This window comes from Haliotis asinina, chromosome 4, assembly GCF_037392515.1.
Source record: "Haliotis asinina isolate JCU_RB_2024 chromosome 4, JCU_Hal_asi_v2, whole genome shotgun sequence".
Lineage (NCBI taxonomy): Eukaryota > Metazoa > Mollusca > Gastropoda > Lepetellida > Haliotidae > Haliotis > Haliotis asinina.
Window position 1 is genome coordinate 21686459 of NC_090283.1, and position 121451 is coordinate 21807909.

A 121451-nucleotide genomic window follows, 5' to 3' on the forward strand; every position below is an offset into this window, starting at 1 on the left:
AGAGAAAGGGAGAGACTATCCAGTAGCCGTGATACAATGTGACGTCATTGGCAGCAATACGGCTATTAGCCTTTCTAGCCAGTGTACTACGGGGTTTATTCCCCACTCCCATTACTACAGGTTTACTATCTAACAATGACTGTACAACAACTTGTTTCAGTGTTACTCACACTGCGGAGGACTTCTCAGTCAGTACAAGTATACATGTAATTTCCTCAGACAAGATATAAGATGAAAAATATGATGAAATAGAACATATAGAAAAATAGAATATGTCCATGTTTTCAGAACGATAATACTTTTGGGTCTTTGATGTTGGGGCATCTGTTGCCTATGAACATAACATTGAAGCAACACTATCAGCAACACTATCAACCAGTGGTTTAACGAATCTCAGTCACAATATCAACCACTAGTTTGTAGAAGATCACTCTATTAACGACTGATATGTGGAAGGTTTGTTACAATATCAGCCACTAGATTATACAAGCTCAGCCACAATATCAACCACTGATTTGTACTTCTGTATTTCTATTAACCAGGTTTACCACAGCTACACTAGCAACCTCTAGTTTAGCGAATTTCGATCACAGTGTGAACTGCCTTCTTGTGTTTCCGCTCATTCCCGAGGCTGCATGGAGACAATAAAGAGTGTTTTGAATACATTTTACTAACGCTTCTCTCAACAAAACTGAAGCTTCTCTACTATGTGGGCAATTTCCTCACAAACTGTATTAGCATTGAGAGGGGATGTTGTGATCATTAAACAGTCAAGCTTAAAACGTATTTACATGTTTCGGAAAGTCGTAATGGTTTACTGAAGTTATACTAACTGCTGCTGAGGGAAGATGCAGAAATGGGTTCTACTCAGGTTTACAATCTCAAGGATAGAATAGAAAAGCTGGATAAAAATTTGTGCACAAATATGCACACTAATGACTGTTAATTCATAGGTAAAAGACGTCTTAGTGGACAATTATTTACATGGTGAATACATTGGCACTTACACCAGAAGTCATTGAACTGTGTCTACATTCTAGTGTTCGATTGTATTAGACTCACAGTTTGTTACCTACATAGCACCGCCTAGGCATAAATCTAAGGCAAACCTCATATTAAAGGAACTACTCAGTGAATCACACTATCAACCACTGATTTCTCAAATCCAGATTTAATTACCGATGTTAGTGTAGTTTGAGGGAGATACAAGGCCACATACTGCCAACAGGACATCAATGATAAACTATAAACATCACTATAAATGGAATCTCTAATAAGTGAACAAGTCACTTATTAACTCACCCTGTCAGCCACTGGCTTGGGGAAACTAGATTGCATTCCCTAACTTCTTACACTTTCAAAAGAAAACTCATATGTCCTTTGTACTTAACATGAGTGTGAAATCAGATTTGATCTCGTCGCCATAAGGCTGGAAGAATCACCAACTCACCTCAACCGGATAGGGAAATAAACAGAGTTGTAGTCTCATACACTGGTGTTGTGAATAGGTAGATACCTGGTATTACGAGTTTAAAACAAATCTATTTATTAAACTTTAAAGTGAAGATTGGAGGGGCCTTAGTGCTTGCTGTAATTCTTGAACTCTTGTTATACGTGTGCCACTTCTGGTGGGATGGTACCAGCACATGCTCAATAGCGACGGATCTGCAGTTTAGAAATCATCCGTAAAGACGTCTAAATTTCGTTCATTGTGTGGTAGAATCCCAAACTGGCATGAATACATCTGGTATCTCATATCTGAAGACGGGGCGTCAAAGATGAAATAGTGTATCAAGTGGACAACGCACTCAATCTACTAACCACTGATTTGTGGATGCTACATTTAATTGCTGATATTATTCCTCTTTGGTGTAGGTACATGGTCACTTCCTGCCTACAGGGTGTCACTCACTACATCAACCACTGGTTTGTGGAGGCTAGATATCACTGCTGATGTTGTTCCACCTCTGGTGGCCCACTGTTGGAACACTGCTAAAGGCGACGTAAAACCAGCGACTGACTGACTGCACATACAGGGCCAGTTCACATTTGAAACTCTGGTGAGTGAGTGAGTGAGTGAATTTTGTTTTACTTCACACTCAGCAGTATTCAGGCTATATGGCGGCAGTCTGTAAATAACTGAGTCTGGACCAGACAATCCGCAGTGATCAACAGCATGAACATCCACCTGCGCAACTAGGAACAAATCAGCGAGCCTTACTAATCACCCGATCCCGTTAGTCACCTCTTACAACAAGATCAACAAATAGACATCCATGGCTGTGCAGCCCAGCTGCGTCATGTACATACTAATCAATGTGTCTGTTCGTCTGCGTATCAGCTTCTGTTCTGATATACATATGGTAACATACACATATGAATAACGTTGCTTTAAAGAAGTATATTTAGGAGAAAGATAGGCAAGATCAACGAGGGGTAACTTCACTTGGGAGAAAATTTTAATAACATTGTTGAATGTTGTTGTGTCAAAACAGATTTATCCTGTTCTCTAGATATCCTTCTCTTTGCACCGCTTCCTCGTAGAAATAGTGAACTGTGTCAATATTTTAATGGTAGTTCGTTGAACAACATCTGAACTTTTATGACATGAATTCTGAAAAAAACTCACTGCGTTGGTCTAATGTTTTCATTATGGTCAGTGTTTCTTTGAATGTTATAAAATCCAGAGCTTATATATATATATATATAACACAGTGTCGGACAAGATGCACATATTGTCATACCCACTCAAGCCTTCAGCGTTGACCGCATTGCTGCCTGGGTTCAGCATTCAAGGAAACGTGCACTGTTTCTGTAACATCACTAGGACGTGTGAACGACGGATACGGCAACACGATGCACAGACTGATATAAACCACGGGAAACTAAGACAGATTTAAGAAAGTATGATGATCTCATTATCAGACCCCAAACCACAAGTCTCACATGAACTGTCAACACTAAATGCAATGTCCACTCGATCACCAGTCGTTTCGTCAGTAAGTGAATATATGCTGATGCTCTCACGCTCCTTTACCCGATATTCCACACCCAACCCCAGTCGCATACATACACGCACGCACGCACGCACGCACGCACGCACGCACGCACGCACGCACGCACGCACGCACGCACGCACGCACCATTAGAACTACAACCGCGGTGGTCAAGTTCCTGACGTGCTTGTCATATTATCCCTCATGCGTAGATAGTTGTTCATGCTATTGATCTCTGGATTGCTTGATACAAACTCAGATATTTAAAGGCCGTAGCCATACAGCTGGCAAGGTGTCGAGTGGGACATAAAACAGCAAACAGTGCTAAGTGCAAACATTCAAATATTATCTTTCTACATTGTATGAATGGTAGAGAGAGAAAAAACACTCATATCCCATGGCAGGCTGGCTGACCGTGGATCTAATGGTGTACATTGTTGGACGTAATACGTACAGTGTCATGGGGATTGCCACCTATTACGTTTTTCTTTGGACTCGGAAAAGTTAACGAGTTAATTCCAGCGCTTCAGTATCAGCATTTAACTGTATGCGATAAACATAATGTTTCTTTTCTCTCGAGCCCACCTGTGACCGGGTGTAAAAACCTTGGAGTCAACTTTGTGTGCAGACTCTTTCAGTGTTGTCACAACCCCTAGCGTACAGTACACAACCCTGTGCACTTAAAAGAACCCACGAATCCGTTGGTATATGACCAGGTGGTGGCCACATGAACACGTGCATACTCCTAGTTGCGGGTACAGCAACGTGCAGTAAACTTGGACAAAGTACTGTGACTATGTGTCCCAGTCCACCCAGCTGTCAATTGGGTACCTCGTTAGGATGAGAAAACCACAATAAACTCGGTGCGCCTAGTGGCAGCAAGAGTTGTATACTCCCCAGGGAGTTGAGATTGAAATACGATGTGCTGTTGAGACTGACATCCAGTGATCGAGGGACACATACAAGCGCCCTGAGCATGCACTAGTGCGTGGATATGTGCGCTGTATGAATATACTATCTATATCTATATCAATATCTGTATCTATATCTATATATCATGGCCGGAGAGTCAGTACGGCTGTTTGACCCGAGTAATGTAACATAGTGCTGTACAGTGTGCGATAAGTTGAGATATGTTATACATGACATTTACATAGAGTATGTCTGTGCTACTTTAACTCAAATCCTACACAGTTCCTGCGCAACAGTAGTATCACTGAAAACTCGGTATCGTGTGGGCATATATATGTATCAGATTCATATTTTGGAAGGATAGCTGCTTTAGGCATGTGTTAATTATGGTGTTTGAGCCTCCATAATTAGGCGGCCTTCGTCAAACTCCAAATAGAGTATTTCTGTGCTACTTTAACGGAAATCCTACACAGTTCCTTTGCAACAGGTGTATTGTGTCTCATAGTTCCTATTCTGAAAACATCCAGGTTGTTAGGGGCTGTGCTAACGAATTGAAGCCGCCTACAAATATCGGAAGAACAGCCGTTCACGAAAACTAAGACGACGCGGCCCTCAGCCTGATTCAGGTACGAAATGATTCATTTTCACAACACAACAATAGCCATGATCTTGTTAATATCAGGGTATAGGAGTATTTTTTATTACTACATGTATACCTATATAGCTATATATTTTGAGTGTTTGAGCCCAGTTATTAATTAATGATGGTCAGTCGTGACCGATCTCTTAAAATGCTAACAAACATTGGCCTTTTCTGGCACTTTGAGAATCTTTTGTAACCATAATTCCAGTATTTTATCAATAGAATATGTTATACATGATACGCAAGTTAGGTAGAAAGACCATTAGTGCATATAGGAAGGAAAGCACCCTCGTCTTAGTCGTGAGATAAACTGCCGTGGACAAGTACATGACGTCACGGTGGAACGACTCAAACGTTCATGCAAATGTTCCTGGTGGAAAAACAGTAGCCGTAGTTTTGAAGCTGTTGTACCAGTTTCTTACGCTAATTAATTAAGGATTGTGAGTAAATATGAATAATACTGATGGTGTTGTTTAGAGCGGACTATGTTGACGATTCATGTTCATGAGATGCATTTCTTGTCTGATGGAAAGAACTGTGCCACTGTAGTCTTCACTAGGCTAGATTGAAGGTAGTGTACGCTTCCGGTGTGCAAATAGGGCTTTGTTCTACAATATACTGATATAAAGTCTGTAATATACTAATATATAGTGAGCATGCGTGCGTGGGAGGGAGAGAGAGTCAGTGAAAAATTCCACGGCATGGTACGCTGTACAGGGGCTCCTTGCATGGGAACATAAAGTTAGAAATGGATTCGGGATTCGAGGTTTGTTTTCATATTCGGGATTTGAATCCCGAATTTGAATTTTTTTTTCAGATTCGGAATTATTTTCAGATGTGTGTATGTATGCATGTATGCATGTATGTATGCATGTATGCATGTATGTATGTCTGTTTGTATGTATCTCTGTATGTATGTTTGTAAGATTCACTCTATGTCTCTCTGTCTGTCTGCATGCATGCATGTACGTATGTATGTATGTATGTATGCATGCATGCATGTATGAATGTGTGTGTGTGTATACATACATACATACATACATACATACATACATACATACATACATACATACATACATACATACATTTAAATTTTTAAATTCGAACCCCGAATCCCGAATCCCGAATCCCGAATCCCGAATCCCGAATCCCAAATCCCAAATCCGTTTCTAACATCAGGTACCTTCCTTTCATGAAGCAATCTTTACTAAGGTTAACTCCCGTTCTTTAGCATCGCACTAACGTAACCTTAGTGACCAACGATGACCTTAGTGTTTTGTGAAAGGAGATCCAGTACTCAAAGGATAAACGTCTTTCTATCTTTCTTTCCTTCTATCTATCTACAGATGACAGGCTGCGAGGCTGGTCGTGGGGCCTGACGTCATCGCTGGCGACGTGACGTCACAGGTGGAAGTGCTGACGGCATAGCCTCTGTACTCTAAACTCACCACTGTAGATACCTGTACCAAGTTGTAAGGTACTGATCGATGCCCGTTATGGTCTGCAGAACGGAAAACGGCAATGTGTGTGAAAATATACTTTCAAATACCTAATGCACTCAACACTACCAATTCAGTTGTGTTCACATCTCCACTGAAATGCTCCTGAATGATTGTTTGGGCTGCAGGTGTCGCTGAGGGCACACCTACCCCAGACATATACCCCGGATATTATCCTAGCCAGAGTCATAACACAGAACAGTACTGCATAGGGTACCCTAAACTGCCATAGGGTCCATAGTGTTTAACCCCTGTTGTTCTGATTCGTTTCTTCTGGTTACGAGTGCACATGCTGTCCATTGCGGCATATAAGGGAATTGTACGTAGTACACTTTGTAGGTTTATCCTGGAGACAGTGTACTACAACAGTTCGATTTGGAAAAATCGGTCTCCTCTCAAAAGGTCTCCTCTCAGACAACACAAATAACACAGCCTGTCCAGGTGATGGTCCAAAAGTGGCAAGTGACAGCACCCTAGCGGGTAGAATTTGGAACCTGTAAGCTACAGTGAAGATGCGGCTTTCAATTGTTTTTCAGTTCTAAAAGACCACAACGGGCGGGATCATGTGGTCAGGCTCGTTGACCTGACTGAGTCACGTTATTTCTATTATAAACACCAGTTGGTCAACATGTCCGAAATGTCACAGACCAACGTACGTTATATGGCTGTCATATTGCTGTATGTGGTCTTACAAACCAAACACAGAGTCACACAGTCCTCTACAAAGAACAAAATATTGTACACAGTTCAGAATGTATGTTATTATTTTCATCTTTAAAATAAACACACGAAAGCGGCTGTTGAAGAATTTAGAAGTCTTACCCGAGTTCTGGCAATATTTTCTCTCTCATCAGCATCGTACGCTCAAAATAAATAAAATCAAATTACAAATTTATGTCATCTGGCTGTTACATGTTGTTGAAACTGTAGGCTACAGAAAACCTGCATTTTATTTCGAACATTTGGATTATTTATTTATTTCTTGTAAAGATATGTGTTAGATTTGCTAAAGATATACTCTCACATATAAAATTGGATTTTGCCGTAAATACCGTTTCTTCTTGGCGAAAATAACTATGCAGCATAACTTCATGGAACAGACCGCGAACTGGCCGCCAGACACACGTATATCTTGACCACTGTCGACTTGCCCACTAGCCACCGACAGACCATATTTGTCATTAATACATTTATCCTGAAATCTGCAAGACTGAAAGGTTGTAATATGGTTAAAGTGTTAGTGTGTTTCTTGAAGTATATATTGTCATGTTAGGGTGTTTGTGTTCTGCGTTACTACCTGCAAAACAAACTTTAAACATATATCACGGTAACTGTCATCATATACAAAATGGAATGTCTGCTGATCTAGAACGGAATACTATAACTTACACGGACTGACTGACTGACTGACTGACTGACTGACTGACTGACTGACTGACTGACTGACTGACTGACTGAACTGACTGACTGACTGACTGACGGACTGACTGACTGACGGACTGACGGACTGACTTCTTTTGCGTCTGACTCGGATAAGTAAATACGCAGGCAAACCATCACTTTGAGTGAATGAGTTGAGTTTTACGTCGCACTCTCATCACTTTGAAACACTGATACAATGAATTCCTTGAATTGTTGTTCAAAGAATGCAGTTATCAAAATTTTGAAATGCCAATGAGCTTACTTTTCACACAGTCATCGAGCGACCTAGCGACGGTCACGTGACCTGATAAATAATGTTTTATGTATGCGCAATTCAATTAACCCCCTGGATGCCGAGTTTTTCTTCAGGCGCACATCTTTGTAAGGTTTGGAAAGTGAACGTTGTGCAAGATTTGCGCTCACGTGGTCCTGGATCTGCGTACGGCCACAAAATTGCACAGAAATGTAGAATATTTAATTTCTTATCCGTTGGTATAAATATAACTGCGGCTACCTCAGGGGTATGAGAAATAGACACTGCTAAAAGTTGTCCAAAACTTTTGTGTGTTGTCCGTTTTTCATCGTGCACCAATAAAAGCACTCTGCTATGAATTATATAATTTGGCATCTTTACGGAAAGTGTGAGCGAAGAAAATACAGCTTGATATTTTAATGACATAAGTGTATATGAAATGGATGTATGGGCTAATGCATAATGTCATACTCACAAAATAAAAAATGACCCGCAATAAATGTCAAAAACCGATTTTCTTCTATGACGTCAAACATCGAGAGAGAGGTCATGCACGTATAAAGATAAGGGGGCATAACTCAGATCACGTGGAGAGAATTTGCTGTGGATACGAACAGTATATTTTCGTTATGTTTTGTTCACAGTGAACGAAACTATTCCATTACAAAGTTACCCAATGTGAGAGAATACCTTTTTGTAGTTTCACAATTTGTAAGAAAAGAATTCAGTGTACTCCATCAAAAAACAGGTAATAGCGAATTGGATGTCCCTATCCAATGCATAATTTAGTTCTGAGAATCCCATATTCTCCTGTTTGTGTACATGTATTTTGATTAATTTTGCATCATTATTAACGGAGTAACAGCCACATTTTCAAATGTAATGAAATAACTGAAAATAATGCTACATTTTAGTTGACTTCACGGCATGTTTTGTGCATTTTGTGACGTCGGAAAAAGACGACACTGGTTGCTGATTAGTATATATCTAACCTAATTTCAACTCAGTGTGTAAAAGATCTCGGTTTCTGTGTTAGAATTCAGCACTTTTTAGCCAAAATATAACATGAATGATTTTATCACTGAAATAATGTCCTGAATATATCAACAATTACACTTTTTTTTACAACAATACTTTGAAGATTAATTTGGGAATGTCAAAGGGTTACAAAACTGTTTCAGTCAAAAGTCGTTCGCCGCTGATGTTTGTAAACAAGTCACTCGATTTGTAAACGAGTTACTGAAAAAGTGTGTGCAAGTACACAGCCCAAGGTCGGGACACAGTTATGACGTCCGTATCGCCAGGTATGACGTCACGACGCCAAGGTAGCAGGTCTGGCAGACGTCCAGCTATTCCCAGCCGATGTTTGTAAACAAGACACTTCCCTTGTGTGAGTAGCAGCTGGGTGCCGAGACTGGGACAGTGTCATGACGTCATCATAGCCAGATATGACGTCACGCCGCGAACACAACAGTTCTGGCGGCAGACCTTCAGCCGAGAGACTGTTTTCATCTCGGGGAGAGATAATGGTGTGTGTGTGTGTCTTGTCTAAGCACTCGGTCTCTGGATGACCACCCATAACACTTACAATCGGACTGACACAAGAGAAATTCGCCATTGAAGAAAAATGGTTCCAAAATTAAGAATTGGTGACAATATTAGCAAACAGAAGCGTGCACTGTTAACCTTAAAATAAACCCTAGTGTGTGGGCAATTCCGTATGTGGTGTAGTTCATTTCATTATATTTAAGTACGCATGCGCACACGTGATTAAAGAAGGTATAGTTTTTCGGGACATCTTTCATAAGTTAAAAATTATTTACAAATTGAATCTATCTGATCGTTTGTTAAAACCATTTATTCTAAGTTGAGTAAGATTCTGTGACTTAAATTTTCCTTTGGCCAGGTAAAATTATGAGGATTGTTGAGGATTGTTTGTTTTAAGTAAGATTCATCGATACGGTTTTCTGCAAACATACTTTTATTTTACTTTCATTCAGCTAATTTGTCCGTAATACTGAGAAGAGAGGTCCACTTCATTGCCATAAATATTTTGGAAACATGAAGCCGAAATACCAGCAAATGTTGTTTAGGGGAGCGAAAGAGCGAGATTAGTTCTTGGCAAACAGCGAAGAGCAGACGCTATGCTATACTATGCTATGCTATGCTATGCTATGCTATGCTATGCTATGCTACCAGGCAAACCCCCTACCCCTCCCCCCCCCTTCACTCACACACTCCACATCCCACACCCCACACCCTACATCCAACGCACTTGCAACTCATATCATATAGGTTTAGAAGTCGGACGGACGGACGGACGGACGGACCGTTTGCCTCTGAAGAATGTTGTACAGTGTAACACAGGATATCTGCACCGCACCGCACCGCACCGCACCGCACCGCACCGCACCGCACCGCACCGCACCGCACCGCAGACCTGCAGGGGTACATTGACATTATTCGTACTCAGAGCAGTTCGCCTTAAAAAAAATTCATAGCCACAGCCAATGATCATGAAAAGGGCGAGGGTGGGTGCCTGCCCTGCCCTGCCCTGCCCTGCCCTGCCCTGCCCTGCCCTGCCCTGCCCTGCCCTGCCCTGCCCTGCCCTGCCCTGCCTGGTCATGCATGTTGGTAGATGAGTCTTGTAACAAACCAACTTTGATGTATGCTGCCGGCACGTTTAACAGATGTGGGATGCAGCAGCAGTAACAGACCCTGTTGAAAGACTTGTTTCAGTAGTAAGGAAGTATGATATCTTGACTCGGTATTATGTTGCAGAATGTTGGATAACGCCGGACATGGTATCATAGCCACAACGACCACATAGACATCAATGTTTTATTATATCAACTCGATTGATAAACGGAAAATACCATTCTTACTCAAAACACAACCGCACTTTCTGCAAACACTAGTCAATGAGCTGTGATGACCAAGCGCACGAAATAATTGTTTTCCCTCAATCCCCCTTCCAATCTCACTCACTCACTCACTCACTCACTCCACCCTACACCGATCAAGTGAAGGATGTTGTCAAGTAATGGTGGTGTACATGGTCAAGACATGCAGTGAGGGGGGGGGGGGGGGGGGGGGGGGGGGTAAAGCCACCGGGTGGTTCACATTGCTTGTTTTTCACTGCATCGCTACATTTGGCCCGAAGTTACGAAATGTATGTCGCCTCATACAGTAGCATGCGAGTATGGCCTTGGTACCACCCACGATTTATACAGACAATTTCCGCAGCCATGAATGCAACACTGAAACACCTCCTTTCATATATTGTAGAAATAAATGGTAGGGGAATAAAATTCATATGATATAGGCTTGGAAGGCTGACTGGCTGGTATTGTTGTACAGTGTTGGACCTGAGAAACATATAGTATCATAGCTACAGAATCAACAATCAATATATTGTGTGCCCGATATTGCATTGGGAGATGATTAACATTATTATAAGAGGATGTGATTAGAGGCTGTTATTTATTTGTTTTGTTTCTTTGTTTCTTTGTTTGCATGCATGGGAATGTTTTGGAGGGAGGACAGCGTGCATGAGAGTAACTGACTGACTGACTGACTGACTGACTGACTGACTGACTGACTGACTGACTGACTGACTGACTGACTGACTGGCTGACTGACTGACTCCCATCCCCGACTCCTACACCCCCTTTCCCAGACACATGAACGCACGCACCGACACACGCACGTACATACACAAGCACACGCACACGCACGTACATACACAAGCACACTTAGCCACAACGTATGAACAGTCCGTAAGCATACAGTTAAAGACTTGTTAGCTGTTCGACAATGGCTCCTCTCCTTTCAATGTGAAACCATTACAAAACGCTGTTGAAATTCTTTCTACGTAGTAGTAACGGAGGTGGTGAATAAAGCTCGTATCTCTCGGGCGGTACGGCAGAATGGTCGCTTGACTCCGACTGACGTTGCAACATGTTGGACAACGTCGGACATACTATGTACATTGCGTCACTGGCAAAACAACCACACATGCTTTATTATATCAACATGATTGGAATTTATAAGGTATGTATGTATTTGTTCTCTGTGCATGCGTGCGTGTATCTGTCTGTCTGTCGACTGGTCATGCTGTCTCTCTCATGGTTGACACATGTCATCGTATCCCAATTGCGTACATTGATGTTCATGCTGTTGATCACCGGATTGTCTGGATCATTTACAGACCGCCGCATAAAGCATGAACATTGCTGTGTCAGAACTACACCAAACCATTCATCCATAACGGGCTTTTATCAAATGAGTGAGTGAGTTAAGTTTTACGCCGCTTTTAGCAATAATCCAGCAATATCACGGCGGGGGACACCAGAAATTGAGCTTCACACATTGTACCCATGTGGGGAATCGACCCCGGGTCTTCGGCGTGACGAGCGAACACCTTAACCACTAGGCTACCAGACAGCCCCTTTTATCTAATGCACACAAATACAGTAATGCATACAAATTACTGAAAAGTGGCCAGTCGTTCGCCTGAACCATTTACTAGAGGCAAATCCCGGAATTAACTGGTGTCCAGGAGCCAGGAGCTGGTTGATGTACTTGTGAGGGTGTAGCAACATTCTTTCTACATTGTATTGATGGAGGGGTAGAAGAATGTTCATATCGCACGGGTAGGAAGGCACTATGGCAGCTTTGTTCTGGATAATGTTGCACAATTTTGAACATGGTATCAGCGGCCATACATACACGAAGGTTATATTACTGGTATGTCAACACGATCAATGCATGAAAAATACTATACCCGACTAAATCTTCTATATGACACAAACTGCAAGGTGTAGGTACTACATAACGGGTTTCATGGACTGCATGATGACATGGCTGCTCGTACAGGTACACTATGTCAAGACTGACGGGGTGACTGCTGGGTGCCCTTCTCTGCATGGATTTCTGTTCATGCTATCAGAAATAGCATGATCCAGACTTCATGGGTTATCATGCCTGATCATCTGATTATCAGCATGCTTGGAGAGCAAACCACTGACGCAAATAGTCTAGCCGAAGGAAATGCTTTTTAATGGTTATTTTTTTTTTCTATTAATTTTTTTTATCATCATTAAATCATCATCATCATGGCATGGTATTGTGGAATGTAGCATGGTGGAATGTGGCATGGTGGGATGTACCACAGTGGAATGTGGCATGGTGGGATGTGGCATGGTGGAATGTGGCTTGGTGGGATATGGCATGATGGGATGTACCACGGTGGGATGTAGCATGGTGGGTAGTACCACGGTGGAATATGGCATGGTGGGATGTGACATGGTGGAATGTAGCATGGTGGAATGTAGCATGGTGGAATGTGGCATGGTGGGATGTAGCATGGTGGAATGTGGCACGGTGGAATGTAGCATGGTGGAATGTAGCATGGTGGAATGTGGCATGGTGGAATGTGGCATGGTGGGATGTGGCATGGTGGAATGTGGCATGGTGGAATGTGGCATGGTGGAATGTGGCATGATGGAATGTGGCATGGTGGGATGTGGCATGGTGGAATGTGGCATGATGGGATGTGGCATGGTGGAATGTGGCATGATGGAATGTGGCATGGTGGAATGTGGCATGGTGGAATGTGGCATGATGGAATGTGGCATGATGGGATGTGGCATGGTGGAATGTGGTATTGTGGAATGTGGCATGGTGGAATGTGGCATGGTGGGATGTGGCATGGTGGGATGTGGCATGGTGGAATGTGGCATGGTGGAATATGGCATGGTGGGATGTGGCATGGTGGGATGTGGCATGATGGAATGTGGCAAGGTGGAATGTGGCATGGTGGGATGTGGCATGGTGGGATGTGGCATGGTGGAATGTGGCAAGGTGGAATGTGGCATGGTGGGATGTGGCATGATGGAATGTGGCAAGGTGGAATGTGGCATGGTGGAATGTGGCAAGGTGGAATGTGGCATGGTGGAATATATCATGGTGGGATGTGGCATGATGGAATGTGGCAAGGTGGAATGTGGCATGGTGGAATGTGGCATGGTGGGATGTGGCATGGTGGGATGTGGCATGGTGGAGCGTGGCATGGTGGAATGTACCATGGTGAGATGTGGCATGGTGGAATGTGGCATGGTGGAATGTGGCATGGTGGGATGTGGCATGGTGGAATGTGGCATGGTGGGATGTAGCATGGTGGAATGTGGCATGGTGGAATGTGGCATGGTGGGATGTAGCATGGTGGGATGTGGCATGGTGGAGTGTGGCATGGTGGAATGTACCATGGTGAGATGTGGCATGGTGGAATGTGGCATGGTGGAATGTGGCATGGTGGAATATGGCATGATGTCAAGAGAATACGTGGTATGGTGTATCAAGGCATGGTATTTTTTGGCATGGTGGCATAAGGGGATGTGGTTTATCATGGCATAGTATTGTGTGGCATGGTGGTATAACAGGGTGTGGTATATCATGGCATGGTATGGTGTGGCATGGTGGCATAACAGTATATGGCATATTATGGGATGGTATGGTGTGGCATGGTGGGATAACAGTCTGTGGTATGTCATGGTATGGTATGGTATAGTGTGGCATGGTGGCATAATGGGATGTGGTATATCATGGCATTGTGTGGCATGGTGGCATAAGAGCATGTGGTATATGATGGCATGGTATGGTGTGGCATGGTGGCATAACAGGATGTGGTATATGATGGCATGGTATGGTGTGGCATGGTGGTATAAGGGGATTAAGTATATCATGGCATGGTATGGTGTGGCATGGTGGTATAAGGGAATGTGGTATATCATGGCATGTCATGATACGGTATGGTGTCATGAGATGAGATGACGCGACCACTTGACGCCATCACATCTATCCATCAACACATTTCTTCTCCCCAGCCTTTCGCGAGCTGCGGCATGTCTCTGGTGTAATCATAGCTAAAACTATTTCAAAGGGTGGAAGTGCTGTCCACACGAAATGTGGAGTTGCCCCAAAAGCAACCCCATTTCCTCGATGGGCAGTGAAAGAAGAACAAGTAACATGAAAGTAAAGATATGTTTTCCCTGACATTTTCACTATTTTGCAAATATATATGTCTTTGTCATGTGGCAGACGAGTCTAGAATTATTTCTGTAATACTCCCAGTCTACAGATCTCTCTGTAATAGCTTGATATGCTTGCATTTATTGCAATCGGGCGTTAAGCCAGGGCACCCTTCTGGGTGTCGAAATAATCTCGATTATTCACCATATTTTTTTATTTCGCTGAGTATTATTCTTAAATATAATATTACTGAGGCGGAAGGTCAAAGTATGAGGTTGTAGCTAACAGCAAAGATTTTGCCTCTGATCTTTACGCAATCTATCTGTATCTTCATTAATCACATCTTCAAAACGTTGATGCACCAAGGCACACATACATTACACAAAAGAAACATGCATACATTTGTGTCTGTGAGCGGCTTCAAACTCAGTTGAACTGGAATTCGAATCCGACTCGCTACCGACTGCACCACAGTCCACACTACCCTACACATTGTACATTTTACTATTTATACACAGAAAGATTCGGAAGGATATTTATATAGCTCACATACCCATGTAACTAGTACCAGTTTGTTTTACAACCGTATATAGGCGCAATAAGACAAGCTGTGAATGGCACCCGTCTTGTAATCCTGATTCATAGCACCACTCCCCAACCCACAGACCCCACCAGCAACCCTCAGTTTATATATATACATTGCAGGATAGTTATATAGCGCACATACCCATGTATCCATTCATAGGTGGGAGGGTGTCCAAGTTCATTGAACGTTGTTGTACCCACAACTAAATGTTTACATATATTCTCGTGGCCATCATCTGGTCATATACCAACGGAGTCGTGGGTTCATTTAAGAGCACAGGAGTGTGCACTGTACACAGGGGTTTGTGACAACACGGAAAGAGTCTGCGAACTAAAGTTGACTCCAAGACTTTTAACACCCGGTCACAGGTGGGTTCGATCCCGACACCTCAACCTCGCTGAACCACTGTCCTGTCTCACCGCCCTTTCAGCAACATTCCAGCAATATCAAGGCGCGGGTAAGGAGAAACTCCCTTTACACATTGTACTAATGTGTGCAACGGGACCCGCACCTTCGGCCGAACGAGAAAATGCTTCAACCACTGCTCCGGCAATATTTTGAAGCCACGTTGGTGTCACGTGTTGAAGTCACCGTGCTGTACCACAGAGCATCCAATCTAAAGAGATAGGTGCTGGTGCCAGCCAACCAGATGAGGAACAAATATCACATGTATTCGTGTATTACAGCCGAGGCTAAGACAGAAAAGGTACCTGTTAGATGTCCACGTGAGGAATGGACGATATATGGGAAGATGACTATATATGAGCAAAATGTATCTCTACGGATGGTTTGGAGAACGTTTAGAATGGCCGCTGTTGCTGCTGACAGAAGGGTCACTACTGAGCGTCGGGGGAAAATCGTCATAAAATCAATCACTGGTTTGTCTAGACCAATCAGTTTGGGTGGGGAATTGTGGGTGGACGTGGAGTTAGAATGGTGAGGTGTAATGTATGAAAGCTGGAATACCTGTGAACAACAACCGACAGACATGTGTGACAAATCAGCTGTATTCCAGAATCAAATAACTTGGGAGGATGGGGTGTTTGTGTTTGGGATGGGGGAATTCTGTGTCCGCAGCAGTACATGATTGGACCTGGAGATACTGGAAAGACTCGAGTCTGCTGGATCGTGTGTGACATTACTTCCAGTCTGTGTTGAGGGCTGCAAAAACTGTTGGCCAGTTCAAACTGACTGAAACTGCGAATATGAGTGAAAAACAGACGTTTAGTTTCATTATCAAAATTCAAATGGGGTCACCTGTACTGTTCTTAATGTATTACACATCTCACTATATTACATACAACTAGTAGATTAAGTTACGATCAGTACAGAGTACCTTTATTACTGATCGATCAGGTGCAGTTGGTAACTCGAGCAAAACTGCTCGTTATTTCGTAGAATGTTCATTATACATCAGCAATTAAATAAACATGTTTTAAAACCCTTCAAGTTGTTTGTGGTACTACTTTTGTGACTACGTTATCATTTCTTTTTAATTAAACGTCACTGCGGACATTACTAATAAAAAAGTATATTATTATTGCATGGACCTTTTTTTAAACTGAGGGTTGCTGGTGGGGTCTGTGGGTTGGGGAGTGGTGCTATGAATCAGGATTACAAGACGGGTGCCATTCACAGCTTGTCTTATTGCGCCTAAACCCCTGCTGGGCGGACCGTGGGGGTAGTCTAGTGGAAAGACCGTTCGCTCGACCTTGTTTCGAATCCCTTTAACAAGAATATAAATTGTTTCAAGGATGAAAACAAAACAGCCTCTCTCTTTCAGGGAAGGCTTTTTCTTCATGAAATTACTGATGCAAGAGTGACCTTAAAATTCGGACAAATTAAAATACGTACAATTAACAAATGGTGTAGTTGTGAGACATTCACATCTTATTTGTACGATTTGGTAGTGTCCAGAATGTTTTTGCTAAACATGACAAAATATAATTAGAATTTCTTTATAGCATTTCAGCAGCACTGTAACAGTCGTGAAACATATTTAAAAGGCTACAAGAAGTACTCTTAGATATTTCTTACACAAAGAAACTGTTACGAAATGCCATGAAAATGTTTTGAAAATATTATGTTATATGACGATGTATTTACAATACAATGACTATTTGTAAATAAAAGTGTTGAGTTGATAAGAAAATAGTGATATTTGGGACGCTCCGAAACCAATCTCACAGCATCGACTTCGGCGCGGCCGCATAGCTGCACTAAACTAAGCCGTCAGCCAGCTGGAACCTCGTGACGTCAGAACAGGCGATGATGACGTCATGACTATTGTACTTGAACCTTGGTGCAGTGGCCGGTAAAGCGTCACTCAGTGTGACCAAATTTCTTTCAAGCGACCTCTGCCAGAAAACTGGTAAATTTTAGAAAACGCTTTCTGCCTAGCGTGTATGTGTATGTTATCACATTTGGGGTTGAACTACTGCCATGATTGTTTTCCTACTTCTCACGTATTAATATGACACGGGTGTTTTTTTTCAGGGGAGCTATATACTGAAAAAGAGTTATATTACGCTGAACGTTCTATCTACCAAGTCACGTGATCAGCGCCATGCTTGAGAATCGGCGAGGAGGCAACAGTTAGATGAAACACACACAAGTCATTCTGGTTGGTGTGTCCCTGTTTGTCAAGGAAATGTTCACAGTGAAGATTAGACTAATAGACTAGATAATCTGGCAGTGTGAATTTAATGCAGGCATAATTTTACCCATACCTGCAGCTAACATAGACACAAGCAACACACAACACTTAAAAGTCCATACATATGTGAACCCACAAAAATATATCATAATTTTAGTAAACAGTAATTTTCATTATAGATTCATTTTACCTACAGTAGGCAAATGTCACAACACATTACTCAGGTTATATACCCCTTGGCTACTAAATGTTTAGAGGGGTACCTTTACCCCTCAGATATTACGCAAGTGCAACACCCTTACCTTATATCATCTTCCACCCTTCTGAGACCATGCACCCTGCTGTGACCATATATGCTATATAAACCAGTCTCCTTACAGAGACCATTCACCCCATGTAGACCATCCACTATATACAAAACTACACACAACTCTCCTCGAAGCTACACAAAAGGGGCGAGCTCAACACGACACATTTCTCCACTGAAATGGCATCGTGTAATTTATCAAAATCATCTGTTCGTGCTATGCTGTACCCCCAAATTTTATATAGTCAAAATGACCTCGTGACCAGTTCCGGAGAACACCATTCACCTGAAGCTATACAAATCACCCCGACGACACCACAAATATAGATCTATCCATCCCACTCTGTGTCTAATCACAACCCTCTGTACATTTTGACCACTTGATAATCTGCTGAGAAATCTTGCATTTATCTCCAAGTTTGTCAACGTCTTGAATAGTGTAATGTTTTCTCACTTGTAGAATGCAGGCTGCCAGAATGTAGGACATCACTACGTGAATGAAGCTACTTCCGGCTGTTTGTGTTGGTTGTAGATATGGTTCAGTGTTGTGACCGTTTGCGATTGTTGGCACACTGCAGACAGCTCCCTGGGTTGGTTGCTGGCTAGTTTGTTTGGTTGGTTGTTGTGTGACGCTGGACTCAACGATATTCCTGCTACAAAATTAACGACTCTGGGGCAGTGATCAACAGCATGAGCATTCACAAAACTACACATTAAGCAGAAGCATTGTTTGGAGGATTCATTCATTTGCAAAATACCCACAACAGATTAAGATATAAATACATAATCACGGAAACCATCAGTGTGTAATTTAAGGTTACCGTTATTGGTCTGCATCACAAAGATGGCTGAATCACTGATGGTAAATAGTTAAGATATACCGTGAAGTGAAACTTCCTTGTTCTTCCCTCAATTGAATGCAAATGCACTTGAAAAATTGTTGAATATTAATTAAGTTTAGGGCCAGACAGATGTTATTACAACTTGCTACAGAATGTATGTTGCAGTGGCTTGCTAAGTACCAGCACTGTCAGAGTACACAATTATATAAAAAAGTGTGTGGCCTCATTGACAAGACAGTGACGAGGGGAAGGGTTCTCGCTAGAGATGGCCGAGTTGTCCATTTCAGAGTTCCCAGACGATGCATTTTACCTGTCAGTCAGATAAGTCTTTCTTTGAGACAAATGTACGATCGCCATGGAGACGGCCGCTCAAAGAATCCGGACCCTGTGCTATAGTGACATATAGGCAACAACCCCGTTATAACGTAGGGCTTCGAAAAGTGCTATAACCCTTGTAAAATTTACTGTCAGAGTAGTGCCCCCACACAAATGTTTAAAAAATTGTAAACTTTACAATAAATAATAAAAGAAAGTAACCGTAAGCAAGGCTTCAAATATATACTTACGCGGTGGGCGAGATAGCTAAGGCGAAAGGCTTATGATCCAGCGAGGTTGAGGTGTCGGGATCGAGCCCACTTGTGACCGGGTGTAAAAGCCTTGGAGTCAGCTTTGTGTGCAGACTCTTTCCGTGTTGTCTCAACCCCTAGTATACAGTGCACAACCCTTTGCACTTGATTGTCATGTCCAGACACTTGTCTGGCTGTCATATAACTAAAATAGTGTGTTAAGGACAAACTGAAAAGGTTTAACGTGACGTGAACATCACTAAAGAGATATGTATCTGGTCGTATATAGGTATACAGACCAGAAGGATACCAAGAGTGAGTGAGTTTAGTTTTACTTTCAGCATTATTCCATATCACAGTTGGGGACACCAGAAATGGGCTTTTCACATTGCACCCATTTTGGGAATGTACCCCACCACCCGCAACAATGTAAAGATAATCTGAGGACTATTCTTCATTATGTAATGGCGTTGATCTTGCACAATGTGTGGGAAAACGTGGATATTCTTCCCGGACATTTAGTACAAATGTTTTGAGCGCCCAGTCACCTCAGTTGCATACATTGTGGGTTAGTTTTAGGTGTTTTGAATCATGAAACAGACTGATTTTTTATCTTCTACATACATTTGTTACCTCTGACAAAAAATGTTCTATTTGCATATAACTTCTATGGGTGTCTTGTCAGTGGTGTAATTATATATTTTTTTCACAGGTATTTTAAATATTTTAACTAAGTTTTAAAGACTGTGTTTGATAGGTACATGCAGGATTTCTCCATAGCTCTTCTAACTTGATAATCTATTTACACAGCATTCTACAACTGGGCTTTCAATAAAAAAAAGATAAAATCCCTATCATAGCTGTGCTAATTTGTTATGTTAAGTTGTTATGTATTTGGAATACAGAGACATGCATCAACCATATGAGCGAATCTGGCCCTATTCCTAGAGGTCTCTCACCAGTGCTTAGATTTTCGAAGCTCTCTTAGCGCTAAGATAGTCGTAAGTGCCATTCATTAACATTAACCTACGACTATCTTAGCGTAAAACTAAACTCACTTTCAGTGCGCGTGCGTGTGCGTGCGTGCGTGCGTGCGTGTGGATGCATGTATGTATGCACTAGATGTCGTCATGCTGCTTCCCCTTTAAACAAAGGACCTGGAACTAGATGCGTTGATGCTCTGCACCGTTTACACAGGAGATAATGATGCTGGAACATGATATTCCCTTGAATAAACAGTAGGCATGGCGCTTATGTTGTCCTCCAAGGAAAGCCCTACCACTGATAACGAGTGTAGTTTTATTGTAAAAGAATTATATGATTTTATATATTGTAATGTTGGTGTCTGCTCACTTCCCAGTTCCGCACACGCCAGTGTTTCTACTTCCGTATCTGTCAACACAATCCACTGTGAAGCTACTACCTCTGAAATACTTGTGATATGTGTACGTGAAGCCTTTACCCCAATCATTTGGCGGGAAAAGCACGCATTTATAATATGGGGGCAATCCGTCAGTTTTATTTGTGGCAGGCGCGGAACATGTTTCAAGAAAGTATTTGAATCCCTATTGCTGGTGTGTATCTCTTTACGGGATATGATAATGCGGTGTTGTTGGATGGTTGTTGTTTTACGCCGAACCCAGCATTATTCGCCCCATATAGCAGCGCTCTGTAAATAATCAACCAGACAATCCAGTGATCAACAACATGAGCATCAATCTACGCAACTAATACACGATGCTGAGTATCAACCAAGTCAGCGAGGCTAACCACCCTATATCGTTAGTCGCCTCTTACGACAAACATGGATGCTGAAGACTAGTCTTCTTCTCGCCTGGATTTTCACGGGTCATACTGGGGTGTAGTTGCAACACATTTATTATTTTCAAGACAGAACAAAACACGTTGTCAGGTTTATCATATTTACATTTAAAGTCAGGTAAACACCTATTGACACTCGTATTTATATGTGACTTGGAACCCAATTTGAAGTATTATTTGATACACAATTTATGAACTTGTTCTTTGCGGTTTACAGTCTCGTGGTTTCCAGTCTCATAGTTTACAGTCACGTTGTTTACAGTCTCGTGGTTTACAGTCACGTGGTTTACAGTCTCATAGTTTACAGTATCGTGGTTTACAGTCTACAGTCTCGTGGTTTACAGTTTCATGCTTTACTGCCTCGTGGTTTAGAGTCTCGTGGTTTACAGTCTGTCAGGTTTATCATATTTACATTTAAAGTCAGGTAAACACCTATTGACACTCGTATTTATATGTGACTTGGAACCCAATTTGAAATATTATTTGATGCACGATTATTTTAAGTCCTTGCAAAACACCAGAGTATTGCTTGCCCCTCATAAGAAGGAATGCTCAGAAAACTTTTCGAAAACAGCATCGTGGTATTAAATGAATTCATAAGATATGCATTTTCTTATTAAGATATATACCAAAGGTATGGCTATCAAGAACTGACATCAACGTTTGAAATAACCGCTGGCCCAGAGGCACAGTGCCAGTTGTTATTGTATCTGGCAGGCAGTTTCAGATACGCGCAGGCCCATGTGGCCTTCAGTAAATCATATGTCAATTCATTTTTAGCTGGAATGTTTGCCATCGTTTTCTTTATTAACACTTTATTTCACTCCTTGGCATTTCAACACCAGACTAACACATAAAAAATCATCTTGTAGAAACAGTGTGAAACTGTGCACAGTGTAGTCTATTTTGTTTTTTGGGGGTGCCTGCAGATTTCATGCGTGGCCTGTAGATTTTAAAGCCTGCAGGTAGCAGCTGTCCCTGATGGTCACCCACCTGGTAAATTAAAGTATGGCAAACACTCGCCTCTCTCCGTGACCTGCAAGAACATTCGGCTTGCCGGAATGACACGAGTAGTAACAAATGTTGTTGCCATTCGTAACTACTCGCGTCTTTCCGTGACCTATGAATGCGACACCATCGCGCTTGCCGGAACAACACGAGTAGTTACGAATGCTGTAGCCATGCCATCGGGCTTGCCGGAATGACATGAATAGTTACGAACGTTGTAATCTAGACAAGCACTCTGGGCTCTTTCCACATTGAATTAAGAAAACGGAATTCCATATTTTGTTGCATATGATTATTTTAAAGACGTTAGTCTAGCCATGGTATGATATCAGACCTTTGCGTGGATCATTAGATGTAAGAGCCATCTTTTGTTCTCTGGCCAGTCAGAGAAGACATACATCTGTCTCTGACTTAACCTTCGGCAGTTGCCTGAAGCCGATGACGTCAGATATGTAAACATGACGTCGTTAGCTTTGTCCTCACATCTTGTAAACTTGGCAGTGACTCAGCTGACAGTGGCAGACGTCAAATCTGTGCTGTGACCACCAGTGCTGATGAACAGGATTAACTTACTGTCGGGTTTTCAAACATGTACAATCCACAGTGCTACATATAAACACAATTTCCGCGTTGCTCGACTGCGGTATCACAAAGAGGCGGGGTCACACAGAAGCAGCGCAGTTTACAAAGTCCAGTGTTTTTATAGGTACCCCGCATGGGCAGCACGCAACAACTAAAAATGAAAATAAGAGTGATTGTTTGCTGCTTGCTGTCCCGTCGCTTTGGGAAACTCTCTCTATGTAACATCCCTTCTAAACCATGAAAGTTTGTTTGTTTTTTACGGGGCACTCGGTACTTTTCCAGCTTTATGGTGGTGAATTCTGTTATCAAGTCTGAACCAGACAATCCAGTGATCAACATTATGAACATCAACCTAGACTGCTTCTACGTGATGCGAAAACTGTGTGGTAGCTGCAGTGTGATCGAGCCTAGCTCGTTGGTCAGCGCCGTACTTGGCAGTATTCCATCCATGAACCAAGTCAGCAAGCGGGAACACCCGACCTGTTTTGTCGCGTCCATGACGAACATGGGTTACATAAGATCAAGTCTTTCCACGGTCTTCACGGGTCGACAGTGATACTACTAATCTATGCAGCTTGGTTAAACATTGCAGTTTTAGCGAGTCTGTGAATTTATCATCAATCAAATTAACTGAATAACATAGATTAAAACCTAGCCAAGAGACTTAGTTCATTTTCAGAAAGTCTAGTAGTCTTGACTTGTCACATATCAAAGACTTGCATGGGCTTTCTTGGAAATATTTCAGGACCGAGCGATTACATGTACATTCATGTATAGCTTCGAACTTGCCAGTTCATTGGTATCAGAACCATACAGCATCAGGCGCCTGTCTACAGTCTGTCCAAGTTCTATAACCTAGCTGAGGTCGCCTCAACATAGGTATCAGAACCATACAGCATCAGGCGCCTGTCTACAGTCTGTCCAAGTTCTATAACCTAGCTGAGGCCGCCTCAACATAGGTATCAGAACCATACAGCATCAGGTGCCTGTCTACAGTCTGTCCAAGTTCTATAACCTAGCTGAGGCCGCCTCAACATAGGTATCAGAACCATACAGCATCAGGTGCCTGTCTACAGTCTATCCAAGTTCTATAACCTAGCTGAGGCCGCCTCAACATAGGTATCAGAACCATACAGCATCAGGCGCCTGTCTACAGTCTGTCCAAGTTCTATAACCTAGCTGAGGCCGCCTCAACATAGGTATCAGAACCATACAGCATCAGGTGCCTGTCTACAGTCTATCCAAGTTCTATAACCTAGCTGAGGTCGCCTCAACATAGGTATCAGAACCATACAGCATCAGGCGCCTGTCTACAGTCTGTCCAAGTTCTATAACCTAGCTGAGGCCGCCTCAACATAGGTATCAGAACCATACAGCATCAGGTGCCTGTCTACAGTCTATCCAAGTTCTATAACCTAGCTGAGGCCGCCTCAACATAGGTATCAGAACCATACAGCATCAGGCGCCTGTCTACAGTCTGTCCAAGTTCTATAACCTAGCTGAGGCCGCCTCAACATAGGCTTCCATCCTGATTAGGAGCGACACCACCATTCTGGTACTCAGTAGACTGCATCTAATCCAACCACACCACCATCCTGGTACTCAATAAACTGCAGCAATCTCCACCACACCACCTTCCTAGACGGCACATACACATTCACACTGTTACTGCTCTCCCTAACGCCCAACATCCGGTTGGGGGATACTACAACACAGATTTACACCCCCAACATTATCACATTCTGTCAGTCAGTTCCACCCCCTTACAGGCCTCAAAAATTCACCCCACACCCCTTATATCTCATTTTAATCTGTTGATTGATTCCTTTCAGTAAAGCACTTCTGTTTGCTTAGATTAATCGTAAAGTCACCCTTCTCAGCGTTGGCGCAAAATCAAAATGGAGAACGGGAACATGTTTTCGATAATCCTGCAAATACAAACGGGAAGATTTTCATGGTAAACATGTTCCCGCCAAAACAATACCGTGTCAAAAAAACACAACCATAAACGCAAATTGTTGCACGAGAGAAAACAGTCTTGTTTCAAAGTTTGTCTGATATGTCCTGTACATCACCTGTCTAATAACGGTGTCCCCACGGTCTGATTTTCAAGATTACACACTAGCTGTTATACAGCTGAGAGAGACATCCTGTGTTGAGACACGAAGTTTATGCCTGTATGGTAGTAGTGTACCTTTCTCTTCTATACTTTTAACGTCAACTTTAGTAAACATGAGAAACAATGGGGTGCCTGTGAGTGGAACCGGAAGAGTGACTAAGGCCTACATAAACAAGGCATTTACTTATCGATCTACGCAATTGGGATACGATGACGTATGTGAACCAAGTCAGTGAAGCTGAGCACTTGATACCGTTAGTCGCCTCTTATGACAAGCGTGACTTGCTGAAGACCTGGCGTTTTTTAACGCATATTCACAGATCAGAAAATAATGGGATACATGTACTGTTTTGTAAAAGAAACCTGAACAAAACCAAAGAGGATCTTTGACAATGTTCCCAAACAGAGAAGCAGCTAACGAAGTGAACGTCTTGATTGTCACATACTGTAAAACGTTTTCGTTTTCTGAAACCAGTATTTAAAGTACTTGGTTCCTTATGTCCTGAAATCCAGCAAAAGTAACGTATGCTTTCTGCCAAAATATCAATATATACTGGGCAACATAAGTTAGGGATATCAGTATTTCTTATGAGTGATGTTTTATCGGTATGTCAATGAATAAATACAGTATTGATAATTTTTAAATTTACATATGTACCTAACTATTTTTGTCCAGTATAATATCAATTGTCTCGTTCTGTATTGAAAAGATTTTCTAACCTCAATTTTATACACAACAACCCCGACTCCCCTCTCCACCCTCACCACCATCCCCCCGACCCTCACACACACTAAGCATTAACAGTTATCAGAAGCATCTTAATATTTTTCAGCGACTTCATTAAAACGTATTTGAAAGGCTCTTTAGAAGTTGTATAGATGAAGGATATTTTATGAAGGAAGTTATACAGATCACCACCTAATCATGCCCCGTGAGGGTAAGCGGGGAGGGATATCCCGGGAGGTCCGAACGAAGTTGAGCAGTTGGGCTCTGGCCATGGAATAAACACGAAGATACATCCCCCGTGTTATCGTATATATATAGAACAATACGATACAACATCCATTGCAAAGACCTTGCGGTTGTCGTAAGAGACTGGTCGGGTGCTGCGGCTCACTGGCTTGGTTGATTCAGTCATTCCATTCCATGCAATATCGTCAGTTAAACACATTGTGGGTTAGTTTAAGGTGTTTTGAATTACTGAAACAAACTCTTCTACATACATGTGTGACCTCTGATAAAAAAATGTGCTATTTTGATACAACTTCTATGGGTTTCTGGCTCTGTGTCAGTGTCAGTAGTACAGTGACTATTGATTACAGTGCCATGTGTCTCATAAATACATTAAACAGTGTCTCTTGAGTACAGTGTAGTGATTAGTGTCAGTAGTACAGTGACTATTGATGACAGTACCATGTGTCTCTTGAATACATTATACAGTGTCTCTTGAGTACAGTGTAATGATTAGTGTCAGTAGTACAGTGACTATTGATGACAGTACCATGTGTCTCTTGAATACAGTGTCTCTTGACTATAATGTGCATTGAGTAAAGAGCGTCATGAGGACAGTCTGTCTTGAGTATAGTTTCATGAGTACAGTGACTATTGAATACTGTGTGTCTCTTGAATAAATTATGCAGTCTCTCTTGACTATAATGTGTATTGAGGACAGAGTGTCTTGAGTACAATCTGTCTTGAGTATAGTTTCATGTGTACAGTTACTTTTGAGTACTGTGCGTCATGAGTATAGTTTCATGTGTACAGTTACTTTTGAGTACTGTGCGTCATGAGTATAGTGTCATGTGTACAGTTACTTTTGAGTACTGTGTGTCATGAGTATAGTTTCATGTGTACAGTTACTATTGAGTAATGTGTGTCATGAGTATAGTTTCATGTGTACAGTGACTATTGAGTACTGTGTGTCATGAGTATAGTTTCATGTGTACAGTTACTTTTGAGTACTGTGTGTCATGAGTATAGTGTCATGTGTACAGTGACTGTTGAGTACTGTGTGTCATGAGTATAGTTTCATGTGTACAGTTACTTTTGAGTACTGTGTGTCTTGAGTATAGTTTCATGTGTACAGTTACTTTTGAGTACTGTGCGTCATGAGTATAGTTTCATGTGTACAGTTACTTTTGAGTACTGTGCGTCATGAGTATAGTGTCATGTGTACAGTTACTTTTGAGTACTGTGTGTCATGAGTATAGTTTCATGTGTACAGTTACTATTGAGTAATGTGTGTCATGAGTATAGTTTCATGTGTACAGTGACTATTGAGTACTGTGTGTCATGAGTATAGTTTCATGTGTACAGTTACTTTTGAGTACTGTGTGTCATGAGTATAGTGTCATGTGTACAGTGACTGTTGAGTACTGTGTGTCATGAGTATAGTTTCATGTGTACAGTTACTTTTGAGTACTGTGTGTCATGAGTATAGTTTCATGTGTACAGTTACTTTTGAGTACTGTGTGTCATGAGTATAGTGTCATGTGTACAGTGACTATTGATACTGTGTGTCATGAGTATAGTGTCATGTGTACAGTGACTGTTGAGTACTGTGTGTCATGAGTGTAGTGTCATGAGTACAGTGACTCTTGAGTACAGTGTCATAAGTATAGTGTCATGAGTACAGTGACTATTGAGTACAGTGTCATGAGTATAGTGTCATATGTACAGTGACTGTTGAGTACAGTGTCATGAGTATAGTGTCATGAGTACAGTGACTATTGAGTACTGTGTGTCATGAGTACAGTGTCATGTGTACAGTGACTATTGAGTACAGTGTCATGAGTATAGTGTCATATGTACAGTGACTGTTGAGTACAGTGTCATAAGTATAGTGTCATGAGTACAGTGACTATTGAGTACTGTGTGTCATGAGTACAGTGTCATATGTACAGTGGCTGTTGAGTACTGTGTGTCATGAGTATAGTGTCATGTGTACAGTGACTGTTGAGTACTGTGTGTCATGAGTGTAGTGTCATGAGTACAGTGACTATTGAGTACAGTGTCATGAGTATAGTGTCATGAGTACAGTGTCATGAGTATAGTGTCATATGTACAGTGACTGTTGAGTACAGTGTCATGAGTATAGTGTCATGAGTACAGTGACTATTGAGTGTTGTGTGTCATGAGTACAGTGTCATATGTACAGTGACTATTGAGTACAGTGTCATGAGTATAGTGTCATGAGTACAGTGACTGTTGTGCACAGTCTGTCATGAGTATAGTGTCATGTGTACAGTGACTTTTCAGTACAGTGTCATGAGTATAGTGTCATGTGTACAGTGACTATTGAGTGCTGTGTGTCATGAATATAGTGTCATGTGTACAGTGACTATTGAGTACAGTGCGTCATGAATGTAGTGTCATGTGTACAGTGACTGTTGAGTACCGTGCGTCATGAGTATAGTGTCATGTGTACAGTGACTATTGAGTACAGTGTCATGAGTAAAGTGTCATGTGTACAGTGACTATTGAGTAATGTGTGTCATGAGTATAGAGTCATGTGTACAGTGACTGTTGAGTACCGTGCGTGATGAGTATAGTGTCATGTGTACAGTGACTATTGAGTACTGTGTGTCATGAATATAGTGTCATGTGTACAGTGACTATTGAGTACAGTGCGTCATGAATATAGTGTCATGTGTACAGTGACTATTGAGTACTGTGTGTCATGAGTGTAATGTCATGTGTACAGTGACTATTGAGTACTGTGTGTCATGAGTATAGTGTCATGTGTACAGTGACTGTTGAGTACCGTGCGTCATGAGTATAGTGTCATGTGTACAGTGACTATTGAGTACAGTGTCATGAGTAAAGTGTCATGTGTACAGTGACTATTGAGTAATGTGTGTCATGAGTATAGAGTCATGTGTACAGTGACTGTTGAGTACCGTGCGTGATGAGTATAGTGTCATGTGTACAGTGACTATTGAGTACTGTGTGTCATGAATATAGTGTCATGTGTACAGTGACTATTGAGTACAGTGCGTCATGAGTATAGTGTCATGTGTACAGTGACTATTGAGTACTGTGTGTCATGAGTGTAATGTCATGTGTACAGTGACTATTGAGTACTGTGTGTCATGAGTATAGTGTCATGTGTACAGTGCCTATTGAGTACTGTGTGTCATGAGTATAGTGTCATGTGTACAGTGACTATTGAGTACTGTGCGTCATGAGTATAGTGTCATGTGTAAACAAACCAGAAAATCAAGTTTTCATGACCAAGAAAATCCACTTTCTGTGCAGAAATTCCGATATGTTATTGCTTACAATGAAAATAACTCAGGGAATTCACTCAAAAAGAAAACCCCAAAGGCTTCTTTGATCTTAAATCGTAGAAACTGTAATCGTTTCTGCATGGTATTGTCTACAGGGTCCCTAAACCCATGTTGTAATTAAACATGTATTATCACCAGTGATGTTAAATTCACAACTACGCCACCAACATATGACCATCAACAAAATGAAATAAACGAAAATGCACGCGTAGCTCATTCCTTCAATTATGACACGACCTTAACATGTGAAGTATGGCTGCACAGTACTTTTATTGCCAGACAAAATGCGTTATAGCTTTTCTTCAGTTCATGGGAAATCAGTGAAATCTTGTTAATGCCCAAACTATTGAAAAGTAACAGCAGCAAACTCATTTGTTAGTTACATGATCTTGGATTCTTTCATTGACACGTATCACCCTAAGTGCACCTTTTTATGGTTGCGTCTGAAAACATGACGAAGAGCACCAAAACAGTGGAAACCCCCATCTCAGCACCCAGCTCAGTTAGAAGTCTTTCTAATCGAGGAACTGATGATAGTGGACACAAATAGTTGGAGTGCCTGAAAACGAAGGTTATCGAAATGTGGTTCAGAAATAAAACGTTACATTTTTTGTAGGTGTGCTGTACAGCGAGTCAAATATGGGACTGTAGACTCGTTTCTAAACAGTCTCTGCTGTTGCCGTAAGAGAAACAAATCCGAAGTCCATCAAAGAAGACAAATTTCACGTACTTGTGATTGGGCCATTATTTATCTAAACTATTTAAAGGCCGGCTCACTGCTCTACCAAATAGGCATGATCATTGCTGATAGGCATATTAGCGTTAACAATCGATGGGATATAGAAGGTCCTTTTTCATGTATAATGTTCTTTTTGCAACTTGATATACTAGCTGTTGCATGTTTCTAGGTCAGCATGAGAAAAAGTATTACTGTATTCAATTTCAGAACAGAAAGAGACACCGTGACGGCAATGTTGACATACAGGATGTTGAGCCTGAATAGAAGACAGGAGATATTGCTTCAATATATCACATAAGGATGACTAACATCACTTGTGGATAGTGATTCTGCTTTCACAAACTGTATGTGCAGGTTCAATTTTCACATAATCTCTCAGTGTGGCTCCATAGGTATATAAACTGGTCCTTGAAATTTCACTGAAGGGGTTTCTTGTCCACATTTGTCACATTTACTGGCAGAACACAGCAAGGGTAGAGTAAGATCACGCAGGGTTCAGTCTGTCACTCACCATATCAATCACTTCATTGTCTAGTCCACACATTATTATTTATGACTGCTAATAACCAAACGTTTATCATTTCACAAAATACCCTTAAGTGAAGTTTGATTTCATCTGCATTTTTGACTTAATTACATACAAAAAAGATGGTGCACTGGAAACACTCAAGATTGTATAGTATAGATTGGAATAACAATAAATGCTTGTTTGTCTCTATGGTTGTTTGTTTTCTGCTCTCAGTGATATTTCCAGCTATATCATGAGAGTAAATGTGTACGTCTGGGGCGGTATTCATAAAAGAACTTAAGTTTCCCGGAGTTGTGGGGGTGATCGACGGAACACACATTCAGATTCAAGCTCCAACAGAAAATGGAAATGAGTTTGTAAACCGGCATAATTACTACAGCATCAATACACATATCGCTTTCGATAGCGAAGACAAAATAATTGACGTTGTTGCTCAGTAGCCTGGATCGACACACCATTCACGCATATTGACTAACAGCGGTCTCTACCAGTTCGACCGCTATGTTGTCCCCATCGGATGTCACCTTCTCGGTGACAGTGGTTACCCCTGTAAGAAGTGGCTACTAACTCCTTTTCTAAGACCATTGGTTGGACCACAAATAAACTACACCAGGTACGTCAACTTCCGTGTACAGTTGCCGATTGCAACATAGAGTGGTGTCCTTTGTATTTACCTCGCATAAACATTGGGGACTCGTTGTCATTAATTATTATAGAGCATAATCGTTGTTACATTTAGTTTGGATAACCGAAGCGGTTACCAATAAATACAAAAACAGTGTAAGTAACATACGAAATTTGTATGAGGATATATGAATTACGAATATAAAATGATGTATATAAATAATATAAACGTAATCAGGCTGTAGGCTCTTTATGAGTATGCTGAATAATACTAGGAATTATTTTTCCAAAAACATAATAATCCACCAAAATAAAGTATGTTAATGAATTACTAGTTATTTTTAATTTTCAGAGTTACTTTCTGAATAAATGGCAGTTTACAATGATAAGACAAACAGTTTCTGAAGTGCTGCAGATTTATGTACAGGCTTACTGTATTATGTTGTTTTCATAACCCAGATCACATAAAAGAACAAGGAGCACAGTTGAAAGGGCTATTGGGCAATTCACAAGCATATTTTCTGTTCTTAATGGGGAAATTGGGTTAAAACCCGATAAGGCTTGCAAGGTAAGAAAAATATAATCAACAACAGTTATGTCTTTAGCACACTTTACTTGCTTCATAAATTATACAAAAAAATGACAAGGTAACAAAGCTGAATGGCAAAACTATCAAGAAGAAAATACAGTTTTGCAGGATGTATGATTAATTGCATGAGGATCATTCATCAAACTGTTTAAAGCATGTACAAGTATTGTACATGTGAACAGCTGCATGTTGGTGTAATTTTGTTATAAGGAAATGGCATTTTTCACAGCTAGTCTAATCATTTATTGAACACATGTCAATAATTTTTTCAATGTTACAAATTTGTTTCACAATACATCAATTCATATATTTTCACAATACATAAATTCATATGTAAACAGTTATTTCAACAATATGTATTCCTTTGCAAAATATATTTTTGAACAGTTGACTGAAGTATGTGGCTACATTTACACCAGTGATTCTAAACTTTTGATGGGTAGTGTATGTATAGAGTAGTGGCCTTGCCTTAATTGACTTTTGAATGTAATTTCGTTTATCCCTCACTATATCAGGTGATCATAGCATGTGCTGTCCCACACAACATATGCAAGTACCACCCACAGATGGGAATGATGGAGCTGGGAGGCAGGATGGGCATAATGGAGGTGTACCAGGGATCCCTACACCAGTGGCTGCACTGAGATACAGGGAGCATTTCACCTATAAACACTTTCCATGTAGGAAATTAGGATCTTATTTCATAGTGTCTGAGTTTGGACTATAAATGGTAGATTACGTTCTGTTAAATTTAAGTCGCAAAATACTTCTCCTTTCTAACAGAATCTGTTTCATCCATGTATTAAGAAGAAAATGGAATATGACCATCCAAGTATGTACATATGTCTAATATTCAACAACAACATTTTTGGCAGTTTAAGTTAATTCAGTTTCATTATCTTCTGTTTTAGGTACTCCTTTTTCAAGTTGAGGCATTCTATTTCTAGTTGCAATTTCTGTTTTAACAGAGCTTCAACTGTGGGGCGTCCTGTAGCATTGTGATGGATTGCTGGCGGCTCCTCAGGACCCACTGTCGCTCCCTCTGGCTGTGGATGGGGGTCACACACGGCTGCATAAATCTGTCTACAAAAAACAACATTTATATACATATTGTTTCTGTTATAACTGGACTTGTTTTATGTTATTACAAGTAGATAAAAGTAATAATGGAAGTTGCTCATTACATTTATTACATTAGAGAGTGCACATATGCCACACCAACAGTGTGTGATCACATTTATACACACGTTATGTGATCATGTTCTAACCAAAAGGTACTTCACATCATTCATGTTTAACTTTCATCAGTTGGTACAAAGTCAAGTACCTGCAGCATTGTTGAGTCAAGTGACCCAGGCACACCTGTCAGTGCCACATTGTCCTGGCCTAAAATGTCAATGCCAGCATTGGTCACTGGGCTGACTGGTGTTGGGGCTGGTCCACCTGCTATATTAAAATTTAATCACAATCATTAATTTGATATATTTTATGTAAAATAACTTCACATATATATATATATCCATTGGAATAAGAAAACAGGACAATCACTGTTCCATTCAGTTCTGGATCACATTTTAAAAAAAAATATTACCCTTCATAAAAGAAATACAACAACAAATATGCAGAGAAGATTGTTACTGAATATTAATCCATCAGTAATAACTTCTTTATCAAGACAACTGACAGAAGACTGATCGTTATCATTTAACACCTGTGACACATATACAGTATTTATGAACTGAGGTCGGTTACTGGCCTGTTCCTTTAGTCATTCTGCTGAAGTCCGAATATTTTTGTTTTGACCGACTCTTTATGTTCTTCCACTTTTTTTCTACCCCTTCCTTAGTTCTTGGATGCAAACCAGAAGAGTTGAGGGTTGCTGTAATAACCTGTTGATTTGAATGAAAACTGTCATCCTTTATTATGATATATATGTGTTACTATCTGCTTATGAATTGCTGTCTCACAGCCAAAACATGTCTGAAATCAAGTTACTGTTTTACTATTGTGAACAAGTAAGAGGCAGTGCATTTGGGAGAAAGCATATCCTAGTTTGTTAATTTTCCATACATTCTTGGCATTGTTTTAAAGTTTATAAATCGATCCCACACTTTTGATGGTAGTACTTTAACAGGTATCACTTAAAGCTTTCACATTAAATTTTAGTCCCAGTTCTGCAGGCAGTGAATTGTCAGTAGATAAAACAATCAAAACATTTACAATTATTCAAGATAATATATGCTGTAGTCTCATCAAATTATTTGTATGAGGTGATCTTCACTTAGAAAACATTTTTCGTTTATACATGTTCCTTTCCTTCGTCGTGTGACCTCGACTAATCATCAGTCTATTTCGGCTGTATATTTCTCCAGTGTTTGATGAATATTATATTTGTTTGTTTCATAAGACTACCGTCGTAACTCAGGAAAGAAAAGGGAAAATCGTACATATTTATGGCTTACATATAATTCAAAACAAATAAGATCTATGAGTGGCACGCAGTCTAAGGCATTTCTCTATTCTTGACTACAATTTGACAGTCGGACCGAATGTTTACATTACCTGCCACGCCTCTTGCCGATTGCTCTTCGCCGATGTCACACCCGGACCAAACTTTCCTTCCAGCACACTGGCGTTTGTTTTGACGAGTTCGGTCAAAAGCAGTACTTCGTCTTTGTTCCAGTTGGGTTTCCTCCTCTTCGCTTCTGCCTCCGACATTTTCTGTGACAATGTATAAATTAATATAAAGACCGTAAGCGCAGTCCCCTCAGTGTGTCGTCTGCCGTAAATAACCACCGGGAAATCCCCCAAGAGCGATTTTCGCACCTTTTTGAAAAAGAGTTCCACCGGAAGTCTAAAAATAAATCGGAATCACCCTGATGATCACGCGGGTACACACTATGGAGTTTGTCTTTGGACACTTAGCTAAGTCTCTGACTAAGTTGCTTTATGAATATCAACTTAAGTCTCAGACTTAGCTAAGTCATTTTTCAAAAACGTAAGTTTGGACTTAGGAAAAATCTTAGTTTCTTTATGAATACCGCCCCTGGACCAGACAATTCAGTGATGCTCAACATGGGGTGAATGGTCTCTGTAGGGTGAATGGTCTCTGTAGGGTGAATGGTCTATGTAGGGTATATGGTCACAACAGGGTGCATGGTACCAGAAGTGTGGATAATGATATGAGGTAAGGATGCTGCACTTAAACATTGTCATGACAGACAGGGACACACCAGCCACATGTTGTTCTGGGAGAGGATATATTGTGGTATGGGTAGAGTTCTCAAGAAAAGAAATGATGTTAGTAAGCACAGTACATATTGGTGGAGTGGAGTTCAGAAATAAAAGCATTAAAATATTTGTTTGGTGGTGTTGTTTGGTGGACGTTAAAGTTAGTCCCTTGAGTTGGGACAATAACCTCGAAAACTCTGTAGCAGGTGCCAAACTTTACACTGGAAATAACCTGCTCACAAATTATACCCCAGTTTATTTGAAGAATATGGCTTTAATTAACCCCCTGGATGCCGAGTTTTTTTCAGGCGCACATTTTCATAAGGTTTGAAAAGTGAACGTTGTGCGAGATTTGCGCTCGCGTGGTCCTGGATCTGCGTACGGCTATGAAATTGCACAGACATGCAGAATATTTAATTTCCTATCCGTTGGTATAAATATAATTGCGACTACCTAAGGGGTTGGAGAAATAGACACTGCTAAAAGTTGTTCAAAACTTTTGTGTGTGTTCAAAAACAGTAAATTTCTCAGTTTTTTATCGTACACCAATAAAAGCACTCTGCTACGATTTTTTTAATTTGGCATCTTTACGTAAAGTGTGAGCGAAGAAAATACAGCTTGATATCTGAACGACATAAGTGTATATGAAATGGATGTATGTGCTAATGCATAACGTCCTACTCACAAAATCAAAAATGACCTGCAATAAATGTCAAAAATCGATTTTCTACTATGACGTCAAACGTCGAGAGAGAGGTCATGCACGTATAAAGGTAAGGGGGCATAACTCAGCTATGGTTTACATTAGGTCAATGTAACTCCGATCACATGGAGAGAATTTGCTGTGGATATGGACAGTATATTTTCGTTATGTTTTGTTCACAGTGAACCAAACTATTCCAATTCAAATTTTCCCAATGTGAGAGGATACCTTTTGGTAGTTTCACAATTTGTAAGAAAAGATGCAAGTGTACTACATCAAAAAGCAGGCAATAGCGATTTAGATGTCCCTATCCGATACATATTTTAGTTCTTAGATTCTCATATTCTCCTGTTTGTGTATATGTATTTTTATTAATTTTCCATCATTATTAACGGAGTAACAGCCACATATTCAAACGTAATGAAATAACTGAAGATAATGCGACATTTTAGTTGACGTCACGGCATGTTTTGTGCATTTTGTGACGTCGGACAAAGACTACTCTGGTTGCTGATTATTATATATCTAACCTAATTTCTACTCAATGTGTAAAAGATCTCGGCTTCTGTGTCAGAATTCAACACTTTTAGCCAAAATATGAAATGAATGGTTTTATCACTGAAATAGTGTCCTGATTATATCAACAATTACACGGTTTTACTACATATCTTATTGTGAGCAACACGCGCACCTGTCTAGCATCAATTTAGCGTAAATGAAAATTTCACAACACCTGAATATTCATTGAGTATTCATTTAGGAAAAAGACTTTTCTTCTCATGATTATGAAATCAATTCCCTTCATAAGTATGCAATGAAAAGTACAAAGAGACCGCTTTTTCAGTAAAGAAGTATTAGAAAATGGACGTAAGGCTTGTCCAAATTAAGACTTGACCTGATTTATATATTTTTAACAATTTCCGTATAAATATTGTTTGAGTTAGACATTCTGCCATCAGATATATTTTAATCGCATTTGAATTGACTTTATTATCGAAAAACAATGATAATGAATCATGAAACGTTTTGACAAACTCGCACCTGGTCAATTAATATTCATAATAGTTTTGTCTATAAAAACGACACAAACCAATACAATGAACAAGACAATTCCTTTAAATAGTAGTATGTGTGCCCCTACATTTGATAAAATGTACAAAGCATTTTCATTAATATTATCCGTTTTACTTATAAGTTGGAAGTAAATCGCTGTTTATTAACCTGTTCATATGAAACTGCAATATTTGTCCCAACGTATTGAATATTGCACATGACGGGAACCAAAGCATATGTTGCAGTAATGGCTACGTGTGATCTTCCAACACTTGTGTAGAGGCTTAAAATGTGGTGTAATACACTTACTGAGTCAATTTCCCATGTAAATATTATTCAAACAATCCAAAGCTTTCAAAGAATAAAAACGGATACCTTATATGCACACATGATATGGTGTTGAACATGGATATATGTAGATACTGAAATCAATTTCATGAAAAAATATCTGAACGATGCGCAAAATATACATCACAATACTAAAAGTGCAATCGGAATGGTATGGGCATTGTGTTTACTCTTGTTCAACCGACCTTCACCTCAAAGAAATTGCCTAATATGTGCAACAATGTTGACGTGTGACATCACTACCGATGACCGATTTCTTTCAAAATGGCGGCTTCGCTGAGAAGGGTACACAGGATTTTGCGACGACTTTTTGCTTGATTCAGGGATCTTTTGTATATAAATGTGAGATGTAAGTAATCAGAATTATTCTGACTATCTGTCTATTGTTATATGTTCTTATCGTTTACATTGTAAATGACGGAAGAAGCCAGAAATGCCGATAAGTACTGTTGTCGTTCTGCGTGATTTTGCGTCAGTCATGGCGTCACGCTGCACTAAAAGTTTGACAGTTTCTTATGAATTACCAAATTATTTCATTGTATCTATTTTCAATTTGCTATTTTTTTGCCACGATACTCTTCCCCTGAATATACTAAGCGTATTGAGCCATTGTAAGCAATGATTAGAGAGCTGGATGTTGGAACATTTCCGAAAATGCTACGCAGTGTAAAATTGGAATTTTTCTTTGTTTACATTTCAGTCAAGCGCTGTCTTTAGAGTACAGCGTTCGTTTTCATACAAAGTATATTTTGTTTCGTTTTGTCTAGACAGTTGGTACTGGTGACAAAGACCATTTGTAATTTGATTCTAAGATGCATGGGGAGTTCAGTGATACATTTGTCGTAGCTAACTATGAAGTATACATGATGTAATAGGCTTCTCAATACCGGCCTTCTCGAAACGTGATTTTGTAAACACTATCCAATATGGCGGAAAGCGCACTTCGGCGTTCGTGTAAGTGTATTTTCGAAAACATCCCAACCGATTCTGGGTACATCGGTGACGTTTCAGAATTATCATTCCTGGTTACATGAAAACTTGATATCAGTGATCATTAATATGCTATTTCTGAAATTCATTACTTCCAGTAATTATCCGATTTTCACATTTCAAAACATACTGCTAATAACGCTGTGAATCTCGATTTTGTACAGTTTGAAAAATGGCGACATTTACGATGAAGCCTATTTTGAAAGGCGAGTTTAAGCACTTTAGCTTGGTCTGAGGTAATAGTGGATGGTATCAAGAAACTGGGAATTTTCCGCAGAATTCAAAACTGTGAAGTATTTATATATGCGTGGTATATTTAGAATTTTATTGGACTTCCAAGTGAGGTATGTAGAGGAAGGATATATATGTCCCTGTGGCATCCAGGGGGTTAAACCCGTATTCCCCCAGTGTATCTTCTCCTCAAGTCCCCCGTTGGCACAGGGAATTACACGTATTTGTTCCACTTACCAGCACTGACAGCTAGGCTATGTTTTCTAAAAAAAAAATGTAGAACATACTAGGTGAAAATACGCCAACACTGAAATTACTGTTGAACTCGAGTTTGTATCTCTTGTCCTTGTTAAACATTGCTCGTTGCAGCAAAAACAAATGTGCTATATATTACCAATGTTCGACATGTGAAATGGTATCATCTAACGAGCTGTGGCACTCTCGCCGGTTTTCAAGCATGGCGCTGATCACGTGACTTGGTAGATCGAACGTTCAACGTAATAGAACTGTCTTTCAGTATATAGCTTCCTTTGAAACATCACCCCTGTCTATATTAATGCGTGAAAATTAGGAGAAAAATTATAGCAGTTGTTCAACCCCAAATGTGATAACATACACATACACGCTAGGCAGAAAACGTTTTCTAAAATTTACAAGTTTTCTGGCAGAGGTGGTTTGAAATTTGGTCACACTGAGTGACGTGTTCACCGGCCACTGCACCAAGGTTCAAATACAATGGTCATGACGTCACCATCGCCTGTTCTGACGTCACGGGGTTCCAGTACGCTGAAGGCTTGATTATTCTGGCGCAGTCATGCAGCCGTGCACAAGTCGATGTTGTAAGCTTGGTTTCGGAGCGTCCCAAATATAGTTTTTTTTCTAATCAACTTAACACTTGTATTTACAATTAATCATTTGTATTGTAAATAAATAGTCATAGAACATAATACTTTCAAAACATGTTCGTTTTTAAAAAAAATTATCTGTAAGTACTTGTTGCCTTTTAAATAAGTTTCACAACTCTTAAAATATTATTGAAATGTTATGCAGAAATTCTAATTATATTTTCTCATGCTTAACAAAAACATTCTGGACACTACCAAATAGTACAAATAAGATGTGAATGTCTCACAACTACTGATATATTTGAAATCCTACATCATATGTTAATTGTGTTTTAAATTTTAATCTCTTGCATCAGTAATTTCATGAAAGAAAACCTTTCCTGAAAGAGAGAGCGAGTGTCAAAAACGATTCAGCAGACTGGAGTCTTTCCAATATTTACAGGCCCAAGCACGTATTGCTGGGGATATACACTTATCCCATCCCAAACCCAAGCACCCCATCTTCTCAAGTTATTTGATTCCGGAATACAGCTGATTTGTCAGACATGTCTGTCTTCGCTGTCAGTCCGTCCGTCTGTATGCAATAGAGTTGATAACTACGTCCGTGTGGCCCTCCGTCCATCCACCCGTCGGTTGTGATGTATGTTCCGTTTCACGCCTTTGAATCTGAAATGCTTGTATTCAATATCCTGATTGTCAATATCCTGGTGCCTTTTATTATTTACGGATCAAACAAATACAAAGCGCGACATCATCTCATGAATATATAAGCGGTTAGCCGTACTCCAGGGGTACCAGGCAGTAAGAATCCACGTACATGTCGCAGCATGCAGTACGTCCGCACGCTCCCGGGCATTAAAACCAGGGCTGGTGTCTCATCTTTCTACCACCCATGTCCTCCCACAATTCCCCATCCAAACTGATTGGTCCAGACAAACCAGTGATAGATATCATGACGATCTTCCCCCGACGCTCAGTAGCGACCCTTCTGTCAGCAACAGCGGCCATTCTAAACATTCTCCAAACCATCTGTAAAGACAGTTTGCCCATATATCGTCATCTTCCCATATATCGTCCACGTGAACACCTAACAGGAACCTTTCATGTCTGAGGCTCTGCTTTAATATGATACATCAATGCATGTGATATTTGTTCCTCATCTGGTTGGTTGGCACCAGCACATGTCTCTTTAGTTTGGATGCTCTATGGTACAACCCGGTGACTTGAACACGTGACTACAAAGTGGCTTCAAAACATTGCCGAAGCAATAGTGGGCTTCACACATTGCCGGTTAGTCCAGTGGGTAAAGCATTCTCTCGTTTGGCTGATGGCCTGGGTTCCGTTGCACACATTGGTACAATGAGCAAAGGGAGTTTCTCGTGACAGGCCCCTTGATATTGCTGGAATATTGCTGAAAGGGCGGTGGGCCAGGATAGTGATCCGGCGAGGCTGAGGTGTCGGGATCGAGCCTACCTGTAACCCTGTGTATAAAACCTTGGAGTCAACTTTTGCGTGCAGACTCTTTCAGTATTTTCACAACCCTCTGTGTACGGTGCAAATCCCTGTGTACGTAAATGAACCCACGAATCCGTTGGTATATGATCAGATGATGGCCACATTAATATGTGTAAACATTTGGTTGGAGGTACAGCAAGGTTTAGTGAACTTGGACAAAGTACTGTGATTATGGTGTGAATGGGTACCTCGTTAGGATGGGATAGCCACAATACACTCGGTACACCTTGAGAGAGCAACAATTGTATATTCCCTGAGGGGTTGAGGCTGATAATACAATGTGACGTTGAAATTGACAGCCAATGAGCGAGGGAAACAAATATCAGCACCTTGAGCAGGCACTAGCTGCATGGGTATGTGATCTATATAAATATCTCTCCGAAGACTTTGTGTATAAATAGTAAAATTTACAATGTGTAGGATAGTATGGACTGTGACGCAGTTGGTAGAGAGTCGGATTTAAATTCAAGTTCACTTTGAGTTTGAAACGGCACACAGAAACAAAGGTATGCATGTGTGCTTAGTGTAACATATGTGTGCCTTGGTGCATGAACGTTTTGAACGTTCATTAATATGCTGAGAGTGGCATAAGGCAAGCGATTCGACGAGGTTTTCCTAATGTTTTACACTATTACGTAAATATGTTTCTAGTACTGCGTCAGTAAGGTTTGAGAATACATATTTATATTTCAAATCGGCTGCATCGTTTGCTATCCATTACACTTCGATGACAGCACGTGGAGCCTTACAACCCATGTAAAGAAAGGGTCGCTCTGCAAATCGAAATAGTGTTACAAGTTTTAGGATACGTTCTCAGTGAAACTGAACCCTTTTAACAAAGATGTTTAATTAGATGTGTAGACTCATGAAAAAGTTAAACAGCTATGACATGTGTACGTCATATTGACTGAACTGTGTATGATGTCAGGAATCGTCACATCTTTCTGGCCTGTGCTGGCTCGCTGCATGGAACTCTGGGTAGGAGAGTTTGTTCAAGTACAACGTTAACTGGTGTGACGTCATCATCGGCAGTTGTGACGTCATGTTTTTCAAGACGGACGCACACCGTGTCTACTGATACACCCGCGCAGCCATGACTTGACAAAAAATGGTTTGAGTTTGTGAGCGTCACTCACTAACTGACTTACTGACTCACTCACTCCGAAGGCAATGCCTCGTTTTTCACTCCTATAATATCGGTATTAGCTATCGATGGTGAAAGAATGATTTCTGGATCATGTTGTATTTTAAGCACAAGCAAACCAAGTCTTGGTTTTGTCTACATTTCACAATGTGCCAAGTAGCTCGGTGAAAATAGTTTTAGTCACAACTACACCAGAGACATGCCACTGGTTGTGAAAGGCAGTTGGGGAGAAAAATGTGCCGGTGGATAGATGTGGTGGCGTCAAATAGTGCCTTATAACACCTCACACCATTTCATGCCACACCATTTCATATCACGCCACGTCATGCCATACCACATCCTCCTATGTCACCATGCCACATCTTGATATGGCACATCCCACCATGCCATGTCACATTCCACCATGCCTCATCCCTCCATGACAGAACCACCACGCCACATTCCACCATGCCGCCTACCACCATGTCATACCATATTCCAAAATGCCATGCCACATTTTACAGTGCCATGGCACATCCCACCATACCACGCCACATCCAGACATAAAAGCAACATCTGTGCCACTCAGTCTCCCACATGCCATTCCACATTGCAACATGCCATGCCACATTTAACATGACAAGTCATAACCCAGCATAGTATTCCATATCCCGCCATGCCGTGGTATTCCACCACGCCATGCGACGTGCCGCCATTAAATACCACATCCCACCATGCCATGCAATATCACACCATGTCATGCCACACGATGCCATGCCATGCCATGCCAAGTTCACTTTGACATCCTATAGCCCACCATGCCACATCCCACCGTACCATGCCTATATCTTACGATGCCATGCCATGGGGTGCCTTGCCATGCCATGCCATGCCACATCCTGCTACCCCACTTCCCACCATAATTGTTCAACACATACTGCATCATGCTAGCATTCGTGTATATGTGGCCGCTGATACCATGTTCAAAATTGTGCAACATTATCCAGAACCAAGCTGGCATAGTGCCTTCCTACCTGTGCGATATGAACATTCTTCTCACCCGCCATGAATACAATGTAGGAAAACATTTTTTTGTAAACATCAACTAGCTCCTGGCTGCTGGACACCAGTTAATTCCAGGATTTGCCACTAGTAAATGGTTCAGGCGAACTTTTAAGTAATTTGTATGCCGTGTCCATGACATCCCGTCATGGATGAAATGGTTTGGTTTAGTTTGGTCGCTGTTTAGGGTCTCACATGGCAATTTTCTTCCTTTATGCGGCAGTATGTTAATGATCAGGACAATCCAATGATCAACAGCATGAACCTCAATGTACGCAGTAGGGATACAATGACATCTGTCAACCATGTGAGAGAGAGCCTGATCACCAATTCTAAACCCGGGTTTTCAGGGGGTTGTCATGGACAGACAGACAGACAGACAGACAGACAGACAGGGAGACAGGGAGACAGGGAGACAGACACACGCATAAACGTCCTCCCTCCCCAAAAAATCCCATGCACGTATGCAAACAAACATAGAAAGAAACAAAGAAACAAACATCCTCTAATCACATCCTCTAATATAATAATGTTAATCATCTCCCTACGCAATATCGGGCACAAAATGTATATTTATTGTTGATTCTGTAGCTATGATACTATGTTTCTCTGGTCCAACACTGTACAACAATGCGCAGTCAGCCAGTCGGCCTTCCAAACCTGTATCACGTGGGTTTTATTCCCTTACCATTACTACAATGTGGGAAAGGAGGCGTTTCAGTGTTGCAATCATGGCTGATGAAATTGTCTGTATAAATCGTAGGTGGTAGCAAGGCCATACTCGCCTGCTACTGTATGGCAGAGACGACAATCATTTCATGACTTTACATGGGCCAAATGTAGCGATGATGTGAAAACCAAACAATATGAAACACCCGGTGGCTTTATCTCCCTCACTGCATGTCGTGACCATGCTCAACATCAGTTACTTGAGTGAGTGAGTGAGTGAGAGGGAGGGGGGAGGGAGGGGGAGGGGGGGAGGGAGGGAGGGGGGAGGGAAGGAGGGCAATGAAAGCATATTTCAGTACACTGGTCAGTACACTGGCTCATTGACTCGTGTTTGCGAGAATTTAGTAATCGTGTTGATATAATAACACATAATGTCTGTGTGGCCGTTGTTTGTTTGCTTATTTGTTTGTTGGTTGGTTGGTTCGTTGGATCGCATAGTATAGCATAGCATAGCATAGCGTGGCATAGCATAGCGTAACGTGGTATAACATAGCATAGCGTAGCGTGGTATAGCATAGCATAACATAGCATAGCATAGCATAGCATAGCGGCTGCTCTTGGCTGTTCCCCATGAACTAATCTCGCTAAACTACATTTGCTTTTATTTCGGCTTCACATTTGCAAAATGTTCATGACAATGAAGTGGACCTCTCTTCTCAGTATTAGGGACGTCACCACAGCTGAATAAAAGTAAAACAGAAGTCTGTTTTCAGTAAAAACGTATCGATGAATTTTACTTTAAACAAACAGGTAAACCAAATAAAGTGAAATTTAGATTTCAAATCCTCATAATTTTACCTGGTTAGTGGAAATTTGAAGTCTCAGAATCTTACTCAACTTAGAATATATGTTGTTTAAGAAATGATCAGATAGATTCGAATTGTAAATAATTTTTAATTAATGAAAAATGTCCCAAAACACTATACATTCTTTAATCACGTATTTTCCAGTGTTTCATTTTATTGACGATATAGTAAAATGAATTACACCACATACGGAATTGCCCACACACTACTATGGGTTTATTTCAAGGGTAACAATGCATGCTTGTCTTTGCTTATATTGTTACCAATTTTTAATTTTGGAACCAATTTTCTTCAATGGCTACTTTCGTTTGTGTCAGTCCGATTGTAAGTGTTATGGGTGTTCACCTTCAACATTCATATCCTGACACCATGACACACCCACCCACTGTTATCTCTCCCGGAGATGAAAACGGTCTCTCCGCTGAAGGTCTGCCGCCTGAACTGTTGTGCTCGCGGCGTGACGTCATATCTGGCTATGATGACGTCATGACTCTGTCCCCGGTCTCGGCACCCAGCTGCTGCTCACACAAGGAAAGTGTCTTGTTTACAAACATCGTCTGGAAACAGCTGGACGTCTGCCAGACCTGCTACCTTGGCGTCGTGACGTCATACCTCGCGATACCAACGTCATAACTGTGTCCCGACCTTGGGCTGTGTACTTGCACACAATTTTTCTCGTTTACAATTCGAGTGACTTGTTTACAAACATCAACTGCGAACGACTTTTGATTGAAATAGTCCCGTAGCCCCTTGCCATACGCAAATTAATCTTCAAAGTACTGCTCTTCGTCAAGTATCCATATTTCCACCAGAAATACACTGAATGCATCAAACGCGTATAGTTAATTGAATTAGATACATATAAACTATTAGCAGGTCACGTGATCGTCCCCATGTCGCTCGATGACTGTAGAAAGTATAAACGGACTGGCATTTCGCATTTGTAGAATTTCATTCTGTGGACAATAAATCAATAACTTCATTGTATCAGTTTTTCAGAGCAATGGTTTGCTTGCGTATTTGTTGTATTCGATTCAACCGTGGTTAACACAAAAGAAATCAGTCAGTCAGTCAGTCAGCCAACCAACCACCTTGTTTACTGTAACAATGTTCTATAAAGTCATGCAGCGTTATTACATAGTTAATTACACACAAGATCTAAAAGTTATTTAGGGGGAAATCCCGGTCTGTATATGAGAGTATATCTTTAACAATTCTAAGTCATATCTTCATAATAAGTAAGTAAGCAAGCAAGCAAGCCAGCCAGCCAGCCAGCCAGCCAGCCAGTCAGCAAGCAAGCCAGCTAGCCAGCCAGCAAGCCAGCCAGCCAGCAAACACGCAAGCAAGCAGGCAAGTCAGTCAGTCAGTCAGTCAGTCAGTCAGTCAGTCAGTCAGTCAGTCAGTCAAGTTTTCAGTAGCCTACAGTTTCAACAATAGTAACAGCCAGATGACATAAATTTGCAATTTCAATTTGTGTATTTTGAGAGAGGGATGATGATGAGAGAAAATATTGCCAGAACTCGGACAAAGCCTCTGAATTCTTCACAATTGAGTGGACAGTCGCATCCGTGTGTTTATTTGAAGATGAAATTAATATGGTAAATTCTAAACTTTAAAAACCGTGCGTACTCTGATGAAAACAGGCCGTGTATGGCTTCAGAGGCAGTGTCTGTATTGTGTATCTAGAGATGTAACATTTTAGTCCAGATTGAAGCACAGGTCTGCAGGAGTGACGCACAGAAATGACACAGAAAATGACACACCCACCGCTCTGCCATATGACGTCAGCCACTACCAAACATTCTCCCACTACCAAACATTCTCCCAGTGGTGAGAGCCTCAATATGATAATACCCCACATGTTTCGCCATTCACCACATATGTAAGCATGACTAGGAAAATTGTGAAGTTCACTGACGTCCATGGAAGAGAGTGGAACTCCCATCCTGAACGTCCTGGGTTGGAAACGCTCAAGGCATGTTCCGGAAAATATTGTCAAATAAAAATACATACAGTATGAAAAATACTCCTACATCCTGATATTAACAAGATCATCACTAAAATGAATCATCTCGTACTTGGATCAGACGGGAAGCCATTTTGGTGAACGGCCGTTTTTCAGATATGTGTAGGCCGCTTCAATTAGTTAGCACAGCCTCTACCATCCTGGATGTTGTCAGAATAGGACACATTACACACAATGAACCAGGTTCGAACCTGTCCACCACACGTTATTTGGACCAAAACGGAGGATAAGACGAGGTGGACGAACATCTTCTTTATTAGATATGGTGTGACAAACGAAAAAAACAAACAAACAAACAAAGCCCAGTGATACTGAAGTCGGTTAAGGATTTGTTGGTACCATACAGTTTCTGTGTCCATCACGTTTTTCGTTGCTAATAGAATTAATCCTGCTCAAGTGGCTTTAATAACATGTGTGAACTTGTCGCACATTGTACAAGACTATGAAACATTATTCAGAGGTAAACAGCCGTATGGCCTTTCTGCCCATGAGATATGAGTGCTTATTCAACCCCCTCCATTAATACAGTGTAGGAAGACCTACAACAATGTTTTTAACTTAACTATGCAACGTCATGGGCAGATAAAAGGAAGATCTATTTCAATCTATTTCAACCAACAAAGAAAAATGCACCAATAATTTATTGCTATGAGAATTCTCATTGTATGAGTATCACAGGGGATACCAACAATTGTCAAGTTCTGTTTATGTATTGGAGCCTCCCTTTCCCCCAGCCAGCCTGTCTTCCTTCCAAGCCATGTCATATGAGTGTTTTCCCCTCTCTACCATTCATACAATGTAGGGAGACTGTTTCAGTGTTGCACCATGCACTGCTCATTGTCTTATGCTGCAGTCAGTAGCTTTCAAGCTCTATGTTCTATGTACACATTCGAGTCTGGACCATACGACTGAGAGATCAATAGCATGAACATACATCTTCACAGGAGGGCAAAGACGACAACCACGTGAGCGAGCCTGACCACAAGCTGGGGTCCTAATGGGGTACTGTGTTTCAATAATAATAATGAAAAACACATTAAAAACAAAATATTTTAAGAGGGATTCGAACGCCGTATGCAGTTTTCTTTTTCGTCCCACAGCATAACCTTTGCGTGGTTGGGTATAAGGGAGATAACAACACTGTCTGTCCCTAAGCATAACATATGTCATATTTGGGATTTCACTTTCTCAGTAAAGTACAAATTCTAGTACTTTTTTGGTTGAGTCCCATCAGGGATTCGATACTCTGAGGGTGCGGGTTCGAATCCCGGATGGGACTCAACCAAAAAAGTACTAGAATTTATACTTTACTGAGATAGTGAAATCCCAAATATGACATATGTTGCATGTGACCACTTTCTAAATGGCATCGTGTGATCATGTCCCTAAGTATGTTTTTGGTTTATAGCGCATATGAGCAGTTCGGACTGGTCCTGTCATGTCCATGTTTACTCTGTATGTTGGTGTTTAACATCCGCACCGCGGCAGCTACTTACAGTTTGCTAACCCACTCACCACATTCGCCACAAAATGAAAGCCAAGACTCGCAGTATAATAGTCTGTCTAATTTGACTTAGGCGCTGTTTTTGGTCTCGTCCTCCTGTGGCACACCTGCGTCTAGTCCAGCGTCCATTGTGGCAATCAAACCTCACATCACAGCCACGTCAATCATGCTGATGTGGAGGGAACCCAATAATAACGGCAGTGACATCGTCTCATGCAGCACTGACTTCGGTGAAAAACAGCTCCTCTCCACTGAGCCCGTCTCAGAATACACAATTGAGGACCTCTTTCCAGAGACCACTCACAGGTGGGCTTCAGATAAACGGAACAGTAAAGGAAACACAAGTTTAAGACACACATGTCATAGTTTTCCAATTGATGCTCATGCTATTGATCACTGGATTGTCTGGTCCAGACTTGATTATTTACTTACCGTTGGTAACATTACAAAAGGAATTTTCTCGTGTATTGGCCAGGATTTGTTACAGTTGAAAGTAAACATTGTATACTACTGTCACATATATAAGGCTACGGTCTTCTATATGAAGATGTTGATCTTCAGAACTGTTCTTCAACAACCTTTGCTTGTCCTAAGAGGCAACTGACGGGCAGCCTTGCTGACTTATTCCACTATGTCCTTGTATACTCGATCGAGTAGATCGATGTCGTGCTGTAGATCACTGGATTGTCTGGTCCAGCCTCTATTATATGCAGACCACAACTATGCAGCTGGAGTATTGCTCAGTGCAGCATGAAACAAACAGCGCTGCTGCACAGATTTATCTGTACCACGTCTTACTTAGAAGTTCTATTTTCATGATAATTTCATATGAGCTTTATTATTCACTAATACTTGAAACACCTCTATCATATCCATGTTGATCCCTAGGTTATCAGTTATCAGTACATGTTGATCAATATTTCAGAATCCAGGCCGTCAACAGCATTGGTGTGGGAGCCTTCAGCACCCGGTAAAGTAACTACTAAACCTTGGTCTCCAAATCCACCAAAGATCGGGTGTGTCAATGTCACGCCCAACAGTTTCAAGCTGAAGTGGGGTGACGGTCGAAATCCAGATTCCAGATATGATCATTTATCATCTGGAGATGGAGAAGGACGATGGAAGGTTGGTATAAGATGAGATCATTTGGGATACGTTAACTGGTTACAGTATACCAGCCACAGACTACTGAAAACTGGACAAGCTGAAAGGACCACTAGTTTAAGCGCCTTGAGCATGTACCAGTTGCGTGGATATGTGTGTGATATTGTGGTTATTTTGGTAGTAACAGGCCGGAATATCTATACTGTGGTGTGTACTCCTACAATCCACCTCAAAACAAAAATGGATGGACACAATATGTCAACATGACTACACAGTGTTATTTAGCAAGTGGTCAGATGTAACATGTACATCAACATCGTCAGCACACATGTGTGACGCCTGCCATGATATCTCTGCAATATCGCCACAAACAGCGTAAAACTAAACTGCTCACTCACTCACTCATAAATTCTGAAATATTTTCTTGGTTTTTTTTCAGTCTTCAAACAGTATACAGTGGTCCTGCTCACAACCATAAAGTCGCCTGACTGAGCTGACAAGCCATGATGTCCGCATCTACACTTGCAATGAAGCTGGCCAGGGACACTGGTCGGAAACTTACACGTTCTCCACAACAAAAACACCCCTGCTAGCAGTGCAAAGTAAGGTCGTGAATGCTTCTGTCGACAGTCTTACCACCATATATATTGTACAGTGTCATTCGTCTTTATGTCACTGGTTTAAAACAAAAGTAAGTTTCTTATTTATTAGCCAGCATTTATTTTGTGGTCAACAAATCTTATAAACTTGCTTTATAAATGTCAAATACATACAGGTGAGGTCTTCCCATCTATGAAGATCCGGGTTAGAATTGATCTTCAGCAACCCCAGCTTGTCGTCAGAGGCAAATGACAGGATTGGGTGGGTTGACAGTTCGTCGTATCCCATTTATGTAGGTCGATGCTCATGCTGTTGATCACTGGATAGTCCATTTCGGATTTCGAGTGTCCACCACTAAGATATTTCAGGAATATTGCTAACATGGAACATGTAACATGTAACATATAGAAACCTGGCTTACTCACTTCATTACATGTTACATAATATGAATATCCTCTGTTGTCTGTTGTAGCACTGTTAGTGAACAAGTTGAGCCTCACTAGCTGTGTTGTAGAGTAGCAGAGTTGCCGACAGATGGGCAGTGACACCATCGTGTATCTCCTGCAGGTATACCCGGTGGCCAGCCATGACCACGAGTACAAACAGGTGAGAATGCGGACAGTCTGGGGTGGGGTAGAGGTAGGGTGGGTAACATGGATACCCTGGACAGGTGGGTATGGAGATGGACCTGGGTACCTGTCTCAGTACCATGTGGCAAATAGTTTAAACAGTGTAGTATGCTCTTCTTTCATGATTGAAAGGCTATATTGTCTTTGAAAATTTAAACATAATTTACCGTCATTTCTTAGGAATATAATACATGGTTAACATTTTGAAAAACTCAAATTTTAGCCTCAATAATGTATTGCCATTTCATGCTAATTTGATGTCTAGCATTAATACAGCAGGTATCTGGGTAGGGGTTGGAGTACCTGAGTAGAAAATGTGGACCCGTCCCATCCTTAGTGTGATGGTGAAAAAAGTCCTCAAACATAACATTATCTAGATGTTAAGTTTTAGAAATCACTCCCTGTCCTTACCAGAGTAACATTGAAATGTCTGAGGAAAACAGAGATTTTGTAAGTCACCATATATTTAATGCAATCGCACGTCTGAATATTTGAGGGACACAGAATGAAGAGGTCTTGGCCAGGACCTGGCTGTCTTGGAGTGGTGGGGAAAGTTAACCCCATGCTCTAATACTAAACATTATGACACCTAACGTTTAACTGATAACAAGAAGCTCATTCCTTGCTTGTACTTTGAGCACATGTGTTAAAAGCCTGAATCTTGACTTGCCCCATGGTCTGAATTGGGTACATTTGTTTTAGGTCCAGTATGACAGACTAGTCCTCCTACTGAGATATGTATTTCTTGAAAAGAAAGCAGAACTATGTTCCCATATTTAAAGATACATTTGTCAATATTGCATCAGAGAAGCACACATTTATGCTGCTTGTCATGGCTTCTGGTGGTGGTTTGTTCTGAACAAAATGAGGGACTTTGTGCAAGGGAGATAACTCGTCAACAAGTTTGGAGTGTCTTCCAGACCTTGGCCCCGTATCTACATGACATGAATTGAGAAAATGTCCATCAAAGAAGTCATGAAATAGTGTTTGCCCAAACTGACTCATTATTTTCATCACTGGATTGTCTGGTCCTGACAAAGCACTACAAACCAACAAAACACCAAGACCGCTCACACTCCCTCTCCAATACTTTAACTAAATGCCTTGTTTATGTAGGCTTCAGTCATATTTCTAGACCTACTCCCAGACACCCTGTTGTTTCTCACGTTATTTAGGTTGAAAGTCGAAAGTCAGACCGTGGGGGCACCGTTATTAGAAGGTGATGTACAGGAACTATCAGACAAACTTTGAAGCAAGACTGTTTTCTGTCATACAACTATGTACGTGTATGGTTGTGTTTTGGGCACGGTCTTGTTTTGACGGGAACATGTTTCTCTGTATTATTGACCTTGAAGATCTTCCCGTGTGTGTTTGCAGGATTATTGAAAACATGTTCCCGTTCTCCATTTTGATTTTGTCCCACCGCTGACAAGGATGAATGGTGTAATATTTATTCCTTATACGGTAAATGTTTTTTTAAAAAACGTTTAGCCTACTGTTCGCGAACCATGAACACCGTCTCCCAAATACGCCAGGTGCGTGTAGATGGCAGCAGTTGCTAGCCCCGCGTCTCACTGTCCCTGAACCATAATTTTGTCCTTGCAGCATAGCACTGCCTGTCTTACAACACTATGAAACAAGGATAGATTTTAACTGCCATGGCTGGTTTCGCTAGCATTTTGCAAATGGTCGGGGATATCTCATAGCGTTTGCATCTGTGAGCGTTTAATTAGAAATCACCGGGCGAGGCTGGGGACCGGCGACCCTTGCACCCACTAGTATTTTCACATGTGTGTGAAAATTCGATGATTCTTCTGACACTGTCGATAAGCAAGTCTAGCTGTATCGGTGACTACATGGAGAGGGACGTCTCATGAATAATTTTAAGTCCAGAGTATTATCCATTTGTCTACATCCTCGTCTGACTAAGGTGCCTAACTTATTTAAAAATATGCCAACCGTGGGGTTTAATTGTAAACACAAGAGTCGTTTGGCGTTTGGTCGTTTGACGGACTTGGCGTTCATTTTTACACCGTTAAATAAAAATTTTATTTCAGAAGGAAATCTGAATGGGTTACAGCATATTCTCTAAATAGATACCTATGATTTCGGAAAGAAAGTGGAATCCTGGATAATTCATTGACATTTAGCTGTTGTCATAGACTAAATCATTTCAATAGGTTTCCTTAAAACTTCATTTATTCAAACAATCTATTTGTTTCAATATAAGTCCAAAGTGCACCGAAATTCTATCCCCTTTGTCTATGTAATGTATTCGGCAAACATTCGGTGTATCCCCTCTTATCATAAACCCCCCTCCGGGCAGGACCCTTAATTCTCAAACGCTATCAATACATGTCAATTGACACCTCCTTAAGTCGCCTAATCTTACGTGTGTACATGTGCATGGGCCAGTGACCTTGCACAATGTGACGTAATGGCCCTGTGTATAAAAACCTGGCTGATATGGTCAGTCGAGAGACCATCCAGCGAGACCAACCGGCGGGACCATCCAGCGAGACCAACCAGCAAGACCAACCATGGAGACTAGATCATCGACAGAAGTGGACGGATTGTGCGTCTAGTCGGGGTGTCGGCCAAGGCCGTCGCCCCACCTACGACTACGTCGACGATGAAGAATCGCCGTCGGACTTCTGAATGTGTGTAAGTGACAGAGCGGGTCTCCACATCGGGATCATTGGCCATTCAGTCCTGATGTGCGTTCTGTCACATGTTTACCACTGTATTTTACCATTTTGACCATCCTTCGACCAAACAGTAATAAAACATGGCTGCTGCTGTCTTCATCTCTAACACCGACTCATGTCCTCCCTGTCTCTTGTCCACCATCCTAAACTACCACCTGAGAGCGACCACGACGGACGCTCTTGGACACTATCTAGAAGGGGAATCGACTGACAGAACAGTGTGTGTGTGCATCAAGGGGATGGTGTGGTTGGGGTAGTTGTAGTCTACTATGTACCAGGACGGTGGTGCGGTGGAGCTAGTTGGAGTCTACTGTGTACCAGGACGGTGGTGCGGTGGAGCTAGTTGCAGTCTACTGTGTACCAGGACGGTGGTATGGTGGAGCTAGTTGCAGTCTACTGTGTACCAGGACGGTGGTATGGTGGAGCTAGTTGCAGTCTAGGAAGTACCATGAAGGTGGTGTGGTGATGCAAGTTGGAGTCTATTGAGTACCAGGACGGTGGTGTGGTGGTGCTAGTTGCAATGTATTAAGTACCAGGACGGTTGTGTGGTGGTGCTAGTTGCAATGTATTAAGTACCAGGATGGTTGTGTGGTGGTGCTAGTTGCAATGTATTAAGTACCAGGACGGTGATGTGGTGGTGATAGTTGCAGTCTATTAAGTACCAGGATGTTTTTGTGGTGGGGATGTACCCACTACGCTTGTTTTTGTTCTCAGCGCATGCGGGAAATGCCCAAACAAAGACTGTACGACTTGGCATGAGAGTCGAGGGAGCGTTGGACGACACATTAATCGCAGCGAACATCTAAATATAGAGTAGGTATATATCTTATTCTTTGAGAAAGCCATAACCACAGTTACGCATGTGTACCATTCGTTCATTACGACAGGTTGGTTGGTTGGCTTTACAGTTTTCGGGCGACAAGGGCCAGTAAACAGCCTATCTGAGCCTAACACAATGACTTCATTTAAATAACAACCGTATGTAACTGCATTGTAATTTCAAGGGAATCGTTAATTAAAGTAAAAGAAAGGGTAACAGTATCAGTATTACTTTAGACAGATAAATAAGCATATCGAATAGCCTCCATAAGTAACCACTTTCATTTCTGAAAGACGAGATGGTTTTCTTTAGGTTCAGGTGACAGAGTGTTAAAACGTTTTAAAACCATAGACTTACATCTAAGTCTTTCGAGAGCCTGTCTAGATAACATCATCCTTACGACAGAAACAAATTATCCGGAGTTATCCCCCGTGGATGTGTTGTTTCCCTGCAGTTGGTATTTTACAAATATAATGTCATGAGCAAATCTATCTTGGCTAACATAGAAATGTCGGTTTCTACGGAAGCGTATTAGGGCCATGGTGAAAAATTGTTTTGTTGTCACTTTCTCTTTCACTGATTACGTACTGTATCCTACGTAGGACTTATTATCACCTACGTAAGACTTACTATCTCCTACATAGGACTTAGTATCTCCTTCGTAGGACTTAATATCACCAACGTAGGACTTACTATCTCCTACGTAGTACTTAGTATCTCCTACGTAGGACTTACTACTTAGTATCTCCTAAGACTACTTTACTATCTCCTACGTAGGACTTATTATCACCTACGTAAGACTTACTATCTCCTAAGTAGTTGGGAATACTATCTTCTACGTAGGACTTACCATCTCCTACGTAGGTGCTAGTACGTCCTACGTAGGAGATAGTAAGTCCTACGTAGATATACTCCAAAACGTTGTGTTTCTCCTAATATATAGGTTGACATTTATGAAAAATTTCTTTGTTTTCAAGTATATAATATAGCAGCTAAGTGTCCGATAATTTTGTTGGTTGTCTCAAATGTCTTATTTGGAGTCATTTCTTCAAGCAACGTGTTTCTTATCTGCATTCTCCTTTTCTTTGAGCTTAAAAATCCCCGAAATGTCTCTACACTATGGAGTCGTTATTCACAATTTCAAACTCCTAGTCACATACCGTGTTTGCCTCCATGTTTGTTTAAGGGGCAGCAGGGGAGGATAACTCTAAATCAAAGTTAACAAATCTGGTACTTCCTGTACTTCGCATTGCGCATTTATTATCAGAAGACAAGTCAATTACTAAGGTATCGATAGTCTCACGTACTATACAGATGCATCAATAGTTTTTCGTTTCTACCATCATTGCTATCTGAGACTCAACATTTGTTGAAATCCGTCGATAGTTCGATGCATCGTTACAGCCCGAGTGCTGGAGGTGGTGTTCTACATTTACAATATGCTGTGCATCAATCCTCTGCTGCGTTGTTGAAACAGCCATACACTGGATAAAAAGCTATGCGAAGGCTGTATCTTATCTAAAACAAACAAACCCAACAACTAATGTACAGCGTGTGTTGAAAAACAGTCCTGTATGCGCCAGTTCAGTAGGTGTCGAGACACATGTCGTGGCTGAGAAAAATGATAGGTTTCAATATGGTCACATCCACTGTAATATTGAGCCTACTTGTTCTTGGGGCTCAGGGCAGTATTGTGCCTGTTCCGTCGGGAGTTGATGCTCTCAACAATGCTGGAGAAGATGCGCCTTCGCCTTCCTCCTCATCTGTAACTGAACGCTGGTTTCAGCAGAAGCTTGACCACTTTACTGCCTCGGACGATCGCCACTGGAAACAGGTGAGGGCTAGTGTGGACTGATATGTGCTCATTTGTCCAAAGGAACAACAGTTTTACTGTTACAGGGTAAGATAGTCGTTGGTCGGTGTGTTGTTTAAAACCGCAGTCAGTATTTCTCCTATTTTGCGAAGGTCTATATATATTCGAGTCTGGTTGGCGCATGTGGATGCTCAGCCAGTTGAACACTGGATTCTCTGGTCGAGACTTAATTATGTACAAACTGCAGCCGTTATAGTGCTTCGTTAAACAAACATAGCATTCCTACAGATGTCCCAGGTAGTTTTACGGTCAGGACCCTAAGTCTTCTATATATTTAAAGTATCATCTGACTGATGTATCATGTAATGATGAAGGATTTATGTTGTGTCTTCAGGGGCGAATGCAGTTTTTTTCAGAAAGGTATTGGGAGGGAGCACACTCTTGAGAACAGGTGGTGCACACTACATTTCTATAATGATAAACGTTCAGGACAAAAGGACGGGATGCGTCATCCCAAGCCCCTTCTCTACACCCACTAGCCCCCTTGATCCGCCTATGTTATTTATGCTTGTTTTATGGCCTTTAGTAGATCTTGACCACCTTCGTTTAAGGAACAACTGCGGGACCATATTAACATTCGAACACATCCGCATTAGAAAACCCCGATTCGAGGCTTCAGTAAATGTTAGTAAAATGCCAGTTTCCGGAGGGTTGTCTAGCTATTGTACCCGTGTGTAGCGATTGCAAAAACAGATCAAATACCCTACTTTTGTGACCTCGACTATGCTATCAAAATGATACGAAAGTATCAAATGGTGAGCCGAGTGCCAATTGTTCTTAGCAACCCATGCTTGTCGTAATAGGTGACTAACGGATAAAGTGGCCAGACTCGCTGACTTTTAGTAGTTGACAATTTCAAGTCATCCTGTCATCAGGGGGATACTTATGATGTCAGTGAGTTTGGGTATTTTCTGCCCCAGGCGCGATTATTGACAGACTGCCGTCATGGTGCTGGATGCCAATGGGTTTTCGCAAACGTTTTTCGTAATTTGTATGAATCTCTGAACGTTCGCACAGTAAAAAGAAGAGAATTTACGGATGTTAAATTCTCTATTTCGACGAACACAGTGTATTGTAGTAAATCATAACTCCTTCACCAGACGAGTGAAACAAACTACATGTTAACAACTGGGACAAGAAAAGGGAAACCAGTAGTTAATTAGCGTTAAACTGGTAGAATGTGTGCGGTATGGCCAGATAGAAGCCAGGGGTTATTTCCATTATGAACAACAACAAAAAGATAACAGCTGTGGAATTAACAAAGGGAATAACGATAAACAAAAACATGTAGTGGCAAGGAATAAATCCTTAATTAGTGATAAGACCCGGGACTTGCTTTGCTTCCACATCTCTCAACTCCTCGAGTCATCGACCCATGATTATTTGGGTTAGAACTGGTCCTCAGCAATCAATACTCGATTAACCAACCTGAACACACCTGGTGTCAAAAGAGATTTTCGCTGGTTCATTCATATGATTTTCACAACTATTTTGGCCTTTACATCAATTGGCATCCACTACTGTGGCTCATCAAAACACGACATTCCTTTGCGATCATCTGTTATATTTACCAAACTCCGAGATCAGGGGACGGCATAGGTTATCGTTGAACGCGTTACGGTCACCACCTTCGAAGAGGGGACATGATCTGAGTTGTGGTGTGTGGTCATGTCCTGTTCATAATGCTCAGGTCACACATCAGTTGAAGTCAAGCAAGTGTATTTGTTCTCTGTCTCACCTAGCGCAAAATGGGTACCCGGTGGCATAAGTCATGTGACTGTAAACATCGTATGCAGCTTGGGTTATCCGGGGCACTGATAGCAATATATTGTAAATGTGTTATTTCTGTGAATGTCGTTACTGCTTTGGGCACACTTTCAATATATAAGAACCAATATTATTAGAATATGTTTTACAGATTGAAAATAGTACGCAGCTGAAAGGGTTCGGGTGATCTTGGCACCGTCAGGTTGTAAGTCTCATCATCAGCTCGGGGCCCTTGCCCCCTCTACACGCATCCCACACAGCGAACGGAACTTCTCCAGGAAACGCTGCCTAGTTGAACCTACCAAGAACTTTCCGGAGTGTGTGAAGAGTCCGTTCAGACTTCTGCATTACCCTGGTTGCCAGAAGGGCTGTGCTCCCAGTGCAGAACCCGGGTACTGCACCAAAGGCACCCAGAACAATGGGAGTCTGAGGTCCGCACACTTTTCATGCTTCTCCTGAATCACATTGCTATCGAGACGGACAGAAAATTCAATGATATAAATAAAACCGTTGGCTTTATGAAAAAGGACAAGATCAGGTTTATTTTCATTATTATTACTTCAGAGATATTTCATCAACGACAAGTTCTACAAGCCGGGTGGTCCTGCGTTCTTGTACATAGGACCAGAAGTGGCCCTGCCTGCCATATATGCAGAGAAAGGTGCCTGGTTGGAGTATGCCAAGACCCATAATGTCATCGGATTTGCATTAGAGCACCGCTACTATGGAAAAAGTCGACCCACAACGTTCGTCATTTTAAAAACATTTTTTGAATTTTAATTTTAATTTTTTTTCATTTCTGGATATTGGGATTTCTTCTTGAGTATTTGATCGATGTCTGTAATCTTCCAAAAAGTTGACAGTTTAGATATTACGTGGTAAGAAGAAACAGATTTTGATAACATTAACATACCAAAATAAAATGAAATTCATTTTCAATAAAGTTTTCTTTCCAACAAAACAGAATCTATTTCATCTGGGTTGATTAAGATATCCACCGGTTTCAGTTTGTAGGTGGTGTGAAGAAGATCTAAATATAGCGAGGACTGATTGGGAATTTGAAATTGATAATTATTTTATGTAAAATTCAAAACCAAATGATATTTTAAAACATAAAGTTATACTAGCACGAATGACCAAAAATGATATTGAAGTATAAATTGTTTTCATTGTTTCAAAATCAGGGATGTGAGTACGGCCAACCTGCGATACCTGTCCGTTGAACAAGCGTTAGAGGATCTGGCCAGTTTCATCGTAGCATGCAACAAGGAACACAATTTCAAAGACATCAAATGGATCACATTTGGAGGATCATATGGAGGTATGCATATTGTATCTACAGCTGTAATGACATCACAGGGTCCATTTATTCTTGTCCATTTTAACAATGGTCCGTAAAATGTGAACTAAATTGTAATCCGAGGGCTCGGGATAAAAATAAAGTTCGTCTTATCCATCAATGATGTTGAAGCTTGTTACAAGCTTTTAAGCTCGTTACAAACAAGCTTGACGTTCGTGAGAGAACATGACGAATTCAGACATGATTATAGCAAACCACCACACACATACAATCAACAAAAACTACATGTTTCTTCACAACCCAGCAAAATCATTCACAAAATATCCAACGCTTGATATCTACGAACAGTCCATACGTGTCGTGTCGTAAGAGACAGCCAACAGGAAGGACATTCGTGACCCACTCGTGTTGTTTTGGGACAAGCCGAATACCCACTCGTGCCCTTCTGCAGGACTTCATATTAGCGTAGGGACATCAGAACCTCTTTAAACAAGAACGATAACTCTGTTCGCATTTGATTCCGATGGTACTTAATATCACCGAGGCAATCGCACGTTTTATTGTTCTTCTGAGTTACATTTGTTTTCTTCTTCTTCTTCTAAACGAACTAAGACCTCTTCAAAACAACTAACAGAAGGAGAAAACATGATCGTAATTACAACCAGCTCTTCCTCTTACATTTCCAAATGTATATTTCTAAGCAGGGTTAAAGAACCACAAATTGCAACTGATTTATTGAATATCTGAAAATTGACTGAACTATCCTTCTCAAACTAAACATTCATGCAACCTTGATGACGTACCCTGGTAGAATTTTTAATGTATTCGCTGAACCAAATATAAGTGACCACAATGTCAGATTAAAATATAATCCCAAAGTTGAAGACTGAAGTTGATTAGTTACATGTAGACATGATATTATTGTTTTTGATGTATAGTTACTGTTTTTAACAATGTTGGAAGCTCTCGTACAATCCCCAAAACAATCCCCAAAACAAGACAGCAAGATACACTCCGTATCATTTGGACCTTCGAGAGCCGATCACAACCGTCAGTCTCATGATTCTTATAGAAAAAAACCTTCACATTACACAACACAATTCTGTCAGCTCTGTGTCATACATGTTTATGGTTTGTTGTAATATAATGTCATAAAAGATTTAAGTAGTCGGGATTATGTTTTATCAATGCAACGCCCCACTACGCGCGGTCTGACTGGTTTGTCGTCTTTTCGCACATAACAAGCATCGAGACAATGAAAAGTCTTCTGTGATGTTACGGAAAGGGACGAGTGGTGACGGATGATATTTGAACATAGCAAGCAGCGAGAAAGGGGCAAGTCTTCTTGTTCGTTACGAAAATGGGCACTAATTTGACGTGGATGGTACCCCTCCCTACTTAGCCTCCCTACTTAGAAATGTTTATCGATGACTGCCAATAGCCCGAGTGAAATGTGTAATTTAAACATGCATCCGAACATTTAGCGGAGTGATTTAAATTTAAGGTCACCTCGGCAATATTTCAGCCACACAGTGAGGAGAAAAGCTGTGCAATATACTCAAACCATTAAATATCCGGTCCTCGAAGATGGTGTCTAAAAGTAGCATGTAGTTCTAAAACTATTATAATTATGAAGACAATACAATATGAAAATAAAAACAAACAAACAAACAAACAAAAACAGAAACAGATTAAAGGACGCCAACAACAGAACTTTGATCACCATACTAGGAACCACGGGGACTTACAGTGTCCTTTGGTACCCGCATGGGACCTAGCTGGCTTTACGCCATCCCTTCACCAGGAAAGTTAAACCATAACTGAAACTCACAAAATGCTACGTGTGAAAATCTGGTAATTTAAATGTACTTCGAAAGAATTAGGACTCACATTCTCTCACAGTGACAAAGTGTTTCGATACAGCTGCACTATATCTTGAAGTGTGTAGCATTGTAACTTTAGATTAGACAGTGCCCATTTGGAGTATCAAGTATAAGTCGAAATGATAAATGTCTGTTTTGTTGAAGGGCTACTGTCAACATGGATGAGACTGAAGTTCCCACACCTTGTTGCGGGAGCAGTCGCTCACAGTGCACCCTTCGCTGTGCCAACAATTGCTCAAGGTGAGTCCAAGTTACCCGCAACGGTAGTCGTGTTAGAACGTATCACCAGCATATTTCCTATTATTTTAATATGTACGAGTGGGATCCCGTGACTGGACGGATTTCATGTTGTCATGAAGATGCGTAGCACAGTTATTTACGTTCGGTACAGAACCTGGTCTTGTTGTATGTCAAAGCGTACGCTAAACGTGCTTGACGTAACGTGGAGCCAATAGCTAAACGTGCCTGACGTAACGTATAAACAACGGTTGGACGTGAGGAAGGATAGGACACTGTGCTCCCCAAAACGGGTACGTCCCGGTTTTGCCCCAGCTGGTCTCTAATTCAAGATGGTAATGCACCAACAAATAATTTGTTGCAGTGCCACATTAGGTCAGTTCCGTTTCCACGTTAATGTTATTCGAGCCTGGACAACAGTTTGTGTATGTGTGCCTGGCATTATGTGTCGGAGATCTGACTGACATATTTCTGTTGGGCTGTAAGGAAGATCGATTTGTTGATCTGTTGTTTAACGCCACACTCAGCAATATGCCAACTATAAGGCGGCGACTCTGTGTATAAGAGTCTGGACAAGACAATCCCGTGATGACAAGGATGAGCATCGATCTGCACAATTTGGATACGAGGAGATGAGTTAACAAATCCAGCACTGGACAATAGCTCAAGTTTCAAAGCCCATGCTGCAGTTTTGTGTATTGAATCCAATTTTCTCTGATCAATTAGGACTGATGCAGTTTGTTTGATTGTTGTTAGTTTCACGCCGCTCTCAGCTCTAAATAATCGAGTGATCAATTTGAAGTAACTTCATTAACTTTAATTCATTAATTGAGTTACTATGACATTTAACAAGCTAGTGGGGGTGACCACCTGATCTTCTAAGTCGCCCCTTGCGACGAGGATGAGCTGCTGAAGACCAATTCTAAATCTGGATCTTCAAGGGCCAAGAGTGGTTTGTAGTGAGTGAGTGAGTGAGTGAGTTTAGATTTAACGTCAAATGGGAAGTATTTCAGCCATATTGTGACGAGATCATGTAATTGCGTTACATAATAATTTAGGGTACATTATAAAAACCTGACATCCACGGACATGAAACCGGCTAGAGTATCGCAATATCAAGAAATAAAACCAGCATATATCTCTAAAATAAGACATCACATTAGGACAATACAAGATCATGGGTGGTTGTAAATATCATGAAACTGAACAGGTAAACGATCAAAAGAACAACAGAGGAAGTACAAACGATAGTTTCAGTTCCAAATGGCGACAAATTGTCCAGTCTTACATGAAACTATTGCCCAATGGCACATGAAAGTATTGCCCAGTTTCACACGAAATTGTTGCCCAATGACACGTGAAACTATTGTCCAATCTCACATGAAACTATTGCCCACTGGCACATGGAACTATTGTTCAATCGCACATGAAACTATTGTTGATATAAAATGATATCAGGCATCACGATTCGTCTGACATTTTCCCTTTTAGGTGAACTTAGGTCTCGACCAAGAAATTACATGTACATGTTCCATAAAACAATTCCTTTGCTTTATTCCAGAATATTTAGTAGCGGCTGGAGAAGACATGCGCATTGTGCCAGGATGCTACGACACTGTGTCTGCAGCTTTTGATAAAGTTAGGGAAATTCTGAAAACGGATTCTGGAGTGAAGACTCTGTAGAATCTATTCAGGTGAGGGTAATTCGAGAACTGATTTTTAGAAGCAGCTTTCCGCGAGTGAGACCATTGCCATTGCGACAGCGGCATTATCATTCTGACGTCATAACTGTGAACTTTATGACGTCAGACGTCTAGCGGAATTACTTTAGTGTAATATTGCCTTAAAATATTACAGTTAGGAAATAAACTTACTGTGATGGAAAACCAGAGGCATATTATACGTTCTTCACTGGTCACGATGGGACCCGGACTTGAAGTACCCTCGATGTTAACAAACGTGTCATTGATGTTAACAAATATCGAGGGTATATCACACCGTGGACCCCGAGGGACTAGTGAACAACGTATTTATCTTACCGAACACACCTCAGTTTCGTTAATTTTGAACTGTTTGAAGCACGGGTATCAGAACGTGCACTTTAGTGTGAATCAAACGATTCGAATCTTGCATTCCTTTTCTCCTCTGGGTATTGTCTTAGTAAAGTCCCCGCGATGTAATTCCTTTTCTTAATACTCAGACGAATTACATTTGAACGTTTTTGTCAAAATTTATTTATTGGAAAGAGTGTCAAATGTTTTCGTAGCCATCGCTAGATTCTGTGGAGAACACAAGAAAATTTAGATTTAGAGATTTCTCCCTTCCTTCGATTTCCATTGTCAAAACATCGGTAATTTCCACGTATCATGCGACATTTAATGTTATTCGAGATAAAAAGAGCAACTACCACGAAGTACCGAATGAGTTGCTATTGGCAGCGGGGTGTTTTGCAATGCACTTCGCCTGTACACGGGGTACATTGAAAATAATAGGAGAGCGCTCAGCCAGTCAGACAGCAACATTTATGTGTGAGTTAAGATAAACTTTGTTGGGAAATCAGACGTATGTTATAAGTTGTTCATGGTCACGAGGGCTGCATGGGTTGATGTGTCTTCGATGTTTGTTTATGTTGCATGCTAAACAAATATCGAGGTACATCAACTCGTGGGCCCCGGGGGACCAATGAACAACATATTTATCTTACCGAACACACCAATGTTGATTTTGAATTGTTTTGAAGCCTGTGTATCGGGTGGTACACTTCAGCCAACCCGTGTGAATCAAACGATTTAAAGGGGCACTGATGCGGAGCAGTTTCCGTCGACTGGTGGTTTCGCATGTTATTGTTTTTCTCCCGTGAGAACCCCTTTAAATCTAGCAGCTTATTCCGCAGGTATTGTCTATATAGTAAAGTCGCCGCGGTGTAATTCCCCTTCACATGGACTACATTTGAACGTTTTGTCCAAATTTATATTTATTGGAATGCGAGGCAAAGCAGCGGGGTAGCCTAGTGGTTACAGTGTTCGCTCGTCGCGCCAAACCCCGGTTCGATTCCCCACATTAGTACAAAGTGCGAAGATCATTTCTGGTACGCCCCGCCGTGGTATTTCTTGAATATGGTAAACGCGGCTTACAAGTAAACTCACTCACCCACTGGAAAGGAGACTGAGGAACTACGATTGTAAAGTAATGAGTGAATAAGTGAGTGAGTAGGGTTTTACGTCGCTAATGTAACATTCCAGCAATACCATGGCGGTGAACACCAGAAACTTGCTTCACTTTGTGTACCCATATGGCGGAACGAACTCAGACTTTCGGTTTGACGAGCAAACGCTTTAACAACAGGGCTACCTCACTGAATAATAGGAACAGTTATGATAACATCGTAGTGTTTTCCCTTCTCTGTTTAGGGTTTGTAATTTTGACCAGACAAACCGGCTGGATGTTGAAAATCTGATGATGGATCTAGTCACTCTAATCGTGTCAACAATACAGTTCAATAACATCCACCCAGGCACACTGGTATGTTCACATGCTGACAGAGTGGAGTCAGATATTTTTTTTTATTTTGTTTTATTCATTTCCATGGTTGCTTACTTTCTTACATAGTTACAGGCATTCCAGCAATATTCCAGCAATATTCCAGCAATATCACAGAGGGCGACACTGGAGTCTGATATTGGCTTTTTCTCTACATACATTCAAATTCAAGCAATGGATATGCATATCGTTCGACTGAGGTTACAAATGAATGTCTTTGTTCTATTTTTCACGTACTTTGAAGTGTGCTAGATCCTGATGCTTTTAGTTAAATAAAATAGCGTATGCGCACATAAGCGTTTGTGAGTGTGTATGTGCATGCTATTTGTGTTTGTGGCTGCATTGAGTCCATTCCGTTAGTCCAAAGACACACCCTGCCGTGGTGCGTGTACGTGCTTTGACGGTAATGCTTTTGTGCTGGCCAATGCGAGTTTCTAATGCAAACCTCGATGTATGTGTTGGTGTGTGCCGCTGAGAGGCTCGAGGTTGCTCAAGGATGTTGTGCACTCCATGCTTAATGTTCCTCGGTGGGGTAGCCTAGTGTTTACAGCGTTCGCTCGTCACGTCGAAGATTCAGGTTTGTTTTCCCACCTGGGTACAATGCCTGAAGGCCATTTATGGTGTATCCCACCGTGATATTGCTGGAATATTGCAAAAAGCAGCGTAAAATCAAACTAACCCGATCACCCATGTTAATTTGGTCCTGTGTATATTCTGTAGATGCTTATTCCAAATCAAACGATATCCTCAATGTGCAACGTGCTGGCCGACAAGACCACGGGACCTCCTCTACAACGCCTTGCTGAGTATGCCCGTATCTACAACCAAAACTATACAGTACAGAAAGATCAGTGCCGCAACACAACATTCGCCTCCCTCGTCAGCACAGGAAGCGTCATCAACTACGAGAACGATGATGGATTTTCAAGTGCGGTTACTCTTCTGTAACATGTATTATTTAGGAAATGTCATTTCTAAGTAAATTTGATATTTCGAGGCCTGTTAAGGCACCCTAGAAATTGGAACCGAGTCTAGTCTAGTACCACAGTCTAGTCTATCCTTAAATGAAAAGGTGTAATACCACATATAACATGTGTTAACTAAAGTTGACCACTTTCACAAAAGCGCTATCTATTCATACAGAGATTTTTGCATTAAGTATAAGTTTTTTCAGTTCACTCCCAAAACTGCAAACCACTACAATAAGTAACTGGGTTTACCAACTTGGCACTTTACCAACTTGTTTGTTTACCAACACTTTTTTCCCTAAAGGATCGTGATAGGAAAAGTTCAATTCATTTGTTTCCTGTTGTGTATATATTTTCATTCAAATATCTCTATCAGTATCTTGTCTGTCTTTGGTTTGCATAATGTAAGGACAGGACATAAAGTAAAGGAGACAAATACACACAACGAGGTCCTCGTCCTTAATGTTGTCGATGTTTCCCGCTTGCGAGTGAGTGAACATTTGAAGTCACATCGGCATTGTGCAGCTGTTTCGTGACTAAGAAAGTTGTAAATTAGTTGCTAATTACCAGATTAGTAGAAATAGAAATAAAAGTTGAAATGCTGAAACAACTGAAATACATCACTTTGAATTTGAAATTCCAGTTCGTCAGTGGAGATATCAACAATGCACCCAAATTGGGGTGTTCGTGGCGACAACGTCAGATAGGCAGCCTCTTGGGAACGCAGTAAGTGAAGAGTGAGTACACATCCTAAATTTCATTTAAAAACAAACCAACATTCACCTTATATTCGTAACAGACAACCTGTCGTAAATAGGTATTGTTTTTCACGGTCGATCCTGTAACACTATATAAACAGAAATGCTAACTAGCATGGTTCTTAGCGGGATTTCAGTCATGATTTGTCAGAATATATGTAAGACAACGTAATGAGTAGTGAGTCTAGTTTTACGCCGCTTTTAGCAATATTCCAGCAATATCACGGCGGACAACAGTTATGGGCATCACAAATTTTACCCATCTGCGGATCAAACCCGGTTCTTCAGCGTGACGAGCGAACGCTTAACCAGAAGGCTACCTGACCGCCCCAGTACAACATAAACAGTGACGCACGACTGTGATGTTCGTTGGATAAGGGTAGCAACGCCCAAGGACGCAAAACGCAAAGATTATCATGGAACCCTTTCTTTATATAGTGGACTCCTAAGACAGCTTTGTATTAGGGATCCAGGAGTGAACTTGTTGGTATTTCAACCAAAGCTCTCCTAATCATGGCAAAACTGGTCATCTTGAAAATGTTCTTTACTATGACAAAATGATCGATGGCTAGGTATATATGGATTTTCTGTAAACGAGGACGATTCATGGTATTGGTATAGGACCGATGTCTGATACGACATCGCCGCATTAGACGAATTCGTCATCTTGACGAATAGTCCAGTGAATGGATTCTGTTCTGTGTTTGGTTCAAATGAATCGTTTAAATGCATTGATACAGAAAAGGTGTAATGATGAATTATGTACTTGATTTGTATTTTTACAGTTACTACTACAAAATATGTGAAGGTATGTTTGGTCCGGCGTTCAATCAGTCCTTGGTGAAACGTGGGCATGACGACATCATCATGAACTACGGCGGCCTTGACATTCGGGTAACCAACGTCATCTACACGCAAGGAACAGATGATCCATGTATCAAGTATGGGTTCACCAGAAATCCTAACCCCAGGGCATACGCCGTAGTTGTCAAAGGTATGTCAGTGAGTTCAAATAATTATTTATGGTCACATAAGCATGTGATCACCACGTCGAAGAATCGAATTATTGTGTGAAACTCTTTGTCCCCATGTCTAGTTTTTATTTTGAATGATTTCATGACATATGAATACCATCTTCAACCTACTTATTTAGCTACAAGTGAGTAAAAATCTAAAGTGAATCGGCAATATTTCAGCCATATCGTGACTAAAACTACTTTTATATCCACAATGCAGACACGTAATATATCATGAAACCATGTCAAAGAAGGATTACTAGATCCTAATTACTAGATTATTACAAATTGACTCAAAACTAGATAGCATGTGTCTTTAAAGGTTGAATACTATATTTGGTCAAAACAGTGTACTGTTTTGGGGAAGATCACCATACTTGGGATCATGGGGACTTACAGTATTTTTACGCAATGGACCCTAGCTGGATTAATACCATCACACAAAATGACCGTATTTCCCAAATTTACTAACGTTAATAAATATACGTGTCATCCGGTGGCCTTATAAACAACGTTTAAAATCCACATATCCATCTAAGCTGTCAGATTTACACACGTTTAAAACCGTATGAAAAATTAACGAACGATCTGCTCTTCATTTGCATGTATTTCACATGTGTAAATGTGGTTAGTGTTTTGATGTAATTTCCTGCCTGTGTAACATATGAAAATACTGTGATCATTAATGGATTTAAATTACAAACGACTGTCGACGAAGGACAGTGAAACAACTGGATTATCACCGATAGAAACGCAAAGCCAGTTATGAAATCTAAAACGTTTTAATTTTAATTTTAATTGATTTAATTTTAATTATAGAAGACAGCACAGCATATAAGCAGGCTATCAACTGAAGGTAGATCACCATACTAGGACCATGGGGTCTTACAGTGACTTTGCTACTTGCATGGACAATAGTTGGATTTACACCATCCATTCAGATCTTAGTAATTTTGACACCCTAGCTATAAATTAAAATAACACATATACTGCAGTTAAAAAATAATAGTATGTTTAAGTTTTCTTGAATTGTTTGGGGACTTACATATCTGTCAAAAACTAAAGATACATTATTGAAACCTGTCTGCAAAGGACAGTAAAACCAACTACAGAACTGTAAAACATCAGAGATATAAATGTTAAAATAGTAATTAAATATCAAACATAACAGCTATAGATAAACAAATCGATATAGAAACAGAACATTCCAACCCAACGCCGTTCCGTGGGCGCTCGCCTCTTGAGGAGCTCTCTATGGTAAATATTCCCAACAGGAATCCTGCTCAGAATTTGTATCGATAACAGATGGGAATTCTTGTGTACTCTACAGAAACGACTGCACCAGAACACGCTGGATAGATGGCATCTGTGTGCGTGCTCCAGTCAATTATTTCTAAGCCACAATTGGTTTACATACAAGTATGTACTTCAATCGGCTGCGATTCGTGTAAATTCGTCATTCACGACTGACGACCTTGGTCTTGATCTAGCCAGCAATGCAAAAACAGCAGGTTGGCTGGAGCAAATGAAACACAAACATAAACATTTCTTGCACACATATATTTATTTATTTAAGAATGTATAATCAAGATATTTTTAACTTGCCATGTTGACAGCAAATAGTGGGTGGGTGAGTATAGGTGTAACGACGCTTATAGCAGTATTTGAGCTTCACACATTTCGGAAGTCGAACCCAAATCTTTGGGGTGACAAGCGAATAATTTCACCCAACTGCCTTGAATCTTAGAAACAGTCACTGGGGTACACTTGCAACGATGTTAGCTGAACCTGAAAGCTCTAGAACTCTGCTCATTGATCCGTCTCCAGTGGTTACGCTGTTGAGTTGCAAATAATTAACATATTGGATGGCAAATGGAAACAGTAAGCGTGAGACGATCAGTCTCTGTCGTCCGCCAAAATGGTTAAAAGTCAACTTTTTAAAATTACGCCAATGCTTCCATGCTAATGTTGAGTTTGCAAAATGAAAATCGTTCAAATTATTTTGAGAAGTTTTATCAGAATTGTTGTACATTGCTAACGCTAGTTCCACCCGAAATGTCAAATATGAATACATGTGGGCTATCACCATCAGTGACCCCCTCCCCCTACCGCTAAATTTTAGGCTTATATTTTTTTATACAAAGTTGCGTCCACCCAACCCAACATCCCACCCAAACCCTAAAATCACCATCAACCCCCTACCAACTCTACTAGCCATAAATTATGAACGGCCCCCTATTATGTTGCAGGCGTCGGTCACGTGGCAGCAATATTACCATCCTCCACTTCAGACAGTGTTGACTTGAAAAATGCTCGTCTTGAAATCCAGCGCCTCATTGGTCAGTTTATATCATCAGGTGATCCAGCCATTGTGGGATGAAGAGCTGTTCACTGTGACATGAAGATACCGCCAATGGCAATTCAATACTTAATCGTACAAATCAGTGAGTGAGTTAAGTTTTACGCCGCATCAGCATTATTCGAGCTATGTGGCGATGATCTGTGATCAATAGCATGAGCATCGATACGCAAATGAAAAGGCCAATAGACACGAACTTCTTCAATAAAAGTAAGTGTTTAAACGAAACTTGTGTACACAATGTTCTAGTTTATGACACTAATCTGTTGAACAGTGCCTTTTTCGTGGGAGATGCACACAGACATTAAAAGCACAAGTGACCTTTATCACAATCCTTACTGGACAATCAAGACAGCATACGCCTTACCAGCCAATCAAGATAACAATCCTTACTGGACAATCAAGATAGCATACGCCTTACTGGACACTCAAGATAGTGTTATCTTTACTGGCCATTGAAGATAACGTAATCATTACTGGAGATTTAAGATAACATACACCCTACTGGACAATCAAGGTAACACAATCCTTACTGGACAATAAAGATATCATAAGTTATACTAGACAAACAATATAACACAATCCTTACTCGAAAAACAAGATAACTTAATCCTTACTAGACTATCAAGATAACATAATCTCTGTTTTACAAGCACTGTAATACAATCCTTCCTGGACAATCAGACAACATAATCCCTACTTGAAATCCAAATAAAACAATCTTTCCTAGTAATCAAGACAATATAATCCCCACTTGACAAGCAAAATAAAACAATCTTTACTGGACAATAAAGATAAACCAGACATGTTATTTGTAGGTCACGTTTGAGTATTGTCGCGAGAAGATATAATACTGGACAAGATGTTTGTTCATTGTTTATAAACCAGTTGAATGTAGAGGAACATGGCCATTTCGGAGTTCGACAAACGGAGTCAAACCTCGAACAACACATTTACTCGTAAGGAAGTGCATATATTTATAGCCTTGTTAATGCCAAGAGGTAATTGAGCACAACATGGAGTCATTTGCTTCTGACAACCTTTTAGAAGCGAGTTCCGCACCAATCTATGTGTCATTGATGATCGTTCGCGAAAGACTTCAACTGCAGTGCAACCAAGACATGAACTGTTTAATCAAGCTATAGCTTGGCTGTGCGAAAACACACCTGAATTATGAAATCCTTTAGCGTGATGACTTGAAGGCGCCAAACAAGAAAATCATCGTTTATTAAACATGCAATCTTTTATATAGTTAACATTGTACTTTCAGAAGATCTGACCCGTGAAGGTCCGGGGTAGAATAGACCTCCAGCAATCCATGCTTGCCATAAAAGTCGACTATGCTTGTCATAAGAGGCGACAAACGGAGTAGTATATACAATGGGGGTTTTAAAACACTTTCAAGAAAAGTCTCCACAAAGCCTTATTTAGTAAATAAGGCTTTGGTTGGGCCCTTAGCTCTTGCTACTATTACCCCTACTACTTAACGTGTGTTGGAGGTAACACTGTGCCGTACGGTACGATCAATAATTCTTCTCTTACAAACCCCCTACCCGGCCCATCCCTCAAGTAGTATAAGTTAGGTTCGTCGGCTTTCATATCCACTTTATCTATGTTGTAAGTTTTGACTGACCATATAGGATCGGTGGCCCGCTTACGGCTATCACCCTCGTGTTCCCCCGGCTGGTATAGATACCTCACTAGGGCCCTATCTGGTATCTGTTTCTCCTTCCCACGCAATGGAGCGGCCGACTCTGCAACTATTGATTTTAGTTTGATAGCGTCTGCCGGTTTCTTACCGGTGAGACGAGTGACTTCATGGTTGATTGCCGACACCACCTTGGGTAACCTCGTGACCCATTCAGTCGATCGTTTTCCAGGGGTGACCATCTCCCTAGCATACTGATGGCCGAACAAGCGCTCAGCCAAAGTCCTATTAAATCTCTCAACTATGGCTTGGCTGCGATGGGCTCCGGCCGTGCCACGCCTGACCTTTGTATCGTGTTTGGCTAGCAGTTGTGACACGGCACCCATGAACTCCCGTCCGGGGTCAACTTGCAGCTCTGTTGGCCACGTCAGCGGACTGCGTTTGTATATGCGTTCGAATCCTCTGGCTACCTGGGCCGAATCTTTCGTGGTCAAGGGTTCAGCTTCCTTGTAACGACTGGCTACGTCCACTACGGTTAAGGCATACTTGTACCTCTTGTCGTGGGGTAGGAACAGTAGGTCTGCCTGGTGAACGCTATTAGGTATGTTAATACCGAACCTCCTTCTAGGCACGTAGCGTGGTGCCGGCAAATAGATCTGCCACAGGGCTTGTTTTTCAAGCCACGCTTTGGCTTCCTCCGGGGGTACTCGCGCTATTTTAGCTAGCTTATCTACTGCGCTAGCTCCTTTCCAGTACCCACGCGGGCTGTAGTAAATAGCCTCAATTTTTTTCATGTCCATACGCGTATGTGTTTATCCCATCAATAGCTATCCAACGTTTTGTGTCCATAGGTGACAGGGACGTCTTGTTTATAGCCAGTCCGTATATCTTATGTCCATCACTTCTAAGTGTGTTCATTTTATGCCTAAAGGTACGGGTCTTGAACAGGGCTTCCTTGAATCTGGCGTGTTTGATGTGTTGTTTCACCACATACTTCTTAACCCCCTTAGCCTTCCGGATCTCACTATTGTCGGCTTTCAGTATGGAGTACATCTTAGGTCTCAAACCTATGTACTCGGCTATGGGCGTGCCAGCACACTCGTCCTTCATCTTACCTAGGACCTTTTTATTTACCGTACTGTGTATGGCATGGGTCTTAAGGTAGTCGCTGGTGTCGTATAAATCGAGGTGTTTTTTCATGTCCTCGTACACGTCCTCGGTTCGAATCTCCATCAGCAGGGAATCCGTGTCAGTGTACAGCACTTCACACCTGTCACCGTACTGTTTCTTGAGCTCGTTGTAGTAAAAGTCGTACATCAGGTGTTTGGATAAATCGAGGATGCTCATCCCCACGTAAACAGGCCGGTTGAATTTTATGTGGCTTTTCTTCATGTGTAGGGCAACCAGGTTGTCTGTGAATATCTTACTACGGTTGAATGCCGGACTGGCTATCAATCTCCTGAGCTTGTCTTCCTCACTCGACCGAACAAGCTTCACGGTCACGCGTTTCCTCAGGTTCTCCATAGTCTTACCAAACACCGAGTTGTTCATGAGCTTGTAGAGATTTTTCTCAAAATCACTGGTGGCTTTTTTTCGTCTGTGTTCATTCTGATGTAGGGCTCCATCCATGGGCTCTGGTCGAACATGAGCACCCTGTGTATTTTGGTCAGCCTCATACCCAACGACAGGTACAGCTGTAGGTTGCGATAGTGAACGATGTACTTGGTCTTATTCATTAAGTTAGGAACGAGTTTTTCAACGTCTGTCACACGCCCACCTAACAAGTTATGTTGGTACTCAGACATCCAGTCTGGGTTAACCCTCATACGTTCGGGGGCCAGGGGGTAGCTGTTGTGTGATGTGTGTAATTCCTTGGTATACTCTAAGTCAACCTCGAGGATATACCCTTTGTTCGAATCTGGTGCAACCCCCATAACATCAACGTGGGGTACCCATTCGAATCCCCCTGTAGGTAGATACTGGCTCATGGCCCAGCCGTACAGGTTGTTTGCGTCGAGGTAGAGAATGTGATTGGTTGGCTTGTTAGGATCGTAACCTTTCACGTATTGATTATTTGCTTTCGCGTATCGTTTGGATGCCATGGAAATCCCACCTCGCAAGCCTTTCTCATTGAATAGGTGCATGTCGTAATCTGTGAGCAATTCCAAATTAACTCCGGTCTTTTTAAGCAAGGCGTCCCACGACAGACCTGGGCTGGTGTAATACCATGCGGGGTCGAGTTTATACTGCTTGAAACACGTTCGCCTAAACGTCTCAAACACGTCGGCTAACAGCAGTACATCTGTCCTCAAGTACAGGTCGTGATAATCACCCAGGTTCTTACAACCCAGTTTATTCCATACGTTAGTCGCGTGCGAGTAATCATCTCGTGAGACGGACGCCTCATTCAGCTTGCTATAAAAGCAGTCAATAGGGGGTAGTCTGGTCTCGGTGAACTTGACCCAACTATCCATGTACTCATAGGGGTACACACCCTTCCTCATAAGCAGGGGTCTAGTCTCGGCGTCTGTGTATCGATCGGTGATAGGGAAGGTATTGTTGGCCTTGACCAGACTGTCGAGTGACGACAGAAGGAACTGAAACGAGTCAATGAACCTAAGTCCGTTTAAGCTGAAGGAGATGTATCTCTCCATGTTGTTGGGGATGCACGTTATATTACCATCGATTTTCGCGATGGCCTGCATGATCAAGTGTGAGTCGTACCCTCTCAAGTTGTGAAAGACAACGGGGATGTTTATTGTCTTAGGGTTGATTTTAAGCTTGAGGTTGCACGCGCTGTGAGCGGCGAATCTATACTTACCAGTTATGTGGCAGTGATCTCTCACCGAATCACCGTTAAGTGGTGAGTCACACACGTGACAGTTAGTGCTACTAGCGTGAGCTAGCCTGTCGACTCGGGTCATACGCATGGGAGCGATTCTATACAATGCATTCCTAATAATTTTTTCTTCCTCCTGCAAACACTTTAGAAACCTTTCAGCCGCGTCAGGGCCCCTATACACTACCGGAGCTTTCGTTTCCCCGTCACAACGGACGACAATGTATCCAAACCCACAGGCTTTATGCTCTTGTGTTTTGTGGGTGAAGGGAGCCTCGCCGGCGGCACCACTGGGGGTATCCCCCACCACCACCAAGGCTTCGAAGTCGGCGTATATGATATAAGGCACAGACATCTGGTTCTTGTGGTTACTGAATTTTAGGATATTATCACCTTCCTTAGGCATGTCGACTCGTATGGCCGTCTGCCCCACACCTTGACAATCATCCCGGTGGGATTCTAATAAATCAGCTCGTGTGAAGCCATGTAGGCATCGTTCACAGAAGTGGGTCTTTTCTCTGTGTGCCGATTGGTCATACAACAGCCTGCTTAAGTGTTTTATCCATGTGTAGTGATACTTGTCACCTCGCTGGATCATGAATATATTGATAACTTGGCGATCCTTCACCGGGCTGACCCTGTGTACTATTGTTGTGTTACCTTCGTGCCCAAAGACATTTATAGCCAGATTATTCTGTTTTTCTACTTTAGTGATCTGGGATATGGGGGTGGGTTCATCTATACCATCCCAGTTGAGCCCATCATCCTGAGGATAATTAGAAGACCTGTTCGGATTAGTGTCAGCTGGAAATAAGGCTGACCTGATAGCTAACCTCAGGCAATCGTTTCCTCTATTCTTAACGTTTACTATGGCATGTTTGTTCCTATAGTAGGGGGGGCAAGGCTAGGTATGATCCGCCTCTGAACGGCACGTAGTTAGCTATGTCTAGATAGACATTATCGATTTTATCTACAGCCCACCCGGACCCCAAGTGTGTGTAGCGTTCTAGGTATTCTCGTATCTGCTGAAAACTGGTATCGATTGATGTGTCAGTGGTCTCTGTATGTGTGACGACCTCTTGTTTACCTCGGAAGTAAGGCTGAACATATTCAGTGGTACTCCCAACCTGCTTATCGAGCGACATTTTCACTGTGATCTGAAACTTGATACTTCCTAGGTTATTTAGTTCCTGGTTGACCTTATCAGCTATCAGAGGCTTGATATCTGTAATGTCTATGTTTCTATCAACGTGCATGCGCCAACCTCTCAAATAGTTGCCTACAGCGCGCTCAGTGCGCACGAACTGTAGGTCAATAGCTCTATTCTGTCGTAATAATTCTACAAGCTGTGGTTTTCTCATACGGGAATACCCGCCTAAACCCAAATCGTGTGCCTCGGCTTTCAGTTGTTTTACAGTGGGAACGGGGGCATGTGATAACAATGCGGTTAACCCGGCTCTCCCCAGGTTTGAATAACCCGTGTATCCAAGCTGTTTTGCTTGAGCTTTTAATTGTTTTACCGTAGGAGGGGCTTCTAAACCTAGTAATCTCAACAATGCTGACTTCCGCATTTGAGAATACCCGATCACACCTCTCTGTTTTGCGACCCGCTTAAGCTCGCGTACAGTAGTCATAGTGTTTACACCTAACATAACCAATGTCTAATTGGGTCACAGTAAAGGGAGGTAACCCTTGATAAAAATATGTGGCTGTTGGATATAGTGTTCCTTGTGCATGAGTAAACATTTATTTGGAGTCTATCTTGAGCAGTCGCCTACGTTCTTTTATGTAGTCCTTTTTATTCTCGTAGATGAGTTGATGTCTGACTACGTTCGCTCCGTGAGCTTTACATAGACAGTAGTGTCCTTTAACCCCGATACCACACACAGAACACGTGTAGTTAGGACTTCCCATATGGAAACAACAGAACCCCTGATTCCTGCATTTCCTACCACATGCCTCGGTCTTCCCCATAAGTATGTATTCGCATCGGTATGGAGCGGGTCTCATGTTTACTTATATAGGTATTTAATTTAATTGCTTCGCAACCAACGCAGTAGCTGCTATACCCAACACTATGAAGCCCAGTTCACGATTCATTTGTCCCTTGCATGGTGTGTAGTACTGAGCGAGTGTGGGTTTATTGAGCGGTTCCAATCGTTTACCAGTTAGTAGGTAGTATTCTTTCATTGCTTCATCGACATCGTTGAATGTTTGAACGGCATGGTTTTCACGCTGGAGTTGTTCGTTAATAAAATCGATCCTCTGGAGGCGTTTTTTAGCGTACTCGGCCTGTGCCTTTTGTAAGTTCTCAGTAGCGAGATCGTGCCGCTTCCTTTCTTCCTGTATTTCAGCCGCGTGATCATCTCGTAGTTTCGAGAAGAGGAAATTACTCCCGGAAAATGCCAGGGCATTCAATAACGCCCCACCGACCATCATAGCTATCGTGGCCATCCTATATTTATTTCATTATATTATCAGGTATTATCCCTTGTTTTACTAGGATGTCTTTTGTGGCCATCGCCATACCAAGGTTCATTATGAGCATACCCATATCCTGCAGGTTGAAATCTAGCTTGATAGTTGGTTGTTTAAGCACCATTTTAGTCAACCGAGCGTACCCTACGGCTAGACTGGCGACCACTGTGGTGTGGTATGCGTCGTTGACGAACGTTTTCCCCTCAGACATTATGTATATATAAAAATATTTTAAATTATAACATGATATGCGGGTCGACCTCTAATTGTGTTGGGGTGGGGGGTACCCCCACGTTTCCCCCACGTCCCTCACGTGTATATAACCACGAGATAGCCAAGGCAGCAGTTACGCCTACAGCCAACAACAGTCGGGTTGGGTTGGTCACTGTAATAATTTTATGTTGGTTACACCACCGTTTTTTACCGGCAGCTACTCTCTTAGGATTCTTCTGTCTGGTTACTGTTTCCCTGGTCTCCACCGTCACCTCGGGAGGGGTTTCCCTCACTGTGGGGGTTTCCTCCTCCTCCTCCCTGGGGGATTGTGCAGCATCCATCTATACTATTATTATTATTTTTTCTCTCAAATTGACTATGCTTTGCCGTGATAATCGCCGCCATCACTGGAGCCAACAACATGCCATATTTGTGGTACAGCTCACAGCTGATAGAGCTCACGGCGTGTTCGATAAAAGGGTCTTTCTCGAGGTCTTCCCACAGGTAAAGTCGGCGCTCTGGTGGAATGGGAAGGAAGTATGACACAATACCGGTGTATATCTGGGTCATAGCCGATCCTATTGTCTTTGTCATTTCTGCTCCGAGCCGGGACTCGTATCTAGCGTACAGCTTATCGATTTCTTCGGCTGACATTTTGTCAATTTTATCCGGAGTGTAGTCTCCAAAGTAATGTTTGGCTTTGCCGCCAACAGCCAACGCCACCAGTTTCTCTCGCTTGTCATCATCCACTACCCCAGGTACCAACAATTGTTCGAGCAATTCCTCACACTCCATCTTATAATATAACAAGTAAGATTTAGTTTTAACTATATAATACCCGATGCAGACAAAACACAGAGAAATGAAGGTTAAGTTGCACACGACAAACACTTCAAATATCATAGCTATACTTAGCATTCGCTTAGCTTTGCTTAGCTTTGCTTAGCTTTGCTTAGCTTTGCTTAGCTTTGCTTAGCTTTAGCACACCCTATATGCTACTGGTTGGTCGGTCTTGAGCACGAGCTTAGCGTGTTTAGTTTCAGCGAGCTGTTTCTTCACCCGTTCCCATTCTAATTTGCTCATCACATCGTTCTCTCTCAAACACTCCTCGAACAAATCCCTGTCCTTGCAGTGAAATAAGGCCACCCATCGCGTCTGCTCCCTGAGGTCTTTCAACACCGAGTTGAACTTCTGCGTTAGCACCCAGACGCTGTGATTTGCATGCCGGCCGGAGAAGGCCAGGTACGATAGCATGTCTCTCTTTTTTTTTCTCTCGCGATTAGCGCTGCAGTCGTCCAGTATGAACAGCGTTGGTTCCCCTTTAAATTTCTCGTGAAGAGCTTTCAACCAGTCCTGCAAGCGTGTTCCAGGGTCGATTTTGTGTACGTCCGGGTCCGTCATCACCCAAGGTCGCGAGTACGTTTTATTCATGCTCAGAGTAGGGCACATGATAACGATGTTATCGAACACATCCTTGTAGTAACCCTCCAACATATCCAACATGAAAACGGTCTTCCCACAGCCAGTCTGCCCGCACACTATGGCGCAGTGTGGGTCAGTGGGGAGGTGGGGCAGTGGGGACTGTTTATTGTTGGGGGGTGTGGGGGGGTACCCCCCATCAGTAGATGGCTTGCACGAATCTCCCATTGTCTATATTAAGTTGCGCGTCCATAATAACGTACAGATATAATTTCAACTTACCAGCGGGTTGAGCCTTCTTAGTAATCTGGATGGTTATCCCTTCGCTGCCGTTATCTATACGGCGCCCGCTACCGTGCAGTTTATCATCATCCGTGGATCGCATGTCCAACCATAGGGCGTACTTGGTGGTCAGGTATTCACCGATCTGCACGGAGCCGAGGTCCAGGTCCTTTGTTATGTAATCCCCCACTGGTAGCTTTTTTATCTCATCCCACTGCTGGTGTGGTCTCATACCATGACTGAACAGCTGGTTGGGCACGCCCTCGATGGTCACTTCCACCTTTTCAATCTCGGGGTTGAAAAACTTCTCGCTGTCCCTCCGGAATGGCTCGTAATCCTCCACGGGGACGACCAGGATACCTTTCATCGATCGCGCCGGCACGTTCAGGTTGATATTCCACACAGTGTCGCTCTTATCTCGCACGACTGATCTATGCCTCAGTACGCGATCGTACAGGATAGCCATCTTCCCAGAGTACTGGCTTCGAACCTGCCTGGCCAGCTCAGGGCTAGTGACCATGTCGAACTCCAGAGAGATGTTGTCTATGGCATAACTGGCCTCATCACCGTTCGGCGTACGCACTACTTTGCTATAGTCGTTAAACGTGAGCTCGTATTCGAGCCTATCACTCAGCGCGGCCTGATAAAACGGCGCGTGTCCCGTGAGCAACTCGAAGTCGAGCGGCACGCAGAATCGATTCCCGTATGCTCGAGCGATGGCCTTTTCACCGTCCGATAGCTTGTCTAGCTGGTCTGGCGTGAAGGCATACCCTATGCGCGACCGGGTTGATTTGCTGATACCCTGGTACACATCATTGACTCGTTCTCCCTCGCTTTTCCAGAGATCCCCGTAGCAGTGAAACACGTCGCTGTCGTCGATACTCAGCACCTCGTTACCGCTGATCTTGACGGTCGTTTTCTTGATGATAGCTCGACCCACGTTCCGCACTAGCTCGCGTTTGTCGTTGTCGGAGGTCAACGTGATATTGAACGCCAGTCGAACAGTGCCTGGTACAATGAGGTCATTCTCACCAAGGTTTGGAAATCTAACCAGCAGAGTTTGATTCTGGTCTATCTTGCTGGGATTGTTGGTGATGGTCACCAACTGGCGCACGGCTCTGGCTCCTAATGGCTCTCTCAATCTTCTGAAAGGATCTAATTTTCTGCCGTACATTGTTACATATAAATGAAAGATATTTTTAATACTAAATAATGGATGAAGACATACCTATGGATGATACGTGGGACGATAGTGCCCAGGCATTCAATGATGACCAGGAGACCTCATTCTCGCAAGGTGGCTCACTCATGGAGGGCGCCGTCGACGATTATTACAACGCAGTTGAAAATAAATCCAAACTCAAGCCGTTGGGAAGGAACTATTCCAGGTTTACCCTCGATAGCAATGGCACGCTGCGTTTGAAGGCTCACCCGGAGATCGATCTCGTGCATAAACGCACGAGAGAACCGCTTGCTTTATCAACACTGAGCAGTCGACATGGGAGTAACTTTGTCCGCGATGAACTAGGCTTCATAGATTACGGTGGCGCGCGACCTAAGCAGTATCCTCCGAAGTTAGTTCTAAGTCTGGAAGGCATCAGGGACGCCACATCGGATCAAAACATGACTTATGATATTGAAAAGGTGTTGGCCGACTACAAGAACAAGCCCTTCCCGGGTCTCGAAATTACCTTTCGGGAACTGAAGGGGTTGGACCTGTTGATGCAAACCATTCGTGGTCAGCTCTGGAAAAGCACGGCCAAAATGAGTGAGATAGACGACCACATCGCCTATGAAAAGGAAAAACTCGGTGAAACTGAGGACGAGTCTATGAAAGCTACCATCGAGGAACGAATACGTAATTTGGAAGATGAAAGGCAGACCTGGTTGGAGACAGCGTCCGGCTACAAAGAAAAGCTTAGATCCCAGACCAACCGTGTGCGGGAAACCATCAATCAAGTCCTCCACCGAGACACCACGTTAGCAGACAGGATTCGGATATTGTTCCGGGAGCAAGGGATCACCATCGCCAGCATTCTGACTGCATTGGGTTTCATCATATCAACCCTGGTGGTGTCACTGACAGGTGGTACCCCTGTGGGAGTTCCCCCCACCGCCGCCGGCAGGTGTGGGGGTGTTAAAGACTGGATAAAAAAACTCGGGGAACGCCTAGCTAAACTGGATGGTAAAGCCGCCGAAGCCCTTCCCGGCATCCTGGGTAGCATCGTCTCGTGGTTGTTGGGCGCTCTGGCTAAAACTGCCACGTGGCTCAGTCAAAACCTGTGGGCAGCCATCGTCGCCGTGGCGGGTCTGGTGTACGTAGCGGCTAAGAAATTTTTAACCAAATAAGTCCCAAAGCTACCCCACCAACCACCAGGGCCGTTTTATTATCGATGTGATTGGAGGCCTGAATATGGGGGTGTGTGGGGGGTACCCCCACATGAACTTTAGACTCCGGGGGTGGCGCCACTATACCCGTTTCACGTGGTGGGATGTGTGGGATATAGGGGGTGTTAATATCGGGGTTGATACCCAACTTTTGATCCGCCGTGGCTATGACTATTTTGTTGTTATAACCCACCACTTTTTTTACTCTCAGTTGCATATCACTCGGAGCCATGTACAGCCCCACGCCGAACACGTAATTGACTTTCGATCTGGCGTATTCTAACACGTTTTGGTAAAGGTCGATGGCCCGCGGGAGATCAACTGGAGAATTGATAGCATCCTCAACGTTGGCAACGAACTGTTTCTGAGCGTCGTAAGCAGTTCCCTTACCGAGGATGTTGGAACGCGTCATCGACTGCGCACCCAACAGCGCCCACACGTACGTTCGAATCGAGTCGTTCAAGCGTATTGTACCAGCACGAGTGAATTCTTTCGATGTTTTTGAGATCATTTTAGTCCAGGCTGTGGCTGCATCAGGATTGATTTGTTTTATACAGCTGACATGGACCTTTTCATTCGTTGTGGGGCCTGTAAATGTATGTTTGCTTGGGTTGTATGAACCATCTGCAGAACCGGCCATATATGTTCCGGACCTGTAGAAGTACACGAGAACTATACCGAGACCATGGTTCACACCAGGAAGGCGAAAGTCTTTATTCGTTGGAATCTCAAACTCCCCACAAACACGTTCATAAGCGCGTTTATCATAGGGGTTATTCGTCATACTCCACGCTTTATCTTGGGGAAGAGGAGCACTTATTTCCTTCAATATTCGTCTCGTTTGATAATAAATATGAAACAAAATGACTGCCTTACTCAGTTCGTCTATACAGTTGTCTAGTGTCACACCCGACCCTGTCGTCGCACACCACACAGCAAAGTTGAGTTGGTTCTGCCAAAACTGCATTGGGTTTTGATTCCAGTTTACCACCGGTCACGATACAGTTTTCAAAGATATTAATAAAGGTTGCTTTAAACCCCGTACTACCTACCACCACGATTTTCAAGTGTGCTAAGTCCATATTATAATATATAAATTATATATTATAATATGTACATAACACTTCCAGGAATAACGAGCGGTGAGGCCGTTCAGCTGACGCACGCGATCGATAATACGTCAGGCCAACTCGAAGTCGCACTCTGCGATATCACCTACCTACCGCAATGGACTAACATCAACGCCAGCAACAATAAGCTGTTCGTCAGTGGAACTCGCAGCCAGATAACTGACGGCTACTACAGCGTGTGCTCTCTAAACGACGAGGTCTTCAAACCCCTGGGAGCCGAACTCAAGATGAACGACTCAAACGGTACAGTGGTGTTAATCAACAACGGAAGAACCTCCTTGAGGCTCGGCCGACCATTAGCGAGGATACTCGGTATGTCTCCTGACGAGATAAAACCAACAACAACCGTCACAGGCACGAAGTTACCCGATCTAGTACCGTACCGAGAGCTGTACATTCATCTCGGTCAGGTGAGCACAACGTACAACATTCAAGGAGGTCACCCTTCCACTATACTGAGAGCAGTGCCGGTGAAAACTGAGAAATACAACGACGGTAGAACCGAGTCGTTTTCACCACGGCAGTATAAGAGATTAACCCAGGGCAACATACCTGAGCTGATAATATCGGTGTTAGATATAAATCATAATCCTGTAAATATAGGATACCTCAGCTTAACGCTTCATGTAAAATGACCAGCGCACAAGGGCCCGGAGTGAAAAAATGCGTCAATATCGGGATCTCCGACCTCGGAGACACGCGCGGTTTCGACGCTCCCGGAGTAGATGGTAAATCGTACGCCTTGCAACTGAAAAACAACATTTACAAACGCGTTGAAGTCCCCTCCGGTGGAACCCTAAGTGATATAGTAGATACCACAAGAGCAAAAATCAACACTAAGTACGCCCTTGTCAACACCGGTAATAACTGGATAATATACCCATCGTTCGGGTGTAAACTGTTCGACTTAGACGATGTTGAGAGCACTACCGTCGCCCGAAACAAGCCATATATGCTCGTCTTCACCGAAGATGACAAGTGGGTGTTGTTACCCGATAACGACTGGTTTCTCAATATTAGGCTCGGCTCCCCCTACGTATTCACGGATAACAAAGACAACCACCTAAACAAAGTCGTGAACAATGGAACCCTGCTCGTGGCTTACGTCCCAACTCAGAGACGTAGCGTAGTCGTCAGCCCACTCAACACTATGGCAGCCCACATGCTATCGAGTAAACCAGCCATACAAAACGTGACATTACAGTTGGTGTCTGAATTCGAAGGCGTGGTCAGTATACTAGAGAGTCTACCGGCAAACTCAACACTGATCATCAAAGTCTACCTAGGGGAACCATCGGGGAATGATGTCGAGATCGTGAAGGGGATCAAACTCGGGTGGGGGAAACGACACCAGTATCAAGTTTGCAACGTTTACGTGCGGGTCGGTGTCGGCTCCAACACCAGTCTGCAGGGGGTCAACGTGATCGTGGAAAACAAGATATCACTAACCAAGATTTTCCTGCCTGACAACATACACTTCATGGGTATGAAGTTCACCCCTGAACTATTATCAGAAAACCAGTTGGAAATTATATCGTAATAGTATAATAATGACCAGTCATCGTCCCAACACTACGCTTAACGACCTAGGAGATACGGAGGGATTCGATCAGCCTGGTGAGGAAGACACCTTATATATCCTGCACTTCAAAGACAACGTGTACAGACGGGTGTCGTTATTAGATTTAAAAGAGCCCAAATGGCTGATCAACTTAACACTCACCTCACCTTATATCACATTAAATAATGCGTTGGTCTCTAAGATTAGGAACAACGGTATCTGGGCCGGGGATTTCATTCCGGAGAAGGAATTCGTACACATAGAATCTATTGGTCACGAAAAAAAGGGGTTAAGTGCTTGGCCAAACAATAAATTAACATTTAGCAATAGTCCTTTTAGCATGAGTCTTGTTGATAGAATATCCTCCCCTTTCACACTCATCATAGAAGTCTTCTTTACGTCTTTATTCAATGGAAACCCCCCAATAGTACACCAAATTTTACCCGGGGTGTCAATACACTGGTATAACGAACACATAGACCAATATTGTCGTATTGTTATACAACGGGATACCACGGGTCCTATAAACCGCTTAATAAGCCTCAGTGGGTTTTTTATTACAACAGGAAAGTCTATTAGCCTCTCACCTATTACCCTGACTAGTAGTCTAGAACTTGTAGACTTCAAATTCATTGATAGACTTTTAACTGAAACCCAATTAAAATATCTTTCAAAATATATATTATAGGATGGGTCTGTACCCAGTCGTAGAGGAAGTAGCGAAGACGCTGGAAACCGTAGATGGGTTCCGCTTGAGGCAGTTATGTGATGTGAAACGTCAACTAGAACAAGACCGTGACACGCGGAAAGCACTATGTAAAAAGTACAATAGAGCTTTCAATATCGTGGACGGGGCTGACATTACCCTTATGGCAACCAGCATGGGACTAGGGGCGGCAGGCGTTGGGTTGTTGGCTACCATCGTGGCCGCACCTATAGTGCTAGGTATTGAAATAACAGCTGGGGTGGCAGGGTTGGCAGGGTTGGCGCTTAAGTTAGTATCACGCAGACTTCATCGTAAGGCATTGAAACACGACGAGATCAGGGTTCTGGCCGAAGCAAAGCTGAACACAGTGAGTGAGCGTATTTCCACGGCACTCTCTGATAGTAAGATCTCAGAAGAGGAGTTTCGTTCAATCCTCTCTGAACTCACAAAATATAACGGAATGAAACAAGATATTCGGTCCAAGTCTCGTAAGTCTGCTATCAGCGAGGACGAGAAAAAAAAGTACATAGAACAGGGGATACAAAAAGCCCAGCAAGCCTTTATTACGAACACCAAAGTGATCGTAGGCGGTTCACGTTAAACTGTTTCATCGATATAAACGTGACATAGGCACAGTGTTACCTCCAACACACGTTAAGTAGTAGGGGTAATAGTAGCAAGAGCTAAGGACCCAACCAAAGCCTTATTTAGTAAATAAGGCTTTGTAGAGACTTTTTTTGAAAGTGTTTTAAAACCCCCAATTGTATATACTACTAACGGGATCGGGTGGTCAGGTTCCCTGACTTGATTGACTCATGTCATCGGTTTTTAGATGCGAAGATCGATGTTCATGCTGTTAATCACTGGATTGTATGGTCCAGACTCGATTATTTACAGACTGCCGCCATATAGCTGGAATATTGCTGAGTGCGGCGTAAAACTCACTCACTCAGAATAGTTAGTAGTCACTTTGTGTCAATGAGACACAGAGATTTTATTTTTACGGAGAGCCTTCATACTGAAAATAACTTTTGGAATTTGGAGTAAGAGGGTTCATGTACATCGTCACATCGGCAATATTTTAGCCATCGTTCCGAGATCAATTAATCATCATATTAGAGATCAATAAAATTAGAAATTAGAAATACATTTAGGTAAAACTTGCATGTTTTCATGAAACGACTTTATTAACGTGAACAAAGCAATATAAAACGGATCGCCAGCAATTGAGGGTCACATTACTCAGGACCTTGGGGACGTTTATTGTATGTGATGCCTGTTGGACATTTAGACCATGTGCCAGATGTCAAAATTGGAGGTGTAATTACCAATTTGCTGAAAAGATTTGGTTATGATTTTTGGTTATCTTGATATCTGAGGTGTCCAGAAATGGTTGAGAGACCTTCAGATCACTTTGCCAAACGCCATTTTGGTAGCCATCTTCAAATATGGCTGCCAGTTTCCCCTTCAAATATAGGGGTTTAGGAAATCCGCCATAACTCTACACTTTCTAGTAAAAGTAAACATTGTGAATCCCATAATTTCATGAAACTGTAAAGTCACGTGGGTTCCTTGTGAATGCACCTGCAAAAACAAAATCATGAGGTCAAGTCCTGGGGCGGTATTCTAAAAAGGTCTTAAGTCCTAAAAAAAACTTAAGTCTATAAAAATGACTTAAGTTTTTTTTGAAAAACTTAAGTTTTGTCTTAAATCACTTCTTTATTCTTAGTCATATTCAATAAAAGTTTTAGACTTAAGTCTTGTTGTTTTTTGACTTAGTTCTTAAGCCTGCACCCATGTAGGCTTAAATATAGGATTTCAACTTAAGTCTAACCAAAATGGCAGCCGCACAGCGTGTATATTTACCAAGATCCAACAGATTCAATGATATGAATGACGAGGAACTACTTAGAAGATACAGACTGAATCAACAAGGTATTAGGTTTTTATTGCAACTTATTGGAGCACAAATACAGCCACTGACTGGACGGAATCATGCTATTGATGCAACAACAAAGCTCTTAGTAACTTTGAGGTTTCTGGCAACAGGCAAGTTTCAATTGTGTAATGGGGATGATCACGGGTTGAGTCAACCGAGCGTTTCACGTGCGATATACACGACTGTTGAAGCCTTGTCCGCCCCTGCCATGGTGGCACGGTTTATACATTTTCCCAGTCCCGCAGAGTGTCAACGCAACAAGGTGGAGTTTCACCGGACGGCGAACTTCCCAGGGGTGATCGGCGTCATTGACGGCACGCATATACAAATACAGGCACCAACTGTAAATGAGGATGTTTACGTCAATCGACATCACTACCACAGCATAAACACACAGGTACTTTCTTCACAGATTCATATATTTGTGTTCTCAAAGCTTATTTCCAAATAATCTCACAAAATTTTGAATCGTCGATTGGTTGTAAGAAATTTGTAAACTTGTTGCTGTGGATTTGTATTTGTCAGGTAGTGTTCGATCCCTTCGACCGTATCATTGACATCGTGGCACGCTGGCCTGGGTCCACACACGACTCAAGAATCCTCTCTCAGAGTGGCCTCTTCCGTTTAATGGAGAGCAACAACTTGCCAGCTGGGTGTCACCTTCTCGGTGATAGTGGTTATCCGTCTAAACGTTGGCTGCTTACTCCATTCCTTCGCCCAGAACCCGGCAGTCAGGCACGCTACAACCGGTAAGAACTATCCACAAAATGTTGGAGTAACCTCCCTTGCTAGTTTGTAAAAACTTGCGATCATAATTGGATACACATAATACGGAAAAAAATAACCAAATTAAACCTTGCGTTACATGCAAGTATATATCCAACAGATGATCATATTTATTATCATAATCATTTGAATAATAATAATAATAATATAAATTCAATGATTTGATAATAATGTGTTTCAATGTAAGAACATTAATTTGGCACTGACACAAAACACTGATCAGATCACATCAAAGTAATTTGTATCTATCTTCAACTTTTTCTAGTTTTTTTTAGTTTTTTTATGATAATGCACATTCTAACAATAATATACCTGAATTTTTTTTCAGTAAAATTGAATTCAAATAACATAAGAAGATTAAGGAACCCAAACTCTTAAATATCTACTTAACATCTATCAATTCATGCTTCTCTTCTGTAAAGCTGTGTGAACTATTTCCTTTCCCAATGTTGCTACAGTGCCACTGAGCATATCTATGGAGCATATTAGGCACTAAATAAATACAATAATATCATTATTAACCCCATTCATGTTTTTTTTGTTTTTTGTTTTTTTAAACTGGTGTGAACCAAAGTTATTTTGATATATTTTGATATTAAGACAATTATTTTCAGAGCACACAAGATCACAAGGAGTTGTGTTGAGCGTGGAATTGGCCAACTGAAGCGCAGATTTGGAGTCCTTCATGGTGAAATCAGACAATCCCCAGAGAGAACTTGCAAGGTAAAAATGAGAAGCTAAATGAAGGGATACAAATATGTCATTGAGAAATCACTCAATTTAGTAATATCTTGTAAGTGGCTGTAATAAGATGTGCCATGTTCATTGGAGATTTTGTCATTGTGTCATTTCATGTGTTTCAGATCATTATGGCCGGCGCTGTTTTGCATAATATTTGCAAGGAACGTAATATTCCAATTCCACCAGCTGATGGTATACCACAGCAACAACAGCGCAATGCAGCCGCAGCACCAGCAGTCCTGCCTCCACAAGGTTTGATGGGAGTTCGGTACAGGGAGCAGTTTGCAAGGACTCACTTTCCATGTAAGTCTGATGACATACATTACTGATTGACTGAAGCAACTATCAAAATTATTTCCAACATTTATTAGGACTGGTAGAAAGGATTAGTTTCTGAAACCAACCCAATTTTCTACAATACAGTATCAATAAGAACAGAACACATGATGCATCCCGGTATATTCTATCAATATACTAATTGCAGTGTTGAGTTATATTACATATAGCAGTTTATAAATAACCAACATGGTAACATGAGAACAATGAGCACTGTTCACACACTACAGTAAAGTGTATAAATCAATGCTTATTGACAGAGCTATGTAATCATAAGTATAATTGAAACAAGTGTAGAATTGAACAAAGCTTACATACCCCTACTTCCCATGTACTAATTAGACTAACAATTTATGGAAACATTATTTTTCCTGTGGAAACCTGACATAAAATTGAAATAGACTGTCTCATGTTGCACACACTTTGCCAGTAAATAGTCATGTTTCCATGGAAACAGTAAAAAATACCCCAAATTTTGAAAAAAAACCCCAACTTCCAAATAGCAAAAGGCACATCTATTGGTAATGATTGACATGTATGTGAAGTTTGGTGAACCTAACATGTAAACTTTCAGAGATATGCTCAGGTCCAAATTTTGGGATGGAAGGATGGACGGACAGAGTGAACTCTATATACCCCCCTTACTCTGTAGAGCGGGTATAATTTACACCCTAAACATCAGACTATTAAAGTCTGTCATAAGATCATGCAATTACATTACAATTAATAAATAATTCCTTTGATGTGAAATAGTTTAACAGATTACGATTATGGCATCATAAGAAGAATTCATTCAAAGGGTTAATAAATATCATCCATTGAAAAACTCAATATAATTGTTTGCATTGCAATACATTCTAGGATTCATCCAGATGATTCATGTAGGTAAAAGCAAAATTTCCTATGTTAACAGTCAAGGTTGACTTGTTTTCATTTTTCTGTGCAAAATGGCATCAAGTGTAAAGTGGATCAGACTGAGTTCTAGCACTTTAGAATTATGCTAATATTACCCATGTTTAAGCCTCAAGTTATTTGATTTCAAACATATTCCATATGTACATTCTTTAAATAGCAGCATCATAACAAGCCATAAAACTATAATAATTTGAAACGTTTGATATAAAAAAAGGGGCTCAACCTCATCCCATGGTTAATTTAACCACATACATGTATATCATCTTAAACATCAACACCAGTCTTACGAAGATCACAATTCCCCCTGGCCCTGAAAATCATGTACCGGAAATAAGATGCAATTTATTCCAAAACTGAAGTAGATTATCAGTGGGCATCATCTTTCAAGTGTACAGATACCATTTGGTCATATCAGTCGTAGCAATATTGGATAACATTAAAAGTAAAGCCTCCAAATATGCGAAAATGTCAGATGCAAGTCAAGAAATATGCCATAATTTCAGAGTAAGATAATGTCTTGTACCAACAATTCAAGTGAAAGAAAATCCAAGGTGTTGTTTTCCAATATTCTGACTGTTCATTAAGTTTGTATTCATCGGTTGTCATTAGCTCTTAAAATTACACAAGAGATGTCTACCTTTGACATAACAATGATAACATACACAATTTTGTATTTTAGGGATAAGTCACACGCAACAACAATTTCATAACAGCAATACTTGTGCTTGTTAAAGATTGTTCTGTATATTTGGAACTAGTAAAATACATGTGAAAAGCTATTCTTCCAATTTCCTGATTTTTGACTGAAGATAAATTTTCTGTAATTTCAGAACCTCAATTTCCAGTAACAACTTCTCTTTTTCCAAAACTGCTGAGGAAGTAGCTGATGTGGAGACTGATGTGCAGGCTGATGCTGATGTTGATGGTGATGCCAATGATGGCTCTAACTCTCTGAAACATAAACGTATATCATCAATCTTGTATTCATTTTAATACATATGCTTTTCAATTCCAGTTTTCTGTTCTTATTTTATATCTTAAAAGAAGGTTTAACTAATTTCTAATTTTAAATTATGACTTCACACAGTCAGTCATGCATGTAGCCTGGGGAACTCATATAATACTATCAATAACTTATTACCTACTTTTCGAAGGATTGGTCTAGCTGTAGGAGCTGTATGAAGCTTGAATCCATTGACATTGGCCCAATCCCGGTTAGGACAGTGTTATCCCTGCCAATACAGTCCACCACCGCCTCTGTGACAGGGCTTATAGGTGTTGGGGGTGGTCCACCGCCTGAAAATATAGTCAGACTTACTTTGAATTAATTATACTACTATAACATACCACATTGGTGAGATTAAAAATATTACACAATCAACCCATAGTCACCTGCTCATATGAAATATAGATGATCAATTTTATTCATGGCAATGAACAGATTTACCTCACACAAAACTAAAAGTTGGTGTTTTTGTGATTTTATAATTCATAAACAATGGTGTGATATGATACTACTTTAGGTTTTCTCCTGTGCTTTTAAAATACTTACATAACTGAAAGAAAGTCGGATTTATTATGGTGAGTAAAATTGTTATGGTCAGTGGGAAAATTTTGGGTCAGTAGAGACATGGGAACCCCAAGAATTTTTTTAGGCCTTATCCCAGATATATTACTCTTTGTAGGAAATAAAATCTAAACATTACCGGTTGCAGTTGTTGAATTCTTGAATGTGCTGTAAGCACTTTTTCCGGCACTCTTCAGATTCTTCCATTTCTTAATGACCTCCTCTTTGCTTCTTTGTTGGTGACCATTTGCATTGAGGGTGTCTGTGATTTTCTAAGACAAAAATTGGTTCACATTTGGATTAATATTACCTGGATCCTTGGTTTGAAAATAACAAATTTGGTTTTGGCATTCTTCTGTTTCAGGAGAGAACATGACAATTTTCAAATTAATGTAAAAGTAATTTTTCATTATGATTAATGATTTCTCTGATTTAGTATTTGTGTACCATTACTCAGGGACATTATAAGTTGAACCAAACGACTTTTGGTCTGTAGAAAAGAATGTACGGAATATTTCTGTAAATAAACAATCATTACTGACAGCATAATACTTTATATTACAAGGAGGGAATTGGTGCAAATCAACCATTTTTTTAAAAATCAGTTTACACAAAAATTGATAAAATGCATTAAATGGTGCTCGTAAATTTTTATACTAATTGATGATGTTGAAGGTTCGTATATATTTCCTATTGTACAATGTACCATCAATTCATGAGGTAATTATACATAATTACGTGTTATCAAATTTATCCTGAAAAGACGTTCTTTAACTGTTGAATGCACTCACCTGCCACGCCTCATGTCGGTTTGCCGAAGTCACACCCGGTCCGAATCTCCCCTCTGTTACAGTCTTCCTCTCCTTCACTAATTCTGCTAACAGCAGACATTCTTCTTTATGCCAGTTGGGTTTTCTTTTCTTGCTAGCATCGGTCTCGGCCATGATTTCTTGTCGTCTGCGTTCCGATGACAGAAGGGAATCCCCGCTTGACGTCACTTTTTATTTTCTTGCATTAAAGAGTTCCACCGGAAGTTTTCCGTTGCTGGTATTTTCCCACTAGCAACGATGCGCACGCACCGCGGCCAAGAACTTAAGTTTATGATCGACTTAACGTCCGACTCAGCTAAGTTTTTGACTAAGTCACTTTATGAATACGAACTTAAGTTTCTGACTTAGCTAAGTCAATTTTTGAAAACTTAAGACAAAACTTAAGAGAAATCTTAGACTTTTTTAGAATACCGCCCCTGGTTTGGCTATCGCGTAGGTCCGACCTCAATCCGATCGAACACATCTGGGACGAACTGGGTCGACGTTGCCAGATCTTCAACGTGTCATGGTTGTGCAATGGTGACGTCTTCCCCGGTAGTGTTCACTAACGTTCTGAGATCCATGAGGAGACCTTGTGTGGCTGTACGAGACGCTAGAGGTGGACGCAATCGTTACTGAAACCCTCAGTTTCATTGTTCTCCATTCTGTGAACTTCATTTTGGAGGGTAGTCCGACATCATAAATATTATCAATGTTAAACACAAACGGGCAGACGTGTTTCTGTTTTCTTTTGATATCCAGGTGTTCTGTGCACAGCATACAATTAAATTAATTGCTTTAAAATAAATATTAAAATTATGGTCGCCACAATACTGAGTGACTGTTTTGTTTTGCTCAGTATACATATGGATGGTGAATTTGGACTGTTTACGCAAGTGAAAGATTTTAAATATGTGCAGAACATGGCTGGTCTGAACGTACATGAAGTTATAAAACTTTCTCATTTTGAGAAGGCTGTGAAACTGTATCCAGATTCGTCGTGTGATTTGAGTAAATCCAAAACAGCAATGTCGATACGAGGAAGTAGCGCTTGATATCAACGGAATGTAAGGACTGACATGCAAGTCGTGTTTATGCAAAACTGACGTGAGAAGAAGAAGTAAATATGAAACAAACAAAGGACCTTTCTTATTTATTTGAATGCTACAAAAATTGGAAGGCGATTCATTTGTGTTGCTTTTCTAAAGGTAACCATTGATGCCATTCATTTCAGTTTTAAGCCCACACTGTATATACTGCCGTTGGAAGGTATCTAAATAACAATCAGGATTTCGCGTATATATTCCGAGGTGACTTTAAATCTGACTTCACACTTCAAAAGGATCGGGACAATAATGATCGGTATTCTACTTCTTGGGTCCTTTTGTGTGGCTACTGGCTTTGAGGCGAGCCCAGTAGCTTCAGTTTCCCTTCCTTCCTTCACACCACCTGCAGGAACCAACCCTTCCACAAAAGGTAATAAATCCTATGTTCATGTATCAGGGAGCGTTGTTTGTAAAACGCAAACCGGGGCTTCTTTCCATGTATATGCTGAACTAAAATAGAGATCCTGTCGCAAATATGTTCTTGTCCAATTCCGTATGCTTTGCTTTCAAACTGATCATCTGGAGATTCATTTATGAAAGGTGTGTCGTCAGGAATATTTCCCATGACTGGTTCACTGAGACACGTCTTACGAATTACAAACAGAGCCGCACACAGGTTCACAATATCGTGTTGTTCTGTTGACAATATATACATTTCTATTTGTTTAGTCTAACAGATGTGTTATGTTATTTGACCAGTGGATATCAACTTCCATATTTCGAGGACCATGACTTTTTGGAGTGTTTTCCGTCACCTTCATTTTACATTTAAAAACTGTATACTCCAATCACTGATACAGAGATATGCAAGCGGTCTGTAAATTATCGGGTCTGAGCCACACAATCCTGTTACCAACAGCATGAACAACGATCTACATTACTCGGATACGATGACACGTGTCAACCAAGTCAGCGAATCTGATCATCTCATCCCAAGAGCAGCCTCTTGGGTCACCGAAGGCCAGTTCTAACCGGATCGTTACGGGAATACACGATTGGGACACAATGGCATGTGTCAACCACGTCAGACGGTCTGACCACTCTGACCTTAACTCACTCAGTTCACATTTGTAGTTGGAGAAGAAGACTGATTTGCGTCTAAAACCAATATGAACAATTTGTGAGACATGTCACTGTATTTGAATGAGTGTAAGATTCCAAAGTCACACTGTGTTTGAACTCCATAAGCACGAGTCTAGTACAAACCTGTGATGATAATAAGGTCGAGAGTAGGGTTGCTATCCGGTATAAATTTGGACGTGTCAGACGTCTCACGATTGTCTCCTTATTATCGTTTGTTTTCTTTACTCAGTCATCAGACCATGTTTCCTTATTCTATGCCAAAAGATGAAAATTGGCCATTACCCTTACAAATATTTCTCTGAGTAATACCTATAGCAGGCCAATCAAAACATAGGTATCATTCTTAGTATCGGGTTCATGCTAAACTGCTTCATTTGGACTTTTGATCTTCATTTAAAGTTTTGAACTATCATACAACCATTTTTAAAAGGTGGGTATTTGTCACGCTGGTGCTGAGTAGTTAGAACTGCCTCTCTACTTGTAAATGCCGCGATGTCCTTTCAGACACGCCGTTGCCCAGGAGATTGGTTTATCCTGTCCATATGCCTATCAGTGTCAAGATGACATTAAATTTTACGTTTATCCACAGATCTTCATCTGTAATTTTCAGACTGTTCGGATTGTATTAAAAGTTGTATATATTTCCTAGTTTTGCGCGGTCAAATGGAGAAGATACAAAAGATGGTCGACAAGCTCACGGGGAAAATACGCGATATGGAAGGAAGTGAAGGTGAAGCAGGTATGCATTTATTACCAGTCATTGTCAATACAGAATTATACTTATCCCAAAACAACTACGCAAAACTAGCATCATCTTAATCATCATACGTAGATAAATAATCACCTGTGTATTTCCGAATCGAATGTCTGACAGCAATTTCGATTGATCCTTCACAACTGGCCTCCACGGGACTTTTCCAAAATCAAGCGACTTCTCCCAGCTGGGAGTAGGGTAGCCCAGTGACTAAAACGTTCACTCGTTACACCGATAACCCAAAATTCCATTCCCAGATGTGTACATTGTGTGAAGCCAATTCCTGGTGCCTGATCCCGTGGTGTTGCTGGAATATCACTGAATACGGCACAAAACTAAATTCACTCAGTATTCCTGGACCATATTGCCACAGACCATACACGAAACTAATGACCACACATTTGATCCTGGGCCAACACTGGCAGCAACAAATGGCTTTGGAGATTAAGACATAATCCGTGCAGTAGTGTTTGCAGCCTTCAAAGTTTCAGTAATGATTATTTATTCACATCGTACAAGAGACTGATTGCATATTCAACCTCAGATGACACCGTTTGGGTATTTAGTCGGGTATTGTCGATTAAGACATTGTCAAACTGCACCGCCAAATGAAAATGTTTTAATTAGCGGGTTTGTTGTTTAACGCTGCACTCAACCATATTCCGGTTTGTAAAAACTCGAGTCTGGACCTGACAATCCAATGATCATTAGTATGATCATCAGTCTATGCAACTGAGAAACGACAAGTGTCAACCAAGTCAACGTGACTGACCACTCGGTCCCCTTAGTCGCCTGTTACGACAAATATGGGTTAGTGAAGACCTTTTCTATCCCGGATCTTCACAGGTAGAAAATGCATTGATAGTAGTATAGCATGAGTGACATGTTTCCAAGATCGATACAATCCTAAAGCAGATGGAAAGCGTGGAATCAGATACTAAAGCAGAGCAAGGTGCACATGTAATCGTCTCTTATGCTTCATAATTCCTTCTACACATTCAAGACCCTACAAGAGTAATTTTGTAATTTTGTATGCATCTTTTATCCGGAAACAAACTTAAACTCTTTGTCATTATATTGTTTACGTCGGTGCCTATGATAAAACGATTTCTTAAACAGTGACGGGCGATAACGCAGGAATGAAATTGCAAAAGGATACTTGGCAGATAATTGTCTCATCACAATGAAATTACATAACGGCATGACGTCACAAATCGCTTTATCACCGAAGCCGATAAGATTTTGTATGACCATTGCTCTTTACAAACTGAAAAAGATAAAAATTACGTTTTTGTAACGCCTATGATCTTATGCATCTGTCTTCGGATATCAAATAGATACACGTCCCTGGAATACACGCATTAATCAACCTGTACAAAAGTATTTTTGAATATGATATTTTCTGTATCATTTTAGGGGCCGAACAATCATATTAATTTGTCAGGACTTCGAGAAAATATCGAAAACACGTGGTGAAAAGGTTCGAAGACCCGCGTTTGATTTCCTACATGGTCACAATGTGTGAAGCCCTATTTCTGGTGTCCGCGACCGTGATATTGCTAAATGCGACTCACTATATGTTGACAGTTTACCTCCTAATCTGTGTCATCATTTCAGAGGGGAAAAAATCAACAATTCACACGCATTAAAATATAGCATATTTACGCCCTTCAGTTTCAGCGATGAAATCAGAACTGGAGTCTGTTGGGTTGCGACAAGAAGAAACTGAGACCAAGCTCCACGACATCAACACCAAGTTGGACAAAGTCGTAAAGGCACTGAAACTGGGTAAACGCACTCAAGGTTAAATCTCAGATTGACTGGGCTATCTCTAGAGGTGATGACCCGTGCACATCCGGGTAAGAGCTGGTCTTCGGCAACCTATGCTTGTCGTAAAAGGCGACTGGCGGGATTGGGTAGCCAGACATGCTTACTTGATTGACGCTTGTTACCGTATCCTAGTTGTGTAGATCAATACTCATATATCACTGGATTGTCTGGTCCAGACTCGATTGTTTACAGACGGACGCCATATAGCCGAGATATTGCCGAGGGCGGCGTTCAACAAAAAAACAAGCAATCGTCTAGCGGTACCTAGACTTGTTCTGATTTCTGGTCGTTACGTAGCCTGTTGGTTCAAGAATGTATTCACCACGCCCAAGAATTGAATCGATGAAGTGACACAGGCAATAGTTCAGCCATATCGTTACTAAAACTGATTCTAAACTCATATATATGCTATTTACAATCCTGTCAGCGAAAGACAGTACAGTTACTAGATTATCACAAAATGAGTTAAAACTGGCTAGCATATATCTTGAAAAGCAGAAAACTATTGATCGTAAGGAACTGAAGGGGACTTTCAGTACTTTTGCTCCCTCCATAGACCCTCCATAGACCCTAACTGAATTCATATCATCCCTTCAGTTGCTGGCGATTGTAGCCGAAATTTGAAATAACAAAGGTAAATCGAATAGAAAGGTTGATTGAGCTCAGTTGACACTGGAAGTTTTGGGACTTACGTACCCTCTCAGGAGGACAATAATTGTACATTTCTTTACCCTTCTTTGTGGGTACAGTCACTAACAATGAAAGGTACTAATCCCAACTACCAATCAGTAAAATACGTCTATCCACAGATCATATCAATAAAAATTTATCAATTAAATCGATTTTTCAACGAACAAGAACAAAATGAAACTTAACAGTGGCACGGAACTATTTAAACCTTATGATAAATTCTTTTTCCAAAACTGCTTGATAAAAAAGTGACTATGCATGTCTTAAGAGGCGACTAACGGGAAAGTGGAAAGCCTACCTGATTTGGTTGACACATGTTATCGGTTCCCAATTGCACAGATCGATGCTCATGCTGTTGATCACTGGATTGTCTGGTCCAGGTTCGATTATTTACAGACCGCCATCATACAGCTGGAATATTGCTGAGTGCGGCGTAAAACTAAACTCACTCACTTTTTCCAGACACCAACAATATGTCGCTCGGAAAACCTGCATACGGATGTAAAGACTTCGACGGACTCTCTAATCCTCGACACGTGGTAGACGGTGACAAGGGCGGTAATCGTCTAGCAGGTCAATGCTTTACTTCTCATACATCTGAGCGGAAACCGTGGTGGATGGTTGACTTGCAGGGACAATATGACGTTCACAACGTCACCCTTTATGGACGGACAGATGGTTATAGTAAGTGCTTGATAATAATGTTGCTATTCTTTATTTCCCTGCATCTTCAATATAGCTCCCATTTTTGAATCGATAGTTACTAACTGTAAATTCCTCTACTTCTTTTGAAAAGGTGCAGTTAATGAATATTTTACCAGTAGTGGTGGTCTTGGGCATCACTGCACCAAACCACTTTGCATTTAACAATTATACCATCTCACCCTTCAGCATCGTTGGGGGTTGTACTGCCTTCTGTCACACTGCAATACCGCTTTAATGCATTTCCATTCTTTCATTTGTCTCCTACAAATTGACGATTTCTATTTTAAAAAATATTTTTAAGAGTACATATATTAACATTTTTCATGTCAAGCATGATCTTTCATTTCCTTATTATATATTTTCTTCCGGAACCGAACCTGGAAATAAACTTCTTGATGTTAAACTGTTATGTACGTTGACTGCTGATTCTGGCAGTGTGGTGTTTTGATGTCAGCGTACAGATTCCACGATCTGGAAGTCCTTGTATTTAATGAAAACCCCATGAAAACCAGCACTACCCAGTCAATGACATGCGCACAGAGGAAAGGACGATTGTCAAGGCCTGAGGTTCTAGTCTGCAAACCCTCGACAACGGGTCGATACGTGATGTTACATTTTATACCACCAAACCATGGATACCTCACCATCTGCGAAGTCGAGGTCCACGGAAAACTCATCAAAGGTAAATCATGTAGGCAGCCTCGCCGGAAGAAAATATTTCACATATGATAATTCAGTGTACAGTCATCTGAATAATGTAAATGTTTTGTTTGGTGTTTCAAGCAATATTACAGAAACAGATGGTGGGCTATAACTAATCTCCGCTGGACCAGACAATCAAGTGATTCAGTTCAGTGGCAACGATTTGGGATAGTAATAACGGTCACACGACCCCATTACTCGACTATTTCACCAAACTGATAGGTCCGGACGTCCAAAACATTTAAAATAAATTCTTTTACCGTAGTTTATGTATTATTTCAAATCATGGCTAGATTGTCTAATATTGTTAGTAGCTGAACGGATGGCACAAATCCAGGTTGGTTCATATAGGAAGCAATTGAACTGTACGTTCCTATTGTCCCTATATAAACTCACGTGCAAAAGAAACGTCCTCTTGTGTTTTCAACTCATAAATTAAAAAAGAACAAAACAATTGTAAATTCCAATGTTTAATATTATGAACATATTGTATAATTAACTTGTTAACAGAACTCGTAAAACACAAAAGCAGTTTTGGACGGATTTACAGATGGATTTCTTGACTAGGGGTCTATTGTCCTGTATTCGATCAGCTGCCACAACATGAATCTCATTGCTCGATCACTAAAACGTCCTACTCTCGGGTGTGTCCCCCTCGTGATGCAACAAGTGACACAACACGACGTCGCATAGAGTTGGTAAGTCGCCTGATCACGTGAATAGAGATCTGTCGCCATTAGTCCTGCAAAGCACGACCCAAATCCTGTACTGTCACTGGAGGCTGCTGACGTTGACGGATACGGCGCCCGAAGTGGTCCCACAGGTGTTCGATCGGGGACATATCCGGTGATCTCGCTGGCCAAGGCAGAAGATGCACATTGTTGGTGTTGAGGAAGTTCCTTGTAATGACAGCAGTGTGGGGTCTGGCGTTGTCATGCTGGAACAAGGTTCTTGGGTTCCGGTGGAGCCATGGAACCACGACGGTCTGTAGAACCCCATCAATATACCGGCGTGCTGTCAGGTTACCACGAATGATAACCAGATCCGTCTTCCTGTCCCCACAGATACCGTCCCATACCATACAACTTTTGCCGCCATAAGGCTCCACCTCCGTGACGCAACGTGCCGTTCTCTCACCCCGCCTCCTGTATACACGTACACGACCGTCTGCTTTGTTGAGCTGGAACCTGCTCTCGTCAGTGAGGAGCACGCGGCTCTAATGTCGTTGCTGCCATTGACGAACGGTCCTCGCCCAAGCCAGTCTACGACGTCGAATTTGATCCTTGAACGTCATCCCTCTAAATGGCAGATAGGGTCGAATGCCATGTCGACGCAGTTGTCTGGTCACTGTCCATCTGCTGATTGGGTGGTTCAGGCCGTGGGCAGCAGATGACGTCACGGTGAGGAATCTGTTCCTCAGGTGAAGCACCCGTAAATACCTGTCTTCGTTGGGGGTGGTCACCCTTGGTCTGCCGCTTCTGAGCCGGTCTGCTGTCCTGCCTGTCTGCCGACAACAGTCTCCCGATTGTTTTCTTGGAGGAGTTCATGATTCTGGCGACGTAGTCGTGGGTAGCACCGAGCTGAAGCATCCCAATTGCACTCTCTCTCTGCTCTGACGTTAACCGCGGCATGTTCTTTGTTTCAAACTGATGAAGCCAATACCCATGAACATCTCTAAGGCTGTTTTATACCCCAGATTCATATGGGTACTTTTCTGTACATACGAGAAAATTTACTGATGAAAGTCATTTTTCTCGCCTAGCACGTGCATTCCATGCACTGTTTGTGTCATGTTATCGAATTCAGTGTTCACGTGATCTGTTCCTGATACTGATTTATGTTCATGGTCATAGAATAGAAAATGGCACAAAAAAATATTTTGGGGACGTTTCTTTGGCACGTGAGTTTATATATATATATATATATTTATTTAACTTGGCACTATTTGTACGACTTTAAACTGTTTTTTGAGTTTATAAGTGAGTGAGTGGGCGAGATAGTGAATTTAGTTTTACGCCGCACACAGCAGTATTCAACCTTTGTGGCAGCTGTCTGTGCATAATCCAGGCTGGACCAGCCTGTTCAGTGGTCAACAGCATGAGCATCAATCTACGCAAAATTGGGTACCGATAGCATGTCAGCTAGCCTAATCCCCGATCCCGTTAGTCGCCTGTCATGACAAGCTTGGGTTGTTGAAGACCAATTCTAACCCAGTTATGAATTTATAACTTGTTTTACTCACGATATGCCTGCAATACTGCCAATGTCACTTAAACTTTGAACTTACACACAGTCAACAAACATAGCTTGCAAGGGATCGATTCTATCCGGATTTTCACGAGTCTTTCAAAATGAAGCCCTTCTTAAAACAATCATGTTTATGTATCTGGTTTCATTTCTGAAGTAAATATCATCCGAATTTGCTTTCAGTATAATTCCGGAGTTAACGACATTCAGGAAACTGAGACACATTCTCGCTGATGTAATAAAAGGGCTTATCGATATATGGTATCTGTGGTGTTTTCTGTGCTGTTGGTACACGACAACGACTGGTTCAGGAGTTGGAACGCCAGCTTTTCTGAAGAAAGAAACGACAGACCCTTGCCAGATATATTAGGACACTTGATGTAATTCCCTTACGCTTACATGTTAACAATTTTTCCGTTGCTTATTTATCGAATGGCGACAGTTTATTCAACACATGCACAGTGCCATGAACACGTTTAACATGGCAGCCTATGAGATTGTGCGCATTGTGGAACCATTCGTAAGCTGATAAATGTGATGTCATTGATTAATAGTGGTTGGAAAATTGAACTGAAATTATGTGCATGGAGCATAGAAGATTTCAAATTTGCCTGTCAAAGTTTACAATGACCCATCCTAAATCAATTTCATGAAAATTATTTATGCTACACTGAAATTACATGAACGTCTATTGAAAATACGTCACATTTCGAAATACACATATAATGAACCTGTACCAAGATGTCTACCCAAAAGGAGTTACAAGTCACTTACAGTGTCATTGCGATTACTTACGTTGTTCCTACTTCCCAACAGTTTCCTCTCAACTGGTGGCTGAAACTCTACTGTAATGTATGTTCCCACAGAGATTTTTCGGTTTTTGTTATTTACTTTGTTTAAATGTTGTTTAACGCCGCAATCAGCAATTTCCAGAAGTCTGCGATCTGTAAACAATGGTGTCTCCGAGTCTGAACCAAGCAAACCAGTGATCAGTGAAAGGTCCTGAAGTGTTGCCTGACAAATTTACAGATTGTGTTCATGAGTGAAGGCAATGACAAAAGAGAAGATAAGACAAGATTGTATTAGGTCAAAAACCAAGGTAAATACATGCCACTAACAATATAGTTATTTTGAACACATGGCAGGATTGTGTACATACAATACAGTTTTATAACTATGTAGTGATTAATGCGCTGCCCAAGATCAAGGGTATAAACAGTATACGCTTGTATGTATCCATGCTTGTTTCTTTCATTCACAGCATAAATTTGTCCACGTTAAAAGTAACTTCATCATTTGTTTTTTAAAGTATTCTGACACACTTAAACCCATTTGCATTCTCGAGGACAGTAAAAGGTAAATAATAACGATGACGTATATCACAATACTCAGGACAAATAACCAACACATGACACTCGTTTTTCTTGCCATGTGGACAAAAGGATATTTCCATTTCTCAATATATATCTTCCATATATCAATAAATGTTGTTGTTTTTTTGTTTTTTCCCCCCTTTTTTGATACACCGTGAACCTTTCTCAAATACCAACCACGGCATTGACATAAAATAATCATGACACTGTCTAAGATAACGGAAGCTATGGTAATAAGTCGTGAACGTTAAATTTATACAGATGCTTTCACTTCTGCTAGTTCTCCGTCTAGCGTCAACTATCAGTTGTGATTGGAAAACATCGTGCCGTAAGAGGCGACAAAACGGGGCTGGATGGTCAGGCTCACTAACTTGGTTGACACATACAATAGCAACCCAATTTCGTGGACCTGTGTTAACGATGTTGATCACTGATTTGTCTGGTCTGTACCACAGCCCGCCGTCATTCACCTCTGATGATGCTTTGTGTATCTTAACAATAAAGAAACGTCAACAACCTTAATTGATGAGAGGGATTGTGGATCAATATATGCTTGCAGTACAGGTATTAAAAGCACAGTTACTGTCTTATTGTGAAGCAGGGAGTCATCACTGAGTTGTCTGGCCTGTACTACAGCCCGTCGTTATACAGCTCTGATATAGCTTAGTGCGTTGTAACGATAAAGAAATGTCATCAGTCTTAATCGATAAGAGGATTGTGGATCAATATATGCCTGCGGTACAGGTCTTAAACGTTCAGTTATTATCTCTTTATGAACGTTTGAGCAGGGAGTCCTCATGCATTAATTATCTTGAGGTGAAAACAAAACTTGTGCCATAACGCTTCACGTATTAATGAAAGTAACTGTAATTTTCACAGTGCTCAACAAAGGATATCCGATGCCCTCGTATGTTTCTCATTCTCAAGAAACGTGGCACAATACATTGCTGTTTTCCTTCAACTACGGGTCGAAAACACTGCAGGAAAATAGCGAAGAACATACAACTCTAGCTTTTCACGACTGAACATGGAGGTCCTTTGACACGGTCCCAGTGTTGGTGCTAATTCAGAAGCATGAGATCTGCTGTTGTTTGGATGAAGACGATGAGTCATGAGAGATTCCATCTACTTTCTAGCAATCATTATTTCTCTTCTGTCCACTAATATCTTATTAGTTCCACCCTTGGGTTTGGTGTATACATTTCCCTTGCTTCCGTATAATTGAAGACATTCCTTCGTCATTTATTTCGAAGTGCGTCATAAAAATCTGGCTCTATTGTTCTTCGATTAACCTTTCAGTTTTCAAGACTGCAGTGAGGCTCTTATGGCAGCATGTGTTGAGCATTTCCAAGCTAAACGCATTAGTGGCAAATATCCAAGACGCGATTCAGTTTGTGAAATTCTAACACATTCATGTTTGTTTAGACGTTTGTTTCAGGATCAAACAATCCAGTGTTAAATAGCATGTCGGATACAATAACATGAGCAAGTAGGATACGATGACATATGTCAACCAGATCAGCCAACCTTATTCACTCGATCGACAACTCTTACGACAAGTAGGGGTTGCTGAAGAACGTTTCTACCCCGGATCTTCACCGATTTTCAGTCCCTTCACAGTTAATAATTTACATCTAGAGACTGATTTTAAATCTTTATCGTCTTAAATCAGGCCCCCAGTATGGTTATTTACCTTCGGATGTTAGCAATCAGTAGCCTGACAATTAATGTTTTGTGTAAAGTTTCAGAACCTCATGCTAGGTTTCACATCTGAAATGACGATATTCTAGTTGTTTTTACTTTGTTTCGGTTTCACATTTAGGTTTCACGCCTGGTTTCACTTTAGGTTTCACTTCTGAATTGATGATATTCTAAATTATTATCCGTCAGGATGAGAAACTGCCATGTGACTGAAACTCCTAGCACTGAAATCACCCACAGACGTGTGCCATGCGCTGATATGTACAAAAAGGATCCAACAGATGACTGAACGAGTTCTCTATTCGAATGTGCGGAACGCACAACGCCTGTCAGAGAGAGAGAGAGAGAGAGAGAGGGAGAGAGAGTGAGTGAGAGAGTGAGAGAGAGTGAGAGAGAGTGAGAGAGTGAGAGAGAGAGTGAAAGAGAGATCGAGAGAGAGAGATCGAGAGAGAGATCGAGAGAGAGAGGGAGAGAGAGAGGGAGGGAGAGAGAGAGAGAGAGAGAGAGAGAGAGAGAGAGAGAGAGAGAGCACATGTTCAGTACAGTTTCTTGAGCAGGAAAAGAAACTGTACAAATATAGACACCCATATAATTCGCGTCCCTTAAGTTGTAGATGTAGCAATATTTGCAGAGGGATTTTTGCAGATTAGATTTTTTTGAGGATGATAATTGATAATTCAAGATGAATACTTGCTGCCTTTGCCCATGTCGATAGCTCTAATCTTTGGAGACTTAAACTTCAAATAAACCAGTCCCATGCTGTGTCAATACATAGTGCATACAAAACAACGAAGCAAAGCAAACGACACTGTGACACTGAACGTGATCTACACATCATGGATAGTACTGACATTTTCATCCTGATTCTTTTTCTGCGATTTCCGAAAGATAAAATTCAAGCCATTCCACAGTGCCAGAGTGACCAATACACACGTGTCACGACGTTTGACAATCGGATGTTTTCAAGGTGGTTGTTGTAGACAAAATCTTCGGTGAACATAAATGAATGTCCCATCTTCTGTCTCAGAGAGAAAGCCTGCGTTAGCTTTCAAGTGAATTCAGGATGCTCAGTCTGCAGAGCTTACGCCGTCGCCTTTAACGAGAACTCCGCAAGTGAATCAGCCCCGGGATATATGTTGTTTGTAAAGGAGAAAGGTAATTAATGTAAATAAGTACACACCTTGTGTAGGAATGTCGTATATCATTCTGGTATACGTTTGTTGTGATTAAGATGTATAGGATACCTGGCCTCAGTTAATCTTTATGAGTTTATGTATATCACGATTACACAATGTCAACGTCAGTGATACACGCTTACTTCTAACATGACACGTGGACTTCTAAAAATATCATTGTCGTGATAGTTGCAGCATTGGTGGCATATTGTCTGTGGCTGTAGCAGGGTTGTCACTTTGAAGAACATTCAGTGAAATTGAAATATTGAGACAGTTGGGAATTCCGGAAAAAATGGTCTTTCTCAAATACACCAAGGAGGAATCCCTGATATGCACAACTCAAACGCCTTCTTACTAGTAGAAATACAATGGCAGTTCAAACGCTTTCTTAGTAGGCAACATATAATGATAGCTCAAACGCTTTCTCATGGGGAAGGTAAGATATAATGAAGTTTCAAACACTGTCTCACTGGTAGGTTAGATATAATGAAGTTTCAAACACTGTCTCACTGGTAGGTTAGATATAATGAACTTTCAAACACTGTCTCACTGGTAGGTAGGACATAATGACAGTTCAAACGCTTTCTCACTGGTAGGTTAGATATAATGAAGGCTCAAACACTTTCTCACTGGTAGGTAAGATATAATGGAGGCTCAAACACTTTCTCACTGGTAGGTAAGATATAATGAAGGCTCAAACACTTTCTCACTGGTAGGTAAGATATAATGGAGGCTCAACTCTTTCTTACTGGTAGGCAACATATAGTGAAGGCTGAAACGCTTTCTTACTGGTGGGCAACATATAGTGAAGGCTGACACGCTTTCTTACTGGTGAGCAACATGTCATGAAGGCTCAAACACTTTCTCACTGGTAGGCAATATGTCATGAAGGCTCAAACACTTTCTCACTGGTAGGCAACATGTCATGATGATCTGGTTTGTGGAAGCAAGGGGGCATTCCGGTGAGCATAAATAATTCAAAGTATGTCAGATTTAAGTCATTATTAATAGATCAGATCAAGCATAAGAAAGCAATAACGATAACATACTACGCTAAAGGCCAAATGGGAATTACGATGCCAAGAAGTATATAGTATGACGATGGGAGCTATGTTAAAGGGTCATATCTCACTTTTTCAGTAATCTTGACACCTATTTTTATATCTTACACGTTACTATTTTTTTGCTTAGATTTACTCTTTTTAACATCTGTATTTCACGCGAAGCAAGAGATACTGGTTCATATTTTTAGATACATTCAATGATAATTTCTTTACCATGATATCTGTGTTTTTTTCAGGTTTTATTGGATCTTCCTGTCAGCAAAACACGGACTGTTCCCTGGCTAACTCCGTCTGTGTCAACTCCGAGTGCATGTGTGATCCCGGACTGGCATTCTCACCTCAACAGAAGTCATGTGTTTCAAGTATGCATGAGATGAAATTTCTTCTAATTTGTAAAAAGCCAAATGGGTTCAGTTATATTTGGAAATCCCTTTTGTATCAGCTCCCTAAACTCTTCTTACCTGGTGCATTTACCATCTCCATCTCTTTCACGACCCGCTATGGGCACTTGTCTTGAAACATCGAAAAGAGTCCTCTGAAGTTGGTTTGCTGTGATTGTGTGTATTCAAGATTAAATCCTGTAATAAAGCGAGCACCTCATGGTGGCTCTTATCTGAAAATATGTTCATATCTGTGTACAATTACCAAACACCATTGACAGGCATCTTCAGCAGAACAACAATTGTTGGGGATGGGGTGGGGGGTGGATGGAAAGCTAAATACTAATTCTGAGCATCTTCTATATCCTTTACGGAAATATTCAACATGACTGATTTGTTTGCAGCTTGTACAGAGTACGGTCCTCATTACACTACAATACGTGGCTACTATATAGGTGATAACAACATGGCTACCTACACAGCGGTGACTGAACAACAGTGCATGGACCGCTGCACCACCCACACCGCCTTCGTCTGTCGATCAGCTGACTGGCGTGCCTCTGACGGAAGATGTGACCTCAGCACCCAAACTCTACTGACTGTTGCCGCATCCTACTACAGAATAGTATCTGATCCTACAATTATTGTCCAGTTTTCCCGAGATTGCAAAGCCTGATCCGACCATGTTAAACGTCTCTAAATTCCATTTCCGGATGTTCACTTAAAACCAAAAATCAGACGCTGCTCGTTGTGGTTGACCATGTACTGTAAATACACTTGAGTTTCAAACAATCTGGTCGGTGAGATAGCCTTGTGGTTCGCTCGTCAGGCTGAAAACCCGGGTTTATTCCCCACCTGGTTCCAATGTGTGGAGACCTTTTCTCGCCGTGATATCGTGATCTTCTACGATAATGAAAAAAAACAAAACAAAAAAACAAAAAACCCAAACGCACTCACTCCAAACATCGTATTGTTATACAAACTATTATTCTTGATGAGGTGAACATTTACAAGCAAGGACGCACAGCCAGATGCTGGACTCGTGGTATTTCGTTAACGGATTATTTTCAATAGTAATCAGTCGTTTTGCGATTTTGGCGTGCCACAAAAATAAATCTATCAGCGTGATCACATGCCTAGAAAAGTGATCTTGTAAGGCTAAGCAGGCGAAACATTAATGTCATCTTTGGAGGAAAGATTTAGGATTTTTATACATTTGATACTGAGATAGATATTGCATTAATGATTCCCGAGATAAATTAAGCTTTCGTTGATTTTCAACTGTTGTTGACGCAGGAAACTTTGATTCATAGTATATTGATACCCCCCACTAGCGGGGATCGCCTTGTTGACATGCAGGGTGCTTCTATCGCGCTATAACTGGGAATCGTAATGGCCGATCGAAAACATATGACGATCGGAAACATATGACGTTGGATATAATCTCAGGTTAAGAAAGTATCAAACGGGAACAGTTGCAGATCGCCAGAAGCCAAGTATGTGACGTCACGCCGGGACGATGCAGCAACACGATTACGTCCCCAAAATACTGAGAGTCAAGTTTTCACTTTAGATCAGTATACATGAATATGCATGGTGAATTTGGACAGTTTACGCAAATGAAAGATATATTTTAAATATGTACAGAAAATGGCTGGTCTGAACGCACATGAAATTATAAAACTTTCTCATCTTGACAAGGCTGATTCGACGTGGGCAGGTTAAATATGAAACAAACAAGGACCTTTCTTATTTATTTGAATGCTACAAAAACTTGCAAGGTGATTCATTTATGTTGCATTTCTAAAGGTAACCATTGATGCCATTCTTTCAGTTTTAAGCCCACTCTGTATATACTGCCGTTGGAAGGTATCTAAATAACAATCAGGATTTCACGTATATATTCCGAGGTAGCTTGAAATCTGACTTCACACTTCAACAGGATCGGGACAATAATGATCGGTATTCTACTTCTTGGGTCCTTTTGTGTGGCTGCTGGCTTTGAGGCGAGCCCAGAAGCTTCAGTGTTCCTTCCTTCCTTCACACCACCTGCAGGAACCAACCCTTCCAGAAAAGGTAACAAATCCTATGTTCATGTATCAGGGAGCGTTGTTTGTAAAACGCAAACCGGGAGTTCTTTCCATGTATATGCTGAACAAAAATAGGGATCCTGTCGCAAATATGTTCGGGTCAAATTCCGTATGCTTTGCTTTCAAACTGATCATCTTGAGATTCATTAATGAACGGTGTGTCCTCAGGAATATTTAGGATGACTGGTTCACTGAGACACGTCTTACGAAGGAATAAACAGACACAGAGTTTCACAATATTTTGTTGTTCTGTTGATAATATACTCTTTATATTTATATTTGTTTAGTGTAAAATACGTGTTATGATATCTGACCAGTGGATATCAACTTCCATATTTCGAGGACAATGACTTTTCGGAGTTTTATTCGCTACCTTCATTTTACGCACGTGTTCATTTAAAAATGTTATGCTCCAAAACGCCTATATGTAAATCACTGATACAGAAATATGCAAGCGGTATGTAAATTATCGAGTCTGAGCCACACAATCCTGTTACCAACAACATGATCACCCCATCCCAAAAGCCGCATCTTGGGTCACTGCAGGCCGATATACATACTACGACCATGTCCCAATCCAAATTATCGCAGGTAATCTATAATCTCATGTCACTAGATAGTGCAGTAACTAATCATTCCCATCCTTGGCTTAAACTTGTTGAAAATATCTTATACTCATGCGGACTTGGCTATGTGTATATGTTCCCTAGTAATTTTAGACGAACATGGTTGTTGAATGTGGTAGAAGGTAGATTAAGGGACCATTCTTTTTCAAGAATGCAGGAATAACTTAGCATGGCCAATTTTAACCGGATCGCCACGGGTTATGAACTAATAGCATGTTTCAGTCACGATATGGTTCTGTACTGCAAACTTTGAACTCAAACACACTAAACAAGCATGGTTTGCAAGAGATCATTCGTACCTGGATGTTAACGGGTCTTTCAAAATGAAGCTCTTCATAAAAGAACGACGTTTATGTATCTGGTTTCATTTCTGAAGTAAATATCATCCGAATTTGCTTTCAGTATAATTCCGGAGTTAACGACATTCAGGAAACTGAGACACATTCTCGCTGATGTAATAAAAGGGCTTATCGATATATGGTATCTGTGGTGTTTTCTGTGCTGTTGGTACACGACAACGACTGGTTCAGGAGTTGGAACGCCAGCTTTTCTGAAGAAAGAAACGACAGACCCTTGCCAGATATATTAGGACACTTGATGTAATTCCCTTACGCTTACATGTTAACAATTTTTCCGTTGCTTATTTATCGAATGGCGACAGTTTATTCAACACATGCACAGTGCCATGAACACGTTTAACATGGCAGCCTATGAGATTGTGCGCATTGTGGAACCATTCGTAAGCTGATAAATGTGATGTCATTGATTAATAGTGGTTGGAAAATTGAACTGAAATTATGTGCATGGAGCATAGAAGATTTCAAATTTGCCTGTCAAAGTTTACAATGACCCATCCTAAATCAATTTCATGAAAATTATTTATGCTACACTGAAATTACATGAACGTCTATTGAAAATACGTCACATTTCGAAATACACATATAATGAACCTGTACCAAGATGTCTACCCAAAAGGAGTTACAAGTCACTTACAGTGTCATTGCGATTACTTACGTTGTTCCTACTTCCCAACAGTTTCCTCTCAACTGGTGGCTGAAACTCTACTGTAATGTATGTTCCCACAGAGATTTTTCGGTTTTTGTTATTTACTTTGTTTAAATGTTGTTTAACGCCGCAATCAGCAATTTCCAGAAGTCTGCGATCTGTAAACAATGGTGTCTCCGAGTCTGAACCAAGCAAACCAGTGATCAGTGAAAGGTCCTGAAGTGTTGCCTGACAAATTTACAGATTGTGTTCATGAGTGAAGGCAATGACAAAAGAGAAGATAAGACAAGATTGTATTAGGTCAAAAACCAAGGTAAATACATGCCACTAACAATATAGTTATTTTGAACACATGGCAGGATTGTGTACATACAATACAGTTTTATAACTATGTAGTGATTAATGCGCTGCCCAAGATCAAGGGTATAAACAGTATACGCTTGTATGTATCCATGCTTGTTTCTTTCATTCACAGCATAAATTTGTCCACGTTAAAAGTAACTTCATCATTTGTTTTTTAAAGTATTCTGACACACTTAAACCCATTTGCATTCTCGAGGACAGTAAAAGGTAAATAATAACGATGACGTATATCACAATACTCAGGACAAATAACCAACACATGACACTCGTTTTTCTTGCCATGTGGACAAAAGGATATTTCCATTTCTCAATATATATCTTCCATATATCAATAAATGTTGTTGTTTTTTTGTTTTTTCCCCCCTTTTTTGATACACCGTGAACCTTTCTCAAATACCAACCACGGCATTGACATAAAATAATCATGACACTGTCTAAGATAACGGAAGCTATGGTAATAAGTCGTGAACGTTAAATTTATACAGATGCTTTCACTTCTGCTAGTTCTCCGTCTAGCGTCAACTATCAGTTGTGATTGGAAAACATCGTGCCGTAAGAGGCGACAAAACGGGGCTGGATGGTCAGGCTCACTAACTTGGTTGACACATACAATAGCAACCCAATTTCGTGGACCTGTGTTAACGATGTTGATCACTGATTTGTTTGGTCTGTACCACAGCCCGCCGTCATTCACCTCTGATGATGCTTTGTGTATCTTAACAATAAAGAAACGTCAACAACCTTAATTGATGAGAGGGATTGTGGATCAATATATGCTTGCAGTACAGGTATTAAAAGCACAGTTACTGTCTTATTGTGAAGCAGGGAGTCATCACTGAGTTGTCTGGCCTGTACTACAGCCCGTCGTTATACAGCTCTGATATAGCTTAGTGCGTTGTAACGATAAAGAAATGTCATCAGTCTTAATCGATAAGAGGATTGTGGATCAATATATGCCTGCGGTACAGGTCTTAAACGTTCAGTTATTATCTCTTTATGAACGTTTGAGCAGGGAGTCCTCATGCATTAATTATCTTGAGGTGAAAACAAAACTTGTGCCATAACGCTTCACGTATTAATGAAAGTAACTGTAATTTTCACAGTGCTCAACAAAGGATATCCGATGCCCTCGTATGTTTCTCATTCTCAAGAAACGTGGCACAATACATTGCTGTTTTCCTTCAACTACGGGTCGAAAACACTGCAGGAAAATAGCGAAGAACATACAACTCTAGCTTTTCACGACTGAACATGGAGGTCCTTTGACACGGTCCCAGTGTTGGTGCTAATTCAGAAGCATGAGATCTGCTGTTGTTTGGATGAAGACGATGAGTCATGAGAGATTCCATCTACTTTCTAGCAATCATTATTTCTCTTCTGTCCACTAATATCTTATTAGTTCCACCCTTGGGTTTGGTGTATACATTTCCCTTGCTTCCGTATAATTGAAGACATTCCTTCGTCATTTATTTCGAAGTGCGTCATAAAAATCTGGCTCTATTGTTCTTCGATTAACCTTTCAGTTTTCAAGACTGCAGTGAGGCTCTTATGGCAGCATGTGTTGAGCATTTCCAAGCTAAACGCATTAGTGGCAAATATCCAAGACGCGATTCAGTTTGTGAAATTCTAACACATTCATGTTTGTTTAGACGTTTGTTTCAGGATCAAACAATCCAGTGTTAAATAGCATGTCGGATACAATAACATGAGCAAGTAGGATACGATGACATATGTCAACCAGATCAGCCAACCTTATTCACTCGATCGACAACTCTTACGACAAGTAGGGGTTGCTGAAGAACGTTTCTACCCCGGATCTTCACCGATTTTCAGTCCCTTCACAGTTAATAATTTACATCTAGAGACTGATTTTAAATCTTTATCGTCTTAAATCAGGCCCCCAGTATGGTTATTTACCTTCGGATGTTAGCAATCAGTAGCCTGACAATTAATGTTTTGTGTAAAGTTTCAGAACCTCATGCTAGGTTTCACATCTGAAATGACGATATTCTAGTTGTTTTTACTTTGTTTCGGTTTCACATTTAGGTTTCACGCCTGGTTTCACTTTAGGTTTCACTTCTGAATTGATGATATTCTAAATTATTATCCGTCAGGATGAGAAACTGCCATGTGACTGAAACTCCTAGCACTGAAATCACCCACAGACGTGTGCCATGCGCTGATATGTACAAAAAGGATCCAACAGATGACTGAACGAGTTCTCTATTCGAATGTGCGGAACGCACAACGCCTGTCAGAGAGAGAGAGAGAGAGAGAGAGGGAGAGAGAGTGAGTGAGAGAGTGAGAGAGAGTGAGAGAGAGTGAGAGAGTGAGAGAGAGAGTGAAAGAGAGATCGAGAGAGAGAGATCGAGAGAGAGATCGAGAGAGAGAGGGAGAGAGAGAGGGAGGGAGAGAGAGAGAGAGAGAGAGAGAGAGAGAGAGAGAGCACATGTTCAGTACAGTTTCTTGAGCAGGAAAAGAAACTGTACAAATATAGACACCCATATAATTCGCGTCCCTTAAGTTGTAGATGTAGCAATATTTGCAGAGGGATTTTTGCAGATTAGATTTTTTTGAGGATGATAATTGATAATTCAAGATGAATACTTGCTGCCTTTGCCCATGTCGATAGCTCTAATCTTTGGAGACTTAAACTTCAAATAAACCAGTCCCATGCTGTGTCAATACATAGTGCATACAAAACAACGAAGCAAAGCAAACGACACTGTGACACTGAACGTGATCTACACATCATGGATAGTACTGACATTTTCATCCTGATTCTTTTTCTGCGATTTCCGAAAGATAAAATTCAAGCCATTCCACAGTGCCAGAGTGACCAATACACACGTGTCACGACGTTTGACAATCGGATGTTTTCAAGGTGGTTGTTGTAGACAAAATCTTCGGTGAACATAAATGAATGTCCCATCTTCTGTCTCAGAGAGAAAGCCTGCGTTAGCTTTCAAGTGAATTCAGGATGCTCAGTCTGCAGAGCTTACGCCGTCGCCTTTAACGAGAACTCCGCAAGTGAATCAGCCCCGGGATATATGTTGTTTGTAAAGGAGAAAGGTAATTAATGTAAATAAGTACACACCTTGTGTAGGAATGTCGTATATCATTCTGGTATACGTTTGTTGTGATTAAGATGTATAGGATACCTGGCCTCAGTTAATCTTTATGAGTTTATGTATATCACGATTACACAATGTCAACGTCAGTGATACACGCTTACTTCTAACATGACACGTGGACTTCTAAAAATATCATTGTCGTGATAGTTGCAGCATTGGTGGCATATTGTCTGTGGCTGTAGCAGGGTTGTCACTTTGAAGAACATTCAGTGAAATTGAAATATTGAGACAGTTGGGAATTCCGGAAAAAATGGTCTTTCTCAAATACACCAAGGAGGAATCCCTGATATGCACAACTCAAACGCCTTCTTACTAGTAGAAATACAATGGCAGTTCAAACGCTTTCTTAGTAGGCAACATATAATGATAGCTCAAACGCTTTCTCATGGGGAAGGTAAGATATAATGAAGTTTCAAACACTGTCTCACTGGTAGGTTAGATATAATGAAGTTTCAAACACTGTCTCACTGGTAGGTTAGATATAATGAACTTTCAAACACTGTCTCACTGGTAGGTAGGACATAATGACAGTTCAAACGCTTTCTCACTGGTAGGTTAGATATAATGAAGGCTCAAACACTTTCTCACTGGTAGGTAAGATATAATGGAGGCTCAAACACTTTCTCACTGGTAGGTAAGATATAATGAAGGCTCAAACACTTTCTCACTGGTAGGTAAGATATAATGGAGGCTCAACTCTTTCTTACTGGTAGGCAACATATAGTGAAGGCTGAAACGCTTTCTTACTGGTGGGCAACATATAGTGAAGGCTGACACGCTTTCTTACTGGTGAGCAACATGTCATGAAGGCTCAAACACTTTCTCACTGGTAGGCAATATGTCATGAAGGCTCAAACACTTTCTCACTGGTAGGCAACATGTCATGATGATCTGGTTTGTGGAAGCAAGGGGGCATTCCGGTGAGCATAAATAATTCAAAGTATGTCAGATTTAAGTCATTATTAATAGATCAGATCAAGCATAAGAAAGCAATAACGATAACATACTACGCTAAAGGCCAAATGGGAATTACGATGCCAAGAAGTATATAGTATGACGATGGGAGCTATGTTAAAGGGTCATATCTCACTTTTTCAGTAATCTTGACACCTATTTTTATATCTTACACGTTACTATTTTTTTGCTTAGATTTACTCTTTTTAACATCTGTATTTCACGCGAAGCAAGAGATACTGGTTCATATTTTTAGATACATTCAATGATAATTTCTTTACCATGATATCTGTGTTTTTTTCAGGTTTTATTGGATCTTCCTGTCAGCAAAACACGGACTGTTCCCTGGCTAACTCCGTCTGTGTCAACTCCGAGTGCATGTGTGATCCCGGACTGGCATTCTCACCTCAACAGAAGTCATGTGTTTCAAGTATGCATGAGATGAAATTTCTTCTAATTTGTAAAAAGCCAAATGGGTTCAGTTATATTTGGAAATCCCTTTTGTATCAGCTCCCTAAACTCTTCTTACCTGGTGCATTTACCATCTCCATCTCTTTCACGACCCGCTATGGGCACTTGTCTTGAAACATCGAAAAGAGTCCTCTGAAGTTGGTTTGCTGTGATTGTGTGTATTCAAGATTAAATCCTGTAATAAAGCGAGCACCTCATGGTGGCTCTTATCTGAAAATATGTTCATATCTGTGTACAATTACCAAACACCATTGACAGGCATCTTCAGCAGAACAACAATTGTTGGGGATGGGGTGGGGGGTGGATGGAAAGCTAAATACTAATTCTGAGCATCTTCTATATCCTTTACGGAAATATTCAACATGACTGATTTGTTTGCAGCTTGTACAGAGTACGGTCCTCATTACACTACAATACGTGGCTACTATATAGGTGATAACAACATGGCTACCTACACAGCGGTGACTGAACAACAGTGCATGGACCGCTGCACCACCCACACCGCCTTCGTCTGTCGATCAGCTGACTGGCGTGCCTCTGACGGAAGATGTGACCTCAGCACCCAAACTCTACTGACTGTTGCCGCATCCTACTACAGAATAGTATCTGATCCTACAATTATTGTCCAGTTTTCCCGAGATTGCAAAGCCTGATCCGACCATGTTAAACGTCTCTAAATTCCATTTCCGGATGTTCACTTAAAACCAAAAATCAGACGCTGCTCGTTGTGGTTGACCATGTACTGTAAATACACTTGAGTTTCAAACAATCTGGTCGGTGAGATAGCCTTGTGGTTCGCTCGTCAGGCTGAAAACCCGGGTTTATTCCCCACCTGGTTCCAATGTGTGGAGACCTTTTCTCGCCGTGATATCGTGATCTTCTACGATAATGAAAAAAAACAAAACAAAAAAACAAAAAACCCAAACGCACTCACTCCAAACATCGTATTGTTATACAAACTATTATTCTTGATGAGGTGAACATTTACAAGCAAGGACGCACAGCCAGATGCTGGACTCGTGGTATTTCGTTAACGGATTATTTTCAATAGTAATCAGTCGTTTTGCGATTTTGGCGTGCCACAAAAATAAATCTATCAGCGTGATCACATGCCTAGAAAAGTGATCTTGTAAGGCTAAGCAGGCGAAACATTAATGTCATCTTTGGAGGAAAGATTTAGGATTTTTATACATTTGATACTGAGATAGATATTGCATTAATGATTCCCGAGATAAATTAAGCTTTCGTTGATTTTCAACTGTTGTTGACGCAGGAAACTTTGATTCATAGTATATTGATACCCCCCACTAGCGGGGATCGCCTTGTTGACATGCAGGGTGCTTCTATCGCGCTATAACTGGGAATCGTAATGGCCGATCGAAAACATATGACGATCGGAAACATATGACGTTGGATATAATCTCAGGTTAAGAAAGTATCAAACGGGAACAGTTGCAGATCGCCAGAAGCCAAGTATGTGACGTCACGCCGGGACGATGCAGCAACACGATTACGTCCCCAAAATACTGAGAGTCAAGTTTTCACTTTAGATCAGTATACATGAATATGCATGGTGAATTTGGACAGTTTACGCAAATGAAAGATATATTTTAAATATGTACAGAAAATGGCTGGTCTGAACGCACATGAAATTATAAAACTTTCTCATCTTGACAAGGCTGATTCGACGTGGGCAGGTTAAATATGAAACAAACAAGGACCTTTCTTATTTATTTGAATGCTACAAAAACTTGCAAGGTGATTCATTTATGTTGCATTTCTAAAGGTAACCATTGATGCCATTCTTTCAGTTTTAAGCCCACTCTGTATATACTGCCGTTGGAAGGTATCTAAATAACAATCAGGATTTCACGTATATATTCCGAGGTAGCTTGAAATCTGACTTCACACTTCAACAGGATCGGGACAATAATGATCGGTATTCTACTTCTTGGGTCCTTTTGTGTGGCTGCTGGCTTTGAGGCGAGCCCAGAAGCTTCAGTGTTCCTTCCTTCCTTCACACCACCTGCAGGAACCAACCCTTCCAGAAAAGGTAACAAATCCTATGTTCATGTATCAGGGAGCGTTGTTTGTAAAACGCAAACCGGGAGTTCTTTCCATGTATATGCTGAACAAAAATAGGGATCCTGTCGCAAATATGTTCGGGTCAAATTCCGTATGCTTTGCTTTCAAACTGATCATCTGGAGATTCATTAATGAACGGTGTGTCCTCAGGAATATTTAGGATGACTGGTTCACTGAGACACGTCTTACGAAGGAATAAACAGACACAGAGTTTCACAATATTTTGTTGTTCTGTTGATAATATACTCTTTATATTTATATTTGTTTAGTGTAAAATACGTGTTATGATATCTGACCAGTGGATATCAACTTCCATATTTCGAGGACAATGACTTTTCGGAGTTTTATTCGCTACCTTCATTTTACGCACGTGTTCATTTAAAAATGTTATGCTCCAAAACGCCTATATGTAAATCACTGATACAGAAATATGCAAGCGGTATGTAAATTATCGAGTCTGAGCCACACAATCCTGTTACCAACAACATGATCACCCCATCCCAAAAGCCGCATCTTGGGTCACTGCAGGCCGATATACATACTACGACCATGTCCCAATCCAAATTATCGCAGGTAATCTATAATCTCATGTCACTAGATAGTGCAGTAACTAATCATTCCCATCCTTGGCTTAAACTTGTTGAAAATATCTTATACTCATGCGGACTTGGCTATGTGTATATGTTCCCTAGTAATTTTAGACGAACATGGTTGTTGAATGTGGTAGAAGGTAGATTAAGGGACCATTCTTTTTCAAGAATGCAGGAATAACATAGCATGGCCAATTTTAACCGGATCGCCACGGGTTATGAACTAATAGCATGTTTCAGTCACGATATGGTTCTGTACTGCAAACTTTGAACTCAAACACACTAAACAAGCATGGTTTGCAAGAGATCATTCGTACCTGGATGTTAACGGGTCTTTCAAAATGAAGCTCTTCATAAAAGAACGACGTTTATGTATCTGGTTTCATTTCTTAAGTAAATATTATCCGAATTTGCTTTCAGTATAATTCCGGAGTTAACGACATTCAGGAAACTGTGACACATTCTCTCTGATGTACTAAAAGGGCTTATCGATATATGATGTCTCTGGTGTTTTCTGTGCTGTTGGTACACGACAACGACTGATTCAGGAGTTGGAACGCCAACTTTTCTGAAGAAAGAAACTACAGACCCTTGCCAGATATATTAGGACACTTAATGTCATTCCCTTACACTTACATGCTAATAATTTTCATGAATTCAATTTTCATTAGATCCAATGAGAAATCATCTTCCTTACAATCACATAATTTCTGTTTATTTTTCCGTTGCATATTTATCGAATGGCGACAATTTAATCAACACATGTAAAGTGCCATGACAGACTAAAGGATTATGGTCATTGTGGAACCATTCGTAAGTTGATAAATGTGATGTCATTAATTAATAGTGTGCATGGAGCAGAGAAGATTTCACATTTGCCTGTCAAAGTTTACAATGATCCATCCTAAATTCATTTCATGAAAAATATTTATGCTACACTGAAATAACATGTACGTCTATATGTCCGTACTACTTCCCAACAATGTCCTCTCAACTGGTAACTGAAACTCTACTATAATGTATGTTCTCACAGAGATTTTCTGGTTTTGCTATTTGCTTTGTTTAAATGTTGTTTAACGCCGCACTAAGCAATTTCCAATGCGACCTGTAAAAATGATGTCTCCGAGTTTGAGCCAAGCACACCTGTGATCAGTGAAAGGTCCTGAAGTGTTGGGTGACAAATTTACAGACTGTGTTCATGAGTGAGGGCAATAACGGAAACTATGGTCAAAAGTCGTGAAGGTGAAATCGATACAGTGACTGTCACTTCTGATAGTTTTCTGTCAACCGTCAACTATCAGTTGTGATCGGAAAGCATGGTGCCGTAGGAGGCGACTAATGGACTGGGTGGTCAGACTCACTATCTAGGCTGATACATGCCATAGCAACCCAGTTTGCTAATGATATTAATCACTGAGTTGTCTGGTCTGTACTACAGCCCACCGTCAGTCACTTCTCGTGTTATTTAGTGTTTCGTCGTAACAATTAAGAAATGTCATCAATCTTAATCAATAAGAAGAGATGTGAGTCAATATATGCCTGCGATACAGGTATTAAACGCACAGCTACTGTCTTATTGGGAAATTTTGAGCAGGGAGTCATTGCTGTGTTGTCTGACCTGTACTACAGCACGCCGACACACAGCTCTGATGTTGCTTACTCCGTCGTAACAATAATGAAATGTCATCAATCTTAATCGATAAGAGGCAATGTGGGTCAATATATGCCTGCAGTACCGGTATTAAACGCACAGCTACTGTCTTATTGTGAACGTTTGAGCAGGGAGTCATTGCTGTGTTGTCTGACCTGTACTACAGCACGCCGACACACAGCTCTGATGTTGCTTACTCCGTCGTAACAATAATGAAATGTCATCAATCTTAATCAATAAGAGGCAATGTGGGTCAATATATGCCTGCAGTACCGGTATTAAACGCACAGCTACTGTCTTATTGTGAACGTTTGAGCAGGGAGTCATTGCTGTGTTGTCTGACCTGCACTACAGCACGCCGACACACAGCTCTGATGTTGCTTACTGCGTTGTAACAATAATGAAATGTCATCAATCTTAATCGATAAGAGGCAATGTGGGTCAATATATGCCTGCAGTATGAGTATTAAACGCACAGCTACTGTCTTATTGTGAACGTTTGAGCAGGGAGTCATTGCTGTGTTGTCTGACCTGTACTACAGCACGCCGCCACACAGCTCTGATGTTGCTTACTGCGTTGTAACAATAATGAAATGTCATCAATCTTAATCGATAAGAGGCAATGTGGATCAATATATGCCTGCGATACAGGTATTAAACGCACAGCTACTGTCTTATTGTGAAAGTTTGAGCAGGGAGTCATTACTGTGTTGTCTGACCTGTACTACAGCACGCCGACACACAGCTCTGATGTTGCTTACTGCGTTGTAACAATAATGAAATGTCATCAATCTTAATCAATAAGAGGCAATGTGGGTCAATATATGCCTGCAGTATGAGTATTAAACGCACAGCTACTGTCTTATTGTGAACGTTTGAGCAGGGAGTCATTGCTGTGTTGTCTGACCTGTACTACAGCACGCCGCCACACAGCTCTGATGTTGCTTACTGCGTTGTAACAATAATGAAATGTCATCAATCTTAATCGATAAGAGGCAATGTGGATCAATATATGCCTGCGATACAGGTATTAAACGCACAGCTACTGTCTTATTGTGAAAGTTTGAGCAGGGAGTCATTACTGTGTTGTCTGACCTGTACTACAGCACGCCGACACACAGCTCTGATGTTGCTTACTACGTCGTAACAATAATGAAATGTCATCAATCTTAATCGATAAGAGGCAATGTGGGTCAATATATGCCTGCGATACAGGTATTAAACGCACAGCTACTGTCTTATTGTGAACGTTTGAGCAGGGAGTCATCATGCATTAATTATAAGAGGCGGAAGCAAAACTGTTCATGATGTCAGCGCTTCATGAATTAGTGACAGTAAAGGAAATTTTCACATTGTTCAACAGACGATGGCCCCGTATGTTTCTCATTCTCAAGAGATGTGGCACAATGCTGTTCTCCTTCAACTTTTTCGGGTCTAAAACAGAGCAGGAAACGGGGAAGAAAATACATCTCTACATCATTATTTATCTTATGGCCAGTAGTAAATTATTAGTTCCGTCCTTGAGTTTGCTGTCTACATTTTTCATGCTTCCGTATAATTGCGTATACTCTTTCGTCGATGATTTCAAAGTGTGTCATAAAAATCTTGCTCTATTGTTGTTTCATTAACCTTTCCATTTTCAAGACATTTCAGGGCATTTCATACTTTAAAGCATTAGTGACAAACATCCAAGATGCAATTCAGTTTTTGAAGTACACATATATGTTTGTTTACACTTATCTGTCATTCAACACAAAGAATCCAGTGATCAATAGCATGAGCATATCGGATACAAAAACATGAGCAAGTACGATACGATGGCATCTGTCAATCAGATCAGCCAAGCTTAACCACCCGACCCCGTTTCTGGCCTCTTACGACAGGCAGGTGTTGCTGAGGACCATTTATAACCTGGACCTTTACTGTTCCTCAGTCCATGACAGCTCATAATTTCTATCTAGAGACTGATTTAATCATAGCCCTTAGTATGGTGATTCACCTTCGGATGTCAGCAATATGCCTAACGCTTAATGTTTGGTATAAAGTTTTAGATCCTCATGCTTGGTTTTACATCTGAATTAATGATATTCCAGCTGGTTTTACTTTTTTCGTCCACAGGGATTTTATACTCTACGTTTAGGTGACATGAATCTCTAATTTATTTCCAGTCAC

At 41.2% G+C, this 121451-nt stretch overlaps 6 protein-coding genes and 1 pseudogene across 7 annotated transcripts; 5 read left to right on the forward strand and 2 right to left on the reverse strand.

Moving 5' to 3' along the window:
• Positions 1 to 32896: 32896 nt before the first annotated feature.
• LOC137281380 (myb-related transcription factor, partner of profilin-like) lies at positions 32897 to 34733 on the reverse strand. The gene is made up of 4 exons (XM_067812567.1): positions 34578 to 34733; positions 33772 to 33904; positions 33317 to 33461; positions 32897 to 33101 (listed from the first exon to the last, which is right to left on the reverse strand). The coding sequence occupies exons 1-4, from the start codon at positions 34731 to 34733 to the stop codon at positions 32897 to 32899; spliced, it is 639 nt and encodes a 212-aa protein (XP_067668668.1).
• A 20930-nt stretch (positions 34734 to 55663) lies between these two features.
• LOC137281374 (putative serine protease F56F10.1) lies at positions 55664 to 69764 on the forward strand (annotated as a pseudogene).
• Positions 69765 to 86154: 16390 nt separating this feature from the next.
• On the forward strand, positions 86155 to 90128 carry LOC137281375 (putative nuclease HARBI1). 2 transcript variants are annotated; one of them, XM_067812562.1, is made up of 5 exons: positions 86155 to 86743; positions 86872 to 87095; positions 87747 to 87855; positions 87996 to 88176; positions 89955 to 90128. In XM_067812562.1, coding segments are annotated over exons 1-5 (1014 nt in total). In that variant the 5' UTR covers positions 86155 to 86245; the 3' UTR covers positions 89957 to 90128. The 2 variants fall into 2 exon arrangements, with proteins under 2 accessions (XP_067668663.1, XP_067668661.1); XM_067812560.1 differs by lacking the exon at positions 89955 to 90128 and having other exon boundaries at positions 87996 to 88210.
• Positions 89347 to 91928, reverse strand: LOC137281379 (nuclear apoptosis-inducing factor 1-like). The gene is made up of 4 exons (XM_067812566.1): positions 91483 to 91928; positions 90831 to 90963; positions 90270 to 90420; positions 89347 to 90075 (listed from the first exon to the last, which is right to left on the reverse strand). The coding sequence occupies exons 1-4, from the start codon at positions 91633 to 91635 to the stop codon at positions 89901 to 89903; spliced, it is 612 nt and encodes a 203-aa protein (XP_067668667.1). The 5' UTR covers positions 91636 to 91928; the 3' UTR covers positions 89347 to 89900.
• Positions 91929 to 92855: 927 nt separating this feature from the next.
• Positions 92856 to 98397, forward strand: LOC137280842 (uncharacterized). The gene is made up of 5 exons (XM_067812039.1): positions 92856 to 92976; positions 94339 to 94428; positions 96118 to 96231; positions 97426 to 97647; positions 98123 to 98397. The coding sequence occupies exons 1-5, from the start codon at positions 92856 to 92858 to the stop codon at positions 98395 to 98397; spliced, it is 822 nt and encodes a 273-aa protein (XP_067668140.1).
• Positions 98398 to 101098: 2701 nt separating this feature from the next.
• LOC137280843 (uncharacterized) lies at positions 101099 to 106986 on the forward strand. The gene is made up of 4 exons (XM_067812040.1): positions 101099 to 101137; positions 104672 to 104846; positions 106167 to 106292; positions 106715 to 106986. The coding sequence occupies exons 1-4, from the start codon at positions 101099 to 101101 to the stop codon at positions 106984 to 106986; spliced, it is 612 nt and encodes a 203-aa protein (XP_067668141.1).
• Positions 106987 to 109726: 2740 nt separating this feature from the next.
• On the forward strand, positions 109727 to 115606 carry LOC137280844 (uncharacterized). Its single transcript, XM_067812041.1, has 4 exons — positions 109727 to 109765; positions 113292 to 113466; positions 114787 to 114912; positions 115335 to 115606. Exons 1-4 carry the CDS (start codon positions 109727 to 109729, stop codon positions 115604 to 115606), a joined length of 612 nt encoding a protein of 203 aa, XP_067668142.1.
• The last annotated feature ends 5845 nt before the right edge of the window (positions 115607 to 121451 follow it).

Coding starts and splice junctions, on each gene's coding strand:
- LOC137281380 (XM_067812567.1), bottom strand. CDS start 34,733: ATGTCGGAGGCAGAAGCGAAGAGGAGGAAACCCAACTGGAACAAAGAC. Junction 33,905..34,577: donor ATCGGCAAGAGGCGTGGCAG/GTAATGTAAACA, acceptor TCAAATCAACAG/GTTATTACAGCAACCCTCAA. Junction 33,102..33,316: donor GACTTTGTACCAACTGATGA/AAGTTAAACATG, acceptor TGTTGTTTTTTG/TAGACAGATTTATGCAGCCG.
- LOC137281375 (XM_067812560.1), top strand. CDS start 86,246: ATGGCAGCCGCACAGCGTGTATATTTACCAAGATCCAACAGATTCAAT. Junction 86,744..86,871: donor ACCACAGCATAAACACACAG/GTACTTTCTTCA, acceptor TGTATTTGTCAG/GTAGTGTTCGATCCCTTCGA. Junction 87,856..87,995: donor CCCCAGAGAGAACTTGCAAG/GTAAAAATGAGA, acceptor CATGTGTTTCAG/ATCATTATGGCCGGCGCTGT.
- LOC137281379 (XM_067812566.1), bottom strand. CDS start 91,635: ATGGCCGAGACCGATGCTAGCAAGAAAAGAAAACCCAACTGGCATAAA. Junction 90,964..91,482: donor ACCGACATGAGGCGTGGCAG/GTGAGTGCATTC, acceptor TTTTTGTCTTAG/AAAATCACAGACACCCTCAA. Junction 90,421..90,830: donor GAATTCAACAACTGCAACCG/GTAATGTTTAGA, acceptor CTATATTTTCAG/GCGGTGGACCACCCCCAACA.
- LOC137280842 (XM_067812039.1), top strand. CDS start 92,856: ATGATCGGTATTCTACTTCTTGGGTCCTTTTGTGTGGCTACTGGCTTT. Junction 94,429..96,117: donor AGGAAGTGAAGGTGAAGCAG/GTATGCATTTAT, acceptor TACGCCCTTCAG/TTTCAGCGATGAAATCAGAA. Junction 96,232..97,425: donor CGTAAAGGCACTGAAACTGG/GTAAACGCACTC, acceptor CACTTTTTCCAG/ACACCAACAATATGTCGCTC.
- LOC137280843 (XM_067812040.1), top strand. CDS start 101,099: ATGGCAGCCTATGAGATTGTGCGCATTGTGGAACCATTC. Junction 104,847..106,166: donor GTTGTTTGTAAAGGAGAAAG/GTAATTAATGTA, acceptor TGTTTTTTTCAG/GTTTTATTGGATCTTCCTGT. Junction 106,293..106,714: donor ACAGAAGTCATGTGTTTCAA/GTATGCATGAGA, acceptor ATTTGTTTGCAG/CTTGTACAGAGTACGGTCCT.
- LOC137280844 (XM_067812041.1), top strand. CDS start 109,727: ATGGCAGCCTATGAGATTGTGCGCATTGTGGAACCATTC. Junction 109,766..113,291: donor TGCGCATTGTGGAACCATTC/GTAAGCTGATAA, acceptor TGGTTGTTGTAG/ACAAAATCTTCGGTGAACAT. Junction 113,467..114,786: donor GTTGTTTGTAAAGGAGAAAG/GTAATTAATGTA, acceptor TGTTTTTTTCAG/GTTTTATTGGATCTTCCTGT.